The sequence below is a fragment of the Pelodiscus sinensis genome, chromosome 22 (genome assembly GCF_049634645.1).
Source record: "Pelodiscus sinensis isolate JC-2024 chromosome 22, ASM4963464v1, whole genome shotgun sequence".
Lineage (NCBI taxonomy): Eukaryota > Metazoa > Chordata > Testudines > Trionychidae > Pelodiscus > Pelodiscus sinensis.
The window spans coordinates 1,843,015-1,977,641 of NC_134732.1; the positions used below are offsets into that span (position 1 = coordinate 1,843,015).

General features: G+C 62.1%; 6 protein-coding genes and 1 long non-coding RNA gene across 13 annotated transcripts in view; 3 read left to right on the plus strand and 4 right to left on the minus strand.

Moving 5' to 3' along the window:
* Positions 1-20,223: 20,223 nt before the first annotated feature.
* On the plus strand, positions 20,224-68,650 carry LOC106732656 (ectonucleoside triphosphate diphosphohydrolase 2-like). 5 transcript variants are annotated; one of them, XM_075905983.1, is made up of 11 exons: positions 20,224-20,371; positions 22,300-22,415; positions 37,079-37,294; positions 57,230-57,347; positions 58,093-58,243; positions 59,200-59,359; positions 60,442-60,669; positions 61,702-61,971; positions 63,150-63,269; positions 65,156-65,290; positions 67,571-68,650. In XM_075905983.1, the coding sequence occupies exons 3-11, from the start codon at positions 37,184-37,186 to the stop codon at positions 67,772-67,774; spliced, it is 1,497 nt and encodes a 498-aa protein (XP_075762098.1). In that variant the 5' UTR covers positions 20,224-20,371; positions 22,300-22,415; positions 37,079-37,183; the 3' UTR covers positions 67,775-68,650. The 5 variants fall into 5 exon arrangements, with proteins under 5 accessions (XP_075762098.1, XP_075762100.1, XP_075762095.1 ...); XM_075905985.1 differs by lacking the exon at positions 20,224-20,371 and adding an exon at positions 21,370-21,389; XM_075905980.1 differs by lacking the exon at positions 20,224-20,371 and adding an exon at positions 21,640-21,670.
* A 1,033-nt stretch (positions 68,651-69,683) lies between these two features.
* Positions 69,684-73,898, minus strand: TMEM141 (transmembrane protein 141). Of its 2 annotated transcripts, XM_075905986.1 has the most exons (5): positions 73,741-73,897; positions 72,601-72,667; positions 71,662-71,745; positions 70,672-70,779; positions 69,684-69,965 (listed from the first exon to the last, which is right to left on the minus strand). In XM_075905986.1, the coding sequence occupies exons 1-5, from the start codon at positions 73,792-73,794 to the stop codon at positions 69,892-69,894; spliced, it is 387 nt and encodes a 128-aa protein (XP_075762101.1). In that variant the 5' UTR covers positions 73,795-73,897; the 3' UTR covers positions 69,684-69,891. The 2 variants fall into 2 exon arrangements, with proteins under 2 accessions (XP_075762101.1, XP_075762102.1); XM_075905987.1 differs by lacking the exon at positions 70,672-70,779 and having other exon boundaries at positions 73,741-73,898.
* Positions 73,899-76,240: 2,342 nt separating this feature from the next.
* LOC112544303 (uncharacterized) lies at positions 76,241-81,065 on the minus strand. The gene is made up of 3 exons (XR_003087641.2): positions 80,306-81,065; positions 78,916-79,009; positions 76,241-78,230 (listed from the first exon to the last, which is right to left on the minus strand). It is a non-coding gene; the product is annotated as an uncharacterized LOC112544303 (long non-coding RNA).
* A 6,580-nt stretch (positions 81,066-87,645) lies between these two features.
* Positions 87,646-105,722, plus strand: LOC102446323 (ectonucleoside triphosphate diphosphohydrolase 2). Of its 2 annotated transcripts, none has more exons than XM_075905139.1 (9): positions 87,646-87,768; positions 94,721-94,838; positions 95,735-95,885; positions 96,899-97,058; positions 97,760-97,987; positions 98,958-99,224; positions 100,681-100,800; positions 101,612-101,746; positions 103,887-105,722. In XM_075905139.1, exons 2-9 carry the CDS (start codon positions 94,760-94,762, stop codon positions 104,082-104,084), a joined length of 1,338 nt encoding a protein of 445 aa, XP_075761254.1. In that variant the 5' UTR covers positions 87,646-87,768; positions 94,721-94,759; the 3' UTR covers positions 104,085-105,722. The 2 variants fall into 2 exon arrangements, with proteins under 2 accessions (XP_075761254.1, XP_075761253.1); XM_075905138.1 differs by lacking the exon at positions 87,646-87,768 and adding an exon at positions 88,820-89,137.
* Positions 105,723-107,699: 1,977 nt separating this feature from the next.
* On the plus strand, positions 107,700-112,571 carry PAXX (PAXX non-homologous end joining factor). Its single transcript, XM_075905141.1, has 7 exons — positions 107,700-107,938; positions 108,491-108,551; positions 109,651-109,697; positions 109,795-109,985; positions 110,942-111,010; positions 111,554-111,647; positions 112,135-112,571. Exons 1-7 carry the CDS (start codon positions 107,844-107,846, stop codon positions 112,172-112,174), a joined length of 597 nt encoding a protein of 198 aa, XP_075761256.1. The 5' UTR covers positions 107,700-107,843; the 3' UTR covers positions 112,175-112,571.
* Positions 112,572-113,170: 599 nt separating this feature from the next.
* CLIC3 (chloride intracellular channel 3) lies at positions 113,171-120,569 on the minus strand. The gene is made up of 6 exons (XM_075905140.1): positions 120,231-120,569; positions 116,346-116,455; positions 115,693-115,818; positions 115,195-115,301; positions 114,556-114,731; positions 113,171-113,501 (listed from the first exon to the last, which is right to left on the minus strand). Exons 1-6 carry the CDS (start codon positions 120,264-120,266, stop codon positions 113,340-113,342), a joined length of 717 nt encoding a protein of 238 aa, XP_075761255.1. The 5' UTR covers positions 120,267-120,569; the 3' UTR covers positions 113,171-113,339.
* Positions 120,570-128,955: 8,386 nt separating this feature from the next.
* ABCA2 (ATP binding cassette subfamily A member 2) overlaps positions 128,956-134,627 on the minus strand; it is a 64,580-nt gene continuing 58,908 nt past the window's right edge. Inside the window, exons 20-26 of the mRNA XM_075906026.1 lie at positions 134,327-134,461; positions 133,840-133,943; positions 133,415-133,507; positions 132,622-132,724; positions 131,775-131,912; positions 129,985-130,191; positions 128,956-129,092 (exon numbers count right to left, since the gene is read on the minus strand). Coding sequence (XP_075762141.1) covers positions 129,057-129,092; positions 129,985-130,191; positions 131,775-131,912; positions 132,622-132,724; positions 133,415-133,507; positions 133,840-133,943; positions 134,327-134,461 — 816 coding nt within the window. The 3' untranslated portion in view covers positions 128,956-129,056. The remainder of the gene's footprint in view (positions 129,093-129,984; positions 130,192-131,774; positions 131,913-132,621; positions 132,725-133,414; positions 133,508-133,839; positions 133,944-134,326; positions 134,462-134,627) is intronic.

Sequence of the window (134,627 nt, forward strand, 5' to 3'; positions counted from 1 at the left end):
CTGTGCCCCCAGCCCCACTCGCTTCTCCTCCCACCTGGGCTAAAGCGGCTGCCCTGCTCTGGTCCCTGAGCCGGCCCTGCCCCCCTCTGCGGCTCCGGGCAGCCCGACATCCCCGGAACGTTTACAGCCTGGCCTCTGGAGACGGCTGCCAGGCGGGTGTGTGAGGCTCGGGAGTTGCTGCCCCTCCCCGGGCCTTTTTAAATAAACAGCAAACGTAAGGGCTGGGGCTTGTGTTCTCTGCGGTGCCAGTGGGGTGACTGCTGGGGGAGCTGGCCTCAGCTTCCAGCTGTGGCCAGAGGAGGGAGCCCTGCCCTAGGGAGCTGGTGCTGCAGGGTGGGCCCTGTGCTGCAGCTGCAGGGTCAAAGCCGCTTGGCGCAGGCGAAGCCTGGAAATGGGGCCTTTGTGGGTGGGGGGCTGGCCGTGGGGTTTGCTCTCTGGTGGTGCTGCTGGAGCGAAGGGGGTGGGGCTGGCAGGGGTTGCGGGGATCCGGGCGGCAGCGGGGGACTTGCATTGCTTGTGCCATCGGGGCGGGGGCCTGGCCGAAGGGAGACCCTGGTCACACCTTGTGCAAGACGGACGCGGGCGCAGGGCTTTGGCCCGCGGCAGCATCGAGAGCCGGCGCTCAGCCAAGGGGCGGTGCTGGGCTGCACGTCTGCCCCTCGCTGCTCTCGGGAGACCGGGGAGCAGCCGAAGTCCCCCAGCCCTTTGCCCCTGGGCGCAGTGGTAGCTTTGAGGGGCAGAAGGGGCTTTGAGAAGCTCGCACCCTAGGCCTGGTCTCCCTGAAAAGTCGCTAGGCCTGGTCTCCCTGAAAAGTCGAGTGCGACCTGCTGTGTTCAGGGGGTGAAACCTCCACAGCCCCAGTGGGGCCGCCAGCGCTGGGTGGGGAGGGGACGGGGATCAGCTGTGCCACGGGGGACCCCGCCAGGCCGCGCAGGCTGCTGCGCCGGTGCTGCTGTAGCTTTCAAGGGTGTGTCTAGACTACAGAGATTTTTCGAAAAAAGTGGCCTTTTTTCTAAAAATCTTTACCTGAGTCTAGACTGCTGCCGCATTCTGCCGACAGTAAATCAAAAGAACATGGCAGTTTTTTCGACCGTGGAAACCCTCGTTTTACGAGGAAGAACGCCTTGTTTCCAACGTGCTCTTCCGAGAAAAGCCGCTATGTGATGCAAACTGCTTTTTCGAAAGAGAGCGTCCAGACTGCGGCTCGCTTCTTCAAAAGCTGCTTGTGGTCTAGACGCTCTTTCGAAAGAGGCTTGCAGTCTAGACGGCGCCCAAGTGCCTACAAGCCCACGTCTCGCTGGCAGCTTGCGGCGGGGGAGCAGGCCTGCCTGCAGCCCAGAATGGAGGGGAACGTTCCCTGGGGCTGGGTTGTGGGCAGCAGCAGCATCTGAGGGACCTTCTGGGGAGGGGAAGCAAAGAACAGGCAGGGGAGTGCCGGTCCCCCGTTACCTGCTCTGCGTCGCCTCCCTGCTTGGTGCATAACATGCTCCCATTGACTGAAGTGGCATTTGCACCAACACTCCGCCCTCTCTCCACTTGGCCCCTGCGCCCTGCGCCCACCTTCACAGCAGTGGCCTCCAACACAGCCCAGGCCTGGCCAGGGTCTCCCCCAGCCGCTCCGGGGAATTTTCTTCCCCCCTGGAGTTCTCCTGGCAGCTGTATGACTAGCAGCGAGGCAGGGGCTGCCCTGGGTTTGGGCTGTGAGCCTGGCAGCCGGGTTCACTTCCTTCAGCCTCACTCGAAAGCCCCTGGCACTAAAGGGGGGGGGGCTGGGAGTGTAGAAGTGACTTGATCAAGGAAGCGCTGTTGCTACTAACAGACCTAGCACAGCTGGGGATGCTTTCAGCATTAGCTTGGAGCCCAGTGCATCCTGGGAAACCATGGACAGAAAGGGTGAACAAGCAAGGTAAGAAGTGGAACAAACGACAGAAATATCCGCGAGCAAACGTTTGAAAAAAATCACTGACAGTACAAACCGTACAGAAAAACCTGTTAAACCCACCAGAATCGGCTCAATGAAAGTTGTTTGACTGGTGCCCTAGAGCTGCAGATGCCTGCGTGCTTCAGGGCCTGCTCAGGGCCGCCGACGGGCTTTCCTTCAGTGAACTAACTGGTCACAGTGGTTTAAACAAAAAGCCTTTTCCAAGTAAAAAGCCGTGGAGATGGAGCCCGTGTGCTCACTAAGGTGGAAGAAACACCAGATCCCCTTTCGTGTGCCTAGGAAGGCCATGCCCAGGGAAGAGAAGAGCTTTCTAAGGAATTCAACCATTTTAAGGTAAGAAAAATCCCATTGTTGTTGATAAAATACCAGGGTGGGGAGAGAAAGGGGCAGGTCTTTGTTACACTCCCCAGGAGACACGGCAGAGAGAGGAAATAAACTGTTAAGTGCTGAGAATTACAATTGGTGGCAGCTGTTGCCATAGAAAAGAGCAAAAATAAAGGCAAAGCAAGAGTCAGGGAGCAGAGTTATGGGATGAGAGGGCAGAGAAGGTGCAGAGGCTGATGTGATGGTCTTTGTCGTGTTATAATAAACATCAGTACTTTTGGAACAGAACTTCTCTGGGTCCTGCTGGACCTGGCTGGATGGCCCGGCGGTTGTGCTGCAAACTCTGTCTCAGCTGGTTCCCTGCATGTACTGGCTCCCGCCTGCTCATCCTCCCACCACTTCTGATAGAGAGGCAGCGGTGCTGGGGGGAATCTTGCGTGTAAGTGTGAAGGTTAACCGTTTAACCGTATTCACTAGCCCATGCTGCGATCAAAGTCAGTTACTAAGCCAAAATAAACAACACCAGCTAACCCTAATCCACTAAGAAAAGTGTTTTCTGCAAATTCTTCCCCTAACCGCTGTGCTGATCATCTCTCTTTGACAAGCTAGGCAGGCTCCTGGCTTGGGCACAGTGTTTCTGCCTGTTCAGTCTTAGATGTATCCAGCAGGCATCTTGGGTGGCCACTCACTATTGTTTGGTTTCTCCCTTTCGCTTCTCTTTTGCCCGAGGCTGGAATTCTTTGTGCGCCGTTCAGAGTTTTCTTGCCTTAAGTGGAAAAGTGCCAGGTCCAGAATGGGCTCCAGTATGAGGTGTCCTGGCCACCTGCCTTTCTAGGACCAACCACAGTTTGGGCTCCCAAGCCAAACCCATGTACAGATCGTTGTCTTGAGCACTGGGCCATTCTGCCTCCGGAGTATTGGGCACGGGCCTCCTTAGCCCATGTGGAACTGTAAAGAGATCCACCCTTCGAAACTCTAACTTCACATACATGAGCGGCACGTGCGCAGGACTAGGTTGGACACAGCCCGCAGATTGTGCAATGGCGGGTCACAGGCTGGACTTTGCCAACATTGCATTATGCACATGCAGAGCCACAAGCCAAATTTAATAAATCATGGGGGAGGGGAGACTCATGACATGCCATGAATCCCAGCCTAGTATGCATAAAGCTGCTGCTGCCCTGTTAAATTAACCTTAGCTGAGGATATTGAAGCCAGATGTTCCTTCCACAAGGGAGCCCTGGGGTGATGCAGGGGGCCGGATGTACCGGAATGCCAGATTCATTTGCAGCTGGGGACATTCACGTATCTCTCCCATTACCTAAAGATCTAGCTATTCTTGGTTCATCTCCATGCTCCACCCCACCTCCATAGGGAGCAGATCTCAGGAACTCGACTGTGGATTGGCCTTTCCTCTGCCCTTACTTTGCAATGGAGGGGAAGGGGATTCCCATGAACTTGTCTGGGGAAGGATGGTCTAGCGCAGGGCTACTCAGCACGTGGCCACATGCAGCCCACAGCCCGTTAGTTTGCAGCCCGTGGTGCGGTTTGGCTCAGCATGCGGCCCACGGGCGGGAGCCAAAGCAACAATGTAGCCAATAGAACGGTCTTCTGCTGAGATGCGTTTTAGCATTTCAATTCCTGGCTGCCACTGCTCATTGCAAGCGCTGTCATATTGGCGGAAATCGGGTAAATGTTTCATTTTATTGATATCAGCAGAACCGACTTAAATGGGGCCAGTGTGTTCTGCAGTCTTGCCTTAATCTTTGTATTCATGCCCGTCAGTGTGATATAATCTATTTGCATATATTTGCATATATTTGCATGTCTATGCAACCTCGCTCAAGTTGCGGCCCTTGGCATGTGCTGAGAGTATCATTGTGCCCCCTGGGGCTTCTGAAGCTGAGTAGCCCTGCTCTAGTGGTTCAGGGGCTAAGCTGGGTGTCTGTGTCCTGGTTCTAGGGGCACTCACCTGGGCTGTGATAGACCCAGTTCAGGTCCCTGCTCCAATCAACAACCACTTACCCCATGTGGAGCTGCTCCAGGAGGGGCGGATGGGCTGGGAGCAAGGGCACTCGCATGGGGGAGAGAGACCTGGAGGTCAGGTCCCTGCTGCACATGGGGCAGCGTGTGGGCTCCCCTATCCCAAGTGCTCTGACCCCATGGCTATTGGCTGTGCTTTGTGAGTCTTGTCCTTAAGCCCCCCCCCTTTGTATTTCACTCCTCCTGTGGGAAGGGGCTCCCTGCTGGCTTCTGAAGACCCCGCTGGGTACAGCTACTCTGCGGCGGGGTGTGGGGTATGCGAGGCTGGCAGATCAGGTGCAGCTCACTCCCAGGCCCCAGCCAAACACAGACACATCCGTGGCTGGACACCTGGCCGGCTCACCTGCGTGTCAGCATGATTAAAACACGCGGTGACGGGACACCACCGGGTCTGATGACACTGGGTGTTTGGGTAACCAAAGCCAGACAGAATTTCTGAACACAACTGCCTCCACATCAGACACGCTAACACTGATCTCGGGGGAGGGGGGTCAGCCTCCTCAAGCTTCATCAAAATGGGCTTATGACTATGAACGTGCATAACTCAAAGATGCTTTTAGGCAAAATGCATCATGTAACGTGTAAGAACATAAGAGCGGCCAGGCTGGGTCAGACCAACGGTCCATCCAGCCCAGCGTCCGGTCTGCCCACAGTGGCCAGCGCCAGGTGCCCCAGAGGGAGGGATCACAACAGGGAATCCTCATGTGATCCTTCCCCTGTCCCCATTTCCAGACAAACAGAGGCCAGGTTTGTCCCTACCCCTCCTGGCTAATAGCCATTGATGGCCCTAACCTCCGTGACTCTATCTAGCCCTTCTTTGAACCCTGCTAAAGTCCTGGCCTTCACCACATCCTCTGGCGAGGATCATTTCTCAAGTTACAATCTGCCAAAAGCGTACGTCCTATTTTCGTCTGTGAAGTTAGAAACATGAAGCGTGGATTTGTTTATCGTTGGAGATGTGCTAACGAGGCCAGGACTGATACTCCAGAAACGTAATGACCTGGTGCTCAAGGAAACAATCTCTAAATGGTTTTGCTTTTCCTGTAAGTCTGGATTCTGGGTGGTCCTGGCAGGGCATGTGGCCAGGCCATCTGATGCTGGAGCCCATTTTGGGTCTGGTACTTTTCTACTCAAGGTGAGAAAAATTTGAGCTGAGCACAAAGAATTCTTACGTTGGGCAAAAGGGAAATAACAGGAGGAAAATGAAATACCAGTCGGAGCGGCCAGATGCCAGGAGACCCCCACTTACCACCCAAGATGCCTGCTGGGAACATCTCAGACTGAGCAGCGAAGGCGGGGCCAGAGCGAGGAGGCTTGTGAAAGGGATGACTGGAACAATGGTCAAGGCAAGAATTTGCAAAACAAGTTTATTAGTGGATTAAGGTTGTTTATTCTGGTTTAGTAATTTACTTTGATCGGCTGTTTCCATTTGCCATCTCTCAGATCCTACTCGTTATACTTATTACAAACATTTGGTGCATCATCAAGCCCAGTGTAAATAGCTGTGACTGGAGAGAGGCGAGGGAGCAACCACTGTGCACATCTCTCTTGCATTGATAAAAGGGGCTGACCTGCCTTATGAGCTTTCTCCCTGTTCAACTTTTATGCGGAGTGAGATGGATTTGTTTAGGGTTTGGTCCTCTTTGGGGCTGTGTCCCTCTGTGCTCGCAGTGGCCGTATAGCTAGCTGAGCCCTCCCAGAGTCTGTGTTGCTGTTTGGGGGGTTATTACCCCAAATCTGTGTCTTGGCTGGGGAAGACCAGAGCTTCTGGCCCAACAGCCAAACCCTGGCCTTGCTTTAAGTTCTGAGAAGAGGAAGCTGCCTAGAGTATCTGGTCCAAGCTCTTACCATTTAGGAGGAGTCCTTGGACAGGCAGACAAGCTCTCAAATGGATAGTGGATAAGGCTGGCTACACATGTTGTCATTGGTGTAGGATTTGACCTGGGGGAAGTGACTGTTCCTTTTGGACCGGGAGGCACCTGAATATAGTTGTGATATTTTTGCACACTCGTGGGTGGCCCACTAGCCTGGAGTGCTCACAGGGCCTGTCGGTGAGTTCACGATCAGCTTGTTGTGCCGGAGGAGTTCGCACTTTGCTCGGCTGGTGAAATCTAAGCCCCAGACTCACAGCCAGTTGCAGGGACATGCCCTGGCTTGGAGCAGTCTGCCCTGAGGGTGGCACGCTGCTGGCTGGCTGCAGGCAGCTTGCCAGGGCAATTTGAACAGGTCCTGGGGCAAGGGGTGTGTCAGTGCAGCCAACCAGGCTCCCAGGTGGTGCTTCCAAAGCTGGTGCTGAAGACTGTCCTGCCCCAGTACCCAGCTAGCTCAGCTGTGCCTGCGTGTCCAGCTAGCTCAGCCCCTGTGTGTCCAGCTAGCTCAGCTGTGTCTGCACGTCCGGCTAGCTCAGCCCCTGTACATCCGGCTAGCTCGGCCCCTGCATGTCCAGCTAGCTCAGCCCCTGCACATCCGGCTAACTCAGCTATACCTGCACGTCTGGCTAGCTCGGCCCCTGCGTGTCCAGCTAGCTCAGCTGTGTCTGCGTGTCCGGCTAGCTCAGCCCCTTCACATCCGGCTAGCTCGGCTGTGCCTGCACGTCCGGCTAGCTCGGTCCCTGCACGTCCAGCTAGTTCAACCCCTGCACATCCGGCTAGCTCGGCCCGTGTGTCCAGCTAGCTCAGCCCCTGCACATCCGGCTAACTCAGCTATACCTGCACGTCTGGCTAGCTCGGCCCCTGCGTATCCAGCTAGCTCAGCTGTGTCTGTGTGTCCGGCTAGCTCAGCCCCTGCACATCCGACTAGCTCGGCCCGTGTGTCCAGCTAGCTCAGCCCCTGCACATCCGGCTAACTCAGCTATACCTGCACGTCTGGCTAGCTCGGCCCCTGCGTATCCAGCTAGCTCAGCTGTGTCTGTGTGTCCGGCTAGCTCAGCCCCTGCACATCCGACTAGCTCGGCCCGTGTGTCTGGCTAGCTCGGCCCCTGCATGTCCAGCTAGCTCGGTCCCTGCACGTCCGGCTAGCTCAGCCCCTGTACATCTGGCTAGCTCGGCCCCTGCATGTCCAGCTAGCTCAGCCCCTGCACATCCGGCTAGCTCGGCCCGTGTGTCTGGCTAGCTCGGCCCCTGCATGTCCAGCTAGCTCAGCCCCTGCACGTCTGGCTAGCTCGGCCTGCACATCAAACTAGCTCAGCTGTGTCTACATGTCCAGCTAGCTCAGCCCCTGCTTTCAGTGCACGCTGGGCCCGTGCGAGGGCCCGTTGTATAGGGACCTGTGAGCTTAGCTGGGAGCAGGAGTCGGACGGGTTAAGTATTGCAGCCTCTGAGGACCGTGGGACTTGTTTGTTTGTTTTATTGCTCACCCACTCTCTTTAGGGAGCCAAGGGGGCCCGTCCCAGTCCAGGGCAGGAGAGGCATTTTGCATGTGTCCAGCGTGTGTGATTTTGTTCCTTCTAAGCCATGTGTTTGCAATCATCCGAGATTCCTTCTGCATTTCTACATTGCACCTGGAGTTTCCAGAACAAGCCTGGGGCGATGCAAACAGCATATAGGAGGAACATTTCACACTTGGCTACTTCCCAAACTGCCCTTGGGGAATCCTTGAGCCCATTATACTTTCCGGTGCCCTGAGCTAACCCCAGGCTGCTTCCCAAGGAGCCAGGACGCTTCTCCGCTGTCCGGAAGCATGCAGCCTGGGCCTGACTCTTCCCGTCACCCTGCTAAGACCACCAGAGCTACAGTGAGCAAAACAGCTGTTAGATCAGAACTGGGCCAGCCCATCGGCGAGGGGACACGTTTATACTCTGTTCCCATTGGACCAGCCCACGGTGGAGAGGGGAGCAGTCTGGGGCAAAAGACCATGCTCCCGCACGGGGGGCGAGAAGCAGGGCGCAGTCCACGGTGTGGAAACAGCTTCTTCCCACTCACGGCAGAGGGAGCAGGTCTGGCACCTGTCTCATGTGCCCATCTGCCCTGCACCCTGCAGACCTTACCGCCCCCACCGAGAGAGCAGCCGGCACGGCACACACTGCACATCCTCCCCCGACCAGGGCCCCGGTGAAGGGAGAGGGCTGCAGTATGGGAGCCCCTGGATGATGCGTTGTGGGAGGTGTAGTCTGAGGAGCCTGGCCCACAGAGGGGAATGGGCTTGTGAGGGAACTAGAGTACAACTGCCCCGAAGGCCTGAAGTGCCGCAGTCCCATCACCAGGTCTGGGTTTTCGGGTGGTAGGACAGTTCATTGGAAAAAAACCAAATTTTCTGTGGGAAGCAAGAACCCTTCATGCAAAAACATCACTGAGCTGAAAACCAGCCTTCCCTCCCACGCCCGCCTCCAGAACGGCTTGGCCAGCCGCCTCATAGCGCCCCTGCCTGCCTCTGGGGGCCTTTCTGCAGGGAGGTGTCCTGTCCGCCCTTCCCATGTGCCGCGGAGAGCTCCTGGGGGCAATGCGTGCCAGCCTGCCCACCAGCAGTGCAGCTCTCTGGGGCGGGGGATGGTCTCTCCAGTCCCTGTGGATGCCACCCTTCGTGGAGCCCTGGCACCTCTCCCCTGCACCCCACGGCTGCGCCGGGTGCTCGCCAGCCTCCATCTCCCACTCTCTGTGCAGAGACAAAGCCTCGTCCCTGAGCTTGGCCCGGGGGCGGGGGGTCTCTGTGCTGGTCACCCCCTCCCTCGTGGCCATGCCCCGCAGGGCCTGTTAGCTGGGGTGACAGAGGCTCATGTGTTTAGAGCCAGCAGGTCTAGGTTTGGTTCCCACAGCTGAGGCCTCCCCAGGGGGTGATCCCAGAAGGAGTTTCGGGTGCTGAGCCGGCAGCGGCTGTCCCAGGAGGGCAGGCAGGACAAGGACGAGCCCCTGGCACTGCTGGCTTACCAAGGCCCATCAACATGAGCACACGGGCTGCCTCGTGCCTCCCAATGGAAAAATTACAAAGAGGAAGGAGGCTCCAGCGTTTATGGGCTAGAGCAGCGGTTCCCAACATTCGGCCTGTGGCCCTCCCCACGCTACGCAGACCTCGCCTCGGACCAGCAGCCAATCACACGATGCCAAATGAGTGCAGGGGTGCGCGTGAGAGAGCTGGGTGGGAAGCAGGGAGCAGACAGGCCAGCGCTGTAAAGCATTGGTCACGGCCTCACACGACCTTCTTGTCCATGCACTGGGGAAATGCGACCTCGCCGGGTCTGCCGTACGATGGATGCAGACCTGGCTGGAGAACCGTTCTCAGAGCAGTTATCCATAGATCACGGTCATGCTGGAAGGCAGAGCAAGTGGGGCTCTGCAGGGTCTGTTTTGGGACCGGTTCTGTTCAATAGCTTCAGATTTAGGTCACGGCACAGAGTCCGCATATTAAGTTTCAGATGATCCCAAGCTGGGAGGGGTGGCAAGTGCCTTGGAGGACAGGGTCAAATTCAAAATGATCTGGACAAACTGGAGAAATGGTCGGAGGTAAACTGGACAAAGTTCAATAAGGACACATGCAAAGTGCTGCACGTATGGGGGAACCATCAGTATCCCACACACAGAATGGGAAGCGACACTCTGGGGAGGAGTCCTGCAGAAAGGGATCTAGGGGGCATCATGAACCACAAGCTAAGCATGAGTCAACAGTGTAACACTTGCAAAAAAGCAAACACCCTCCTGAGCTGCAATAAGCAGTGTTGTAAGGAAGTCACAAGACGTCATTCTTCGGCTCTGTGCTGATTCGGCTTCGACTGGGCTGCGTCTAGACTGGCAGGATTTTCTGGAAATGCTTTTAACGGAAAAGTTTTCCATTAAAAGCATTTTCGGAACAGAGCGTCTAGATTGGCAGGACACTTTTCTGCAAAAGCACTTTTTGCGGAAAAGCATCCATGGCCAATCTAGACGCGCTTTTCCGCAAAAAAGCCCTGATGGCCATTTTCGCGATCGGGGCTTTTTTGCGGAAAACAAATCTGAGCTGTCTACACTGGCCCTTTGGCGCAAAAGGACTTTTGCCTGAACGGGAGCAGCACAGTATTTCCGCAAGAAGCACTGATTTCTTACATGAGATCGTCAGTGCTTTTGTGGAAATTCAAGCGGCCAGTGTAGACAGCTGGCAAGTTTTTCCGGAAAAGCGGCTGATTTTCTGGAAAAACTGGCCAGTCTAGAAACAGCCCTGGAGTATTGTGTCCAATTCTGGGCACATTTCAGGAAAGTTGTGGACAAATTGGGGAAAGTCCAAAGACAATGACGAAAGGTCTAGAGAACATGAGCTAGGAGAGAAGACTGAAAGAATTGGGCTTGTCCAGTTTGGAAAAGAGAAGACTGAGGGAGAACATGACAATAGCTTTCAAGTAACTAAAAGGTTATCACAAGGAGGAGGGAGAAAAATTGTTCCCCTTGGCCTCCGAGGACCGGACAAGGAGCAATGGGCTTAGATTGCAGCAAGGGAGGTTTAGGTTGGACAGACACCCTGCCTGTCGGTCGTTAAACACTAGAATGAATTGCCTGGGGCGGAGATATTGAAGAGCAGGTTGGACACACACCTGTCAGGGATGGTCTGGATGGTGCTTGGTCCTGCCGTGTGTGCAGGGGACTGGACTCGATGGCTTCTTGAGGTCCCTTCCAGTTCTAGGATTGTAGATCAGTGACTGCATTTTCAGAGGTGAGATTTGTGCAAAGGTCCCATATGCTGCAATAGCACGTGTCAAAATTTGCTACTTACCTGAGCACCTGATACTAAAGACCCAAGGCTGAGGAAGTTGCCTTTCTAATAACCTGCTTTGCTGCCAGTCCCCCTGGTTTTCCAGCATGTGTGGCCCTGACTTTGTGGAACGGCCGCAGGGTGCTGGGGTGCGGTGGAGTGTGGCGCTATCCTGCATGCTGCGCTTGGCAGGGTTTGTGGTGCAGGCACCGCGAGGGGCCTATTCCCTACCCCGCCCTGAGAACGTACCAGCGTGCCAGCCGGCGCGAGTTCTATGGGGCTGTCTGCCGAGCACACAGAGCTGCAGCAGGGCAGGGCTGGCACAGAGTCGTACTCCCTGGGTAACCTTGGCAACTGTGGTTTGTCAGAGTTCGTGTTAAACTTTCTGTGCACCCGGTGCTGCTGGCAGGGCCCAGGGGGGTGACGTGCCGAGCAGAGAGGCTGCTGGAGGTCAGCTCAGAGTGGAGGCAGGGGACCCAGGAAAGGGAAGGGGGAGTCAGCAGGGAATGTGGCTGCGGCGTGCGGGCCTGCGAAATGCGCCTCCCTTTTGCGACTGACGGCCAGGGTGGCTGCAGAGACAAGCTGATGGAGGCACGGTCCCTGGGTGGTGACAGAGACACTCCCGAGAGCACAGGGCTCTGCCAGAAGAATAGCTCTGGGCTTGTCCCAGCAAAGGACTCGATCTCGCCCCCTTGTCCTCTGCCATCCTGGGCCCAGCACGGCTCCAGCGCTGCGAACAGGAGGGACCTGGGACAGGACAGTGTCTCCTCAGAACTAGGGAGCCAGAAGCGGAGCTGTGGGGCCGAGACCCTCGCTGCAGCCCAGCCCACAGGCAGCAGCTTCTGCCAGGAGGGTGGAATCCTGGAAGAGGCAGAACCCCCCCAGGACGATCCAAAGCCACGTCCTGGGCCCCTCTCTGGGCAGAGCCTTGCCCTGGGCCAGGGCAGAGCAGGGGTCGGGCAAGCTCGGCCCATATGGATTTCTGCAAATGCCTCCTCCTATCCCTCTGGAGCAAGAGCTGAAGCCATGTGCAATGCATTGTGGGCCAAATCCGGCGCCCAGCCGGGAATTCAGAAAATACCGAACGCTGCACATTGCACCTGTCTGGTATTTTCTGAATTTTTCTACCGGACAAAGGGTGCAAATACCAGACTGTCCGGTAGAAAACCGGACACCTGGCAACCCTAGGGCGAGGGGCCCCCTCTCAGGACAAACCCAGAGACACGCCCTCGCCGCTAGGGGTGCCAGGGGTCCGGTTTTGAACCAGACAGTCCGGTATTGGAGCTGCCTGTCCGAGGTCATGTCAAGTGAGTCCGGCATTTCTGTGAAACCATCTGGCAACCCAATCGCCGCGCCCCTGAGAGAGCCCCACAGGGCAGGGAAGTGCAGCCAGCCCCTTGTGAGCAGGGGATAACGCCGGGGCTGGGCCCAGAGACCCCGGGCCAGGGACCCCCCCCCCCACCTGTCTCTCTGCCCCCAGCTTGAGGTACTGGAAGCGCATTTTGCAGGCTCTCGCACTATGGACGCCCGCCCCCTTCCCTTCCCTTCCCTTCCCTTCCCTTCCCTGGCTTTCCCGCCTCTGGGCCCCGGCAGCCTTCCCGTTCACACCTGCCGTAAACCTGTCCCCCCGACTAGCAGTGACACCGTGTCAGCCTCCTGGCAGGGAGCGGTCCCGCCCCGTTCGCCCCCTGGTGAGCGCGGTCTCTTGCTTTCCGCTGTCCCCCTCGCACAGCACAGCTCCATCGGGCAGGGCTCGGCCCGGCCACAGCAGCAGTTGGAAGGAAAGACGAACTCGGCGGTCACAGCAACCTCCCTCCTTTGTCCCGGGGCAGTGTCTGCCTTTTGGGAACAATCTAGCAGAAGGAAATAAACCATCAATGAGCGTTTGTACTGTGCCGGCGATTTACCCACACGTTTCCAAAGCGCAGCTCCTGCCGTGCACCACGGCTCCCGCTTGCCGGGTTGAAAAGAGGGATTGTTTTGTTCCATTCATCCTACTGAGGAGCCGCAGGTGACTCATGGGCCTGCTTGTTGTCTAGTTAGTAGCAAAAGTGCCGTGGTGTGAGCGGTGGGATTTCCCGCCGACTGGGACAAAGCTCCGTCCGTTCACGCCCAGACGCAAGGGAGCCGGGCGATGCCTCCAGCGCCAAAGGCATCGCCCAGGGGCAGTTCCTCTTTGGCTGTCCCGGTTCAAATACATGAAAGCAAGAGGCATGATGCCAGGCAGCCAGCTGCGGGAGGCGGGGCAGGAGTTCCCGGGCACAGAACTCGCTGCCCCACCCGGAGCTTGTTGGAAAAGCCGGCGCCCCCGCTGGCTCGCTGCCTTTGTGCTCTTGGCTGGGGTCCCAGGACAGCCGGAGTCAGGCAGGGGCTTGCTGAGCCCAGGCCAGTGGCTGGATTGACTTGCAGCCAGGCTGCTGAAACGGCCAAGGAGCTCTGCAGCGATGGCTGCGTGCTGCGGCGTTCTCTCCTGCAGGGGACGGGCAGCCCCCCCGCACCCCGTCCGCAGCGTTCCCGGGGCTCCGCCCCCGCCCCTGCTGCATGGCCCATGGGAGCCAAAGCTGCGGCGGGTGGAGTTTCAGGTTTGGCGGGAAAAAGCTGATTCCCGCCGCCCTCCCCCCCCAGCAGGCCCGTTTCCCTTAGTGACCGGGATTGGGCTCCAAAGGGGAGTCCTATAGGAATGACGTGCATCCGACGAAGTGGGTCTTTGCCCACCAAAGCTTATGATCCAATAAATCTATTGGTCAATTAGGTGCCACGGGACTTCTCACTGTATATGCAGATTCAGACTAACACGGCTTCCCCTCTGATCCTAAAAGGGAAGAACCCCAGGATGTCACCCGCACAAATGTCTCTCTCCTTCCGCACTGCAGGGACACACACCTTGCCCCAGTTCCTAGGGCTCACGGTGCAACCTTGCGAATTTACACGCACCCCCTCACCCAAATCCTGGGGCTCAGGGCGGAACATCCTGCGGGTTGGCAGGGTCTTTAGCCACTGAAGGAGCCTCACACAGTAATATCCTGATCCTCTATTGATTGACAATTCCCAAGCAAGCAGAATACACATGCCAAGCACACGGTGTCACGCTCACCAACCCTGGTACAGGCAGACTTCCCTGCCGGCCAGGCAAGAGCAGTCTCTCTGGGTCCTAGCTGCTGCACGTCACGGTCGGACAGGAGAATCCTGGCAGCTCTGCTCTCAGGCTGTCTTGGAGGTGAATAGTCCTCCCAGGTCTTCCCCTTTCTTCTTAGGGTTCCTTGTTTCCCTTTGGTCTTCCAGCCTTTTGCTTCTTTCCTTCTGCTTCTATTACTTTTTGGACTCCAGTTTATATAATGAAACCTGAGTCCTGCTTCGCTAGACCGTAACCAATTAGTTTAGTATAATTTTACTAACCAATCACAACAAAATTACCTAACCAGTCATACCCCACCACCTTCATTGATTTACACCTAGCAACATTAATTATCCAGCAGACAGAAACAGTCAGAGATCGCACAGCGTAACAATAGGAACGTGTAGAGACAAGGATCATAGAATGAGGAATCCACAACCTCAACTATGGGTAAGCACTTTCGGGCCAGACAGGATGGTGTGACTTCAGTTTTCTCTACCCATCTTGAGATCTGTTTCTTTATCTGGTGACAGTGGGGGAGCTATCAGGGCAAAATCCCCTTCTCACAACCTGCTGTGACACTGTGACTCTAGCCCTTACAGCTAATGGCTGCTGCTCTTCAGTCTGGCTGCAGAGGGAAGCTTTGGTTCAGGCCGACCACAGGCCTTCCGGCATGGCTACAGAACAACCATACTGTTACACTGCCAGGGATGCCAGCCGGCCAGCGGGGACAAGGGCAGCCTCTATTAAAACGAGGGCTGTCAGGCATCCGGGTTTCCGCTGGACACCTGGCCAGAAAGGGGCCCTGTTGGTCCAGGCAACACCACTGACCGGGCTGTGAAAAGTCCAGTCTCTGGCGAGCAGGCGCCCAGGGCTGAGGCAGGCTGGCCCCACACTGCTCCCAGCAGCAGCCAACCTATCCGGGAACCTAGGCCGCCAGGGCAGCCTGGGGGCTCCACGCACCACCCCTGCCCTGAGCACCAGCTCTGCAGCTCCCATTGCTCCAGGGGCCAGAGGGAGCCGTGTGCTGCTGCCCTGCAGAGGGAAGGAATTGCTGGGAGGACGTGTAAGGCCCAGCCCGCCGGCCACACTCAGACCCTAGCGCTGGCCTGCGGGGGGGTTGATCCCACCCCCCAGCGCTGGAGAAAGCCCTTGGGGTGGAAGTGCAAGTGGCCTGGGAGAAATGGATCTTGGGGATGGAGCAAAACTGGATAGGTACCCCCGCCTTGCTCAGCTCCTGCCAGAGTCATCCCCAGCCTCCTAGCGGCTGACGCCCTCGGCCGCCCGACGTCGGTGAGAGTTGCACACGTGTGTGTGAGAGCGTAACATGTCCTGTGGGGAGAGAGCAGGGAAGGGGAGGATGCACACGCGCATGCACGCACACACACGCACACGCACTCACACAGACACACACACACGTGCACACACGCACACACACACACACACGCACACACACACACACTCTCTCTCTCTCTCTCCCACCAACCTGTTTCTGCCTTGGCCTCAGCTAATGACACTGCTAATTATGGCCATTCCCTTCCTTTGCCCGTGGGATTCAACCTGCTCCCAAGCCATCCCCTCCCCCGCTACGGGCACAGCCCATTGCCACGGAATTCCGTGGCGAAGGCGCATCCGCGCCCAGCAAGCGCAGCCCTCTCGGAGCGGGCTCTTTAACTGCGTTGGCGCTGTGCAAGCCACCGGGCTGCTTGGGCCCGTCATTGTTCGGGAGACAATGGCTCCCTTGGTTTGGCGCTCACGTCCGCCGCACGCTCGCACGGAGACATGCGCCGTGCGGCCCGAGCCGGTGGCTGTCTCGCACTGCTGGGCCTCTGGCCAGATGGCAGCCGGCCACATGGAGACTGAGTGTGGCTGTCCGGGGAGCCCTGGGGTGTGGATGCCAGTAACAGAGGGACATTCATCTCGCTCCCAGCTGTGCCCCGTCCCGGCCCCCCGCACGGCCGGGGTGAATGTCAGACCCGGTGCTGCGCCCAGGGACCTCCGTGGCCCTGCAGCGACCGACGCCGACTCTGCATGGGGCCCTTGCTGCTTCTGACCCCAGCGGGGAGCAGGGGCTGTGCCCACACTTGACAGAAGCGACTCTGGGTTTCCGCCCGTGTCCCTGGCACCGAAGCTGAGCCTGGCAACGAAGGGCGGAGACTTGACCCCAGGGCTGCTCGCTCCCGAGTGAAAATGACACCCCATTGGACAGCAGGGGCCCAGGCCTGCTCCACAGGGGTCTCCCGCCCCCCAGAAAGCCTGTGGGTTTCTGGGTCAGACACCCTGGGATCCCAGCAGTTCCCACACACTGCGCCGGGCGAGTACGAACCAGCCTGAGCAGGGCCTGGGACCTGTGTGGCCACTTGCGGGGGGTGTTTGCGTGGCTGCCGGCCGGACGGGAAAGGAGCGAACTCCAGCCGGAGCGGGAGAACTCGGCTGCTTTAGAGCATGTGCCACAGGAAGCCAGCGGGGCTGGGTCACTACTGGGCCTCCGTGGGGCAGGGGGCCGGCACGGGGTGGGGGGCAGAGTCCCCTGGCCCTGCAGGCTCACACACACGTACCCTCGTGCCCCAGGACTGAGCTGCTGCACAGAAGCAAGTCGAACCCGCCCGGCCCTGGCTCAGGATGGAGACACTTTCTGCTCTGGAGCTGCTGCGCCACCCCCCAGCAGTGGCCCGGCTGGCGGTTGTTGCACAGGGCAGGCGTTTGCAGAGGCAGGGGAAGAGGTCCGTCCAGGGCGCAGTGCTGGGACTGTCAGTGTCCTGCCGCCGACAAGGAGGGGCTGGATGGGCAGCCGGGGCGATGTAGCTGGAGCGCAGCAGAGACAGGAAGGGCAGCGAAGATCTGGAAACGGCTCCCGAGGGGGGCTGCCGACCGGCGGGGGGGGGGTTCAGAACAGGTGGACAGACACTGGCAGGGATGCTCCAGGGTTACTTGGTCCCGGCTCAGCGCAGGGGGCTGGATCCAGCCTCTCAAGGTCTCTTGCAGCCCAACTTTCTATGGAACCTCCTCTGTGCCGCTGGGCCTGTCCCTGAGCCGCTCTGGGCCTCAGTTTCCCGTCTGTGCAATGGGCTAGTGGCACTGCCGGACTGCGGTGTCAGGGGCACTCCCACCCGAGTCGCCAGCCCTGCTCTGGAGCGCCTGCCCCGGGCTGGAGGAAGCTGCGGGTGGCACCGTGTGTGCTGGGCCCACTGCCCTACAGCCGACAGCGAATGGTGCTGGGGGGTTGGGCCAGACGCAGCCCTCGCGGCACCTCTGAATGAGCCAACCTGGGAGTGCTCCGGGCACAAGGCAGCAGCATCTCTGGCTGCGCTCAGACTTCGCTGGCCTAGCCCCTGGCAGGGGTCTGGTCGGCCCCCTGAGCCAAGGCTGGGCGTCCTGGACCCGTTGTGATCAGACACAGCCCAAGGAAGCCGCCCCCCCCCTTTGGCCCAGCTCCCAGGGGACTCTGCCCAGCGCGCTGCAGAGAGGCCTCACAAGGGCTTTGGTTTCCCTCAGTGGGTCCTTTGTCCTCGGCCAGGCAGCAGCCAAGGGCCTGCCCCCGTTGCCTGGTCCCGGGAGGCCTGGTGGGGCAGCGGGGGGGGGGGGGGGAGGGGGGAAGGGACTTGCCAGCTCTGCACCCAGGCCCTGGCCCAAGTAGTGCTCGCCGTTTGGTTTCCTCGTAACAGTATGGTTGTTCTGTAGCCATGCTGGAAGGCCTGTGGTCGGCCTGAACCAAAGCTTCCCTCTGCAGCCAGACTGAAGAGCAGCAGCCATTAGCTGTAAGGGCTAGAGTCACATAATAGAGGACGTCTAGACTACAGGCTGTTGTCAGCAGAGGGTTTCTCGACAGATACTGTCGACAAAGCCTCTGTCGAAAAAGAGCGTCTAGACGACAGCCAGTTCTGGCGACAAAGCAAGCCGCTTTTTCGACAGAGAGTGTAGATGCTCTTTTGAAAAAGCGCAGTGTGGATGCAATAGCGCCTTTTGGGGACAGAACTCTGTCGACAAAAGGCGTTATTCCTCGCAGAATGAGGTTTACCGCTGTCGACAAAACTGCCGTGTTCTGTCGACAGAACGCGGCGGTAGTGTAGGCGCAGGGATAGTTTTGTTGACAAAACCCTGTAGTCTAGACACACCCATACTCACATTCCATCTAAGTTGTATTAAAATAGTGTCACAGCAGGTTGTGAGAAGGGGATTTTGCTCTGATAGCTCCCCCACTGTCACCAGATAAAGAAACAGATCTCAAGATGGGTAGAGAAAACTTAAGTCACACCATCCTGTCTGGCATGAAACTGCTTATCCATAGTTGAAACAAAAGACAGGACTATGTAGCTCTTTAAAGACTAACAAGATGGGATAGAGAGTACGCTTATTAAGTTTGCAGATGATACCAAACTGGGTGGGGTTGCAACTTCTTTGGAGGATAGGGACATAATTCAAAATGACCTTAGCAAGTTAGAGAAATGGTCAGAGGTAAACAGGATGAGGTTTAATAAAGAGAAATGCAAAGTGCTCCACTTAGGAAGGAACAATCAGTTCCATACATACAAGATGGGAAGCGACTGTCTAGGAAGGAGCATGGCGGAAAGGGATCTAGGGGTCATAGTGGACCACAAGTTGAATATGAGTCAACAGTGTGATGCTGTTGCCAAAAAAGCAAATATGATTCTAGGTTGTATCAACAGGTGTGTTGTAAGCAAAACTCGTGAAGTCATTCTGCCGCTCTACTCTGCACTAGTTAGGCCTCAGCTGGAGTACTGTGTCCAGTTCTGGGCGCCACATTTCAAGAAAGATGTGGAGAAATTGGAAAGGGTACAGAGAAGAGCGACAAGAATGATTAAAGGTCTAGAGAACATGACCTATGAAGCCAGGCTTCATTAACTGGGCTTGTTTAGTTTGGAAAAAAGAAGATTAAGGGGGGACATGATAGCGGTTTTCAAATATCTAAAAGGGTGTCACAAGGAGGAAGGAGAAAATTTGTTCCTCTTGGTTTCTGAGGACAGAACAAGGAGTAATGGGCTTAAAGTGCAGCAGAGGAGGTTTAGATTGGACATTAGGAAAAAATTCCTAACTGTCAGGGTGGTCAAATATTGGAATAAATTGCCAAGGGAGGTGGTGGAATCTCCCTCTCTGGAGATATTTAAGAACAGGTTAGATAGACATGTGTCAGGGATGGTGTAGAGTGAGCTTGGTCCTGCCTTGAGGGCGGGGGGCTGGACTCGATGACCTCTTGAGGTCCCTTCCAGTCCTATTATTCTATGATTCTATGATTCTATGGTTTATTAGGTTTATTTGTGGGCCAGACCCACGTCCTCAGATCAATATGTGGAAGAAAATCGGCACAACCATATATACCAAAGAGATACAATCAAAAAAATGAACTCTATACTAAAACTATATACTATAAAATGAAGCAATAGGCATGTTTTAAGGTCATTGAGGGAATGATCAGTCTGGCTGAAATGGCAAGCAACAGCTTTCTCTCTGTGAGAGAGCCTTAGGTCTGTTTTGTGGCGGATAAGGAAGCAGAAAATGCTTTCAGACATAGAGCAACCGTTCCAGACTCCTGGGAGCAGGCAGGCAGGGTGACATGGTGCCCTGTCGTTTTACGGAAGTGTGTTTTTTTTATATAAATATACATAACTCAAATAGGCTTTATGCAAATTGGGACAAGTGATCTATCATTGAAGCGCGTGTAATCCCCTGAATGTGGCTGCGCAATGTGTGTGCGTGTATCATTCCTCTACGTGACGTTAGAAATACGAAGTGGAAACCAGTTTATGAATCTAGGTCTGCTGGTGCATTCTGGCCTATTGACCGCGGGTGCAGGGGGTGGGGGGGGGGCAAAGAGGGTAACTGCCCCAGGGATTCAAAAGGGCCCAGGCTTCCTGGCCATGGTTACTGTGGTGCTCGGAGCCCTGGGCCCTTTAAATCACCACGGGAGTGGCACGCTCCAGGCAGTGCTGAGGGCTGCGGGGAGGGGCTGGTGTTCCTGCCCCAACCCTTCCACCTGAGGCTATGCCCCATCTGGGAGCACGCAGCCGGCCCCTGGGGCTGGAGCCCACCTGGAATGCTCTCTTTTTCCACGGGGGGTAGGGAACGAAGCCGACTGCCCGCCCTGGGAAATGCGATGTAAGAACCGGGAAGCAAACAATAACGGTCCTCAGCTGGCGTCACAGACTGCTCCACCCGCCAGGACACAGGCAAGGAGCTGGAAAGCCAAGAACTCTAAGGAGGGGCGAAGCTGCAAGACCCGGGGCCGGGGAAAGATCGGCTCTGGCCCGAGAAGAACTGTGCCTGCAGGAAGGGCTAAGGTCAGAAATTCCGATTTGTACAATTTCTCTTTGTGTATGAGGCTTGCCTGGCCGGTTTTGTTTTATTTTGGCTCCGTGACTTACTTGGGTCCATCTGTCATCGCTCGCAACCACTGACATCCGGCTTCCTATACATCATAACATCCCTTCTGTTTATTAGCAAACCCAGTGTAAATAAGTGCTGCCAGGGACAATGGGTGCACAGCTGTGCGTAGCTCTCCTTCCCGGCTAAAGAGAGTGAACTTTATGAGCTTTCTCTGTGTCAAATGTTTACCTAGAGTAAGACGGATTTACGTGGGGGGTTGGCCCTTTGTGGGTGTGGACCTGTGTACCGCCCCCTCTGTGGCTTAATTTTCTAGGGGCTCAGAAAATCCCGTTTCCTCGCGCCTGTCTGTCTTGGGACACTGAGCTGCAGGGTGAGAACTGGCATGCTAGCGGGGGTCTGTCTGAGCCCCCAGCTCCAGGAATCATGTGCAGAGCTTGAAGGAGAAGCAGCTGCTGGACTGGAGATTGCAAAGGGAGCCCTGTGGGGACACAGTTCCGTATTTGGGGGGAGAGAAGGCTGATGGCGACGGCACTCCTCCTATTCCAGCACTGTCTCTGGGGACGGTACAGCAGCTACTAAAGTCAGAAACTTTTGCAATAGCCGGTCTGGATATTTTGCATCCAAGAGTTTCAGAAGAGCTGCCTCTGGTGGGGGCACTGACTCTGAAAAGGCTTTGGAGGGCTTGGTGAATAGACAGCTGCACATGATCTCTCAATGCAGAGCTGTGGCTAATGGGAACATGGGCTGCAAAACCAGGGGAGTCTCAAGTCGGAGTAGAAAGAGAGGTAATTTTACCTCTGTGTTTGGTGCTGCTAGAATCCCGGGTCCAGTTCTGAGGTCCACTACTCAAGACGGGTGTAGATACCCTTGGAGACAATCCAGATGAGAGCCTTGAAAATGAGTAAAGGATTAAAACCTGCCTCGTAGTTATACACACAAAGAGCTCCCTCTGCTTCGTGTAACAAAGAGAAGGTGAGAAGGAGACTTGACCCGTCTCTAAGTACCACGTGGGTAATCAGTGTTGGATAATGGGTTCTCCAGCCTCGCAGAAAAGAGCTTAACACCATCCAGCTGAACTGAAGCTGGAGAATTTCACTCCCGAAATAAGGCACGGGCTTTAACGGTGAGAGTAACGAACCCTCGGACAATTTCCCCGAGTGGATTCCCATCGCTGACAATGGAAAAGTCGAGGCTGGATGCTCTTATAAACTGATCTGCTCTAGGAATTATTTTGGGGATGTTCCTGCTCAGAGGTGAGACTGGATGACCACAGTGGTGCCGTCTGGCCTGGAAATCTACGAATCAGGCATTTGCCCAGTGTCCGGCTTTCTGCTACTGGCAAGGCTACTCCCGGCCGGTTTCAAAGCTGGGCGCAGAGTTCACCATTTCAGCAACTTCTGTCTCTGTAATTCAGAACGGAAGGCAAACTTGTGACTGTCCTGTTCTCTCAGGGCACAGGTTCCAAACAGAGATGCCAGTGCTGGTTTTGAGATGCAGTTCACCCTTTGCAGGGGTGCAGCACAATGCCTGTGTGCAATCTTGCATGGACTAGACTCCACTTCATTGCCCTTCTCCTGTGCCTTAAAAACCCAAATCCCATAGGAAAGTAGCTGAAAACCCAGGGCGTATCTTTACTTCAGTGCTGGAGATCGCTCTTCTGGTGTTTGTTTTAGCAGGTCTAGTTAAGACCTGAAGCAAAATGCAGGACAATGTAGCACTTAAAGACTAACAAGATGGTTTATTAGATGATGAGCTTTTGTGGAGCTTTCGTGAAGCTCATCATCTAATAAACCATCTTGTTAGTCTTTAAAGTGCTACATTGTCCTGCATTTTGCTTCAGCTACCCCAGACTAACACGGCGACATTTCTATCACTATTCTAGTTAAGACCCGTAAATCAAACGCTGAGGTCAGCTCTGGCCAGCGCCTTTACTCTTGGCAGTCGGGAGGAGTAAGAGAAACTGATGGGAGCGTGAAGACGGTGCAAGGTTGGTTTAAGGTAAGCCGACGCCAGCTATGAATTCTATGTAGTGGAGCTGCGAACCTTAACCCGACCTTCCAGGTGTAGTGTAGCCCTGGCCCCAGAGTTCAGTCTCCACAGATTCTCAGCACGGACTATCCAGGGTCTGCCTCCCCACCTTCAAGTCCCAAAAGGAACCAAAGAAACGAATTCAATGACTTATGACGAAGAAATGAATAATCTAGTTTTACAACATAACCGAGCTATTTGATAACCCCCCGACATTGTCTCCACAGTTCTAAAGAGAAACCAACAGCAAAACGGGAAGAGTTTGGTCCACACAGAACACAGTAAGAAGAAACTGAGAGACCCCAAAAGCTTAGGGTTAGTTCACCCAAGTCTCTGGGAGCGTCTCTGATCACCAAAACTGCACCATTTGCTGAGTCTGAACCATCTTCCTACCACTTGCTTGTAGGGATCCTCAGTTGGAATCCAGGCTGACTCTTCCGCTGCTGCGGATCCTGTGAGCCAGCTACTCACTGGTTAACCAGTCACTCGGTTAAGGCACAAGGGCATACTTTAAAGCAGTGATTCCCAATCTTTTTCCCATGGAGGAACCCCTAAAATAATTTTTCATATCCCGAGGAACCCTTACCTATGAAAACGTTTGCTTGGCCCAAAAAAGTTGACAGCAGGGAGCGCAATTCAATTACTGCTAAATTATTGTCAAGAAAATTAATTTGTAATTAGCTGTTATATACAGGGCTTGACGAACCGCGGCGAAAGCCGCTCGCCAGCCCCGCACGGCGCATGTGCAAGAGCCACATTGTGCATGAGTGCGCCACCGGTGAACGGGGCGCCGGGCTGAAATCTACTCGCCACGGGTGAGTAGATTCAATAGATTGTTGACCCCTGGTTACATATATATGTCAGCTTACCCTGTAAGAAAAAATAATTATTTATTCCACGATTTCTCGTGGAACCCCCGACGATGGTCTGCGGAACCCCAGGGGTCCACGCAATCCTGGTTGGGAAACACTGATTTAAAGGAAACCTTGGTTACAAGAAAATACCCAAACTGAGACTAACCAAACAGAAATGCCTCTTTCCCCTTTGCTGTATTCAAAGGAAAGCTGGTGACTCACACTCCTTGAGACAGTGACTAGAACAGTTTGGCTAAAATCAAAACAACATTCCAAGCAGACAGCTAAACCAGAAGACCTTATTTTCCCTTCCAGTTTCCCTGGCTGCAATTCACATGGCCCACATACTTGCCCTCTTACAGGGCTAGCACCATTACTACCTGCTGCAACGTGCCTGCCCTCTGCTCCTGGCTCAGCTTCTTCCAGCTCACCCAGGGCCCCTAGAAAAGCAGCTGCCCTCAAGGAGTCTGACCCCAGCAACAGAATCAGACCCTGTTGGAGCAGACCCCAAACTACCACCCCCAACTCTGGAAGCTTCTGGGTGTGGAGGGCTAAATCCACCTAGCAACAGTGCCCCGGACCCTGGGTTGCATGTGCCTGGGGTAAGTGGATTTAAGTGGTGACTAGGTTGCGGGGGTCCAATATGGTGCATGTCTTACATTGGCTCCTCTGCATTGGGAGAATCCCCCCGGCGGGGACTGAGCTAGAGCACAGCACCACTGTGCTTCATGGCACGTGCAGTGCCGAGCGTGCTCTGTTTCACGCTGGGCTCTTTCTCCCCCCACATTCAGCCTCCTCCAGCACTCTCGGGAGACGCGCTCCCAGCTACACGCATGCAACCCCGGTTGGTTGCTACGAGGTGGACTCGGAGGCCACCAAACCAGAGCCCCACTTGTTCTGCCCAGGGACTTTGCTCTGGCAGAAAATGAGGCCCTGGGGGAGAAATCCCCTTGTGTGCAAGCAGTGAGGGCCTGGCCAAAGGCAGAAGCCAGCGTTTGTGGTTAATTAGGGAGCTGAGTGCTGGGCATGGGGGTCCGACGGGGAAGATCTGTTGGAGACAAGGAAAGAGCCGCGGTCTTGATGTTGGCTCTTGAACTGACCAGGATACGTTTCCTTAGCAACAGGACTGCCATGGAGGAGCTAATAGGACAAGGATTCAGCAGGGTTCTCCGATGCATGGCCTGAGCAACAAATATTATGGGGAAAAATCCAGCTTTGGTGACACCAAAGCATTTGGAAAATGTGTGTCCGTTTCACTGCATTTGTGTTGGCAAACTAAACCAAATTCTGACATTTTCCAAAACATTTCAGTTCCGTTTGAAACCACTTTTTGTTGCAAAATCTTCCATTTTATTATTAAAAACCATTGTGAATTGAAATGAAACATTTAACTGTGGGGCGAACAAACTTTTCATTCAGCCCAAAATATCCCCCCCCCCTTTTTGATTTGTTAAAATGTTTTAAAATGTTTGCTTTTGGGTCAATGTGAAGTAATTGTTTTCAATGTTTTGGAAGTGTCAGGGAACAACAAAATAAATTATTTGCACAACTCTGGGAGAGCTGTAGAAAATAGAAGAGATGCACTTAAGCATGCCAATAAGATATATGCTGAAGTGTTTTGCTAAGCTGGAACCTAAGTGCATAGATGGCACAATGACGAACCTGCTGCAGGAACCTTGGTAGAGATATTTAATGCAGAGGGCAAGTAGCCCAGAAAAATATGGGACGTTTTAGCAATGGAAAAACGAATTGGCCTAAAACCCAATCCATTCTTCAAGACCTTGGATACTGCTTGAGCCTTCTGAAAGTGAAGAGAGACGCTTCCTGTTGACGTTTTATAATTTACTATTTGGCTGGAGTTCCTCTTTTGGCTCATGGAAGCGTTCAAAATGGCCTGAGCTGGAGCCAGGTATCTTAACCTTTGTCTTGGCTTGTAATGTGCTTAGTGAAAACACGCAAGATTATGCCCTTGTGAGTCTGATAAAGATATTCACAAGAGATACAGAATGCGTCTTTTGCAAGCAACCTCCTCCTGCCTTCCGCTCTATTAAGGAGGAATTAAAGGGCAGTGTCCAGCAGGAAGTATTTTAGAGCAGGGTTCAGCTGTTACAAGCCCCTCCAGGAACACCAAGATGAAACTTTCTAAACCTTTCATCTCCTTTTCCTTGTGGGGATGGTTCATTGGGCTTTTGCGTGTTGCTCATGACATGCCTGTTCTGCGGCCCCCAAACCCACCTCTCTAGAGTAGATGAGGAGCCCCCAGCCAGCCAAAGCTTCCACCCTTGGCAAAAGCGCTCATGGCACTGACCGCTTCCAGCCATTTTTACCCAGAAGTGCTAGGGTTCCAAAGCCAGAAGGGACCACTGCGATCATCCCCCTGAAGCTCACAGGCCAGAGACCCACCCTGCAAGAATTTCCAAAGCAGATCTGTTAGAAAAACGTCCAGTCTTGTTTTTAAAGTTGACAGTGTCAGAGAATCAACCCCAACCAGAGCTGCCGCATCCATGCTGGGTTGGGGTGGTTGTCCTCCTGGGCAGAGTGTCATTACCGTCACGTATGAGGAGTTGATCATCTCCTGTCTCTCAAGCTTTAGCTGTACGTCTGTTACTAGCAAATTCTCCTTTCTTCCGTTAGGGGTCTCATTTTTAAAAACATTTTTCCATCGCTTCCTTTCACTCCTCCACCGGAGTGGGCGGGTTTTCAGAGGCACGGACTTTGTCCTTGTGGCTTGTATCTCGTTTCCTCCTTCCATGTAGCTGATTCCAGCATTCCTTGACACAGGCCCCTTTGCTCGTGTTACCTGCACGCTCCATGGCACCTCCCTGTAGCCCTTCTGTGGGCTCAAGGTGTAATCTGGTGGCATCCCCAACCCGTTCCCAGTCCCTAAGGCTCAGGGCCACCCACACCCAATTCCTAGGGCTTAGGGCATAATCTTCTGCGGTTTGGTGGGGCCTTTTACTAACGACAGAGCCTTGCACAGTAATATCCTTAGCCCCTATTTATGAACAATTACTAAACCAGAACACAGACGCTTCCCTCCCTCTGGGGCACCTGGCGCTGGTCGCTGTGGGTAGACTGGACACTGAGCTAGATGGACCATTGGTCGGACCCAGTCTGGCCGCTCTCTGTTCTGTTCTCACGCACACAGTGCTCTCTGCTCCCAATGAGGCAAGACACTTTTCTTGGGATCCAGTCGTCTGGGGCACTTGGAGCTTTGGCACAAGGTTTGAAACTTGAGGCCTGCTCAGCTGGACCTGAATCCACCATTCAAAACTAAGGTGCAATAAAATAAATCTCTGACCTGCCCTAGCACACTGCCAACCAATCGATTACCCAACCTCCTTGGTTGATTTTAATCTTGCAAAATGAATTACGCAACAGACAGAAACAATCAAAGAGCCAAACAGATCCTACAAGAGAGAACTAAGGCCCACAAAGGCAGAGCAATAGAGAAGTGCCAATTTCACAATCATGCGCTGGGAAGTGGTTTCTTGCCAGTTTGGAGGCAACCAAACAAAACTTCCTTTAAACTTCATAAGATCGTCTCTGGTTTCTTTGTGTGGCGGGGGGGGGGGGGGGGGGGGGGGGGGGGGGGGGGGGGGGGGGGGGGGACTCTTAAGCCAGGAGCAGCTTTTAAGCAGCTCAGTATTCCTTGGTTTGATGTGACTGAGCTCACGTGTGATTTTCTGCTCCTTGGCTCGTGCCTGTGGCTGTTCGACTGTGGCTGGAGAAAAGGGCCCCGACCTTACACATGGACAGTGGCGACTGCTGTGGTGGGACACAAGGGGCACCCCTAGCCGGAGGGAGGGCTCTGCCTCTTCCCACCCCTCCACTCCTTTCCCCAAACATCTGCCCCTGCTCTGCCTCTCCCCTTCCCTGTTCTGCACTCTCCCCCTCCCCCGAGCCATGCAGCCCAAGGCACTAGTGGGGGTTCGTGCCAGCAACAGGGGTCCCCCCACTGGTGGTAGAGACAGGAAGCAGAGTAACCCAGCATCAGTCCACCCTGATCCCTGGCTCCCAGTCGCATCACTCCACTTCCTGCCACCGGTGACTGTGGGGGAGGGAGGGGCCAATCTCCGCTCTTCCCCCAGGTCCCTCCCCTGAGTGACAGGGCTGGGAGCCAGGGAGTACGGAGGGCTGGGGCACTAGGCCTTCTGCTAATGCCCTGGGCCATCTCTGGGGGCTTGTCCGCCATTCCCTGCTGGGATTGGATGGCACTTTCCTTTCACTGAAAAACTTAAAAAACAATGAATGGTCTTGAAGCACCTTAAAGGCCAACAAAACCTATTGATGGGATCTTGAGCTTTCGTGGGCACAACCCACTGCACCCACGAAAGCTCATGGCACCGTCGACATGTTTTGTGGGTCTTTATGGTGCTACCCGACTATTGGTTGTTTTTTAAGGTTTTCCGGTAACAGACTAACTCAGCTCCCCCTCTGAAGTTTCTCATTTCACTGTTTCTCATCAGCTCTTACCTGTATTTTAGCATCTTCCATCCTCTCCTCCTCACCAGGACGCAATCTCCATTCATTGGCCCTCCCCCGAGGGATGTCTCTGGCCGATCCATGTGCCCCTCTGCACCCGCCAGCTTTCCCCCAGCCCATAGTTTAAAACAGCTCTACGACCTTTTTAAGTGCCAGCAACCTGGTTCCATTTTGGTTTAGGTGGAGCCCAGCCTATGGGCTCCCCTGTCTCAAGAGTGTCCCCTAAACCCCCCCTCTATAAATCAGCAGTCTCAGCCATTCATTGAGATCCTGCAGGCCTGTCTATCTGTCCCTGCACATGGAGCTGGAAGCATCTCAGAGAATGCCGCCATGGAGATCCTGGGTTTCAATCTCTTTCCTAACAGCCTAAATTTGGCCTCCAGGACCATTCTCCCATCTTTCCCTACGGCACTGGTACCTACATGTACCACAGCCACTGGCTTCTCCCCAGCACTGCACATAAGTCTATCTAGGTGTCTCGAAATATCCACAATGCTCACACCAGGCAGGCAAGTCACCATGGGGTTTTTCCAGCCATCACAAACCCAGCTGTATGTCTGATTGAATCCCCCCGTACTGACACCATCTCTTCCTAATGACTGGACCTTCCACCCCCCCTTCCCTAGAGGTGTCCTCAGGGAGAGAGGTCCCACAACATCCTCTGGAAGGAGGGTCCCGACTGTGGGAGCATTTCCCTCTGCTGCCGTTGGGTGTTCTCCTTCCCTGAGCCTTTCACCCTCAATAGCACCAGGGCTGTCTGACCCGGAAAGTCTCATCTACGCACCTCCCGGCCTCCCTTAGCTCCTCCAGTTCACCCTGGTCTCCCGGGCCCCTACACGGTCCCTGAGGGCCAGGAGCTCCTTGCCCCATGGGGCAGATGATCAGACATGCTACATTGGGTGCACTAAACTGGCCAGCCCCCACTCTGCTGCTGGGCTTCTGCCTCCTCCCTGTGCTCTGAGAGCTTGTCGTGTCTCGGTGGCTGTTCGTCTGAATGAGGTGGCTTTGGGGTTAAAGAAGTTTAAAGAAATGAAACGTGAAGTGCATCTCGCCCCTCAGACGGCTCCGAAGTGCCCTGTGCGCCCGCCCGCTGTCCCTCCCTTCGGCTGGAGAGCCCCACACTGCCTTGGGGACCCTATAACGCTCCAGGCAGGAGGTGGAGGGGGGGTGTCTGATATGACAGCACCTGAAATGTAAATGTGAGGTGGAGTGCAGGGGTTACCTTAATCCCCCTGCTTTAGAAACAAACTCCCTGCTGCAAGGGCTGGGCTGCTTCCAGCTTCCCAGGACCAGGCCCCAAATATTCCCGGTGCCTGCGCACGTGGGGGGACAACGCTGCCTATGGGAGGAGCAGTGCGGCTTGGGAGAGAGGGGACGGGCAGCAGGGAGAGGACACGGAAAGGGGAAGGTGAAAGGGCCGAAAGGTGAGCAGCAGGGGTGAGGCTTAACCAGCCACCAGCAGGGCCCAGGGCAAAGTGTGTGTGTGGGACCAGCGCTGCGCAGTTGGAAGGGGCGGGGCTTGAGGTGGAAGGGGCGGGGCCAGGGACAGTTGGTCCTCGGCGTTGTCCAGACCGTGGGGTGTGGTCCCCAGGGACCCCGCGAGGCGCCCGGCCCCAGCAGCGATTAAAGGGGCCAGGGCCCTAGGCGCCCCCCCCCTTAGAATCACCAGGCCCTGGGGCAACGGTGGGGCCCGCCGGCCACGGCGCACGGACGCCTGTGCACCCAGGCAAGGCGCCGCCCCGGCCCCTGGGGCTCCCTGCCGCCTGGGTGCTAAGTGGCAGGTAGGTGACGGGCGGGCTGGGCCCCCCACTGACCGGGACTTCCGAGCCCGCACCCCTCCCAGCTGCCATTTCAGGAGGGGGCTGAAGGCCCCCCCAGAGTCCTAAGAGGCCCCCCCCCGTCACTGCCAGGGAGCGAGGGGAAAGGGCCCGATCGCTGCTTCCCCCTCTGGCTGGGCACTTGGCCCTCGCTCCCTGACGGGACAGGGAGTGGGAGAGCACGGAGCTTCCTGGTGTGAAACTGGGGGGGGGGGTTCAGGCCCCTCTGCCCTCCCCACCCCCCTAGAAACACACAACAACCAGCTCCCTGCCCTGCCCCCCCCATCCCCACTGCCCTGCCCCCAACCTCCCCACACCTAACCCCTGCCCTGAGCCCCCCCATCCCCAGTGCCCTGCCCCCAGCCTCCCCACACCTAACCCCTGCCCTGACCCCCCTCACCCCCAGTGCCCTGCCCCAGCCTCCCCACACCTAACCCCTGCCCTGACCCCCCCATCCCCAGTGCCCTGCCCCCAGCCTCCCCACACCTAACCCCTGCCCTGACCCCCCTCACCCCCAGTGCCCTGCCCCAGCCTCCCCACACCTAACCCCTGCCCTGAGCCCCCCCATCCCCAGTGCCCTGCCCCCAGCCTCCTCACACCTAACCCCTGCCCTGAGCCCCCCATCCCCAGTGCCCAGCCCCAGCCTCCCCACACCTAACCCCTGCCCTGAGCCCCCACCCCCAGTGCCCTGCCCCAGCCTCCCCACACCTAACCCCTGCCCTGAGCCCCCCCACCCCCAGTGCCCTGCCCCCAGCCTCCCCACACCTAACCCCTGCCCTGAGCCGCCCACCCCCAGTGCCCTGCCCCCAGCCTCCCCACACCTAACCCCTGCCCTGAGCCGCCCACCCCCAGTGCCCTGCCCCCAGCCTCCCCACACCTAACCCCTGCCCTGAGCCCCCCCATCCCCAGTGCCCTGCCCCTACCCTCCCCACACCTAACCCCTGCCCTGAGCCCCCCCACCCCCAGTGCCCTGCCCCCAGCCTCCTCACACCTAACCCCTGCCCTGAGCCCCCCCACCCCCAGTGCCCTGCCCCCAGCCTCCCCACACCTAACCCCTGCCCTGAGCCCCCCCACCCCCAGTGCCCTGCCCCAGCCTCCCCACACCTAACCCCTGCCCTGACCCCCCCCACCCCCAGTGCCCTGCCCCAGCCTCCCCACACCTAACCCCTGCCCTGAGCCCCCCCATCCCCAGTGCCCTGCCCCCAGCCTCCCCACACCTAACCCCTGCCCTGAGCCCTCACATCCCCAGTGCCCTGCCCCAGCCTCCCCACACCTAACCCCTGCCCTGACCCCCCCCACCCCCAGTGCCCTGCCCCCAGCCTCCCCACACCTAACCCCTGCCCTGAGCCCCCCACATCCCCAGTGCCCAGCCCCCAGCCTCCCCACACCTAACCCCTGCCCTGAGCCCCCCACACCCCCAGTGCCCAGCCCCCAGCCTCCCCACACCTAACCCCTGCCCTGAGCCCCCCCATCCCCAGTGCCCTGCCTCCAGCCTCCCCACACCTAACCCCTGCCCTGAGCCCCCCCATCGCCAGTGCCCTGCCCCCAGCCTCCCCACACCTAACCCCTGCCCTGAGCCCCCCACCCCCAGTGCCCTGCCCCCAGCCTCCCCACACCTAACCCCTGCCCTGAGCCGCCCACCCCCAGTGCCCTGCCCCCAGCCTCCCCACACCTAACCCCTGCCCTGAGCCCCCCCATCCCCAGTGCCCTGCCCCTACCCTCCCCACACCTAACCCCTGCCCTGAGCCCCCCCACCCCCAGTGCCCTGCCCCCAGCCTCCTCACACCTAACCCCTGCCCTGAGCCCCCCCACCCCCAGTGCCCTGCCCCCAGCCTCCCCACACCTAACCCCTGCCCTGAGCCCCCCCACCCCCAGTGCCCTGCCCCAGCCTCCCCACACCTAACCCCTGCCCTGACCCCCCCCACCCCCAGTGCCCTGCCCCAGCCTCCCCACACCTAACCCCTGCCCTGAGCCCCCCCATCCCCAGTGCCCTGCCCCCAGCCTCCCCACACCTAACCCCTGCCCTGAGCCCTCACATCCCCAGTGCCCTGCCCCAGCCTCCCCACACCTAACCCCTGCCCTGACCCCCCCCACCCCCAGTGCCCTGCCCCCAGCCTCCCCACACCTAACCCCTGCCCTGAGCCCCCCACATCCCCAGTGCCCAGCCCCCAGCCTCCCCACACCTAACCCCTGCCCTGAGCCCCCCACACCCCCAGTGCCCAGCCCCCAGCCTCCCCACACCTAACCCCTGCCCTGAGCCCCCCCATCCCCAGTGCCCTGCCTCCAGCCTCCCCACACCTAACCCCTGCCCTGAGCCCCCCCATCGCCAGTGCCCTGCCCCCAGCCTCCCCACACCTAACCCCTGCCCTGAGCCCCCCATCCCCAGTGCCCTGCCCCCAGCCTCCCCACACCTAACCCCTGCCCTGAGCCCCCCCATCCCCAGTGCCCTGCCCCCAGCCTCCCCACACCTAACCCCTGCCCTGAGCTCCCCCATCCCCAGTGCCCTGCCCCCAGCCTCCCCACACCTAACCCCTGCCCTGAGCCCCCCCATCCCCAGTGCCCTGCCCCAGCCTCCCCACACCTAACCCCTGCCCTGAGCCCCCCCATCCCCAGTGCCCTGCCCCCAGCCTCCCCACACCTAACCCCTGCCCTGAGCCCCCCCATCCCCAGTGCCCTGCCCCCAGCCTCCCCACACCTAACCCCTGCCCTGAGCCCCCCCATCCCCAGTGCCCTGCCCCCAGCCTCCCCACACCTAACCCCTGCCCTGAGCCCCCCCCATCCCCAGTGCCCTGCCCCCAGCCTCCCCACACCTAACCCCTGCCCTGAGCCCCCCACATCCCCAGTGCCCTGCCCCTACCCTCCCCACACCTAACCCCTGCCCTGAGCCCCCCCATCTCCAGTGCCCTGCCCCCAGCCTCCCCACACCTAACCCCTGCCCTGAGCTCCCCCATCCCCAGTGCCCTGCCCCCAGCCTCCCCACACCTAACCCCTGCCCTGAGCCCCCCCATCCCCAGTGCCCTGCCTCCAGCCTCCCCACACCTAACCCCTGCCCTGAGCCCCCCCACATCCCCAGTGCCCTGCCCCCAGCTTCCCCACACCTAACCCCTGCCCTGAGCCCCCCACATCTCCAGTGCCCTGCCCCAGCCTCCCCACACCTAACCCCCTGTGTACTGAGCCCCCCATCCCCAGTGCCCTGCCCCCAGCCTCCCCACACCTAACCCCTGCCCTGACCCCCCCACATCCCCAGTGCCCTGCCCCCAGCCTCCCCATACCTAACCCCTGCCCTGAGCCCCCCACATCCCCAGTGCCCTGCCCCCAGCCTCCCCACACCTAACCCCTGCCCTGAGCCCCCCCATCCCCAGTGCCCTGCCCCTACCCTCCCCACACCTAACCCCTGCCCTGAGCCCCCCCATCCCCAGTGCCCTGCCCCTACCCTCCCCACACCTAACCCCTGCCCTGAGCCCCCCACATCCCCAGTGCCCTGCCCCCAGCCTCCCCACACCTAACCCCTGCCCTGAGCCCCCCATCCCCAGTGCCCTGCCCCCAGCCTCCCCACACCTAACCCCTGCCCTGAGCCCCCCATCCCCAGTGCTCTGCCCCCAGCCTCCCCACACCTAACCCCTGCCCTGAGCCCCCCATCCCCAGTGCTCTGCCCCCAGCCTCCCCACACCTAACCCCCTGCCCTGAGCCCCCCATCCCCAGTGCCCTGCCCCCAGCCTCCCCACACCTAACCCCTGCCCTGAGCCCCCCACATCCCCAGTGCCCTGCCCCCAGCCTCCCCACACCTAACCCCTGCCCTGACCCCCCACATCCCCAGTGCCCTGCCCCAGCCTCCCCACACCTAACCCCTGCCCTGAGCCCCCCATCCCCAGTGCCCTGCCCCAGCCTCCCCACACCTAACCCCTGCCCTGACCCCCCCCACCCCCAGTGCCCTGCCCCCAGCCTCCCCACACCTAACCCCTGCCCTGAGCCCCCCACACCCCCAGTGCCCAGCCCCCAGCCTCCCCACACCTAACCCCTGCCCTGAGCCCCCCCATCCCCAGTGCCCTGCCTCCAGCCTCCCCACACCTAACCCCTGCCCTGAGCCCCCCCACGCCCCCAGTGCCCTGCCCCCAGCCTCCCCACACCTAACCCCTGCCCTGAGCCCCCCATCCCCAGTGCCCTGCCCCCAGCCTCCCCACACCTAACCCCTGCCCTGAGCCCCCCCATCCCCAGTGCCCTGCCCCAGCCTCCCCACACCTAACCCCTGCCCTGAGCCCCCCCATCCCCAGTGCCCTGCCCCCAGCCTCCCCACACCTAACCCCTGCCCTGAGCCCCCCCATCCCCAGTGCCCTGCCCCAGCCTCCCCACACCTAACCCCTGCCCTGAGCCCCCCCATCCCCAGTGCCCTGCCCCAGCCTCCCCACACCTAACCCCTGCCCTGAGCCCCCCCATCCCCAGTGCCCTGCCCCCAGCCTCCCCACACCTAACCCCTGCCCTGAGCCCCCCCATCCCCAGTGCCCTGCCCCCAGCCTCCCCACACCTAACCCCTGCCCTGAGCCCCCCCATCCCAGTGCCCTGCCCCCAGTCTCCCCACACCTAACCCCTGCCCTGAGCCCCCCCCATCCCCAGTGCCCTGCCCCCAGCCTCCCCACACCTAACCCCTGCCCTGAGCCCCCCACATCCCCAGTGCCCTGCCCCTACCCTCCCCACACCTAACCCCTGCCCTGAGCCCCCCCATCCCCAGTGCCCTGCCCCCAGCCTCCCCACACCTAACCCCTGCCCTGAGCCCCCCCATCCCCAGTGCCCTGCCTCCAGCCTCCCCACACCTAACCCCTGCCCTGAGCCCCCCCACATCCCCAGTGCCCTGCCCCCAGCTTCCCCACACCTAACCCCTGCCCTGAGCCCCCCACATCTCCAGTGCCCTGCCCCAGCCTCCCCACACCTAACCCCCTGTGTACTGAGCCCCCCATCCCCAGTGCCCTGCCCCCAGCCTCCCCACACCTAACCCCTGCCCTGACCCCCCCACATCCCCAGTGCCCTGCCCCCAGCCTCCCCATACCTAACCCCTGCCCTGAGCCCCCCACATCCCCAGTGCCCTGCCCCCAGCCTCCCCACACCTAACCCCTGCCCTGAGCCCCCCACATCCCCAGTGCCCTGCCCCCAGCCTCCCCACACCTAACCCCTGCCCTGACCCCCCCAACCCCCAGTGCCCTGCCCCCAGCCTCCCCACACCTAACCCCTGCCCTGAGCCCCCCACATCCCCAGTGCCCTGCCCCCAGCCTCCCCACACCTAACCCCTGCCCTGAGCCCCCCATCCCCAGTGCTCTGCCCCCAGCCTCCCCACACCTAACCCCTGCCCTGAGCCCCCCATCCCCAGTGCTCTGCCCCCAGCCTCCCCACACCTAACCCCCTGCCCTGAGCCCCCCATCCCAGTGCCCTGCCCCCAGCCTCCCCACACCTAACCCCTGCCCTGAGCCCCCACATCCCCAGTGCCCTGCCCCCAGCTTCCCCACACCTAACCCCTGCCCTGAGCCCCCCCATCCCCAGTGCCCTGCCCCCAGCCTCCCCACACCTAACCCCTGCCCTGAGCCCCCCCATCCCCAGTGCCCTGCCCCCAGCCTCCCCACACCTAACCCCTGCCCTGAGCCCCCCCATCCCCAGTGCCCTGCCCCCAGCCTCCCCACACCTAACCCCTGCCCTGAGCCCCCCCATCGCCAGTGCCCTGCCCCCAGCCTCCCCACACCTAACCCCTGCCCTGAGCCCCCCCATCCCCAGTGCCCTGCCCCCAGCCTCCCCACACCTAACCCCTGCCCTGAGCCCCCCCATCGCCAGTGCCCTGCCCCCAGCCTCCCCACACCTAACCCCCGCCCTGAGCCCCCCACATCCCCAGTGCCCTGCCCCTACCCTCCCCACACCTAACCCCCTATGTCCTGAGCCCCCCCACATCTCCCATGCCCTGCCCTCAGCCTCCCCACACCTAACCCCTATGTCCTGAGCCCCCCCACATCTCCCATGCCCTGCCCCATCCTCCCCACACCTAACCTCCTGTGTCCTGAGCCCCCCCATTCCCCATGCCCTGCCCCCCACATACCCAGTGCCCTGCCTCCAGCCTCCCCACACCTAACCCCCTGTGTACTGAGCCCCCCATCCCCAGTGCCCTGCCCCAGCCTCCCCACACCTAACCCCTGCCCTGACCCCCCACATCCCCAGTGCCCTGCCCCCAGCCTCCCCACACCTAACCCCCCGCTCTGAGCCCCCCATCCCCAGTGCCCTGCCCCCAGCCTCCCCACACCTAACCCCCGCCCTGAGCCCCCCATCCCCATTGCCCTGCCCCCAGCCTCCCCACACCTAACCCCTGCCCTGACCCCCCCACATCCCCAGTGCCCTGCCCCCAGCCTCCCCACACCTAACCCCCCGCTCTGAGCCCCCCACATCCCCAGTGCCCTGCCCCCAGCCTCCCCACACCTAACCCCTGCCCTGAGCCCCCCACATCCCCAGTGCCCTGCCCCCAGCCTCCCCACACCTAACCCCTGCCCTAAGCCCCCCATCCCCAGTGCCCTGCCCCAGCCTCCCCACACCTAACCCCTGCCCTGACCCCCCATCCCCAGTGCCCTGCCCCTACCCTCCCCACACCTAACCCCCTATGTCCTGAGCCCCCCCACATCTCCCATGCCCTGCCCCAGCCTCCCCACTCCTAACCTCCTGTGTCCTGAGCCCCTCCCCATTTCCCATGCCCTGCCCCCCACATACCCAGTGCCCTGCCTCCAGCCTCCCCACACCTAACCCCCTGCCCTGAGCCCCCACATCCCACCGGTACCGATGGGCGGGAAGAGGCAGAACTGACGGGTCACCTGCCGGAGCGGGACTGGCCCTTTAACCGGGACCGGGCTCGCCCTGGGGCCCCGATCCCGATCCCGATCCGCAGCGCTGCCGCCCCCCTCCCATCTCTGCACCGGCCGGGCCGCTCCTCCCGGCCTGCAACTTGGGCTAGAGCTTCGGCCAGCGCCCGGCTGCCCCACAGCGCGGGGGGGTTCAGCCCGGAGGAGGCGAGGGAGCCAAGAGCGGCTGCGCGCAAAGTCCAGAAGGGGGCGCAGCGCAAAGAGCGCGCACAGCCCGGCACGGCTCCAGCCCCAGCTCCGCGCGCGGCGCAAAGAGCGCGCACAGCCCGGCACGGCCCCGGCTCCAGCCCCAGCCCCGCGCGCGGCGCAAAGAGCGCGCACAGCCCGGCACGGCCCCGGCCCCGCGCGCGGCGCAAAGAGCGCGCAAAGCCCGGCACGGCCCCGGCCCCAGCCCCAGCCCCGCGCGCGGCGCAAAGAGCGCGCACAGCCCGGCACGGCCCCGGCCCCGGCCCCAGCCCCAGCCCCGCGCGCGGCGCAAAGAGCGCGCACAGCCCGGCACGGCCCCGGCCCCAGCCCCAGCCCCAGCCGGCAGCGCCGTGACTCAGCCCCGAGCGGGGGAGGAGCCATGGGCCTCTCACCTGCGCCCCCTCCCGCAGCCTCCGGGCTCCGGACCCGTCTCAGCCCCAGGCAGCGCGCCAGGAAGGAGGAGGCAGCCCCGGCTCCGTGCAGCCCGGCGCGGCGGGGACCCGGCACCCGGCACCATGGCCAGGAAGGTGATCGCGGCGCTGCTGCTGCTCTGCCTCCTCGGCCTCGTGGGCATCCTGCTGCTCTGCCTGCCCGCCAAGGACCTGCGAGACCCGCCGGGCTTCAAGGTGAGCGGGGCCGCGCGGGGAGCCCGGGGCGCCCGCAGCCCGGGCCAGGCAGATGCCGGCTCGGGGATGTCCAGGGCACAGGAGCCAAGTGACCTCGGTGGCTCTGCTCCGAGCCCCTGGCGGGCCGGCGAGTCCCCCTGGGTCGCAGAGCCCCGGGGTCGTGGGGCAGCCCCGCTAGCTGCTGCTTGCAAAGACTTTTATTTCCTCGCTAGAAAACCAGCCGACGAGCGCCCCGCGCTAGGAGCCCTCCAGCGACTCGCTGGGGAGCAGCCCTGGCCAAGAAACGCGGGGTGAATGTTTCCTTGCAGAAAAAAATAGATCCCCCCCCCCCCCCGCCAACAATTCAAAAATTGAAACATTTCAGCTGAACCCCCCCCCCCCTCTTGGTCCCCATCGAAAATCATTTGGGTTTTGGCCAGAATCCTTTGGGTTAAAGGGCCTTTGAGTTTCTTCGTGGAAAACCCAAATTTTCTGCAGAAAACGGATCCTTTTAGCGACAAATGTGTATTAGTCGAAAACCCAATTTTCCATCAATATCAGTTTTCTTTGAAAACTTTTCCCCATCCGAGAATGAAGTCAGCGGCTTATTGCCGGTTCCGAGAACATGTTGGAGAGAACCAAGTTCCCTTCTGCAGTGCCGCTGCTGAGCTAGGCAGAGGTAGCAGGCTGCCAGCGTGTATGAGCTAGGAGGATGAAGTCCTGTTACCAGGAAAACTCATTCCATGTTGTCTCTAAGGTGCCCCAAGCCTGCTGGCTGATTTTCCAGTTAGAGACTCACAGGGCTGCCCTGCTGAGCCTTAGGAACTTATTTGCAACTATTATAGTTTGACAACTTTCTGCTTGTGTCTGTGGATCTGGCCTCCCATCAGACACAGGCAAACACATAATGGACCAGTTTCTCAACTGAGTAAGTCTTACTAAGGCCCCCCATGAATGACGAGATCCTGGCATAGTCGCTGTACTGCAAGTGGTTTTGAGAGACAAGTCTCTGCAGCTGGTTCCTCCCTGGGCCTTTTCTCTTTAACAAAGTGCAGGAGGAAGAATAACTGTTTTGTTTTGGAGCTAAGCCTGAGGGGACGTTTTCCCTCGTTCCCGTCTGTGAATGCCAGTTCAGTTTCTGAGCACGGCCGTGGCTTTGGAGTGGCGGGGGGACCTGTCTGCTTTCCAGACCTGCTCCGACTTCCTTGTGCACTCTCAAAGCCAAAGGGCATTGGCGTGCCTGGGGAGCACAGGACCAGTCCACACATAGCGCCTTGCTGCCCGGCCAGGCGGGTGCTAGGAAGGGCCCCACTTTCTGTCCCGCGTGGTGGCAGGAGCAGGGCTTCAGAAGACCAGACTCCGAGTCCAGAGGTTGGGCTGTGCCGGAGCAGGTGTGTGTGGGACCCTGAGGGGTGGGCGGACTGGTGACACACTCGTGGCCTAGGGCAGTGTTTCTCAACCTTTTTTTAGAAAGTGCCCCCTTTAAAACAATAAAACGAGAAGTACCCCCAATCGTCAGACACACCGAATTTTCTGCTATCATCGCAACCCATTTGTTTAAACAACTTAATCGTAGCCGGGCGGGCGATGACGTTTTTGGGTATGAAAAGTACGAAAACAATAAAGCGCTGGAAAACTTACAGCAAACATTCAGTTTTCTCCAAATGTCAGTTGTGTTGACTTCTCCCAAGTACCCTAAGGGGACTCATAGCACTGGTTGAGAAACACTGGGCTAGGGGCTGGGTTCCAGGCCACTGTGCACCGTCTCGCCTTGGCTGGAGTAGAAATAGCCGTGAAGCTGCGGGTGCATTGCCGGCCCCGTACATTCCCCCCCCACCCCCCCGGTGTCAGGCAGGTTTGTACTTGGCACAGCTGAGCCGGGCCTCCCCACGATGCCAGGCCTGCGCTGCTGTTTATACCCGCGTTGGCTTTCAGCGCACGAGCCCGGGTATCTGCACAGGAGCCGGAGAATCCCACTGCTGGCCTAGAGTAGGGATGTTAAATATCGGTAAATTGGATAGTTGATTAACCATGAATTCTTATCCGTTACTTGACTATTCTGTAGTCCACGGGGGCGGGGCCGGCAGCCAGTGCGCTCCGGCACCGCTCCCGAGGAGTCCCCTGCCCCGCTGTGCTGCTGCGTCTGTATCAGAGGCAGCGGTGCAGGGTGCCAGGCAGGAGCTGGTCCGGCTCCACTCACGCTGCTGCCCCCGGGTGCACTGCTGGCACCGTACATCCACCCCAGGTTCAGTGCGGGGTGGCAGCAGCCCCTGTCCAGGGGAATCTGTGCTCCTGGATCCGGCGCAAGCTGGAACTGAGCCAGGCTGCCTGGCTTCTACTACACTGTAAATGCCAGCCTGCTAACAGATTTACGGACGGGGGAGGGGAGGGGGGATGTGCGTCGTCTAGAGCATTAACCGCTAAGCTTTTGCTTGTGGGGTAATTGGTTAATCGACTGCGCTGTTACACCCCTAGCTCAGAGTGTAGCTGCAGCCGAAGGGAGATTTTCAAAACCGCCAGAGTCCTTAGGCTCCTGAGTCTCATTTTTAGAAGTGACCTGGGCACTTAGGGTCACCTGCTCCAAGGTGCTTGGGCACCAGATTCCCATTGACTTTCCATGAGCTGCAAACTCTGATGTCGCTTACCCCATGCAAGCTGGACCGCACTGAGGTCAGACGGAGGGAGGGGGACTCGGGCCCCAGGAACCTGGCTCGTTCCAGCGCAGGGAAGCCTCGAGTGTGACGCTCGCTAGATCCATCCGTTCGCGCCCCATCCCTGACGCTCTGGCTGAGGCAAGGCTGCGGGGCACGTTGGCAGCCTGCTCCCTGCCTGGAGAGGAGCAGGACGGTGAGTGGCAGCGAGCAGCTTTGCCTCCCCCGCCCCTGTGGAAGCTGGATGATTCCCCCACAAAGCTGGGGGCTCTGGATGGCAGCCCCTTGCCTCTGCTCTGGTGCCCTGGCAAGGCTGCTTGCCCCAGATGTAGCGAATGGAGGGAAACCCAACAACGAGGGGTTCCGGGCGGGGGGGGGGGTGCTCTGTCTGGAGAGGGTTTGGGTCCCCAGCACTCACGCTCCAGCTCCGCGTGGGGGTGCCAAGCCTCCGTTTCTGGCCCATGGCACAGAGACCTACCGAGGGCCGGATCAACTTACTCGGGCTGGATGCCCCTGGACTGGAGGGTTCCTGCCCCTGCTGTAGGTCTTCTCGGAGCGACCTAAAAACCTTGCCTGGCTCATCCGGCCTGAGCAGCTCCCGAGGGGTCCCTTGGCATGGGCCTGTGATGGTGGGCAGGGAGGAGCCTGTGCGGCGCTCGGGGGGGGGAGGCCCGGAGCCAGGGTCACCATCCGTGGATGTGAGGAGTCCCGGGAGCGGGGGATGTCGATGAACGCTTCAGACGCTAGCCAGTTAAGTGGTGGGTTTAACCGGGTAACCTTGGAGCAGCCCGTGGCGTGGTGGGCCACCTGTTAACCAGTTACCCGGAGGCATCGCTCGGTAACCGATTGCCCCCTAAGCAACGAACACCCTTAACCCGTTTCACCGCTCGGGGTCCGGCTCTGGGCTGGGCTGGTCTCCCTGGGCTGCGCTGTGCCGGGAGCGGTGGGAATGGAAGGGCGCAGAGGCTTGGCTTGGGGCAGTGACGCTGCCTTGGCTCTTGAGCAGAGAGGCAGGGCGTGCCTGGCTGGACCCTGCTTCCCTGGCAGGCAAAGGTTCAGGATTGGGCCCCGCATTGGCGGAAGGGGCCGTGTCTCTTATAGTCCCTGCTGTGAGCCAGGCGGAGGGGAGCCTGGAGATGTGCTTTGCGGCCGGCCGGCCCGCCCATGCTCAGACTGCGCGGGCGGCTGGCCGGGGAGCGCTAGGAGACAGTGCCAGGAAACGCAGCCTGACCTGGGGAAATCAGGGGGCCGGGGCTTTGCACATCTGCTCCTGTCACGCCGGGGCCGCGCTGGGGAATGTGCCGTGCAGGGCCGCTCTCCCGCTGTCCGCAGGGACGTAGCCTCGCGTCCTGGCTCCACTGTCCCGCAGCGTTTCCTTGGCCTTCAGCTTTCACCCTTCATAGTACAAGCTGCTTCAGAGGCTGCAGCCCCTCCACTAATGACTTCAGCTCCTTGACGGCGCCTCGGGCTCTGTGTCCCTCCCTCTGCCTCCCGCACCGAGCTGCCGGCAGCCCCAAGCCTCCATGCTCGGAGCCCCTGCTGCCCATCCCAACCAGAAACTGCAGCCCCTCTGACAGGAACCGCGAGCCGCGTTAGCATCTGCCACCTCTGCAGCGAGGCTGCGGGAGAAGCCGCGACCACAGGCCCGCATCTCTCCGGGCGTCCCCAGGGCTGCTCCGTGGCACTAGGAGAATGGCCCCAAACGCAGCGCCAGCTCTGGCCGGGTCTGTGACGGGGAGATTCCATCTGCCGCAAACAGCACGGGCCGGCCCCTTCCTCTATGGAACCTGCTCCTGTCTGCTCCCTCCGGCTGCTGCCTGCCAGCGGGAAGGGAAGCCGGCAGCCAGTCTGCAAATGTCTGCGCTGCCACAGCTGGGCTGGGCTGCGCTGATCCACGGGGAGGCTGCCAAGTGACAGGAGAAGTTGTCAAACTGCCTGTGTCATGGAGAAACCCAGCTGAGGTCAAGTGTTCCAATGTGGTACATGTGTTCGTAGCCCAAGGCTTGGGCTACGCTCCGTCTCCTCGGCTGCTCCGTGCTAGGAGATCCCGTCGGCCTGGCTCCGTCTCCTCGGCTGCTCCGTGCTAGGAGATCCCGTCGGCCTGGCTCCGTCTCCTCGGCTGCTCCGCGCTAGGAGATCCCGTCGGCCTGGCTCCGTCTCCTCGGCTGCTCCATGCTAGGAGATCCCGTCGGCCTGGCTCTGTCTCCTCGGCTGCTCCATGCTAGGAGATCCCGTCGGCCTGGCTCCGTCTCCTCGGCTGCTCCGTGCTAGGAGATCCCGTCGGCCTGGCTCCGTCTCCTCAGCCTGCTCCGTGCTAGGAGATCCCGTCGGCCTGGTACCGTCTCCTCGGCTGCTCCGTGCTAGGAGATCCCATCGGCCTGGCTCCGTCTCCTCGGCTGCTCCGTGCTAGGAGATCCCATCGGCCTGGCTCCGTCTCCTCAGCCTGCTCCATGCTAGGAGATCCCGTCGGCCTGGCTCCGTCTCCTCAGCCTGCTCCGTGCTAGGAGATCCCGTCGGCCTGGCTCCGTCTCCTCGGCCTGCTCCGTACTAGGAGATCCCGTCGGCCTGGCTCCGTCTCCTCGGCCTGCCCCGTGCTAGGAGATCCTGTCGGCCTGGCTCCGTCTCCTCGGCCTGCTCCGTGCTAGGAGATCCCGTCGGCCTGGCTCCGTCTCCTCGGCCTGCTCCGTGCTAGGAGATTGCATTGGCCTGGCTCCGTCTCCTCGGCCTGCTCCATTCTAGGAGATCCCGTCGGCCTGGCTCCGTCTCCTCGGCCTGCTCCGTGCTAGGAGATCGAATCGGCCTGGCTCCGTCTCCTCGGCCTGCTCCGTGTTAGGAGATCAAATCGGCCTGGCTCCGTCTCCTCGGCCTGCTCCGTGCTAGGAGATCAAATCGGCCTGGCTCCGTCTCCTCGGCCTGCTCCGTGCTAGGAGATTGAATCGGCCTGGTTTCGTCTCCTCGGCCTGCTCCGTGCTAGGAGATTGAATCGGCCTGGTTTCGTCTCCTCGGCCTGCTCCGTGCTAGGAGATGGAATCGGCCTGGTTTCGTCTCCTCGGCCTGCTCCGTGCTAGGAGATCGAATCGGCCTGGCTCCGTCTCCTCAGCCTGCTCCGTGCTAGGAGATCCCGTCGGCCTGGCTCCGTCTCCTCGGCCTGCTCCGTACTAGGAGATCCCGTCGGCCTGGCTCCGTCTCCTCGGCCTGCCCCGTGCTAGGAGATCCTGTCGGCCTGGCTCCGTCTCCTCGGCCTGCTCCGTGCTAGGAGATCCTGTCGGCCTGGCTCCGTCTCCTCAGCCTGCTCCGTGCTAGGAGATCCCGTCGGCCTGGCTCCGTCTCCTCGGCCTGCTCCGTGCTAGGAGATTGCATTGGCCTGGCTCCGTCTCCTCGGCCTGCTCCGTGCTAGGAGATCGAATCGGCCTGGCTCCGTCTCCTCGGCCTGCTCCGTGCTAGGAGATTGAATCGGCCTGGCTCCGTCTCCTCGGCCTGCTCCGTGCTAGGAGATTGAATCGGCCTGGTTTCGTCTCCTCGGCCTGCTCCGTGCTAGGAGATTGAATCGGCCTGGTTTCGTCTCCTCGGCCTGCTCCGTGCTAGGAGATTGAATCGGCCTGGTTTCGTCTCCTCGGCCTGCTCCGTGCTAGGAGATGGAATCGGCCTGGTTTCGTCTCCTCGGCCTGCTCCGTGCTAGGAGATCGAATCGGCCTGGCTTCGTCTCCTCGGCCTGCTCCGTGCTAGGAGATTGCATTGGCCTCGCTCTGTCTCCTCTGCCTGCTCCGTGCTAGGAGATCCCGTCGGCCTGGCTCCGTCTCCTCGGCCTGCTCCGTGCTAGGAGATCCCGTCGGCCTGGCTCCGTCTCCTCGGCCTGCTCCGTGCTAGGAGATCCCGTCGGCCTGGCTCCGTCTCCTCGGCCTGCTCCGTGCTAGGACATTCAGTTGGTATCACTGAGCTGCTCAGGGGTGTGAAATCCTGGGGGAGGTGGTTCCTTGTGCCGATGGGAGAACCCCCCGTATTGTTGTGTTGGCAGGTCAGTCTTCAGCATATGTTCGCAGGTGGCAGTGCAGTCTAGTAGTTAGAATACAGCCCTGGGAGGCAGGACACCTCTCTGCTGCCAGCATGTGACCTTGGATAGTCACTTCCTCACTCTATGCCTCAGTTTCCCCTGTGTAGCAAAGGTGCAGCTGCTCTCTGAGAATGCTTTGAGATCCTTGGCTGGAAGCCCCACGTTGTCACTTGCAAGGAGCCGGTAGCAAGGCGGAGCTTGAGTCTGGGGTGGGGGGGCTGCCTATCGGGTGTGTAGGGTGAGGGCACAGATGTGTGGCCTGCAGGCTGTGGGAAGGAGATAAAACCCCTTTCACAACCCCAGCTGATTGGAAGGTAAATGGGCATCGAATTACTTAGCAGCTTGTTGACTTGCCTGGGGGGGGGGCAGGGTGTGGCGGACTGGGTTGGGTCTGGGCACAGCCGAGGGCGTCTGCTCAGGGCGAATTGCTCAAAGATCCCTAAATGACTTTGCCCAGAGATGAAGAAAACAGTGAATCTATCCAGGCCTGCTCGGGCAACAGTCTGAATTCCAATTAACATCGTGTTAGTGTAGGTATTTTTGCACTTTGCCACGAAAACAAAATGGTGGCATGCCTCAGTTTCCCTTTTCACACAGCACCTTCTGGCTGGAACCTTTTTTGTCCTGTAAGAGGTTCCAAGATCAGTTACAAGCATTAACCATGAAATAGCAACATCACAATGTCCTTTTACATCCCGTCTGTCATTCAGTACATCTCCGGACAGATTACATGGTATTTCCATAAGATCATGCACATTGTATACCTTTACATCTCTCTGCAACAATCATAGAATAATCATAGAATAATAGGACTGGAAGGGACCTCAAGAGGTCATCGAGTCCAGCCCCCCGCCCTCAAGGCAGGACCAAGCTCCGTCTACACCATCCCTGACAGATGTCTATCTAACCTGTTCTTAAATATCTCCAGAGAGGGAGCTTCCACCACCTCCCTTGGCAATTTATTCCAATATTTGACCACCCTGACAGTTAGGAATTTTTTCCTAATGTCCAATCTAAACCTCCCCCGCTGCACTTTAAGCCCATTACTCCTTGTCCTGTCCTCAGTAACCAAGAGGAACAAATTTTCTCCTTCCTCCTTGTGACACCCTTTTAGATATTTGAAAACCGCTATCATGTCCCCCCTTAATCTTCTTTTTTCCAAACTAAACAAGCCCAGTTCATGAAGCCTGGCTCCATAGGTCATGTTCTCTAGACCTTTAATCATCCTTGTCGCTCTTCTCTGCACCCTTTCCAATTTCTCCACATCTTTCTTGAAATGTGGTGCCCAGAACTGGACACAGTACTCCAGCTGAGGCCTAACTAGTGCAGAGTAGAGCGGCAGAATGACTTCACGAGTTTTGCTTACAACACACCTGTTGATACAACCTAGAATCATATTTGCTTTTTTTGCAACAGCATCACACTGTTGACTCATATTCAACTTGTGGTCCACTATGACCCCTAGATCCCTTTCTGCCATGCTCCTTCCTAGACAGTCGCTTCCCATCTTGGTTACAAGAATTAACATCAGTAACAAGAACAATCCTATCTCAGGTGTATATTGACATTCTCCATCATGCCCCTTCTCTGGCCCCACACCATTGCAGTTTTGGCCCTTCAGGTTTAAACTGCAAGTCTTCTTTTTCAAAGCAAGTCCTGCCCCTCCCCCTTGTCCTGTGGGCTCAAAATCTGAAACTTCTGGCCTAACCAAGACAAAGGGCTGGCTGGGCGTGACTCCCTGGCTCACAATGGCCCTGGAATTCTCCCCCTTCCCCCACTCAGTGGGGTAACAGCAGTAAGCTGTAGACTCCCAAGTTTCTCCTCCTTCCACCTCCAACCTCTGTTTCCACATAGAACCAGATAAACTCCCTGATTGATTATGAGTGTCCACCGTGTCCAGAGACGGGAGCTTAACTGCCATCTCCTGCATCCTAGAGAGAGTATCCACACAGCTGTTCTGCCCTGCATACTTGTCTACCCAGTTCTTCTCCCCACGAATCTGAGACACTAACTTCCCACTCTCCTCATCCACCTGGGAGTAAGCCTATCCCATACATACTGACATCCCAGCAAGCTGGTCAGTCCCTTGGTCATCAGACTGTTCCAATTCTCTGGCTGTTCCTGCCTCATCTGGAACAATCCTCAGTTCCTCTGAGACCTCTCCACAACCAACCACACTGGATTTGTCTATATCCAAGTCAGTGGAGTCGCTGTTAAACGAACAGTTCTGTCCATCAGGCACTGAAACAAGTGTCTCACACAACAAACTGCTGCCCTGTACAGGCAGAGCTTTCTCCTGAATGCCTTCTCCAAGCCAGGCATTGTCCCCTCTCTCAGTTACAGCAAACTGCTTGCTACAAGCACTGCCAGGACTCTCTTCCCTATGAGTTTCCTTAAGCAACAGTTCACCCTTCTCTGGCTCTGCAGCAGCATTGATCTGCTGAGCCACAACCAACTCCTCCTGCGATTCCTTCGCTCCTTGGATCATCTCTGGCCCCTCAGGTGTATCTACAGACAATCCCCTCTCAGGCACACAGACAGACTCACAAGATACAAGGTCAGAGACACCTTCTCTCCCTTTGCAGCTCTCTAGATGGCTGTAAACTGCCACACGGTCATTAGTCACCAGAGTTAACGTGCCCTCATTCTCTCCTTGTGCCCGGGCTAAGGGGTCACCCTGGTCCCACAGAGTCGCTCCCCCCTTTTCCAGCAACACAGCAGCATCAGGCACAACATCAGAGTCACCACTGTCTGGTCTCTGGGGTTCTGGAAAAACACTGCCTGGATCTCCCCAGCAGACACAAACTTAGAGCCAACGCCTATCTGGGCCTTCTCTGTATCCAGACCCAACTCTGGGACAACAGCCCTGCTCTCAGCCAACACAGGCTGTGGGGCACCTTCCTCAGACAAAGGCAGAAACCCTTCCCTACACACAGACCGAAACCAGAGACAGTTTCTCCTTTGTCCCAACACCCCTGGCTAACCTGAGGCACGCAGCTATTGACTGAGACAGCTTCCTTCATTGATCCACTGCTCTTTTTACCAGCCAAATCACCAGCTTGCACACACTGTGGCTGCTCACACTGTGCCTCTTCCCACAACCCACTTCCAGCTTGTGCCAGTGTAGCTAGCTTCACGAGCATCACCAACCAATGAGTCATCACCCTCTAGAGCTTTATCCTTTTTCTTAGCTAACACTCCGCTCTGCCCAGCCACTCTAGACTGCCCCAGAGAAACACTTCCCTGATTTCTGGGTTTTCCCCCCCTGTTTTTGATTTCAGCCTCGCCTTTGAGGCGCTAGACAGGCCCTTAGAAGCCTCACTCGCAGACACACCGCTATCTGCCACAGGCAAACATTTAGAGACACTTATTTTTCGTTTACAATAATATTGACTAGCCCCAGAAAACTTCCCAGAGTCACCTGTACCCCTCTCACAGACCCTGTACATGCTTTGGGGCTCGTTTACAACATCAGACCGATTATAATCACACCACGTACCCACACGGTTATACATCGAACTGTCAGGAGGCTACAGTCCCTTTTGTGCTTCTGTTCTCTCAGGTTGAAGTTCAAATCCGGCAGCTTCTTCCTCAGCTTGTCGGATTTCTCTGTACAACTTTGCCATTTTCTCCACACGTTCTCGATCTACCCTCTGCTTTCTCTGTTCTGCTTGCAGACGAAGCTCCTCCAGTTCTAATTTACATCTAAGTTGCAGTCTCTTCACTGGACCCTGCACTCTTATTTCTTCTGCAGCATTTCTGGCCATCAACAAGGATGCCAGCTCTGGATTAGAAGCTCCCTCACTAAAGGCAAAGGCAATGCCTCTGTTCAGGCACAAGGCTTCCAGAGCCGCTCTGTCCAGACTCTCATGCTCTAGCTGACTCATTGCAGCGGCTCTTTAACCAACCAAACTCTCTACACCAAAAATCAAATTCAGACAGCATGGGGTTCTGATCCAAAGCTCAATTGGCCAAGATCTGTGGATCCTGCCGACTACGCCACTGTGACTGACCGAGTCGGGTCTGGGCACAGCTGAGGGCGTCTGCTCAGGACGAATTGCTCAAATTTGGGGCTCCTTACAGCCCCCAGACTGGAGACCTTCCCAAACAGGCCACAAACCAGTCCCACAGAGCGCTTCAGCTGCCTGCCTGAAGCCTCACGAGCAAAACCCCTCCGACACCCCAGCAATATCCGTGCCCCAGATGGCCCCAGGCCTCATACACAGGTGTGGGGTTTTAGAGCCCCATCTCACCTTCCCCAAACAAGTTCTGTCCAGTCCCAAGAAACCAGCCACAGATCCCAGGTCAATTTACCCTCTGGACCTACCCACAAATCATGCTGAGCCAATCCTTTAGCAACTAACATCTAAAGGTTTATTACTACAAGACAGAAAAGCATGAGAGTAAGGTTGTTAAAGTATCATACATTACATGCATCGAATCTCCCAGTTCTTGATGCAGGCTTGCAGCAGAGATGTTATAGCTGCTGGCTTAAAAGTCCTTGGTGCACATCCTATGCCAGGATGGGTCCACAGTTCTTCCTGGATCGTGATTCCCTGCGAGGCTGCATCTGGGGTCAGGAGCAGATCTGGAGACCAAGATGGAGTCGACCACATGGCCTATTTATACCTCCTTCCTGGTCTCTTCTTGGCTGCAGTAGGTCACCTGGCCTGTGGACTATCGCGGTGTCCCCTGCTGCTAGCCCCTAGGTATCAGTCCCCATTCTTGAGGTGTGTCCTTGGCCTATAGAGGGCTATTGTTCCAGAGCTTTGCTCATTAGCATGTCCATGGGCAAACATTCCTGACCCATTACTCAACCCCATATGGAGAAATTTCCAGTCTCCATCCAGAGTACCTACTCATAACTCCACACACAGACTGTGACAACGCGTCGGGATTTTCCCATCTCCTGCACCCCGAAATGGCATGAACAGACTTCACCAGCCATTAGAATGGAGGTTGTTTATTGTTCCTCCAGCACAGCGCAGCACAGATGTAATCTGGTTACAGGAATTAGGGCTAAGAAGCCTCAGTGTCCCCCTTGAGATAGGGGAGTCCCAGCCCCCCTCCCCAGCTCCTTCTTCCCTGCCTTCCATCCAGAAACTCACTTCCCCTCTTCCAGCCCTGCCCACAGCCAGGGCAGCATTCCACCTCCCTTTGTTTCTCCCCATGGGGGGCCGCAGGTCAGACAGGTTTTTGAGTCACCTTTGCATAATGAGGTTTTCCCTGCTGGGTCTTGCTCCAGACAGCAGAGGTCACCACAGCCCAGCAAGTACCCCCACTACGTCACACAGACATTATACAGATACATGAAGAGCAGATACAGAATCAGTAGAAAGTAAGCTTTTGTTTGACACCTCACATGGCCCCCTTTGTACCAACTTTTGGGGCAACCCTCTCCCCCATGGGTGCAGCAGTGATATGGCTGCTCCCCCCAAAATCCAGAAATGTGACACAGGGGGTGGGGAGCTTGCCTTGCCTTGCGGGGTGGGGGATGGGGACTCGCCTTGCCTGGCCTCTCAGTGCGGGGCGTGGGTGGGGACGTCGCTGGTGCATTGGCAGCATAGGGGCTCCGCAGTCAGAGTGGTGCAGAGCCAGGTGGCAGGGAATCGGGGTGAGGATCGGCAAGGGGCGGGCGTGACGGGGCGGGGAGGGAAACGCTCGAGCGGATGCTCCGGGCGCCGGCCTTGGAACTGGGCCCACTGACCGGGCAGGGAATAAAGGGGCCATTGGCAGGAAGCGGCTCATTGAAGCAGAACGAGGTCAGGGCTGAGCCGGGACCCCGCTGGGTTTGCGCTCTGCCCTGGGAGCCCCGCTGGCGGAGTGAGGCTTCCCCGCTCCAGCCGACGGAGCCCTCGAAGCAGAGGGGTGGGCGGGGGCGGGGGCAGGGCCCGGCAGAGGCAGAGCCGGTGCAGTGTGGACGGCTGCAGCGCACCCCAGCAGTGCCGCGGTGGGAGAGGTCGCTCTCCCTGCCCACCTGCCTTCGGTGCCCATTGCTGTGTGCCGGGGGGGCTGGGTCCAGCCTCGGAGCTGGGGGCTCGTCCGCACGTGTCTGGCCCTCAGCGTGGAACCGAAACGCCTCCAGCTGCCACTGCCCGGAGTGACACAGGCCGCGGGGAGGGCGGGGGGAGGAGGGGCGAGTCATCAGCAGAGCTGAGAAGCATCCAGGGGAAAGTGGGACTCTCTCTGCTTCAGCTTCCCCCCGTCATCGGGGAGGGGGAAGGGGAACCTAGTCGAAGTGGGGGGCTGCCACAGCCCTGTTTCGAAATGGATTCTGCCGGAGCCGGGGCTCTCAGCACCCCCGCCGGACAAACTGGTCCAGCCCCGCTGCCCGGCGGGATCACAGTCTAAGTGCGTAGCTTAAGCCTCAGCCTGTCGCCTCCAGCTCCCCCGAGCCAGCGGAGGATCAGGCTGCAAGTCTGTCTCCCAAATGTCTTCAGTAGGGATGTGACTCATGCTTGACCCCCGAATTCCCAGTGCCCCGCATGAGCAGGGGGCCCTGCCCATCCGCTGTCGGTGGTTGCTCACGGCAGCAGCGAAGGATTCATCATTCGTGGGCCTGCGAGACCTGTCTGATCGTCCACGGCCCAGGCTCAGCTGGTGCCCCACCGTGCCCCCGACCGCTGTGTCTGCGCTGCAGTGCAACCCTGCGCTAGCTGGCCAGGCTGGCTGTCCAGGACGTCCCAGCGTGCCGCGGCGAATCACCATTCCTGTTCCAAACTGTGGCTCTCGGTGCTGCTCTGCCTGATTTCAGTCCTGCCAGCAGGGCACCGGAGTGGCTTACCCGGCGGGAGGGAATCCCGGGGCGTTTCAGTTTCCTGCCCAAATAACGTGTGTGCCACAGGCTGCATCTACATTTGGGCCCTCACCCGCTGCCGCTTTCCGAGTGCCCCGCCCTAGGTATCCAAGTGCCTGATCTGCCTGATCTTCAGGGCAGCCCTCCAATGGGCTGTGCCCCGAGGGGCCCGCTCTTGTGGAGAGACCTCCAGCCAAAAAGGTGCTTGGGAGAGGCTGGTGGGGAGGCGAAGGTCTGGGCGCAGCCGCTGGTGCCTGTGTGGCCAAGCGTTGCCCCATGACAGGAGGTGGAAGGCGAAGGGTGTGGCTGGTGACGCTTCTGGCGCTCCAGTGTGATGGGTCCAAATCCTGTTGACATCACAAGTGGGCTTGGGGAGCTCCGAGCCCCCCCTCCTGTGGGCAGCTGGTCTGTGTTAGCTGTCTCTGCTCCTTGCTGGATTCATGGAAACCCGGCCACCTCCTGGGAGTGGAGCGGCTCCGCCAAGAGTTAACGGAACGCCAGCTGCAGAAAGCGCCTCGTTACACCCCAAATATGGAAGTTTCTGGGTGGAAACCAAGTTATGTCCTGCAAAGACTCCAGCCCTGGGTCTGAGCAAGTTTAAATTTAGCTCTGTCAAATCAGCTGCTGGCTCCCACTTCCTCTCGCTCTGCCCGGGCGAGGTGGGGCCTGCCACAGCCTCGTTATCTCTGATTGATGCATGTCACTGCCCCGCTTGGAGCGTGCGGCATCTCCTGGCTGGGCTCTCGGCCCCCTCCCGCAGGGTGGGCTCTCTGGCGGCCCTGGGACCCAGGGATTGCCTTGAAGGCTGCTGCCCTCTGTTGGGTTTGTGCGTGAATCTGCTTGTGGCTGGGGAGCGGGAATCTCAGCCTGGACCTTGGGAGCAGGAATCTCTCGCCACCACCCTGGCTCCCCCAGGGAGTCGATCCTCCCCTCCCCCCCCCCCCGAATGGAACATCAGCAAAACTAGGAACTAGACCTGGCCCGGCCACATACTCCAAGTCAGTGCCTTTTCGTGTGCCTCAGTTTCCCCATCTGGAACATGGGGAGAACACATGCCTGCTCCAAAAAAAGGTTTTGGCTGAAAAATGTCACCCAGCTCTAAGCCGTCTCTCGCCTGCCCTAGCCCCGTCAGCGCACTGGGGTTTTGTGGCCATCTGATGAGCGCTGAGCATTGTTCCTGTAAAATAACCAGAGTCAGGTTTTCTTGTAAGGCAGCAAAGCCCCAGGTGGCGAGATCCTGGCCCAGGGCAGACAGGCGCTGGCCGCATTGTGCCCAAGGAAACAGATCTCTTGAGTGCCCCTCGCTGATGGGAATGGAAACAGTCTGAGCTCTAGGGCAGGTCTAAAGTCTGTCTAATCTCAGTGGCTTTGATGGGGCATCAGGAGCTGTTTTGTTATGTGCCCCCACCCCACTCAGACATCTGACATGTAGTTCTGCTCTGGGCTGAATTCCTGAGTCTTTAGTGGAGCAAATCTCCCAGCACTTAAGAGAGATTTGCATGATTAAGGCCCATGGAATTTGGCCCTAGGTAATAAACTCACTCCATTGACTTGCTCCCCATGGGTGTGCAGAGCTGAGTCTGGGGACTTGGCCGGCTAAAGGGAAAGTTTTCCCTGCCTTTTTCCCAGGGAGGGAGCTGGAGCTGCTGGCTCATACACTGAGCAGTGCTGTGTGTTATGACGGCAGACTCTGATTCGCAGGAAGGTCCGTTGGATGTGCGCTCTGACCCCCGCGCCTCCCTCCTGTGTGTGCACCTGTGTGCTTCTGGAGTGGCTACTGATAATGCCGTAGCCATCTAGCACCGTTTAACCATGACACTACCCTCGCCCCCACGTGTGCCTCGGCTGGGTCTGGCCAGCCCTTAGAGCAGCGGTCCTCAAACTTCTTGGCCTGTGGCCCAGACTGCTCAGCACAGACCTTTCTGCTGGACAGAACCAGCCAACCACCCATGATGACAAAGTGGGTGCAGGAGGGGTCTGGCTGGGAGGAGGGGTGCAGGAGGAGGGTGGGGGTGCAGGAAGTTATGGGTGTGGGGTCTGGGCAAGAGGGAGATGAGGGGTCAGGGCAGGGGGGCGGGGGGCTGGAGCACCAGCACAAGCTCCCTGCTGCAGGGGGGAGTGAGCTTCGAGCCCGCGGCCCACCTGCAAGACAGTCACAGACCACACTGAGAACCACTGCCCTAAGGGTTCAACGGGACGTCTCCCGGGGAGCACCCTGCCCTGAGTCTCCCTCCACGTGCCTTGGGAAAGCGGTCGCCTGGCGACTGAGAGGCGGCTCCTGGGGAAGCGTTTGCGATGATTCCAGATCCAAGATGGTCCAGTGGCTGGGAGTTCCGCTGGCCCGCCTTCTTCTAAATGGCTTGAGTCACATGCGGGGCTCACATGCTTCTTGAGCCCACTGGATTGGCCCGGTGCTTTCTCCTGGTGCTTGTGAGATGCAGGCAGGTCCCAGACCCATAGTCACTTTGGGCCTGCAGAGTGTCAGGATGGGGTAAGAAACGTCCCGGCATGCAGTTACCCAACAAAAGGCCGACACCTGCGGTGACCTGCGGGTGCTTTGTAGGCACCCAAATAGAGACCACAGAAACAACCGTGGCTCTTGTATCAACGCAGCCAAGGAGCAGATCTCAGCAGCCTGCTCCTGCCATGTGAAACACCTCTCCCAGGGCAGTGCTGGGCCCCACGGTACAGACTCAGCGTGGGTCTCCTGGGAAGCCAAGGGCCTGTGGGGATGGGAGGAGCCAGGTGGGTTTTGACACATGTATTTGGAAATCCTAGTTTCTCAACTGCAAGTAGTTTTGGCAGGGCAGATCGTGGTGCTCCGTGTCTGGAGGGGCCCAGAGGTACCCGGAGAGCCCAGCAAATGGCCAGAGCTAGCTAAGTCCAGGCGCTCAGCAGCCTCGGCGTCCAAGCACTTGTAGCTGGGGATGCGAATGGTTCCCGGGTAAAGCCTCACCCTTACCGTTAACCGGTTAAGGTTAACCAGTGGGGGCTGGAGGAGCTCCCCTCCTGCTGTGGGCAGGGGCTGCTCCAGCCCCATGGGGGGCACCCTCGCAGATGGGGTTACACCTGCCTGCAGCGGCGGAGGGGGGCAGCTCTAGCCAGGCTGGAACTGCCTCCCGCTTGCCCCCCCTTAATCAGTTAACCAATATGTGTAACCACTGACATGGGATTTGACACCCCTGCTTGCAACAGTTTCTGTTGCTCGAGGGAGCTGAGGCCCAGCTTCCTTGTGCTCTGCCTGAGCCACAGGCCAGCCATGCTCTCCCCCTCGCCGCTCTGCCTCGCTCTCACTGGACAGCAAGACTTCCCGCTCAGCTAAGGGGTGTCGCATGGCAAAGCAGTGGCACGGGGCATGGAGCTGGCCCTGGCCCTGCCACTGAGTTACCCTGTGAATCTGGGGAGATTGCTGCAGCACCGTGCCTCAGCTTCCCCATCTGTGAAATGGGGGTGGGTGTCACCTCCCTCGGGCGAGCAGTGGGTGTACAGCGGCTGGAGCTGCTCAGATGGCAGATGCTGGGGAAGGGTGGTTGCTGCTGGTTGCTGAAGGACCTTGGCAGCCAGGTTAATTGCCTGTTAATTACTTATCTAGCATGTGCCTGTCAGGCAGAGGATTTTCTGGAGCAGGACCCACCGGGGAAATCAGGCCCTAACTTGCGTAGAAACAGCCATAGCTTGGCAGCTGCTGCACCCCCTGTCCGGTGGGAGCTCGTAGCCCCGAACCTCGCAGAGGAGGTGCCCAGGAACTGCACGGTCTGGACGGGACAGGGCAGCCCTGCTCTGATTCAGGACTGCAGAATTCCCTCCCCCTTCCCATTGCAAGGGCCCAGGAGAGGGGCTTTTGCTTGGGAGCTGAGTTCCTGCTGCATAAAGCAGGCAGTGACACTGCTTCCAAACCGGAAGTCCCTGCAGGGGAGCGCAGAAGGCTGAAATAAGGGGAAAAGGCAACGGGCTCCGTGTTGCAGCTGAAGCCCAGCTCCCTTTCCAGTTACTGGGCAGGGAAGCAAACCCATGCAGGGCAGTCTGCTTTGGAAGGACAGCCTGGCACAGCGGTTCTCCATCGGCGAGGGTGCACCGCCTGGTACGCGGAGGTCTCCCGCATCATGACTCAGCCAGAGATTTGCCTCGCTTTACAGCCGGCTACAGCAAAAGCGCTAGGGAAGTCGGTACAAGCTGCAAGAGAAATCCGACTCCTGAAAGTAGCCTGGAAAGGCTGAGCCACCCGTGTGTTTGCCTGTCACCTATTCTGGCTGTTTGCCTCTGGGCGTGAGGTAGCTCAGCTGACAGGTCTGTGCCTGTGGGTTGCTGCCCCATGTATATTCCTTGTTACCATAGTGACCGATCAGCCCCAGGCCCGGAGCAGGACCCATGGGGCTGGGCACGCTACAGACAGAACCAAAAGCCAGCCCCTGCTGCACGGCGCAGACAGTCTCAGGGCTTGCCTGCACCGGCAGGTTACGGCAGGTGCCGCAACGTTCGTGCTCAGCGATGTGAAAAATCTGCCCCTCCAGCACAGCTAGCTACAGTGCAGTAACTGTCCTGTGAGGCCACTCCCAGCGCTGGGAGCCGCACCCCTCGGGGCGGGTTTCCCTTTCTCCAGCGCTGGGAGCCGCACCCCTCGGGGCGGGTTTCCCTTTCTCCAGCGCTGGGAGCCGCACCCCTCGGGGCGGGTTTCCCTTTCTCCAGCGCTGGGAGCCGCACCCCTCGGGGCGGGTTTCCCTTTCTCCAGCGCTGGGAGCTGCACCCCTCGGGGCGGGATTCCCTTTCTCCAGCGCTGGGAGCCGCACCCCTCGGGGCGGGTTTCCCTTTCTCCAGCGCTGGGAGCTGCACCCCTCGGGGCGGGTTTCCCTTTCTCCAGCGCTGGGAGCTGCACCCCTCGGGGCGGGTTTCCCTTTCTCCAGCGCTGGGAGCTGCACCCTTCGGGGCGGGTTTCCCTTTCTCCAGCGCTGGGAGCTGCACCCCTCGGGGCGGGTTTCCCTTTCTCCAGCGCTGGGAGCCGCACCCCTCGGGGCGGGTTTCCCTTTCTCCAGCGCTGGGAGCCGCACCCCTCGGGGCGGGTTTCCCTTTCTCCAGCGCTGGGAGCTGCACCCCTCGGGGCGGGGTTTCCCTTTCTCCAGCGCTGGGAGCTGCACCCCTCGGGGCGGGTTTCCCTTTCTCCAGCGCTGGGAGCCGCACCCCTCGGGGCGGGTTTCCCTTTCTCCAGCGCTGGGAGCTGCACCCCTCGGGGCGGGTTTCCCTTTCTCCAGCGCTGGGGCTCTGACCACCCGTCGCTGCAGGTGTCAACAGCGCCCAGGCGTACGACTGGAAAAGGGCCAGATACAGACAGAAGGGGGTGTGCACAGGACTGATGAGACCACACGGGGAGTACAATGAACTATCCGTGTTCTCTCGTGCATGGCTGGGACCGTTCCTCCTTTGGTCATTGCGTTACGTTCTACCCGGCTGGAAGTGCTCCCTGCATGTTTCTCGCCGGCTCTGCACAGGGTGTCGGGTCCAGCAGAGTACCTCCGGCGAGAGGGGAGGCTTTGCACGTGTCTTGGGGCCTGCAAGCTCCGGGAGGCAGAAGAATCGGCCGAGGAATGGGCCGGGAGTGAAGCTGAGAAAACAAACGGCTCCAAAGAAGGGCAGACTCTCTATTTGCTCTCTGCCCATGAATGGGTTTGCCAGGCTGCCGTAAATAGCTCCACCTCCCTCCCTACCGACCAGAGGGGGTTTGCCTAGAGCGCAGCAAGCGCTACCCAGTGCCTTGCGCAGGGCCGGCAGAGGCATGGGCGAGCCGGGCAGCTGCCCAGGGTGCCAACTGATGGGGCAGCTGTAAGGGGTGCGCGGCTCCCGCAGTGCCAGCCCTGCGGCGCCGGCCAGCAGCGCCCTTCCCCCCAGGGCTGCGGGGCCGTGCACGGCCTGGCGCATGCACCAGCAGCACTAGCCGGGCCGGGCTGGGCTGCGCATGCGCCACGCGCCCGGGGCACCAAAAGGGCTCGGGCCGGCCCTGGCCTTGCCGGGGTGGGCGCCTGGGGGGACAGCGCTGGGAGCTGAGCTGCTGTGCAGGGACCTGCCAGTGTCGACTGTCGAATCAGCATCAGGTGGATTTCGTAAGGCCTGGCCAGTCCCCTCAGCCAGAGCCACACGCTCGGCCCCACCCCTCTGGAGAACCCCAAATGCCCCCACCGCTAACCAGGCCAGAGGAGTCCTGGGCCGGTGGCAGCTCCCCCTGTCTAGAGCAGTCCCCAGCACCCATGCCCCAGGCCAGAGGAGTCCTGGGCCAGCGGCAGCCGGGCTCCTCTGGGCGGGGGGTGGGGCGGTGGCTGGCCAGGGGGTCTCCTGCTTGAGGGACGGGGGCTCGGGGTCTCTCTTGGCGGGGGTGGGGGCTTGTGGCTCTGGCCAAGGGAGGGGGCCGGGGCCCATTGGCTGTTCTCCCCTGGGCCTGAGCCTTTCCCTCTCTCTGCCTGTGCCCACAGTACGGCATCGTCCTGGACGCCGGCTCCTCCCACACGGCCATGTTTGTCTACAAGTGGCCTGCGGACAAGGAGAACGACACGGGGATCGTCAGCCAGCACAGCATGTGCGACGTGAAGGGTAGGGGCCGCTCGCGGCTCGCGCTGCTGCCCTGGCTCTGCAGGGCCCGTCTGGGAACGGCCTAGAGGCTGGAACCGTGCGACGACCCAGCTGCCCTTGTCCCCGTGCGCCCTGCATGGCCCATGGGGTCCCTGCCTGCTCAGTAACCCTGGCAACGGGGCCTCCTTTCTCCAGCGCTGTCCCAGCATGCATTGCGCCGGGGCTGCCCCGTGCATGGGGGGGAGCCGCTGGGCGGGACACGTTTTGTCCGGGGCGCCGGCGCCGTTCAGCAGGGTCATTGCCAGCCTGGGTGACCCCTGTCGGGCGGGGCCGGGCTCCGGGAGCAAGAGGGAGACCTGTGGGCTCCGCCGGGCGCTGGATTGTTGGGCCACGGGAACGGGCTAATCCCAGCCCTGTGGCCGGGCCGGGGTGGGCAGAGGAACTCCAGTGAGGTGGAGGGTTTCCCCTTCGTGTGCTCCGGTGTGTGTGCACAGTCGCACGCACCCAGCCACGTCCCCCCCGCCGGCTGTGACTGGCCCGAAGGGACCGCAGCTGCTTCTGGTGGGGGGAGCCCCGGGGTCCCCTCCCTACAGGAGTGGGCGCAGGCTTGGGAACAGGCAAGGGCCCCTCCCCCCGGCTGCTCTGGGTAGAGCTATGGTTGCTCCGCACCTGCCGCTCCCTCCCCCGCCCAGCGCTTGTGGCGCTCGGCGCGGCTCCCGCTTCCTTGCCACCCACGGACCGATGTTCGTTTTCGTCTCGCCCGCAGGGGGCGGGATCTCCAGCTACGTCGAGAACCCCTCGGACGCCGGCAAGAGCCTGGAGTCATGCCTCCAGCAGGCCACGAGCGACGTCCCCAGGGAGAGGCATCGGCTCACCCCTCTCTACCTGGGGGCCACAGCTGGCATGCGGCTGCTGAAGTGAGTTTCGCCATCGACCCCTGTCCCCGGATGCTCTTGGGCTCCCCGCCCAGCTGTGCAGCCCTGGGCTGGGCAGGGCAACGGGAATTGTCACCGTCTGCAACCCACCATCCTGCTGGGCCCCAGGGGGCAGGGAGCCCCCCCGGACACAGAGGGAATCCCTGGCCCAAGAAAACGTTTTTCCTGACCCGGAAAATTACAAGCTGGCCCTGGATCCTTTTCAGACCCTGCGCAGTGCGCGCCCCGCGCCAGTACGGGCCAGCCCTGCAGGGGGAGATCTGTTGCCTTCTTGGCCGGGCAGGTGGCGTGGACAGCAGGCTAGACTGGCCCCGGCCCGCCGCCTCTCCTGCTGCAAGGGGAAGCTGGCGGAGCAGCCAGCGCCCCTTCCCCAGGGTCCCTGCCCTAGCGAGACCCGCGCAGGGAAGGGAAGGCTCTTCTCCGGCCAGGGCTGGCAGGGTGTCCGAGTCAGCAATGCCCAGGGGCTCAGACCCGGCCGGCGAGCAGGGCAGACCCAGGCTGGGGCCAGTCTGAGGTGGGCAGCGGGGGAGCTGGTGCCTGGCGCCAGCTGTGGTCTGGCTGGAGACGTGAGATTTTCTGGCTCCGGCTCTGCGTGGAAAGTAGAGACCCTGAGTTGTGTGCCCAGCTCAGCCCTGCGTGGAGTCCCCGTACACCCATGCAGTGGCACCTGCATTGTGGGAGGGGCTCAGGAAGCCTGGGATTGCTGAAGGGGTACTTCCTTCAATCCCCCTCGCTGGCACACGTTGGCATTAGTGGCACCCCCGTGGGTCCCTCGGGGCCACCGCCGTGCCATGCGTGAGCCTCGCCATTGCCCTCGGAGGGAGGGGCAGAGCCGTCTCCTGCCCGTGCGCTGTGCTGGGTGGTTGGGGAGCCGACGTCCCTGGCGGCTGTTTGCCTCCTTTCTCCTGCAATGAAGCGTGGCTTTGTGTGTCCTGTAGCCGGACTGACCCCCAGGCCTCCGACCGCGTCCTCAGCGCAGTGACCTCGACGCTCAAGTCCTACCCCTTTGATTTCCGGGGAGCCAAAATCCTGTCCGGGGAAGACGAGGGGGTGTTCGGCTGGGTCACGGCTAACTATCTCCTGGAGAACTTCATCAAGGTAGTGATAGAAATGGAGCCGGGTTCGTCTGGTGTAGCTGAAACAAAATGCAGGACTATGTAGCACTTTAAAGACTAACAAGATGGTTTATTAGGTGATGAGCTTTCCTGGGCCAGACCCTCTTCCTTGATGTGAGGAAGTGGGTCTGGCCTACGAAAGCTCATCATCTAATAAACCATCTTGTTAGTCTTTAAGGTGCTACATAGTCCTGCATTTTCATCAAGGTAGGCAGGGCAGGCCTGGCTTCCTAGGAGCATCCCTCCCAGTGCCCGTCCGGACGTGGATTCCCCTGCCACTCACCGACCAGCCAGCCTGCTCCACCCAGGAAGCTGGCTTAGCGGGGCAGAGACACAGCCCATCTCTCCAGGGCTGCGTCATCCTCTAGGGCCCAGGATTCTTTAGAAACAGCTGCCTTGTCCCTTGTTTAGGCAGGTGCTGCCAAGGGACATCTGCTTCGTGGGGACCACTCAACCAGAGATTTCAATGTACCCCTTCTCCTGCACTCACCCCAAAGCCCACCGAGACCACCTGAAACACTGGTGCTGTTAACGCTGCCCCTTGGGGTGGGCGTGGGGGACGCTGGCCCTTCTCCATAGCGCATCGGGAGAGCCGTGTGTTAGCCGGCTCTGAGAGAGCCAGCAGCTGCTAATGCTACTGGCCAACAGGCGCCTCATGGATCTGTGTGTCGGTCAGATACCATGGTGAGGGCCAACCATCTCAAACCGTAGAGCACAGCCTGGCTTTCCAGAGTCCTGATCTCCAGCCAGCCCCGAAGAGAGCAGTGGGCCCTGCCTCAGCTGTGAGCGCGAGGGGTTGGGGGTTCCAATGGAAGGGAGACCAAGGCCAGGGAGACGGCCAGCCAGGACAGCAGCCCCGGGAAGGAAGAATTGGAGGGTTTCCTGCTCTCTGTGGTGGTTTGACCTTGGAATGCGCAGGCCGAGCTCAGCCCTGTGGGCGCAGGACGGGGCCCCGCGTGGGTCGTCGGGCACGTTGTTCTGACGGCAGCGGGCGGGCGGGCGTTCGGTTCTGAGCCGGGCAGGGCGAGTGTCACGTCTCTGGCTGCGCTTGTCCCCTCCCCGCAGTACGGCTGGGTCGGGCAGTGGTTCCGGCCAAAGAAACCCACCGTGGGAGCCATGGACCTCGGAGGCGCCTCCACCCAGATCACCTTTGAGACCCAGGCGGAGATGAAGGACCCTGGGGCCGGGGTGACGCTGCGGCTCTACGGGCAGACGTACAAGGTGTACACCCACAGCTACCTGTGCTACGGCAGGGACCAGGTCCTCAGGAGGGTGCTCTCCAAGCTCATGAAGGTACCGAGGCCTAGCTCTGCGTGGAGCATTCCTCCCGCCTCCCTCCCCCGCCCCCAGGGCATGTCCCCAGCTCCAGCTCCAGGTCACCCCTGCCCCCACAGTCCCAGCCTGGAGAGGCAGTGGCGAAGGGCAGCTTGTTTCTGGGGAGCCAGGGCACCGGGGTGAGCCCAGCCTGTTACAACCCACGCAAAGGGGCCTAGAATTCCCGACTGGGCAGTGGGGGCTCAGCTGGGGGCACCCTACGGGCACTGCAGTGACACGTCTAGGGCGCCCCATAACAGGTGTGTACGACAGCGACCGGCCGGGCTTTCCCATCCCCACGGGAGCGCCACGTCCTCGAGCGACTGGAAACGCCTGCGGCTCTCCCATCCCCCCCCCCCCCCCCCGGGATGGGGTCTGAGCTGCCACAACAGGGTTTGAACCCCGGGAATTTCACAGTTACCAGCCCTTTGAGTTCTCTGCCTTTGCCCCCGCGCACAACCCAAAACCTCGACTTGACCCTCTTTCGAAGCATCCCTGCTGGGCTGAGACCTGCCTGCAGCAGCCCCGGGAGAGCCAGCGGGGCTCAGGCAAACCCGGGCGCCCGTTCCCTGCCCACGTGTGTTTAACTCCTTGGCTGCTTTTGAACAGAACCCTCAGGGATGCCTGGTCCCCGCTCCCCTCTCCCTTTGCTGCTGCCACAGGCTGTGCGAGTCAGGAGTTACTCCCCCTCCTGGGCTAAGCTGCCCCCTCCCTGCCCTGCGAGACAGTAGTGGGCACATGGGATGGGCCCTGTCTTCTCAAACCACCATCCCTACTGAAACCCATGAAGGGCGGACCCTGGTTTTACAGCTGGGGAAACTGAGGCACACAGCAGCAACATGCTTGGCTCACTGTGATACGCGGTGCGTAAACATGGGGCAGTGTTTCTGAATGCTAGTGCTTAGCTCCACCCGCTACACCACCCGCTACTGCCTGTCCCCAGACTGCCTCCTGGCTGTGGTAACTGCAGACCAAGGCAGGCTTATGTGGTGCCTTTTCCATGTCCAACAGGCTGACGGTTACAAAGACACGGTGACCAACCCCTGCTGGCCCACAGGCTACCAAAGGAGCTTGCAACTGCAAGAGGTCTACAACTCCCCCTGCACAGAAAAAGAGAAGCCAGAGAGCTACAATCCCCAGCGGACCATCAGCGTGGTGGGGTCCGGGGATGCGGGGCAGTGCCGCCCGCGCGTGGACAGTCTCTTCGACTTCTCTGGCTGCAGCTTCTCCAGCTGCTCCTTCGACGGGGTTTTCCAGCCCCACCTTTCGGGAAGCTTCATTGTAAGTGTCCCAAGTCTCCAGGTGCGGTGGGCAGCCGGCAGCCTCCCCCGTCTCCTGCAGGTGCCACCGGATTGGGCACCGGGCAGCCCAGAGGCCTGGAGCCCGTCTGCTACTGAATTCTGTGGGCGTGCTGTGCTTGTAAGAGGCACTTGGGGAAAGGCAATGCCCTGCGTTTAATGAAAATACAATGTGAAAAACAACACACCCCTCTGCGCACACGCGCGCGCACACACAGCCTCTCTGCTGTCCACACCCCCCCTCTCTTCTGACAATCCTGTGGCCAGACTCGAGTGCGCAGCTGGGCTCTGTGGATCCTGATGCGAGGCTCCGGGCAGCACTGAACCCAGAGTTCAACAGCAAAACCGCCCCGTTGGTTTACGTGTAAATTCCATTGGAGTCTGTGGGTTTCCAGCGTCCTGCTCCAGTCATTTGTCCTACACGGGTGGATCTCCAGGTTTCCCACTGTCCTGTGATGGCTGTTGTCAGGCTTCCCATCCTTGACTTGTTTGTGTCTCTCTTGGGGGGTTCTCGGCCGGTCCCCAACTTCGCCAGTTCTGCTCATTGAATTCTAGCATCGAGCACAATGGAGACTTCCTCCTTGTCTTCAGCGTTCTCACTTCTTCACCATCTGGGCATTTGTGGGGGCTTCCGCCCTGACCCTCGGCTGCGCACCGTCCGCCGCTCACAGCAAACCGCTGACAGAGAACTTCCCGGTCAGCAATTCTGCCGAGCGTGGCAGCCAGGGCTCCACTTTAGAAAGTTACTAAAGGACACAGCTCAGGTTGCAACGCAGCCCTTCATTTGGGACGCGAACAGGAAGCAAGACCTTAGAGCAAACATGGCCCGATGACGTCGGGCGGCCGGCAGGGTCCGCGAGGAGGCTACAGAACGTGCAGGCAAACCGTGCGCTAGGCCTGATTCCCATCCCTCTACTCCTATTCTTGTGCCAACACTGAAATGCTGCATTTTGGCCCCAGAGGCCCTTCTGGGCTGCAGCTGGGAATGAGGCTCTAAGGGGGAATGGGGCCCGGGGTAGTGCAGTGCAGTGGTTGGAGCAAAAGTGCCCCCCGGGGCCAGACGAATGCAACCGACCGCTGCGGCCACACTGGCTCGACGAGGCCTGCCTGGTCCCAGCTGGGCCTGAGGCCGTACTAGCGAGTGCTGCTTTCTCCCCGCAGGCCTTCTCTGCCTTCTTCTACACGGTGGATTTTCTGCAGACGGTGATGAAGAGAAGCGTGGCCACGCCAGCGGACCTGAGCGCTGCTGTCGACGCCGTGTGCAGTTCCCCCTGGGCCGAGGTGAGCGCCCCAGCCGATCTAGGCCCTAGAGATGTTAAATGTCGGTTAATTCCTATTGGCTACTCAACTATTCTATAGTCCCTGGGGGCAGGGCCGGCAGCCAGCGTGCTCCGGCCCTGCTCCTGAGGAGCCCTTGCCACTGTCATAGAGGCAGCAGCATGGGGGGCCAGGCAGGAACTGGCCCACGAGAGCAGCCAGTTTTCAAACCAGCTCCCCTCACGGGCTGCCTGTCGCCCTGCGCTGCTGCCTGATGCAGGAACTGACCCAGGCTGCCTGCATCAGAGGCAGCCCTGGCTCCTAATACACCTTCACTGCAGAGCTGCAGCAGGGGTAGGTCCTGGGCCCGGCACAAGCCGGGACTGAGCCACGCTATAGGCCAGCCTCCTAAAGCATCACTGGCAAGGGGGGATGCGCATAGTCTGTAGCATTGACCGATAAGCTTTTGCTAACTGGTTAATCGATCACATTGTTACATCCCTCCCAGGCGGCCTGCCTCAGTTTCCAGCTGTGAGCCTGCAGCCGATCCAGCGAGGGCTGTGGCTCCGGCTAGATCTCGCCAGCCCCACCCCCACGGCTCAGGCTGCCGGGGCTGGGCTGGGGTGTCTCCAGCCCCCGGGATTGCAATAGGGCTGCCAGTATTCTATGTAAAAAGTACGGGACAGGCCTTGGAGATCCTCAATCTAGGCATGGACCGAATCCCGTCCCCCTCCAGCCTGGATCCCAGCCCGATGCCCCGGCCTGTCTGCCAGCACCGGAGCTCAGTGAGCGGCTCCCACACAGGGCGGGCAGGCAGCCACAGTGCCCAGCAGCCTGGCTCCCCAGCGGCTGGCTCTGTCCCCTGGAAGTGGGGGTTCCCCTGAAGTGGCAGGTTAGGGAGCAGTGGCAGCCCCCCCTTTCTAGTCCCATGTGGCCCTGCCCCCCCCGCTCAGCCAACCCCCCCCCACGGCCCTGCCCCCTGCTCAGCCAACCCCTCCACTCCTCCCATCCCCACATGGCCCTGCCCCCCCCGCTCAGCCAACCCCCCCCACTCCTCCTATCCCCACATGGCCCTGCCCCCCCGCTCAACCAACCCCCCCCACTCCTCCCATCCCCACATGGCCCTGCCCCCCGCTCAGCCAACCCCCCCCACGGCCCTGCCCCCTGCTCAGCCAACCCCTCCACTCCTCCCATCCCCACATGGCCCTGCCCCCCCACTCAGCCAACCCCCCCCACTCCTCCCATCCCCACATGGCCCTGCCCCCTGCTCAGCCAACCCCCCCACTCCTCCCATCCCCACATGGCTATGCCCCCCTCGCTCAGCCAACCCCCCCCACTCCTCCCATCCACAAACGGCCCTGCCCCCCCCCGCTCAGCCAACCCCCCCCACTCCTCCCATCCTCACATGGCCCTGCCCCCCCGCTCAGCCAACCCCCCCCCACTCCTCCCATCCCCACATGGCCCTGCCCCTCCCGCTCAGCCAACCCCCCCCACTCCTCCCATCCCCACATGGCCCTGCCCCTCCCGCTCAGCCAACCCCCCCCACTCCTCCCATCCCCACATGGCCCTGCCCCCCTGCTCAGCCAACCTCCCCCACTCCTCCCATCCACACACGGCCCTGCCCCCCGCTCAGCCACTCCCACTGATCTGCAGGTTCCCAAATCCCTTGTGCCCGCCTCCATCTGTCCGTCCCCCCCCCCAGCCTTTCTGAGCCCTAGTCTGTGTGGACCTCCCCCCCTCCAGCCCGGAGCTGCTGCCCTACTCTGGGGCCACAGCAGCCTCTGGTGGGAGGAGCCTGTAACTGCAGCCTCCAGGCCCAGATCCCCCTCCCTGCGCAGGGTCGGTAACCAAATCTGCGGGGCAGTGCAGGGACTCATCCCTTTCCCGTCTGTCCCCTGCCTGGTGCGCAGCTGGAGCAGAAAGCCCCAAAGCTGAAGAAGTGGCTCCCAGATTACTGCACCGTCGCCAACTTCATTTACCTCCTGCTCACCAAGGGCTACCACTTCGACAAGGATTCGTTCCCCAACATCGCCTTCCAGAAAAAGGTGGGTCTTTGGCCCAGAGGGGCTGCCGGGAGCCAGGCTCTGTCGTGCCGCAGGTGACACGGGGATGGGTCTGGCCAGGGTCCCTGCAGGAAACGAGCTCCAGTAAAGGCCTTTTGCCGGGGCAGGGAGCGGGATGGCGGATGGGACGTTTGCTTTTGGGTGAGATGGGTCGTTAACGTCTGTGAGCCAGGGACCATGCCCGAGAGGAGAAACGGCCAATGGAAAACTTGGCTCAGCGCGCAGCAGCACTCAGAGGCTGACAGCACGTTGAGGACTGTTAGGAAAGGGATTGAAAATGTCAGGAAATTTCACGGTGCCACCCTCTAAACCCACGGCACACCCACACCTTGGGGATGGGCACAGCTCTGGTCCCTCCATCTCAAAACAGACAGGAATGGTGTGACGGCGCGTTGGGGGTTCCCCGTCTCCTGCACCCCGGAATGGCACAAACAGACTGCACCAGCCAGTGGAATTGAGGGTGGTTTATTGCTCCTCCAGCACAGCGCAGCACAGATGTAATCTGGTTACAGGAACTGGGCTAGGATGCCTCAGGCCCCCTTGAGATGGGGGAGACTGGGCCCCTAAACTCCAGCCCCTTCCCCTAGGCTCTCCTCCATGCTCTCCCGATAGGAACTCACTAACTCTCTCCAAGCCCTGCCCCCCAGCCAGGGCAGCATCCACCTTCCTTTGTTCCTCTCCATGGGGGGTGTCTGGCCACTGGTTCAACAAGTTTGGCATTACCTTTGCATAGTGAGGCTTTCCCTGCTGGGTCTTGCTCCAGACAGCAGGGGTCACCACAGCCCAGCAAGTACCCCAACTACGTCACAAATGGAAAAGGTTCAGGAAAGGGCAGCAAAGACATTCAAGGGTATGGAACAGCTTCCCTGAGAGGGAATGACAAGATGAGGGCTGGTCATTTCTGAAAGGCGATGACAAGGGGGTTGGGCTAGAAGTGTATAAAATCAGGGCTGGTGCCGAGAAGATGCCTCGAGAAGTGTTAGTTATCCCTTCCCACAATATAAAACCCAGGGGTCACTGGATGAAATTACCGGGCAAGAGAATTAACACAACCAAGAGAAAGGCCTTGATCACATAACACAGTTACCTGTGGAACTCACTGCCATAGGATTTTCTGATGGCTAAAAGTGCAACTGGGTTCCAAAAGGAGCTAGTTAAGTTTGTGGCGGGTAGGGCCACCCATGACTGTTAGCCAAGATGGTCAGAGATGCAGCCCCATGATCTGGGTGACACTAATCTCTGCTGGCCAGAAGTTGGGAGCCAGATGGCAGGAGGGGATCTCTCCAAAATTGCTCTGTTCTGCTCAGTCCTGAGCTCTGAGCCTGTGGGAGACAGTGTTGGGCAAGATGGAGCAAGGTCAGGAACACAAGCAGGGCAACCCGTGTGGCTGTGCTTGTGTTCAACACCCCTTAGCCCTTGGGAGGGAGGAACAGGCCACCTCGCACTGAACTGCTCAGGGTCTTTTCCAAGGGAGAAATACCTCCAGGCTACAGAGTGTGAACTGGAGCCAGATCCTGACCGGAGTTGCTCTGCTGTAATTCAGGAGGTCACTGCTGAGATCCGTGGAGTTACTCTGGATTGCCGCTGGTGTAAAAGAGACCAGGAGCTGGTCCCCTGAGCCTGGTTCCTCTGGAAACAGAGTGCAGGGATGAAGCAACCAGGCTGCCTCGCCAGGGAACCCGGGCACAAGGTGGTGCCCGTCCAGGAGCAGCACCGGTCCCGGGCACTGCCAGGAGACAAGCGCAGGGCCCTGCTTGTGCACTGGCCTCCTCTATGACTTAGTTCAGCTGCCTCAAGGCAGCGGGGTGCAGTGGATGGAGCAAGCAGGGGGGCACCTTGGTTCCCACTGGCTTGCTGAGAGTCAAGCGTTCTTTCTGCCTCCCGTGGTCCCAGGAGGACCACACGGCTGCTCTCAGATCTCCGGGTGAGTCAGGGCTAAGTACAGAGGATGCCACTGGCGAGAGAGGCCAGGAGTGGGTCACGCTGGCGAGGGGACAGGCAGGGTCATGGGCGGAAAGTCCCTTCACTGCACTGAGAACCCGCAGCCGGCCTGTGCCAGCCGAGCTGGGCTCACGGGCTCGGGCCAAGGAGCTATCTCGCTGCGGTGTAGAAGTTTGGACTCAGGCTGGAGCCTCGGCTCTAGGTCACTGCGAGGCGGGAGGGTCCCAGAGCTCAGGCTGTCAGCTGGCAGGGGCTCGGTGCAGGTAGATGCACTCATGGGGCATCGTTCTTACTGAGCTGCTCTGTCTTGCTGTTTCCCAGGCAGGGGACACGTCCATCGGCTGGGCCCTGGGCTACATGCTGAACCTCACCAACATGATCCCGGCAGACGAGGGGGGGTTCCGAAAGGGCACGAGCTACAGCTCCTGGGTGGTCCTCATCCTCCTCTTCGTGGCTGTGATCCTGACGGCCCTGGGGACGGCGTTCTGCCTGCTCCGGGCCAGCAAGGGGCCCCGCACCATGTAGGGTGGGAGCAGGAGAGGCCAAAAGATGTGGAGCTGATCCTGCCGGAGGCCCAGCATCCTACAAACTTTAGATGGAGGCATTTCCTGGAGGCCCGCTCCCTCCCCACTGCCGTTGCAGTGTGAGGGAACCCAGCCCCGTTGTCCTTCCCTCCCGCCTGGAAGCCGGAGCAGCAGACCCAAGAGGACTGACCCAGGGAGCTGCATGAGGAACAACTGTAAATGGAGGCCCCAGGCGGGTGGCGGCTGACCCGGACGCTGGGCCGATCAAACCCAGGTCAGTCGTTGAACATGTTACTACAGTTAAGAGAATTAGACAGTTTTGAAGTTTACGCGCTGGAAGGATCAGCTGGTGCAGGGTCAGAGTCTGCACTAACCCCCCTCCCACCGGGGATCTGTCCCACGCTGGAGCCCCGCTGACGGGCGACCAGCCCCACCCGGCCCCGGAGCAGGTGAGTTCAGCACCAAGAGGGGTGGATGCTGCACTTTGCCCGTCCAGGTCTGTGCCGGCCAGATGCATCCCTCAGGCTGGACGGCCCGGGGCAGGGACCTGCCCGCCCAGCACTAACTCTGCCGTCACCGCGGGGGCTCACTTAGCTACTTACAGAACAACCCGTTTCAATCCAATGGGCCTTCCCCTCCACTCCCAGCCCAGAGCCAGCCACCTCCCTCCGGCCACGCCCGTGGGACTCTCCTGCCACAGCTGAACCTCCCTGGATGGAACTGCCTGGCAGAGTTCAGGGGTGTTCTGAGGTTCTCCCAACAGTCCCCGTTGTTATAAATATCTCTATAGAAACCGCAGCTCCGGGCCAGGCGTCCTGCCAGTTCTGCTGCTGCTTTCGTTTAGCTCCAGATTAAAACGACTGTTGCTTTTACAAACTTCACTGTCAGCGTCTGTGTCTGTGGCCTGAGGAGTCAGCGCTTTGCTATCGCCAGGCCCAGGCCGCAGCGAGGCTGAACGGCTCCAAGCCTGGCTGGGAACAGGTGTGACGATGGCTGCAGGGAGAGGTGGGGCCTGCAGCACCCCTTGTAGACAGGGTGCGCAGTTTGGATCGGGGCTCTCAGCACCCCACCTGCTGGCTCTCAAATACAGGTTCAGTCTGTAAGATGTGGGAGGCTCTGGCCCGGCAGCATCCCTGCCAGCCCTCGCCAGCTGTGAGCGTCACTTGGCAGCCTGTCTTCTTCCCGCACGGTTCATGATGCCCCGTTCAGGGCAGCCTGCAGCCTCCTCCCACGGAGACAGACGCCTGCCAGGAGCAGGAGCCCCTCTCGGCCCACCTGGAAGTAACTAGCCGCTTAGGGCCCTGGGCTAGCAGGAGCGGCCTCCTTCCTCTCAGTGGCCACGAGCAAGAGGGTCTCCCCGGCTAGAGCAGTGTTGCCAACTGCGCTCGGGTACCTGGAAGTGGCGGGGCGAGCTGACTGACCCCGGCAGAGGGGCAGAGGGAGCGCACGGCTCTCACGATCATTGTGAGCCATCAGCCCCCCCTTCTCGTGCCCGGCCTGGCGGGGGTGTCGCTGCAGTGACGGGGGTAGGAAAAAACCTTCCTGGACAGAGCGCAGGAGACTCTGGCAGCCCAACAAACAAACGCCCCAGGGGCCCACGTGGATCTCCGACGGGCTCAGGACGGGGTCAGGTGGCTCCCGCTACGGACCCAACTCCCCTAGTGCAGCAGGCGAGATGGGGGCGTCCTCGCCCGGGGAGCGAGCACAGGGGCTGTAATGCGGCCGGACGTGCCCTGTGAGCAGTGAGGGCAGAGCAAAGTGCCAGGGCAGGGCAGGCCCAGCAGTGTGACTGGGGTCCCACAGCCTGCTCTGGGGGGCACCCCGCTCCCTGGGCAACTACACCCCCTTCCCCTCAACAGCCCCCCAAGGATTTCCCATCCCCCCCAAACTGCACTTTATGCACAAGTCCGTCGGGGGCTCGATGTTTTTATTCCTTTGCCAGGGTTTGCTCCTCACACAATGTCCGTCTGGGGCTTTGCAAACCCCCCACCCCCAGGCCTTCAGTGCATGGCCCCCAGCCTCCCAGCCAGGCAGGAGAGGGGCCGTTCCTCCCTCCGCAGGCCTTGCACTGCCGCTCTGGCCCCGGTCACACAGGACGAGCGGTGAGACGGAGCCCAGCTATCCCACCACGTCGCCGTATTTGTTTCTCCTCGTGTCCGTGCGCTCAGGGGCGGGGAGGCTGGGGAGATTTTCTGCAAGAGATGAGAGAAGAATCAGACGGGCCTGGGACACCCCCCGGCCTGCAAGGGGCTCAGCGGGGTGACCCTGCAAGACAGCAACCAAAGACCCGGGCTCCCGAGCAGGCAGAGCCCCGCAGGCTGGGGGCAGACGGACGGGACCGGTGTGGGGGGGGGATCGCCTCTTGTGAGGTGATCCAAGACCAGCATGAGCTGAGCACACAGCTGGGGGAGGGGTTCCGCCTGATCCACCCGATCTCCCATCCGTCCCTGGGGACTAAGAGCCCTTTGCACAGCCCCCGTGGGATTCAGGAGCAGCACTGGGAATTCACTTGAAAGCAGAACCCACCACCTCTCCCTCCTCAAGGAGACAGACCCCCACGGACGCATCGGAAGCAGGGCATGTTCAGGGAGCCACTGCCCTAGCGGCGTGCGCCTCTAGCCACTGATCCCCAGAAAGGATAAAAGCCCTAACACTGCTGTCGGCGAGGGGGATTCTCCTTGAGCACCAGAGGCCTGGGGATTTCAGCGGCAGGGCTGGGGTTCCAGCTGGGCACGGGCGTGTGGGATTTATATAGTGAGCCCCCCCCCCCCCCCCCAGCTGGCTAAATGACAAAGCACAGGGTGCTGGCGGAGCCAATGGAGGCGCAGCCCAAGCGAAACCAGCCACAAGGAGCAAGCGCAGCGGATGCCTGCGGGCCGGGCTGCGAACGGCGCTCACCTGCGGCTGCTCCGAGCGGGGGCGGCCCTCTCTCCAGGAAGAGCCAGAGATTGGAACACTTCTGGGTCTCCCACCGGGTCACCGCGTAGCTGGCGACTGAGCCTGCAACTAGAAGCCCCGAGAGGCCGGGTGTTTCCAAGCCCCGCCGGCAGCAGAGCCAGGGCCGGATTAAGGCATGGGCTAGCCGGGCAGCTGCCCAGGGTGCCAACCCATGGGGGGCGCCTGATGACAGCTGTAAGGGGCACGCAGCGCCCCTTATAGCTGCCATCGGGCACCGCGCGCCTGGCTCCCGGGGCAGGGGCCACGTTAACCCCCGCAGCGCCAGCCAGCAGTGCCCTTCCCCCCATGGCCACGGGGCCCTGCACGGCCAGGCTTGGCCCACCCCGGATGGCCCTGGGCTGTGCGCCAGCGGCAGTAGCCGGGCTGGGCCAGACACGTGTGTCCTGCCACCACCAGCTCCACGCGCCCTCCCCCACGCACCGGGCAGTGGTGAGGCCACGCATGCACCCTCCCCCAACCCGGGGCGCAATTAAACTGTCTGCCTAGGGTGCCAGAATGGCTCGGTCCGGCCCTGAACAGAGGCGTCCCAGCAGGTGGGCGGCTCCTGCTCTCGGCACAGCCGGGCTGCATAAAAAGGCCTGTCTGGTTTCTGAGCCGCCTTTGGCTCAGCGCCCAGACTCTGATCTCGCTTCCCCCGCGTGACTCAGGAGCGGGTCCCCGGAAGGCCACAGGTGCCAGGCCAAGACGCTGACCGGCGGACGGCTGCAGTCAGCCTGAGCGCTTTGCAGGGAACAGATGACAGAGCAACGGCCAGAGGGGACGTCCTCCTTCCCTGCTGAGCCCTGGTCCCCGCTCTTGTGAACTCCAGGCAACCCCAGGCAAGCTCAGCCCTGCGTGGACTCCCTAGCATGGCTACTCGGGGCTGAGCTGCGAGCTCGCCCTGCCCCGGGCCGTCTGCTGGCGGGGAGGCCCAACGCTCCGGGTACTGACCTACAGACGCCAGCATGTTCCACTGCAGGGGGTAGGGCAGCTTCTTGTTGAGCAGCTTCTGCAGCATGAAAGCTGCTCCGGTGCCTGTGAACAGGAGACCTGCCTGAGGGCGGGAGCAGCTGGCCTGCCTGGTGCCCTCCCGGGCAGGGCGAGGAGATGCCCAGGACACAGCAGGGCCCCCGCAATGGAGCTCACAGAGGGCACTGATGGTGCCTTCCCTCCAGAGACGGGACCCGCCTCACGGACGGTACAAGCCGGGGGCCTGGGCCGCCAGCGGGGCCGCTCTCGGGCTGCAGTTTAGGATGGGAAGTGAAGAACCATGGGACTGCAAAGGGCCTCGAGAGGCCGTCGCGCCCTGTCCCCTGCGCTCATGGCAGGACTAAGAACTGTCTGGACCAGGGATGGGGGCTCTGCGCCCGCATCCAGCTGGGGCTGATCTTCAACCAGCCGGGGCTTCCCCCTCCCACAGCAAGGGGGAGCCCCAAGGGTGACAGGCCAGATCAAGGGAAGCTGCAGGCTCTGGCATTGACTGCCCTGCTTCCCCTCCCCCCAGGGCAGCACAGGGAAGCCCCACCCCCCTTGCTCACCTGCAAGCCCCACCCCCCTTGCTCTCCCTGGCGGGAATTGTGGCCCATGGGGGGGGGCACTGGCTGAAATCCCAGGGGGTTGCAGAGGCCCCTGTGCCCCCCGGGGAGCTGCCCGTCTCCTGCCCCCTCCCGCCCAGGGCCTACACCACAGGTCGGCTTGTGCCCCACTGGCCTGGCCCCGGGGATAAGCCCCGAGTCTTTGGGGCTGGAGGGGGTGAGGAGCCAACAGCCCAGCGGGGTCAGCGCCGCACGGGCACAAGGGGGGGGGGGGGTCCTGCCACACGGAGCAGCCGGGCTTTGAACTGACGCTCTGGGGGGGGGGGTCGATGCCCCGCGCCCGCCCCCCCCCTACCTGTGACAAAGGCCCCGATGCCCTGGACGAAGGCGCGGGACTGGCAGGCCGCGTACTCCGGCAGCGCCTGCTCCGCGGGGAGGGAGGGACGAGAGGTGAGAAAACCACCGACCCCCCCCCCCAGCCCCGGGCTGGAGGCGCCGCGCGGGTCTGGGCCCCGATCCCGGGCGGCTCTGCCCGGACCGACAGCGCCCGCTCGCCCCCCCTCCACTACCACCGATCCGCCCCCTCGATCCGAGCCCCCCCGCACCGATCCGCCCCCTCGATCCGAGCCCCCCCCGCACCGATCCGCCCCCCTCGATCCGCCCCCCCCCGCACCGATCCGCCCCCTCGATCCGAGCCCCCCCCGCATCGATCCGCCCCCCTCGATCCGCCCCCCCCCCGCACCGATCCGCCCCCTCGATCCGAGCCCCCCCGCACCGATCCGCCCCCCTCGATCCGAGCCCCCCCACACCGATCCGCCCCCCTCGATCCGAGCCCCCCCCGCATCGATCCGCCCCCTCGATCCGAGCCCCCCCGCACCGATCCGCCCCCTCGATCCGAGCCCCCCCCGCATCGATCCGCCCCCTCGATCCGAGCCCCCCCGCACCGATCCGCCCCCCTCGATCCGAGCCCCCCCCGCATCGATCCGCCCCCCCGATCCGAGCCCCCCCGCACCGATCCGCCCCCCTCGATCCGCCCCCCCCCCGCACCGATCCGCCCCCTCGATCCGAGCCCCCCGCACCGATCCGCCCCCTCGATCCGCCCCCCCCCCGCACCGATCCGCCCCCTCGATCCGAGCCCCCCGCACCGATCCGCCCCCTCGATCCGCCCCCCCCCCGCACCGATCCGCCCCCTCGATCCGAGCCCCCCCGCACCGATCCGCCCCCTCGATCCGCCCCCCCCCGCACCGATCCGCCCCCCCCGCACCGATCCGCCCCCCTCGATCCGAGCCCCCCCCGCACCGATCCGCCCCCCTCGATCCGAGCCCCCCCCGCACCGATCCGCCCCCCTCGATCCGAGCCCCTCCCGCACCGATCCGCCCCCTCGATCCGAGCCCCCCCGCACCGATCCGCCCCCTCGATCCGAGCCCCCCCGCACCGATCCGCCCCCTCGATCCGAGCCCCCCCCGCACCGATCCGCCCTCCTCGATCCGCCCACCGGGTGCTTGGCGGCCACGGCGTCGTCCACCCGGGACAGCCCCAGGTTCACCATGGCCGCGAGCCCAGCGCCCCGGAGCCGCCGAGCCCGGCTCCTCCTGCTTCCGCCGCGAGCCGGCCCGCGAGCAGCTCCATCTACAGGCCGGCTGTCCCGGCTCGGCTCGGCTCGCCCCGCGCCCCTCGCTGAGCTCGAACCTGGCGGAGCCGGCCTGTGTGTGGCAGGGGGCTCTGTGTGCACGAGTGTCTGGTGTGCGCGAGGCCGAGTGTGCAGGTTGTGTGCACGCGGTGTGCGTGAGTGTGCCCGTGGGCAGAGGGCCGGGTGCGCAGGTTGTGTGCACGCGGTGTGCGTGAGTGTGCCCGTGGGCAGGGGGCCGGGTGTGCAGGTTGTGTGCACGCGGTGTGCGTGAGTGTGCCCGTGGGCAGGGGGCCGGGTGTGCAGGTTGTGTACACGCGGTGTGCGTGAGTGTGCCCGTGGGCAGGGGGCCGGGTGTGCAGGTTGTGTACACGCGGTGTGCGTGAGTGTGCCCGTGGGCAGGGGGCCGGGTGGGCAGGTTGTTTGCACGCGGTGTGCGTGAGTGTGCCTGCCACCGAGGGGCAGCGCTCGCCCTGGGGACCCGCTGCAGGGGGGCCCGGAGCTCTGCCTGCCACCGAGGGGCAGCGCTCGCCCTGGGGACCCGCTGCAGGGGGGCCCGGAGCTCTGCCTGCCACCCAGGGGCAGCGCTCGCCCTGGGGACCCGCTGCAGCCTGCAGAGCACAAACCTGCCCTGGGGAAGGGGAACCCAAGCGGAGGTTCAGGAGCCCCAGGGCTGCTCTGCCCCTGCTGGTTCTTGCTGCAGCCCCAGGTGGCAGCCTCCCCTCAATAGACCCGTCTCCTGGCAGCTCCCGCTCTCTGGGCCCGGCACTGGGGAGGGTCTGGGTCTGGGTCTGGGTCTCCAGGCTTCCTGCAGGGCTGTGGCTGGATTTACTTGCAGCCGGGCCGCTGAAACGGCCAAGGAGCTCTGCAGCGATGGCTGCGTGCTGCGGCGTTCTCTCCTGCAGGGGACGGGCAGCCCCCCCGCACCCCGCCCGCAGCGTTCCCGGGGCTCCGCCCCCACCCCCACGGCATAGGAGCAGGGGGAGTGAAGCTGCGGCCTGTGGGGTATCAGGTTTGGCAAGCCCTTGGCTGCTGCCCGGCCGAGGACAAAGGACCCCCTGAGGGAAACCAAAGCCCTGGGCTGTGTCTACACTGGCACCCCTTTCTGGAAAAGGGATGCTAATGAGACACTTCGGAATTGCAAATCCGCGGGGAATTTGCATTTCCAAGGCTGCCGCTTTTTTCCGGCTCGGGGTTATGCCGGAGAAAAGCGCCAGTCTAGACGCGATTTTCCGGAAAATAAACCCTTTTCCGGAATGGGGTGCCAATGTAGACACAGCCCTAGCGAGGGCCCCTCTGCAGCGCGCTGGGCAGAGTCCCCTGGGAGCTGGGCCAAAGGGGGGGGGCGGCTTCCTTGGGCTGTGTCCGATCACAGCGGGTCCAGGACGCCCAGCCTTGGCTCAGGGGGCCGACCAGACCCCTGCCAGGGCTAGGCCAGCGAAGTCTGAGCGCAGCCAGAGATGCTGCTGCCTTGTGCCCGGAGCACTCCCAGGTTGGCTCATTCAGAGGTGCCGCGAGGGCTGCGTCTGGCCCGACCCCCCAGCACCATTCGCTGTCGGCCGCAGGGCAGTGGGCCCAGCACACACGGTGCCACCCGCAGCTTCCTCCAGCCCGGGGCAGGCGCTCCAGAGCAGGGCTGGCGACTCGGGGGGGCTGCCCCAATACCCTGTTCCCCAGCGCCCCATGCAGGGCACCCCACGGCCCCCCCTTCCCTGACGCCTGGCTTCCGGGGGCGCCTACCCCATACTCTTCACTCCTCCTGGGCGGGGCAGACAGGACACCGGGCTCTATGGACCTCTGGTCTGACCCAGCCTGGCTGTTCGTGTGCCCCGTGCCGCACACCCCGGGGCTGCACACCCTGCCTCTGAGGCCCACCCCTGTCTCTCGTGGATGCTTCACTCTTCAGGCATTTACCCTCCCCCACTTCCCCACGGTCCAGCAGTGCCACTAGCCCATTGCACAGACGGGAAACTGAGGCCCAGAGCGGCTCAGGGACAGGCCCAGCGGCACAGAGGAGGTTCCATAGAAAGTCGGGCTGCAAGAGACCTTGAGAGGCTGGATCCAGCCCCCTGCGCTGAGCCGGGACCAAGTAACCCTGGAGCATCCCTGCCAGTGTCTGTCCATCTGTTCTGAACCCCCCCCCCGCCGGTCGGCAGCCCCCCTCGGGAGCCGTTTCCAGAGCTTCGCTGCCCTTCCTGTCTCTGCTGCGCTCCAGCTACATCGCCCCGGCTGCCCATCCAGCCCCTCCTTGTTGGCGGCAGGACGCTGACGTGAACGCTGGACTCCCAGCGCTGTGCCTAGGGCCCTGCCCACTGGACGAGCCTCTTCCCCCCCCCCCCCGCCTCGGCGCGTGTCTGAGATTGGGGGGGGGGGGTGGAGCAGCGGCCAGGGCCGGGCGGGTTTGACTTGCTTTGTGCAGCTGCTGAGTCCTGGGGCACGAGGGTACGTGTGAGAGCCTGCAGGGCCAGGGGACTCTGCCCCCCAGCCCCCTGCTGGCCCCCTGCCCCATGGCGGTCCTGTGGCACATGCTGTAAAGGGGCCGCGTTCTCCAGCTCCCTTTCCCTCCAGCCACACAACCCCCCCCCCCCCCGCAAGGGGCAGATAAGGTCAGAGACCTGCAGAGGTTCTTGTGTAATCACCCGGTGCAGAGTGTGGGAACCAGCTGACTCAGAAACCCACAGGCTTAGGAGTGCAATAGCCGTGACTCCGCATCAAGCAGGCCTGGGCCCCTGCTGTCCAATGGGGTGTCATTTTCACTCGGGAGCGAGCAGCCCTGGGGTCAAGTCTCAGCCCTTCGTTGCCAGGCTCAGCTTCGGTGCCGGGGACAGCAAGGGCCCCATGCAGTGTCGGGGTCGGTCGCTGCAGGGCCACGGAGGTCCCTGGGCGCAGCACCGGGTCTGACATTCACCCCGGCCGTGCGGGGGGCCGGGACGGGGCACAGCTGGGAGCGAGATGAATGTCCCTCTGTTACTGGCATCCACACCCCAGGGCTCCCCGGACAGCCACACTCAGTCTCCACGTGGCCGGCTGCCATCTGGCCAGAGGCCCAGCAGTGCGAGACAGCCACCGGATCAACCCCCCCGCAGGCCAGCGCTAGGGTCTGAGTGTGGCCGGGGGGCCGGGCCTTACACGTCCTCCCAGCAATTCCTTCCCTCTGCAGGGCAGCAGCACACGGCTCCCTCTGGCCCCTGGAGCAATGGGAGCTGTGGACAGGTTTCTGGCCACCGTGACTGTGGTGCCTGGGGCCCTGGGCCCTTTAAATCGCCACGGGAGTGGCACGCTCCAGGCAGTGCTGAGGGCTGCGGGGGAGGGGCTGGTGTCCCTGCCCCAACCCTTCCACCTGAGGCTATGCCCCATCTGGGAGCACGCAGCCGGCCCCCGGGGCTGGAGCCCACCTGGAATGCTCTCCTTTTCCACGGGGGGTAGGGAATGAAGCCGACTGCCCGCCCTGGGAAATGCGATGTAAGGACCGGCAAGCAAACAATGACGGTCCTCAGCTGGCGTCACAGACTGCTCCACCCCTCTGCGGCTTAATTTTCTAGGAGCTCAGAAAATCCTGTTTCCTCGCGCCTGTCTGTCTTGGGACACTGAGCTGCAGGGTGAGAACTGGCATGCTAGCGGGGGTCTGTCTGAGCCCCCAGCTCCAGGAATCACGTGCAGAGCTTGAAGGAGAAGCAGCTGCTGGACTGGAGATTGCAAAGGGAGCCCTGTGGGGACACAGCCTGGAGCTGTTCCGTATTTGGGGGGAGAGAGGGCTGATGGTGACGGCACTGTGACGGACCGGGCTGGGGCTGGGCACAGCTGAGGGCGCCCGCTCAGGATGAATTGCTGAAATTCGGGCCTCCTTACAGCCCCCAGACTGGAGACCTTCCCAAACAGGCCACAAACCAGTCCCACAGAGCACTTCAGCTGCCTGCCTGAAGCCTCACGAGCAAAACCCCTCCGACACCCCAGCAATATCCGTGCCCCAGATGGCTCCGGGCCTCATACACAGGTGAGAGGTCTTAGAATCCAATCTCCCCTACCCAGAACAAGTTCTGTCCAGTCCCAAGAAACCAGCCACAGATCCCTGGTCAATTTACTCTCTGGATCTTACCCGCAAACCACGCTGAGCCAATCCTTTAGAATCTACAATCTAAAGGTTTATTACTACAAGAAAGAAAAGCAGGAGAGTAAGGTTGTTAAAGGAATAGTACGTTACATGCACCAAATCTCCCAGTTCTCGATTCAGGCTTGCAGCAGAGATGTTACAGCTGCTGGCTTAAAAGTCCTTGTTGCACATCCTGTGCCAGGATGGGTCCACAGTTCTTCCTGGCTCCTGATTCCCAGCGAGGCCGCATCTGGGGTCAGGAGCAGATCTGGAGACCGAGATGGAGTTGACCACATGGCCTATTTATCCCTCCTTCCTGGTCTCTCTTCCAAGCTGGCTAGAGTCACATGGTCTCTGACCAGGCACCTAGATTCCTTCCCAGGTGGATCTTGGGTATTTAAAGGACCTATTGTCCCTGGAACATTGCTAATTAGCATGTCCATAGGGGGAGCCCATCGCTCAACCATTTCCAGAGAAAGATTTTGTATCCACACAAAGTACATGCTTATAAATTCACACACAGACATTATATAATGACATGAACAGCATATATGGAATCAGAAGAAAGTAAGCTTCTATTTGACCCCTCACATGGCTCCCTTTGTGCCACTTTTGGGGCCAACACCCCCCCCCCCATGGGTATAGCAGTGACCTGGCTGCTTCCCTAAAATTCAGTAACGTGACAGGCACTCCTCCTATTCCAGCACTGTCTCTGGGGAGGTTACAGCAGCTACTAAAGTCAGAAACTTTTGCAATAGCCGGTCTGGATATTTTGCATCCAAGAGTTTCAGAAGAGCTGCCTCTGGTGGGGGCACTGACTCTGAAAAGGCTTTGGAGGGCTTGGTGACTAGACAGCTGCACATGATCTCCCAATGCAGAGCTGTGGCTAATGGGAACATGGGCTGCAAAACCAGGGGAGTCTCAAGTCGGAGTAGAAAGAGAGGTAATTTTACCTCTGTGTTTGATGCTGCTAGATCCCGGGTCCAGTTCTGAGGTCCACTACTCAAGACGGGTGTAGATACCCTTGGAGACAATCCAGATGAGAGCCTTGAAAATGAGTAAAGGATTAAAACCTGCCTCGTAGTGATACACACAAAGAGCTCCCTCTGCTTCGTGTAACAAAGAGAAGGTGAGAAGGAGACTTGACCCGTCTCTAAGTACCACGTGGGTAATCAGTGTTGGATAATGGGTTCTCCAGCCTCGCAGAAAAGAGCTTAACACCATCCAGCTGAACTGAAGCTGGAGAAATTCACTCCCGAAATAAGGCACGGGCTTTAACGGTGAGAGTAACGAACCCTCGGACAATTTCCCCGAGTGGATTCCCATCGCTGACAATGGAAAAGTCGAGGCTGGATGCTCTTATAAACTGATCTGCTCTAGGAATTATTTTGGGGATGTTCCTGCTCAGAGGTGAGGCTGGATGACCACAGTGGTGCCGTCTGGCCTGGAAATCTACGAATCAGGCATTTGCCCAGTGTCCGGCTTTCAGCTACTGGCAAGGCTACTCCCGGCCGGTTTCCAAACTGGGTGCAGAATTCACCATTTCAGCAACTTCTGTCTCTCCGCAATCCCCTTTGGCTCTAAGGAGGAATTAAAGGGCACTGTCCAGCAGGCAGTGTTTTCGAGCAGGGTTTCAGCCCCTCCAGGAATACCAAGACGAAACTTTCTAAACCGTTAATCTGCATTTCCATGTGGGGATGGTTCATTGGGCTTTGTGTGTTGCTCATGACATGCCTGTTCTATGGCCCCCAAACCCACCTCTCTAGAGTAGAGGAATGGGGCCCCCAGCCAGCCAAAGGGCCCCCTCTGGCAAAAGTGCTCACGGCACTGACCGTTTTCGGCCATTTTTACCCGGAAGTGCTAGGGTTCCAAAGCCAGAAGGGACCACTGTGATCATCCCCCTGATGCTCACAGGCCAGAGACCCTCCTGCAAGAGTTTCCAAAGCAGATCTGTTAGAAAAACTTCTTCCGGTCTTGATTTTAAAGTTGACAGTGTCGGAGAATCAACCCCAACCAGAGCTGCCGCGTCCATGCGGGGTGGGGGAGGTTGTCCTGGGCCCCATGCTTTGGTGGGTCCTGTGCTTCAGGGGGATGTGGGGCTGGGCATCATGGGGGCTGGCAGCAGAGTGACTGGTGCCACTTGGGACAGACGGGGGCTTGGGCTTGAGGGCAGAAGCAGAAGCAACAGCATGGGCTCCTCAATGCTGTGGGAAAGTCCTGAGCTTCAGGGGCCGGATTAGGGCAAGCTGGGGTCCACATCCCACCCCCGGACCAGAGGTACCTGGCCCCGTTCTAGAGCCTGCCCAGGATCCTGAGACTCACTGACGCAAAACGTGGATGTACCAGAGATGTCCTGAGCCAGCTGGTTCCAAACTCTCTGAGGCCTGCGGACTGAAAAACGCGGCTGCTATTTAACATCTTCCTAAGCTGCTACCGGAGTGGGAGGAGTGTCGTTACCGTCACCTGCGAGGAGCTCCTCACCTCTCCTTTCCCACGCCTCAGCTGTGCGACTGTCGCTAGCAACTTCTCCTTTCTTCATGTGCGGTCCCATTTTAACGTTTGTTTTTTCTATCGCTGACTTTCACTTCCCCACCGGAGTGGGCGGGTTTTCAGAGGCCCGGCCTTTGTCCTTGTGGCTTGTATCTCGTTTCCTCCTTCCTTGTAGCAGACTCCAGCATTCCTTGACACAGGCCCCTTTGCTCGTGTTACCTGCACGCTCCATGGCACCTCCCTGGATCCCTTCTGTGGGCTCAAGGCGTAATCTGGTGGCATCCCCAACCCGTTCCCAGTCCCTAAGGCTCAGGGCCACCCACACCCAATTCCTAGGGCTTAGGGCATAATCTTCTGCGGTTTGGTGGGGCCTTTTACTCACGACAGAGCCTTGCACAGTAATATCCTTAGCCCCTATGTATGAACAGTCACCAAACCGGAGCGCACACAGTGCTCACCACTGAATGAGGTTAGGAACTTTCCTTGGTGGCAGGTTGGGATCAAGTCATCTGGGACTTGGAGCTTTGGTACAAATCATATTCATTGAAACCTGGGGCCTGCTCAGCTGGACCTGAACCCACCGTTAAAAACTAACGTGCAATAAAATAATTTTCTGACCTACCCAGCACATTGCGAACCAATCGATTACCCGACCTCCTCGGCTGATTTAAATCTTGCCAAATTAGTTATGCAACAGCCAGAAACAATCAAAAAGCCAGACAGGTCCCGTCCAGATACACAGCAGAGAACTGTGGCCCACAAAGGCAGAGCAAGAGAGAAGTGCCGAGTTCACAGCCCCGCGCGCTGGGAAGTGGTTTCTTGCTGATCAGAGGCAACCAAGCAAAATTTCCTTTAAACTTCATAAGATCGTCTCTGGTTTCTTTGTGTGGCGGGGGATGGGACTCTTAAGCCAGGAGCAGCTTTTAAACAGCTCAGTATTTCCTTGGTTTGATGTGACTGAGCTCGCATGTGACTTTCTGCTCCTTGGCTCGTGCCTGCTGCTGTCCAATTGTGGCTCGAGAAAAGAGCCTCCGACCTTACACATAGAACACTAGAACTGGAAGGGATCTTGAGAGGTCATCGAGTCCAGCCCCCCGCCCTCACGGCAGGACCCAGAACTGTCTAGACCATCCCTGATAGACATTTATCTAACCTGCTCTTCAATATCTCCAGAGATGGGGATTCCACAACCTCCCTGGGCAATTTATTCCAGTGTTTAACCACCCTGACAGTTAGGAACTTTTTCCTAATGTCCAACCTGAACCTCCCTTGCTGCAGTTTAAGCCCATTGCTTCTTGTCCTGTCATCAGAGGCCAAGGAGAACAATTTTTCTCCCTCCTCCTTATGACACCCTTTTAGGGTATGTCTACACTACAAAGTTAATTCGAACTAACGGATGTTAGTTCGAATTAACTTTGATAGGCGCTACACTAGCGCTCCGCTAGTTCGAACTTAATTCGAACTAGCGGAGCGCTTAATTTGAACTAGGAAAACCTCATTGTACGAGGACTAAGCCTAGTTCGAACTAGCTAGTTCGAATTAAGGGCTGTGTAGCCCCTTAATTCGAACTAGTGGGAGGCTGGCCCTCCCCAGCTTTCCCTGGTGGCCACTCTGGCCAACACCAGGGAAACTCTATTGCCCCCCTCCCAGCCCCGGACCCCTTAAAGGGGCACGGGCTGGCTACGGTGCCCGTGCCAGATGCAAGCCTGCCAGCACCCAGCCAGCAGACCCTGCACCTGGCACGGCTTGAGCCACCCACCTGATGCCCCCCAGCCCTCCCCCTCTTCCCGGGACCAGGCTGGCGGCTCCCGGGAGCTTGCCCGGGACCGCAAGAGGTGGGCACCCGCCTCGTCTAGTGCAGACATCGTGGACCTCGTCCACGACCTCCACACTAGGCACAGGAAAGTGGCCGTCTAGGGCAGGAGAGCTGCCAGCCTGGCCACCCAGGAACAGGTTTGCATGAAAATCAAGGTGATCCACTGAGACCCCCGACCCTGAGCCCTGAGCTTACAATGGCCGTCCTGGGTCAGACCAAAGGTCCATCTAGCCCAGTAGCCTGTCTGCCGACAGCGGCCAACCCTAGGGACCCTGGAGGGGATGGACTGAAGACAGTGACCAAGCCATTTGTCTCGTGCCATCCCTCTCCAGCCTTCCACAAACTTTGGGCAGGGACACCACTTCTACCCCCTGGCTAATACCACTCCATGGACCCAACGTCCATCACTTTATCTCACTTCTCTTTAAACTCTGTTCTGGTTCTAGCCTTCACAGCTTCCTGCAGCAAGGAGTTCCACGGGTTGACTCTTTGCTTTGTGAAGAACAACTTTCTGTTACTAGTTTGAAGCCTGCTACCCATTCCTTTCCTTTGGTGTCCTCTAGTCCTTCTATTATGGGAACTAATGAAGAACTTTTCTTGATGCACCCTCTCCACCCCACTCCTGCTTTTATAGACCTCTAGCCTATCCCCCCTCAGTCTCCTCTTTTCTAAGCTGAGAAGTCCCAGTCTCTTTAGCCTCTCTTCATATGGGACCTGTTCCAAACCCCTGATCATTTTAGTTGCCCTCCCCTCTCCCAGCCTCTCTCTTCCCCTCTCCCACCTCCTTTTCCCAGTCTCCCCAAGTTTTGTTCAATAAAGAGAGAGTCTATTTTTGACCACACATTTTCTTTATTTTGTACATCAGGAAGGGGGGCTAGGGAAGGGTAAGTGGAAGGAGGTGAGGGAGGAATGGGGTACGAGCCCCCGATGGGGAGGACTGGGCTGGCTCTGCGGGCTCCTCGGGGTGGAAGCTCTCCTGCAGCCCCCCAATTGCCCCCTCTCCCCAGATGGCAGCCTGCGGCAAGTGCAGCCGGTCTGATGGCCGAGTGCTGTGATGTGCCGAGTGTGGGCACTCAGGGCACTCCAAGCCAGGACTGCTTTGCAAGCGGGGCACCTCTGAGAACTGTCTCTCCAGGGTGGGGGGGCGGGTCCCTTTAAGCACAGCCCTCGGCTAGCCTGAGGCAGCAGCTACACGCTCTAAGTCCTCATCTGATGCCCTGCCGGCACTGCTTCCGGCCAGCCTTAACCCCGGTTCAGGGTCCACTTAATGTGGACATGCTAGTTCGAATTAGCAAAACGCTAATTCGAACTAGTTTTTTAGTCTGGATCCGTTAGTTCGAATTAGCTTAGTTCGAATTAACTAATTCAAACTAAGTTAGTTCGAATTAGTGCTGTAGTGTAGACATACCCTCAGATACCTGAAAACTGCTCTCATGTCCCCTCAGTCTTCTCATTTCCAAACTAAAGAAACCCAATTCTTTCAGTCTTCCCTCACGGCTCATGTTCTCTAGACCTTTAATCATTCTTGTTGCTCTTCTCTGGACCTTCTCCAGTTTCTCCACAACTTTCTTGAAATGCGGTGCCCAGAACTGGACACAATCCTCCAACTGAGGCCTAACCAGCGCAGAGCAGAGCGGAAGAATGACTTCTCGTGTCTTGCTCACAACACACCTGTTAATACTTCCCAGAATCATGTTTGCTTTTTTTGCAGCATCATCACACTGCTGACTCATATTCAGCTTGTGGTCCACTATAACCCCTAGATCCCTTTCTGTCGTATCCTTCCTAGACAGTCGCTTCCCATTCTGTATGTGTGAAACTGATTGTTCCTTCCTAAGTGGAGTACTTTGCATTTGTCTTTATTAAACTTCACCCTGTTTACCTCAGACCATTTCTCCACTTTGTCCAGATCATTTTGAACAATGACCCGTCCTCCAGAGCAGTCGCAACCCCTCCCCGCTTGGTATCATCTGCAAACTTAATCAGTGTCCTCTCTATGCCGATATCTACATCGTTGATGAAGATATTGAACAGAGCCAGTCCCAAAACAGACCCCTGTGGAACCCCACTTGTTATGCCTTTCCAGCAGGATTGTGAACCATTAATAACTACTCTCGGGGAATGGTTATCCAGCCAGTTATGCACCCACCTTATAGTAGCCCCATCTAAGTTGTATTTGCCTAGTTTATTGATAAGAATATCATGTGAGACCGTATCAAACGCCTTCCTAAAGTGCAGGTATACCACATCCACCGCTTCTCCCTTAGGCACAAGACTCATTATCCTATCAAAGAAAGCTATCAGATTGGTTTGACATGATTTGTTCTTTACAAATCCATGCTGGCTGTTCCCTATCACCTTGCCACTTTCCAAGTGTTTACAGATGATTTCCTTAATTACTTGCTCCATTATCTTTTCTGGCACAGAAGTGAAACTGACTGGTCTGTAGTTTCCTGGGTTGTTCTTATTTCCCTTTTTATAGACAGGTACTATATTTTCCCTTTTCCAGCTCTCTGGAATCTCTCCTGTCTCCCATGATTTGCCAAAGATGATAGCTAGAGGCTCAGATACCTCCTCTATCAGCTCCTTATGTATTCTAGGATGCATTTCATCAGGCCCTGGGGACTTGCAGACATCTAAGTTTTCCAAGTGATTTTTAACTTGTTCTTTTTTTTATTTAATCTTCTAAACCTCCCCCCTTCCCACCAGCATTCGCTATGTCAGGCATTCCTTCATCAGACTTCTCGGTGAAGACCGAAACAAAGAAGTCATTAAGCATCTCTGCCATTTCCAAACTTCACGTTACTGTTTCTCCCTCCTCGCTGACCAGTGGGCCTACCCTGTCCTTAGTCTTCCTCTGGCTTCTAATATGTTTATAGAATGTCTTCTTGTTTCCCTTTATGCCTGTAGCCAGTTTGAGCTTGTTTTGTGCCTTTGCCTTTCTAATCTTGCCCCTGCATTCCCGTGCTGTTTGCCTATATTCATCCTTTGTAATTTGTCCTATTTTCCATTTTTATAGGACTCCTTTTTATTTTTAGATCATGCAAGATCTCCTGGTTGATCCAAGCTGGTCTTTTGCCATATTTTCTATCTTTCCTACACAGCGGAATAGCTTACTTTTGGGCCCTTAACAATGTCCCTTTGAAAAACTGCCAACTCTCTTCAGTTGTTTTTCCCCTCGGTCTTGCCTCCCATGGGACCTTACCTACCAGCTCTCTGAGCTTACCAAAATCTGCCTTCCTGAAATCCGTTGTCTCTAATTTGCTGTTCTCCCTTCTACCATTCCTTGGAATCATGAACTCTATGATTTCATGATCACTTTCACCCAAGCTGCCTTCCACTTTCAAATTCTCAACCCGTTCCTTCCTATTTGTTAGGATCAAATCTAGAGCAGCCTCCCCCCAGTAGCTTTGTTAACCTTCTGAAATAAAAAGTTGTCTCCAATGCAGTCCAAGAACTTATTGGATAGTCTGTGCCCCGCTGTGTTAGTTTCCCAACATGTATCTGGATAGTTGAAGTCCCCCATCACCACCAAATCCTGCGCTTTGGATGATTTTGTTAGTTGTTTAAAAAAAGCCTCATTCACCTCTTCTGCCTGGGTAGGTGGCCTGTAGTAGACCCCTAGCATGACATCACCCTTTCTTTTTTTACCCCTTTTAACCTAACCCAGAGACTCTCAACACGTCCATCTCCACCTCCGTCCAAGTGTGTTCATTTTTAATATATAAGGCAACACCTCCTCCCTTTTTTCCCCGCCTGTGCTTCCTGACTAAGCTGTACCCTTCTATACCAATATTCCAATCGTGTATTATCCCACCAAGTCTCCGGGATGCCCACGATGCCATAGCTGTATTTCTTTATTATAACTTCCAGTTCTTCCTGCTTATTACCTATGGACAGTGGGGATTGCTGCAGAGGGACACGGGGGGGGGGGGGAACTCTAGTGTTGCCCTTCCCCCCCTCCACCTCTTTCCCCAAGCACCTGCCACAATCTGCTCCTCCCCTTCCCTGCTCTCCCCCCTCCCCCGAGCGATGCAGCCCAGGGCACTAGTGGGGGGGCTGGTGCCAGCAGCAGGGGTCCCCCCCACTGGCGGTAGAGACAGGAAGCAGAGTAATCCAGCATCAGTCCACCCTGATCCACTGGCTCCCAGTCGCATCACTCCACTTCCTGCTGCCACTGAAGGGGGGGGGGCAATCTCCGCTCTTCCCCCAAGTCCCCTCCCCTGAGTGACAGGGCTGGGAGCCAGGGAGTACGGAGGGCTGGGGCACTAGGCCTTCCACGAATGCCTTGGGCCATCTCTGGGGGCTTGTCTGCCATTCCCTGCTGGGATTGGATGGGACTTTTATCTCACTGTTTCTCATCAGCTCTTACCTGTATTTTAGCATCTTCCATCCTCTCCTCCTCACCAGGACACAATCTCCATTCATTGGCCCTCCCCCGAGGGATGTCTCTGGCCGATCCATGTGCCCCTCTGCACCCGTCAGCTTTCCCCCAGCCTTAGTCCCCTACTCCCTTACCCTTCTGACTGGTGCTGTCCTACCGCAATTTGTATCAACTGCACGATTAGTCGATAAGCGCCGCTCAGTGGGGTAGCTCTGAGCAGTCCTGGCTGCGCCATGCACACTGCAGCTCTGCATTTGAAATGCAATAAGAGGAGCAGCGTCCCGGACCGGTGCAAGCCGGAAAGCAGCCCCTGTTCATGACAGTTGGGTCTGGCTGTGGACAGGGGCTGCTGCTGGAGCTGCCTCCTCTCTCCCTCTACTGCTGCCTCTATCAGGGAGAGGCGGAGGGGGTACCATGGAGATGGTGCTGGTGTAACAATATGGTTTTTCTGCAGCCATATTGTTAGGCATAAAGCCTTCCTCTGTGGCCAGACTGACGAGCAGCAGCCGTAAGGTGGAGAGCTGGAGTCACAGACCCACGTTCCACCTAAAGTGCATTACGATAGAGTCACACCGGGCGGTGAGAAGGGTCCTGTCCTAATGGCCCCCACTGTCCCCAGGTAAAGAAACTGATCTCGAGATGGGCAGAGAAAACTTATCTCTGGGCAAGAAACTGCTTATCCATAGCTGAGGTTGTGGAATCCTCATTCTATCACCATTGTCCTCACATTCCTATTGTTTGCCTTGCGATCTCTGTCTGGTGTGTAACTGTTTCTGTCTGCTGGAGCATTCATTCTGCTAGGTGTAATTCAACTAAGGTGGTGGGAGCTGATTGGTTAGGTGATTCTGTTACAGTATGTTATGATTGGTCAGTAAAATTATGCTAAACTAATTGGTTACAGTCTAGCTACACAGGACTCAAGTTTCACTATATAAACTGGGGTCCAAGAAGGAAAGGAAATAAGGAACCCCAAGAAGGAGGGAAGACCTGGAAGAAGAACTCACCTCCAAGACACAAGACCAGAGCTGCCAGGTCTCCTCTGCACGATTGTGCAGCAGCTAGGACCCAGAGAGACTGCTCTTGCCTGGCCAGCAGGGGAAGTCTGCCTGTACCAGGGTTGGTGAGCGTGACACCGTGTGCTTGGCATGTGTATTCTGCTTGCTTGAGAATTGTCAATCAATAGAGGATCAGGATATTACTGTGTGAGGCTCCTTCAGTGGCAAAAGACCTTGCCAACCTGCAGGAAGTTCCGCTCTGAGCCCTAGGAATTGGGGAAGGGTGGGTGTGTAAATTAACGGGTGCACCTTAAGCAATAGGGAAAAGGTGTGTCCCCCTGAAATTTGGAAAGGATAGAGAAATGTGTGCAGGTAACACTGGGGGACAACTGTCTCCCCCATCAGTGGTTCCTGTCCTCCCCCTACCTTGCTGAATCTCATACAAAGGCAGCAAGGGGGGGGGGGGAAGTGAGTAGCCACGTACTCCACTGGACTACCCAATAAGCATATACGTAGGGGGCGGTGGAGTAGTCAACTACTCGCTTGCATACCTAGTTGCAATGTGACAGTTACTCTGATCCCTGTTGCCTACAGTCACAGCCACAGGCAACAGGGCAGGGGTGAGTGAGCCTGGTCAGGGTCTGCCCTGAGGAGCCACTGGGGGACGGGGGTCCTTGCCCCATACACAGCAGCTTTGCCAGATCATCGGCCTTGCACACTAACCCCCACTGTCAGCCAGCGACTCCTCGCACTCACGGCAGGTTGGCTGCAGCTGGGGAGCTAGGGGCCAGCTGGCAGTAGGACCCATCCGTGCTGATGGGAAGGGAGACAGAAAATAGGGGACAACTTGCCCATTAAGTGGGACACCTGCAGGAGGGTTAAATACGGGACTGGCCCTTTAAAAAGGGACCTTGGCTCACCCTAGGAATTGGGCTCCAAGCCCCAGCTCTAAGCGCTGCCGCTTGTGCGCACCAGCCCCTGCGCCTTGTGGTCTCCGGCACAGCGGTGCGCCCCAGGCGGTCTGGCACGACTAGGTGCCTGCAACTGGGGCTAGAGCTGCGGCCAGCGCCCGGTTGCCCCACTGCGCTGGTGGGCTCAGGCCTGCAGGGGCGAGGTAGCCAAGGGTGGCTGCGCGCAAAGCCCAGAAGGGGGCGCAGCGCAAAGCGCAAAGGCGCGCACAGCAAGGCGCAGCCCCGGGCCCCGAGGTGCAGCGCAAAGAGTGCGCGCTGCCCGGTGAGGCCACAGCCCCGAGCCGAGGAGGAGCCATGGGCCTCTCACCTGCGCCCCCTCCCGCAATCTCAGGGCTCCGCTCCAGTCTCAGCCCCGGGTAGCGCGCCAGAAAGGAGGCGGCAGCCCCGGCGCGACGCGGCCCCGGCACCATGGCCAGGAAGGTGATCGCGGCGCTGCTGCTGCTCTGCCTCCTCGGCCTCTTGGGCATCCTGCTGCTCTGCCTGCGCACCAAGAACCTGCGGGACCCGTCGCACTTCAAGGTGAGCGGGGCCGCGCGGGGAGGGATGCCCAGCGCACGGGAGCCGAGAGACCTCGGCGGCTCCGCTCGGAGCCCGGCGAGTTCCCCCGCGTGGCTGCGAGACTTTTCGTTTCTCAGTCCACGCACAGAGCCCCGCGCTAGGAGCCGCTCCGGGGGCTCGCTGGCTCTGGAGGAAGTTGAGCGCCCGCTGCGGTGCTGAAGGCGGCGGGACCTGGGGGAGCAGCCCTGGCCACGAAACGTGGGGCGAGTTTTTTCATTGCAGAGAAATTAGCCCCCCCCCCCCCACCGAACAATTCAAAGCCTGACAAAATTCAGCGGAACGTCTGTGCCGGGCTGTGTCCCGGAGAAGCAATAACCCCCCCCCCCCCCCTCTACCGGCTGGCGGAGTCTGTTCTTGCTGCTCCAGGGCTGCAGGATCAGGGGGACCCCGACGCGCCGTCATTGGGGACGGGGCGGGGAATCAGCCCCGGCTCTCCCCTGACCGGCCAGAGCGCGCCGCCCCAGCCTGGCCGGAATCACCCCCACCTCCGGCGCACGGGCCTGGCAGTGTTCTGTTGGGAGCTCGGCCTGAGGGGCGCTGTCTGGGAATGCCGGTTCAGTTTCTGAGCACGTGGCTTTGGAGTGGCGGGGGGACCCGTCTGCTTTGCAGACCTGCTCCCACTTCCCTGTGCACCTCTCAAAGCCAAAGGGCATTGGCGTGCCTGGGGAGCACAGGACCAGTCCACACATAGCGCCTCGCTGCCCGGCCAGGCGGGCGCTAGGAAGGGCCCCACTTTCTGTCCCGCGTGGTGGCAGGAGCAGGGCTTCAGAAGACCAGACTCCGAGTCCAGAGGTTGGGCTGTGCCGGAGCAGGCGGGTGTGGGACCCTGAGGGCTGGGCGGGACTGGTGACAAACTCGTGGCCTAGAGGATGGGTCCCAGGCTGGGGTGCGTCTCGCCTTGGCTGGAGTAGAAATAGCCGTGAAGCTGCGGGTGCATTGCGGCCCGTACGTCCCCCTCCCGGGTCCAGGCAGGTTTGTACTTGGCACAGCTGAGGAGGGAGGAGAAGGGGTATTGCAAAGCGGGGGGGGAGGAGAAGGGGTATTGCAAAGTGGAGGGGGGAGGAGAAGGGGTATTGCAAAGCGGGGGGGAGGAGAAGGGGTATTGCAAAGCGGGGGGGAGGAGAAGGGGTATTGCAAAGTGGGGGGGGAGGAGAAGGGGTATTGCAAAGCGGGGGGGAGGAGAAGGGGTATTGCAAAGCGGGGGGGGAGAAGGGGTATTGCAAAGCAGCAGCGCTGACAGCTGAGCCAGGGATTAGTTGGTGCCTCGGTTTCAAATTGTGGAGCCCAGAGTCAACCGGGGACTCCCCAGCTGATCCCGGCTCCTTGGGGCATTTCAGCAGAACGGGGGATCAGCTGGGGAGTCCCCGGCTGGGACTCTTGCACGTTTCAAAGCGGGCAGGCCGCTTGCAGCCCAGAGTCAGCAGGACGCCCCTTGGCCTGGGCTGCAGGGAGTTCCCATTCCTCCTTTGAAACGCTCAATGAGTCGAGTCACCTCAGTTGAACCTCCTTAGCGCTGGCAATGCTGAAACGTTGGGGAAAAGAAATCCGGTTAACACGCCACTTCATCTGGTGTGGAAAGAAGTGTCAGTGTGAGGCCACGTCCAGACGGCAAAGAGCATCTAGACTGCAACCAGTTCTTTCAAAAGGCTGTGCCCCCACCCCAAGTTATTTGGTGAAATTGACGGGAATTCATGGATGTGTCAGTATTGTGGAACCTGCTCCCCCCGCCCCCAGCCAAAAAATGTTTTGGTTGAAAAATGTCACCCAGCTCTGTCACCCAGCTCTACGCCCTTTCTCCCCTCCCCCCTCCACATCCTGTGTCAGCGCGCTGGGGTTTTGTGGTCATCTGATGAGCGCTGAGCATTGTTCCTGTAAAATACCCAGAGTCAGGTTTTCTTGTAAGGCAGCAAAGCCCCAGGTGACGAGATCCTGGCCCAGGTCAGATCCTCGGCTGCTGGCTGCCTTGTGCCCAAGGAAAGCAATCCCTCGAGTGCCCCACACTTATTGGAATGGAAGCGGGGTGGGCTCTAGGGCAGGCCTAGGAAGTCTGTCTAATCTCCCAGTGGCTTTGATGGAGCATGGGGAGCTGCAGAAGGTAGGGGAGGGGGAATACTAGGGGGAGGGAGTGGGAGAGGAAGGGGCTTGTGTGGAGGAGGAGGTATGGGAGGGGGAGGGGCTTGTGCAGCAGGGGTGGGGGAAGAAAGAGGAAGGCACCAAGAGACAGGGTGGAGGAGAGACATGCCAGGGCACCAAGTGCAGACCATGCGGAAAAGAGCAGGAGGGGAGGTGTCAGTGGGAGGGGGGACAGGGTAATGCTGGGAGAGGAGAAGAGAGGGGAAGGGCATTGGGGGCTAGAGGGGGGAGGGGACGATTCAGGGAGAAGTCTTGAAAGAAGGAGTGGGCATGAGAATGGTGGGGACGGAGCAAGTCATGTGTGAGGGCACAGAGGGGCAGGAGGGGAATGGGGCAGAGAGTGGTGAGGGGGGTGGGCATCAGGGAAAAAGAGGGCAAAGGGGGCAGAGGCACTGAGGGAAGGAGGAGACACCAGGAGGCTGCAGGGCTAAGGGAAGGTGCAGGTGCCAGGAGATTCTGGGGGTGGAGCAGAAGGGCAGACACTTGCAGGGGAGGGACCAGCACCAGAGGAGAGAGGCAGGGCAGGTGTGTAGAGGGAGGTGTTAGGAGAGGGGATGAGGAGGGGTAGCTCACGTGATCAGAGTGGGGCTACTGGAGGAGTGGGCACAGGGAGGAGAGAAGGGCTGGTGGAGGGGGGCAGGTTGCAGGAGGGCTGAGGGCAGCGAGAAGGGCAGGAGTCAGGACAGCAGAGGAGGGTGAGGGGCTGGGGGGCAGCAGGCACCAGGGGAGCTGATGGAGCAAGGGGAGGAGAAAGGGCAGCAGAGGGAAAGGTAAAGGTTTATAAAATATTTATTAATAACTTGGGTGCCACAGTGGCGCATCCAGACAAGCCACATGAACTCAGTACTGGTGCACAACACAAAATCCATTCTGCTCATGAGAGGAAACTCTTAGGCTATGTCTACACTGGCAGCTTCTTGCACAAGAACATCTTGTGCAAGGGTTCTTGTGCAAGAAATCTTGTGCAAGAACACAGCCACACTGCCATGTGCTTTTGCGCAAGAGCATCCATGGCGGTGTGGACACTCTCTTGAGCAAGAAAGCTCCGACGGCCATTTTAGCCATAGGGGTTTCTTGTGCAAGAAATCCCCGCCAAGCATCCACACTGCCCTCTTGTGCAAGTGAGCTCACACCTGTTAGAAAAGAGCGTAGCTCTTGCGCAAGACGCTCTCTCTTACCACGCCGGACTGTAAATGTCCTTGCGCAAGAGCAGGCGGGCAGTGCGGATGCTCTGTAGGTTCTTGCACAAGAACAGCTGTACTTACGCAAGAAGCTGCAAGTGTAGACAGAGCCTTAGAGGGAACCCTTCCCCCAGCTCTCTGCCCCCGAGTTAATGTCACACACATTGGGGTTAATGCAATTGCAGGATAGTTGCAGGAGGGGGGTTTGGTGGAGGCCAAACGAATCCCTGTTGGTAGGAGGATGGTGGGAAAAGTCCTTGGGGGGGAGGGGGAGTCACATGACATCTTTTACTTCTGGTCACGTGTCCATCTTGCCCCGAGCGAGTTACCTCCAGAGGCCTGGTTAACGGGAGCCAGGGGGTGTGGCTAATGGGACACCACCAAAAATTATACAAATCTGCTGCCCCTGCTGGCTCCGGAGGAGTGTGTCGGCTGCCTGTGCCACAGGAGGTGTGAGTTTAGTGCAGGGTTGTCCTGTGCCATGAGAGGGGGTGTGTGTGTGTGTGTGTGTGTGTGTGCGTGTGTGCGTGTGTGTGTGTGTGTGTGTTGGCGTTGGCGGGGGATTTTTTGTGCTTTTTTTTTTTTTTTGCTCAACCAAAATTGCTGTGGGGGCCCCGTCAAAATTGTTTGAATTGGGCCCCGCACTTCCTAAAGCTGGCCCTGTGAACGAGGATGCGTGTTACTATGAATTGGTGTCCACTGACAGATCCCTGCGCCGCCATCCTGTGTGTGCATCTGTGCAGTGCACAGCTTCTGGAGTGGCTATTGATAACGCTGTAGCCGTCTAGCCCCATTTAGCCAGGGCGCTACCAATGGACCCTCGCTCCCGTGTATGTTATGGGTGGGACTGGCCAGCCCTTAGGGCAGCGGTTCTCAAACTTTTTGGCCTGCTGCCCAGCCTGCTCAATGCAGACCTTTCCGCAGACCACCAGCCAACCAGCCATGATGACAAAACGGGTGCCAGAGGGGGTCTGGCTGGGAGGCAGGGGGCTAGTGTGGACTGAGGTGTGGGGTCTCGGAGGGAGGGAGGGATGGTTCAGGAGCAGGGTGGGGATGCAGGGTCTCAGCGGGAGGGGGTGTGTGATGGGGGATGAGGATACAGAGTCTGGATATAAGGGGAATGGGGGCGCTTACCTGGTTCTGTGCCCCAGGAACCGCCCCATGCTGCTCCCATTGGCTGTGATTCTGGCCAATGGGAGCAGTGGGGAAAGCCTCCAGGTGAGTGGTTTTCTGCATGGCTGTTTCCCCAGCTGGAAAACTGGTGCTGTAACCCTGCAGGTAGGAGGGTGGGGTGGAGGCAGGGGCATGGGGCTAGGGCAGTCTTTCTCAACCTTTTTTTCTAAAGTACCCCTTTAAAATAAGGTACTGGTTTGGTGACAAAAGCGCTTGTTGACCTGCAAAAGTTGGCGAAAGTGAAAACTGGTCAAATGGTTTTTTCTGCCTCCCATTGTTGACATTTCATGGCCACATGGCTCGCTCCCTGTCCACAGAGAGCACAAAGCATTGTGGGTAAGCAACCCACAGCGCAGTGCCATGGGACGGCAGAACTGATCCTGACGCTTCTTGGAGTTCCCTTGTACTCACACACAGACGCCAGCCTCTGACTGGTCGCTCTGTCCCGGAGCAAGTCAGCAGAGCCTGGGAGCTCTGAAAGGGGCATGCCCATGCCTGCAAAGCAGATGGCTGAGTGAGTTCCAAAGAGCAGAGGCGACTTGAGGGATTATGGGCCATTTCCCAAGGCCAGTCTCAATGCAATAAACAATTCAAGTGTCCACACTGCCCCACAGTGCTGTATCCAGAATGCAGCAAGCTCTACGCGTCTCACCGAGGGGGTTTACCTAGAGCGCAGCAACCGCAAGCAAGTGCCACCCAGTGCCTTGCCAGAGTGGGCGCCTGGGGTGACAGCGCTGGGAGCTGAGCTGCTGTGCAGGGACCTGCCAGTGTCGACTGTCGAATCAGCATCAGGTGGATTTCGTAAGGCCTGGCCAGTCCCCTCAGCCGGAGCCACACGCTCGGCCCCACCCCTCTGGAGAACCCCAAATGCCCCCACCGCTAACCAGGCCAGAGGAGTCCTGGGCCGGCGGCAGCTCCCCCTGTCTAGAGCAGTCCCCAGCACCCACGCTCTTGGCGGGGGTGGGGGCTTGTGGCTCTGGCCAAGGGAGGGGCCCGGGGCCCATTGGCTGTTCTCCCCTGGGCCTGAGCCTTTCCCTCTCTCTGCCTGTGCCCGCAGTACGGCATCGTCCTGGACGCCGGCTCCTCCCACACGGCCATGTTTGTCTACAAGTGGCCTGCGGACAAGGAGAACGACACGGGGATCGTCAGCCAGCACAGCATGTGCGACGTGGAGGGTAGGGGCCGCTCCCGGCTCGCGCTGCTGCCCTGGCTCTGCAGGGCCCGTCTGGGAACGGCCTAGAGGCTGGAACCGTGCGACGACCCAGCTGCCCTTGTCCCCGTGCGCCCTGCATGGCCCATGGGGTCCCTGCCTGCTCAGTAACCCTGGCAACGGGGCCTCCTTTCTCCAGCGCTGTCCCAGCATGCATTGCGCCGGGGCTGCCCCGTGCATGGGGGGGAGCCGCTGGGCGGGACACGTTTTGTCCGGGGCGCCGGCGCCGTTCAGCAGGGTCATTGCCAGCCTGGGTGACCCCTGTCGGGCGGGGCCGGGCTCCGGGAGCAAGAGGGAGACCTGTGGGCTCCGCCGGGCGCTGGATTGTTGGGCCACGGGAACGGGCTAATCCCAGCCCTGTGGCCGGGCCGGGGTGGGCAGAGGAACTCCAGTGAGGTGGAGGGTTTCCCCTTCGTGTGCTCCGGTGTGTGTGCACAGTCGCACGCACCCAGCCACGTCCCCCCCGCCGGCTGTGACTGGCCCGAAGGGACCGCAGCTGCTTCTGGTGGGGGGAGCCCCGGGGTGCCCTCCCTACAGGAGTGGGCGCAGGCTTGGGAAGAGCAGCCTTGCCCCCAGCTGCCTAGTTCAGGAGCAGCCCAAAGGGGAGGGGCGGGAGCGCATGAGCCACGCCCAGTGACACTGCAGGCCTTTCACGCAGGGCTCCCCCCACGCCATCCCTGCAGGGGGGTTGGGTCACCCCTGTGGCATGAGGGGAGGATCCCTTGGGGGCAGCTGCTCTGGGTAGAGCTATGGTTGCTCTGCACCTGCCGCTCCCTCCCCCGCCCAGCGCTTGTGGCGCCCGGCGCGGCTCCCGCTTCCTTGCCATCCATGGACCGACGCTCGTTTTCATCTCGCCCGCAGGGGGCGGGATCTCCAGCTACGTCGAGAACCCCTCGGACGCCGGCAAGAGGCTGGAGCCGTGTCTCAGGCAGGCCATGAGCGACGTCCCCAGGGAGAGGCATCGGCTCACCCCTCTCTACCTGGGAGCCACAGCTGGCATGCGGCTGCTGAAGTGAGTTTCGCCATCGACCCCTGTCCCCGGATGCTCTTGGGTTCCCCGCCCAGCTGTGCAGCCCTGGGCTGGGCTGGGAAATGGGAATTGTCACCGTCTGCAACCCACCATCCTGCTGGGCCCCAGGGGGCAGGGAGCCCCCCCGGGCACGGAGGGAATCCCTGGCCCAAGGAGACATTTTTCCTGACCCGGAAAGTTACAAGCTGGCCCTGCCGTGGTGCGGGGGCTGATCAGAAACGTACCCCTGGGCCTTCTGTCCAGGCAGGTGGGATCCTTTTCAGACCCTGCGCAGTGTGCGCCCCGCGCCAGTACGGGCCAGCCCCGCAGGAGGGGATCTGTTGCCTTCTTGGCCGGGCAGGTGGCGTGGACAGCAGGCTCGACTGGCCCCGGCCCGCCGCCTCTCCTGCTGCAAGGGGAAGCTGGCGGAGCAGCCAGCGCCCCTTCCCCAGGGTCCCTGCCCTAGCGAGACCCGTGCAGGGAAGGGAAGGCTCTTCTCCGGCCAGGGCTGGCAGGGTGTCCGAGTCAGCAATGCCCAGGGGCTCAGACCCGGCCGGCGAGCAGGGCAGACCCAGGCTGGGGCCAGTCTGAGGTGGGCAGCGGGGGAGCTGGTGCCTGGCGCCAGCTGTGGTCTGGCTGGAGACGTGAGATTTTCTGGCTCCGGCTCCGCGTGGAAAGTAGAGACCCTGAGTTGTGTGCCCAGCTCAGCCCTGCGTGGAGTCCCCGTACACCCATGCTGTGGCACCTGCATTGTGGGAGGGGCTCAGGAAGCCTGGGATTGCTGAAGGGGTACTTCCTTCAATCCCCCTCGCTGGCACACGTTGGCATTAGTGGCACCCCCATGGGTCCCTCGGGGCCACCGCCGTGCCATGCGTGAGCCTCGCCATTGCCCTCGGAGGGAGGGGCAGAGCCGTCTCCTGCCCGTGCGCTGTGCTGGGTGGTTGGGGAGCCGACGTCCCTGGCGGCTGTTTGCCTCCTTTCTCCTGCAATGAAGCGTGGCTTTGTGTGTCCTGTAGCTGCAGTAACCAGACTGACTCGGACAACATCCTCAGCGCAGTGACCTCGACGCTCAAGTCCTACCCCTTTGATTTCCGGGGAGCCAAAATCCTGTCCGGGGAAGACGAGGGGGTGTTCGGCTGGGTCACGGCTAACTATCTCCTGGAGAACTTCATCAAGGTGGGCAGGGCAGGACAGGCCACGTCCAGGGAGCTAGGTAGAAATGCTGAGGGCTCCCTCACCATGGCAGCAATGACGAGGATCAGCTTCCCGCCCCAAGCCTGCTCCGTCCATTCTGGAGCCACGTTAGGGAGCAGGGGAGGGCTGCAGCCTGGGCTGTTGGCTCAGCCATGGAGGTGCCGTGCATGGAGCTGCTAGGAACCCGCTGGGAGCAAACTCCCCCTGCTCGCACGCGTGAAGCTCCTGCAGGCGGGAGCCAAACGTGCATGGCCAAGTCAGGCGGTGGCCTGCGTGGCCCTACACGGCTCGTGGGACTTGTCCCTGGGTGTGCAGAATACCCTGGGCCCCAGCCTGCAGCAGGACGAGCTCTTGGGGAGCGTGTGTCCAAGACACGCTATTGACCATGCACCAGCCCCCTCCTTCACCAGCAGGGACCCTCCTCCGCAAGGTCCGGGGCACTGCGGTAGCATGACGCTGAGTCCCTCCCGCCATGGAGGTCAGTGAGAGTGGAGGGTGCTCAGCACCATGTCAGCCTGCGCCCTGCCAGCTGGATGCTGAGAGCACTGGCAGCAGGCGCAGGACGGGGCCCCGCGTGGGTCGTCGGGCACGTTGTTCTGACGGCAGCGGGCGGGCGGGCGTTCGGTTCTGAGCCGGGCAGGGCGAGTGTCACGTCTCTGGCTGCGCTTGTCCCCTCCCCGCAGTACGACTGGGTCGGGCAGTGGGTCCGGCCACAGAAACCCACCGTGGGAGCCATGGACCTGGGAGGCGCCTCCACCCAGATCACCTTTGAGACCCAGGCGGAGATGAAGGACCCTGGGGCCGGGGTGACGCTGCGGCTCTACGGGCAGACGTACAAGGTGTACACCCACAGCTACCTGTGCTACGGCAGGGACCAGGTCCTCAGGAGGGTGCTCTCCAAGCTCATGAAGGTACCGAGGCCTAGCTCTGCGTGGAGCATTCCTCCCGCCTCCCTCCCCCGCCCCCAGGGCATGTCCCCAGCTCCAGCTCCAGGTCACCCCTGCCCCCACAGTCCCAGCCTGGAGAGGCAGTGGCGAGGGGCAGCTTGTTTCTGGGGAGCCAGGGCACCGGGGTGAGCCCAGCCTGTTACAACCCACGCAAAGGGGCCTAGAATTCCCGACTGGGCAGTGGGGGCTCAGCTGGGGGCACCCTACGGGCACTGCAGTGACACGTCTAGGGCGCCCCATAACAGGTGTGTACGACAGCGACTGGCCGGGCTTTCCCATCCCCACGGGAGCGCCACGTCCTCGAGCGACTGGAAACGCCTGCGGCTCTCCCATCCCCCCCCCCCCGCCCCCGGGATGGGGTCTGAGCTGCCACCACAGGGTTTGAACCCCGGGAATTTCAGCACCAGGCGTGAGTGGAGGGAGCTCTTGTTTCATGCCCTGGGCTGGGGGCAGAAGTTTGTAGAAATCGCACAGTTACCAGCCCTTTGAGTTCTCTGCCTTTGCCCCCGCGCACAACCCAAAACCTCGACTTGACCCTCTTTCGAAGCATCCCTGCTGGGCTGAGACCTGCCTGCAGCAGCCCCGGGAGAGCCAGCGGGGCTCAGGCAAACCCGGGCGCCCGTTCCCTGCCCACGTGTGTTTAACTCCTTGGCTGCTTTTGAACTGAACCCTCAGGGATGCCTGGTCCCCGCTCCCGTCTCCCTTTGCTGCTGCCACAGGCTGTGCGAGTCAGGAGTTACTCCCCCTCCTGGGCTAAGCTGCCTGTCCCTGCCCTGCGACATGCTTGGCTCACCATGATACGTGGGGCAGTGTTTCTGAATGCTAGTGCTTGGCTCCACCCGCTACACCACACTGCCTGTCCCCAGACTGCCTCCTGGCTGTGGTAACTGCAGACCAAGGCAGGCTTATGTGGTGCCTTTTCCTTGTCCAACAGGCTGACGGTTACAAAGACAGGGTGACCAACCCCTGCTGGCCCAAAGGCTACCAAAGGAGCTTGCAGCTGCAAGAGGTCTACAACTCCCCCTGCACAGAAGAGAATCCAAAGAACTACAATCCCCAGCGGAACATCAGCGTGGTGGGGTCCGGGGATGCAGGGCAGTGCCGTTCGTACGTGGACAGTCTCTTCAACTTCTCCAGCTGCAACTTCTCCAGCTGCTCCTTCGACGGGGTTTTCCAGCCCCGCCTTTCGGGAAGCTTCATTGTAAGTGTCCCAAGGTTCCAGGTGTGGTGGGCAGCCGGCAGCCTCCCCCGTCTCCTACTGGTGCCACCGGGCAGCCCAGAGCCCTGGAGCCTGTCTGCTGCTGAATTCTGTGGGCGTGCTGTGCTTGTAAGAGGCACGTGGGAGCCTTTCCAGGGCTTCTACTGAAAGCTTTACTTCTACCGAAGGCTGGTACCGTTGCTTTTACTGCAAATACAATGTGAAAAGCAACACCCCCCTCTCTGCAGGGCCGGCCTGACCGTGAGGAGAACTGAGGCAGCCACTAGGACCCAGAGGGTAGAAAATGGTGTCTGCTGCTGGTGCAGACGTAGGTAGAAGAGCAGAGCCGTGAGAGGAGTAGAGCAGGATGGAGGCAGAATCGAGACCTTTCCAAGTTTTGGCCCAAGCGAGGGGGATGGGGGCGTCATTTGAGCTCCCTGCCTCAGGTACCAAAATGTTGTGGGCCGGCCCTGCCTCTCTGCTGTCCACAACACCCCCCTCTGCTGACGTCTGTACACATGCACAGTTACCCATCTGTCATGGCTGAAGTCAATCCTGTGGCCAGACTCGAGTGCGCAGCTGGGCTCTGTGGATCCTGATGCGAGGCTCCGGGCAGCACTGAACCCAGAGTCCAACAGCAAAACCGCCCCATTGGTTTACGTGTAAATTCCATTGGAGTCTGTGGGTTTCCAGCGTCCTGCTCCAGTCATTTGTCCTAGGCGGGTGGATCTCCGGGTTTCCCACTGTCCTGTGATGGCTGTTGTCAGGCTTCCCATCCTTGACTTGTTTGTGTCTCTCTTGGGGGGTTCTCGGCCGGTCCCCAACTTCGCCAGTTCTGCTCATTGAATTCTAGCATCGAGCACAATGGAGACTTCCTCCTTGTCTTCAGCGTTCTCACTTCTTCACCATCTGGGCATTTGTGGGGGCTTCCGCCCTGACCCTCGGCTGCGCACCGTCCGCCGCTCACAGCAAACCGCTGACAGAGAACTTCCCGGTCAGCAATTCTGCCGAGCGTGGCAGCCAGGGCTCCACTTTAGAAAGTTACTAAAGGACACAGCTCAGGTTGCAACGCAGCCCTTCATTTGGGACGCGAACAGGAAGCAAGACCTTAGAGCAAACATGGCCCGATGACGTCGGGCGGCCGGCAGGGTCCGCGAGGAGGCTACAGAATGTGCAGGCGAACCGTGCGCTAGGCCTGATTCCCATCCCTCTACTCCTATTCTTGTGCCAACACTGAAATGCTGCATTTTGGCCCCAGGGGCCCTTCTGGGCTGCAGCTGGGAATGAGGCTCTAAGGGGGAATGGTGCCCGGGGTAGTGCAGTGCAGTGGTTGGAGCAAAAGTGCCCCCCGGGGCCAGACGAATGCACCCGACCGCTGCAGCCACACTGGCTCGACGAGGCCTGCCTGGTCCCAGCTGGGCCTGAGGCTGTACTAGCGAGTGCTGCTTTCTCCCCGCAGGCCTTCTCTGCCTTCTTCTACACGGTGGATTTTCTGCAGACGGTGATGAAGAGAAGCGTGGCCACGCCAGCGGAACTGAGAACTGCTGTCGACGCCGTGTGCAGTTCCCCCTGGGCCGAGGTGAGCGCCCCAGCCGATCTGCCAGCCAGCCTGGGTTTCTGTGCCCCGGGAGCCTGCAGCCGATCCAGCGTGGGCTGTGGCTCCGGTGAGATCTCGCCAGTCCCACGGCTCAGGCTGCCGGGGCTGGGCTAGGGTGTCTCCAGCCCCCGGGGATTGCAATAGGGCTGCCGACATTTATTGGGACAGGCCTTGGAGATCCTCAGTCTGGACATGGACCGAATCCCGTCCACCCCCAGCCCGGATCCCAGCCCGATGCCCCGGCCTGTCTGCCAGCCAGGGCCAGAGCTCAGTGTGGGGCTCCCCCACAGGGCAGGCAGGCAGCCGTGGTGCCCAGCAGCTGGCTCCGTCCCCTGGAAGTGCTGGGTCAGGGAGCAGTGGCAGCCCCCCCGCTCCATGTGGCCCTGCCCCCCGCTCAGCCCCCCCCCCACTCCTCCCATGGCCCTGCCCCCCGCTCAGCCCCCCCCCCCCCCACTCCTCCCGTTGCCACATGGCCCTGCACTTCCACCCAGCCCCTAGCTCAGTGTTGTCACCCACTAGCTCCTGGGCCTCTGCCCTCCTCAGCCCTTCTGAACCCCAGTCTGTGTGACCCATCCCCCAGCAGCCCTGCATGCCCCCCTGTGCACCCCCCATAGCCTGCCCCAGCCGGGAGCTGCTGCCCCCTCCTCCGGGGCCACAGCAGCCTCTGGTGGGAGGAGCCTGTAACTGCAGCCTCCAGGCCCAGATCCCCCTCCCTGCGCAGGGTCGGTAACCAAATCTGCGGGGCAGCGCAGGGACTCATCCCTTTCCCGTCTGTCCCCTGCCTGGTGCGCAGCTGGAGCAGAAAGCCCCAAATCAAACGACGAGGCTGCCGGATTACTGCACCGTCGCCAACTTCATTTACCTCCTGCTCACCAAGGGCTACCACTTCGACAAGGATTCGTTCCCCAACATCGCCTTCCAGAAAAAGGTGGGTCTTTGGCCCAGAGGGGCTGCCGGGAGCCAGGCTCTGCCGTGCCGCAGGTGACACGGGGATGGGTCTGGCCAGGGTCCCTGCAGGAAACGAGCTCCAGTAAAGGCCTTTTGCCGGGGCAGGGAGCGGGATGGCGGATGGGACGTTTGCTTTTGGGTGAGATGGGTCGTTAACGTCTGTGAGCCAGGGACCATGTCCGAGAGGAGAAACGGCCAATGGAAAACTTGGCTCAGCGCGCAGCAGCACTCAGAGGCTGACAGCACGTTGAGGACTGTTAGGAAAGGGATTGAAAATGTCAGGAAATTTCACGGTGCCACCCTCTAAACCCACGGCACACCCACACCTTGGGGATGGGCACAGCTCTGCAAGAACAGTGGGAAGAGCTGTGGCATCTTATGGACTAACAGGTTGACTGGAGCATAAGCTTTCGTGGGCAAAGACCCACTTTGTCAGATGCAAGTCTCATGTATCTGACAAAGTGGGTCTTTGCCCACAAGAGCGTATGCTGTGGGAGACAATCCTGGGCAAGATGGAGCAAGGTCAGGCCCCGTGTGGCTGTGCTTGTGTTCAACACCCCTTAGCCCTTGGGAGGGAGGAACAGGCCACCTCGCACTGAACTGCTCAGGGTCTTTTCCAAGGGAGAAATACCTCCAGGCTACAGAGTGTGAACTGGAGCCAGATCCTGACCGGAGTTGCTCTGCTGTAATTCAGGAGGTCACTGCTGAGATCCGTGGAGTTACTCTGGATTGCCGCTGGTGTAAAAGAGACCAGGAGCTGGTCCCCTGAGCCTGGTTCCTCTGGAAACAGAGCGCAGGGATGAAGCAACCAGGCTGCCTCGCCAGGGAACCCGGGCACAAGGTGGTGCCCGTCCAGGAGCAGCACCGGTCCCGGGCACTGCCAGGAGACAAGCGCAGGGCCCTGCTTGTGCACTGGCCTCCTCTATGACTTAGTTCAGCTGCCTCAAGGCAGCGGGGTGCAGTGGATGGAGCAAGCAGGGGGGCACCTTGGTTCCCACTGGCTTGCTGAGAGTCAAGCGTCCTTTCTGCCTCCCGTGGTCCCAGCTGGACCACACGGCTGCTCTCAGATCTCTAGGTGTGCCAGGGCTAGGTACCAGCGATGCCACTGGCGAGAGAGGCCAGGAGCGGGTCACGCTGGCGAGGGCACAGGCAGGGTTATGGGAGGAGAGTCCCTTTGCCGTCTGCACTGCGCTGAGACACCCGCAGCCGGCCTGTCAGCCGAGCTGGGTTCACAGAGCTTGGGCCAGGAGCTGCCTAGCTGCCTGTGACAGGGTATGGCTGCCCCGCACTAACCCACAGGGACTTCCCTTGGCCCAGCTGGCCGAACAGGCCCCACGCCCACGACCCTGCAGACGGGGCCATGCAGTCCCAGAGGGGAAGGAGCTCAGGCAGGAGCTCCTGCCCAAACCCACCCAGCACAGCTCCCGCTGCCGTCTGGGCCCCAGCGCCAGGGCCAGGCTGGAGGGCGCTGGCCCAGGACCGGCCCGCGGAGCCGCGCGCCGGGAAGGAAGCAGAGCGCCGCGAGTGGTAGGAAGGAGCCCAGGGCGGAGGATTGTCCGCTGGGAGCTCGGCTTGTTCCAGTCGGCACCCCGCCGAGCGGGCAGCGGAGTTAGCCACTGCCAACAGGACCCGGGGCTGGGACCCCGTGGAGTGGGAGGGCCCGGGTCCCCCCTCCCCCCGCAACGTGAGGACTCTCTGACTTTGGGAGACTGACCTAGTGACTAGGGCTCAGGGCCGTAAATACCCTGATAGAGGGGAAGGTGCTTATGACTAGGCCTCAGGGCCACATATCCCCTAAGAGAGGGGCCCACGGACCGTGTTTGCTGCAGGGGAAAGGGGTAATGTACTTAGGGGACGTGCCCCTCGACACTGCAGGGTAGAAGTTTGGACTCAGGCTGGAGCCCCGGCTCTAGGTCACTGCGAGGTGGGAGGGTCCCAGAGCTCAGGCTGTCAGCTCGCAGGGGCTCGGTGCAGGTAGACGCACTTCATGGGGATGGTGCTTGGTCCTGCTGTGAAGGCGGGGACTGGACTCGATGACCTTTCAAGGTCCCTTCCAGTTCTAGGAGATAGACAATCTCCATTATATATATAACGAGCTGCTCTGTCTTGCTGTTTCCCAGGCGGGGGACACGTCCATCGGCTGGGCCCTGGGCTACATGCTGAACCTCACCAACATGATCCCGGCGGAAGGTTTCCAAAAGGGCACGAGCTACAGCTCCTGGGTGGTCCTCATCCTCCTCTTCGTGGCTGTGATCCTGACGGCCCTGGGGACGGCGTTCTGCCTGCTCCGGGCCAGCAAGGGGCCCCGCACCACGTAGGGCAGGAGCAGGAGAGGCCAAAAGATGTGGAGCTGATCCCCCGCTGGCCCAGCATCCTACAAACTTCAGACAGGAGCGTTTCCTGGAGGCCCGCTCCCTCCCCGCTGCCGTTTGCAACCTGAGAGAAGCCAGCCCCATTGTCCTTCCCTCCCGCCTGGAAGCCGGAGCAGCAGACCCAAGAAGACTGACCCAGGGAGCTGCATGAGAAGCGCCTGTAAATGGTTCCCTAGTGCGGCCCCTTGGGGGCACCTGGAACAGCCTCCGAGCCTGGACAGCGAGAGCCCAGACCCCTTCTCCATGGGCCCCGGCTCTGTTGGAGGGAGGGAGGTTTCTACTCACATCCATGGGGGGCACGCTGGGGGGTCACTTCCTGCAGCCTCTCTGCAAGTCTCCCTCCAGCTCCCCTGCCCGGCACCCTGGCCTGTCCCCAGGGATTTTGTGGGGTTGTTCATGGACCAGCAGGGGCCGAAGCCCAGGCCCCAGGAAGTCTGAGACTTTGGCCATTGAGCTCCTTGGCATGTGGCTTTCTCCCTGGGCCCAGCAAGCTGCTCCCCTCGGCTGCAGTGCAGGTCGGGCGCCGACACTCCGGGCAGCTCCCATGCCTAGCACAGCTCAGCACCTTGCAGTGTGTGTGGGCTGGTCACAGTTTGTGCCACTTCTTCCGGCAGGGGTGTTCAGATTAAGGGGGGTGGAGCCTGGGCAGAGAGTAACCCAAGAGGGGGTGCCCTGGGCACCTTAGGGAGCAGCCTAAACCAGCCCCCTCCTGTGAGGGAGAAAATTCCCAGAGTCCCTCACAGCACAGGGACCGGCTCTGAGCTGCCAGTTGACATACACCGGGAGCGGCATGCTGAGATCCAACCCGCCGCCTGATCAGCCAGGGCCAGAGAGGGTCTAATTCCGGGGAGACCACACAGCGACTGGGGTGTTTGGCTGCTCTCAGATATAAAGGGTAAACTCTCTGGAGGCTTTTAGACGAAAAGGCAAAGCAGCCTTTGTGGAAGGGCTGACCCGGATGCTGGGCCGATCAAACCCAGGTCAGTCGTTGAACATGTTACTACAGTTAAGAGAATTAGACAGTTTTGAAGTTTACGCGCTGGAAGGATCAGCTGGTGCAGGGTCAGAGTCTGCACTAACCCCCCTCCCACCGGGGATCTGTCCCACGCTGGAGCCCCGCTGACGGGCGACCAGCCCCACCCGGCCCCGGAGCAGGTGAGTTCAGCACCAAGAGGGGTGGATGCTGCACTTTGCCCGTCCAGGTCTGTGCCGGCCAGATGCATCCCTCAGGCTGGACGGCCCGGGGCAGGGACCTGCCCGCCCAGCACTAACTCTGCCGTCACCGGCGGGGCCTCACTTAGCTACTTACAGAACAACCCGTTTCAATCCAATGGGCCTTCCCCTCCACTCCCAGCCCAGAGCCAGCCACCTCCCTCCGGCCACGCCCGTGGGACTCTCCTGCCACAGCTGAACCTCCCTGGATGGAACTGCCTGGCAGAGTTCAGGGGTGTTCTGAGGTTCTCCCAACAGTCCCCGTTGTTATAAATATCTCTATAGAAACCGCAGCTCCGGGCCAGGCGTCCTGCCAGTTCTGCTGCTGCTTTCGTTTAGCTCCAGATTAAAACGACTGTTGCTTTTACAAACTTCACTGTCAGCGTCTGTGTCTGTGGCCTGAGGAGTCAGCGCTTTGCTATCGCCAGGCCCAGGCCGCAGCGAGGCTGAACGGCTCCAAGCCTGGCTGGGAACAGGTGTGACGATGGCTGCAGGGAGGGGTGGGGCCTGCAGCACCCCTTGTAGACAGGGTGCGCAGTTTGGATCGGGGCTCTCAGCACCCCCACCTGCTGGCTCTCAAATACAGGTTCAGTCTGTAAGATGTGGGAGGCTCTGGCCCGGCAGCATCCCTGCCAGCCCTCGCCAGCTGTGAGCGTCACTTGGCAGCCTGTCTTCTTCCCGCACGGTTCATGATGCCCCGTTCAGGGCAGCCTGCAGCCTCCTCCCACGGAGACAGACGCCTGCCAGGAGCAGGAGCCCCTCTCGGCCCACCTGGAAGTAACTAGCCGCTTAGGGCCCTGGGCTAGCAGGAGCGGCCTCCTTCCTCTCAGTGGCCACGAGCAAGAGGGTCTCCCCGGCTAGAGCAGTGTTGCCAACTGCGCTCGGGTACCTGGAAGTGGCGGGGCGAGCTGACTGACCCCGGCAGAGGGGCAGAGGGAGCGCACGGCTCTCACGATCATTGTGAGCCATCAGCCCCCCCTTCTCGTGCCCGGCCTGGCGGGGGTGTCACTGCAGTGACACCGGTAGGAAAAAACCTTCCTGGACAGAGCGCAGGAGACTCTGGCAGCCCAACAAACAAACGCCCCAGGGGCCCACGTGGATCTCCGACGGGCTCAGGACGGGGTCAGGTGGCTCCCGCTACGGACCCAACTCCCCTAGTGCAGCAGGCGAGATGGGGGCGTCCTCGCCCCGGGAGTGAGCACAGGGGCTGTAATGCGGCCGGACGTGCCCTGTGAGCAGTGAGGGCAGAGCAAAGTGCCAGGGCAGGGCAGGCCCAGCAGTGTGACTGGGGTCCCACAGCCTGCTCTGGGGGGCACCCCGCTCCCTGGGCAACTACACCCCCTTCCCCTCAACAGCCCCCCTAGGATTTCCCATCCCCCCCAAACTGCCCCGTGTGCACCATTCCACTGGGCGCGATGTTTTTATTACTTAGCCAGCGTGCTGCTCAATGTCCATCTGGGGCTGTGTGACCCCCCCTCCCCTCCGCTTCTGTGCCCAGATGGGGGGGGCTGTTCCTCGCTCTCCAGGCCTCGCGCTGCCTCTCGCCCGGGTCAGGCAGGATGAGCGGTCAGACTCCCCCACAACTTCTCTCTGCCCCTGCACCCTCATTTTTGGCCCCCTCTCCAAAACCCGGGAGGGGGCCCAGAACCTACTAGCCCTGCGCCTGAGTTCATCTGGGCCCGGGGATAAGCCCCGAGTCTCAGCATCTGCCCCACGTGGGGCTGGAGGGGGTGAGGAGCCAACAGCCCAGCGGGCTCAGCGCCGCACGGGCACAAGGGGGGGGGGTCCTGCCACACTGAGCAGCCGGGCTTTGAACTGGCGCCTCTCGCAGCTCCAGCTGACGCTCGGGGGGGGGGGGTCGATGCCCCGCGCCCCGCCCCCGCCCCTACCTGTGACAAAGGCCCCGATGCCCTGGACGAAGGCGCGGGACTGGCAGGCCGCGTACTCCGGCAGCGCCTGCTCCGCGGGGAGGGAGGGACGAGAGGTGAGAAAACCACCGACCCCCCCCCCCCCCGCAGCCCCGGGCTGGAGGCGCCGCGCGGGTCTGGGCCCCGATCCCGGGCGGCTCCAGCGGTCCCAGGCTGCCGGGCCCTGCGCCGGGCGGCTGAACAGCGAGTCCTGGGACCGTGCGCCTCGCCCGGCTCCGATCCGAGCCCCCCGATCCACCCACCGGGTGCTCGGCGGCCACGGGGCAGCCCCAGCCCCAGCCCCCCATGGCCGCGAACCCGGCTCCTGCTGCTACCGCCGCCAGCCGGCCCGGGGTGTGTGTGTGGGGGGGGCGGGGCGGTGTGTGTGTGTCCGGGGTCGGTGTGTCGGGGGTGGGGTTGTGCGATCGCTCCCCACGCTCGGCCGGGTTCAGTCCGGAACGGAACCGGTTTCCATTCGGCAGGAGACGCGGAACCCGCCCCTCTACGCTCAGCCTCGCCGCCCGCCCCTTTAAGCGCCCGCCCCGCCCCGCCCCGAGCCGGGCTTCCTGGCCCGAGCCGAGCCGGGATGGCGGAGCCCGCGGGCCCCTTCTGCCCCGTGAGCCACGGGGCCCGCCGCTACCTGAGCTACTGCGCCCCGCCGAGCGGCGGCTTCAACCTCTAGTAGGTGCGGGGGGGCGGGGAGCCAGCCAGAGCCCCCCCGACCCCCCCGTCCGGCGAGCGAGCTCTGCCCCGGGGTCCGCGCTCCCGGGCGGGGGCAGCACGAGGGGGCCGGGGTTCCACAGCCTTGGTAGTGGGGGGCACGAGGGGCTCAGGGCTCGTGGGCTGGGGGGCTCCTGTGCCCCGGGGGGGGGCACGAGGGGCCGGGCACGAGGCAGGGGGGAGCAGTCCCGTCACTGCCCCACGTGGGCTGGGAGGTTTTCCCCAGGGGGAAGCTTTTCTGGTGCCCTGTGCCCATGGTGCCAGCGCCTGCCCCCTGCCCTCGCTTTGGAACCGTTCCCCTCCCTCATAGCCTGCACCGGGCCCTGGGCCCCCTTGGGCCCTCTCCCAGCACTTCCCCCCTTGGGCCAGCGCTGCCGAGTAACGGGCCCGAGGAGGCCGGGATGGGTGGGATTGTGGAGCTGCTGCTGGCAAAGCCCCTAGGCTGCTGCGGTGCCTTCTGCACATGGACGTCAGGTGGAAACAGCCCTTTAGGTTCGTCTCTTCGCTCTCCAGCGTGACCAACGCGAGTGAAGTCTGGAGCACCGATTTCAGCCCGGAGAAGCTGGAAGAACATGTAGGTAATACCTGGCTGGCTGAGATGCTAGTCGCAGCGGGCACCACGCTCTTATAGGGGACCTGCAAACTTGGGGGGGGAGGGGGCAAAGGTGTGTTCAACTTTCCATATAAATTATGAGAGAGCAGGTTTTAAAAGCCATGGGTTAAAAAACAGCAGTTTGGCCCATTTAAAAACATCCCAATTGGTCTGAAAACCAGAAAAAATCATCAGCCCAGAGTGGAAATCTCTAATGATAACTCTGAAGTTTAAAGGGTCGTTCTCCAAACCTTTAGGAGCAATAATTGATATTTATTGTGGCTGTCAAAGTAGGCTTGGCAAAATTCAATGTTAATTTTTATAATGTTGATGGATATCAGGGTTTATTTTTAAGCATTTTTAAAAAAAGATGTTCATGTATTTACATTTTCACTGGTGGGACATTAGTGAAGGCCAAACACTGTTTAATGCCTGATGCTGAGTAAAAAAGTTAAACTTTATAACAAAACAAATTGTCAGTGTCACATGTCAACATACCCAAAGTAAGTTCTCAGGTGATACTTTTCTTACTTGGCCCATCTCTAAACTTTGACTGTTACCCATGGAAATATTTTTTCATGGCTTTATGTGAAATCTACTGAATCTCCCCAGAGCTATGCATAGGTACCTAAATGGGGGATTCAAAGCAGGTACGGAAGTGCTCTTCCTCCCCAGTGGAGAAAGGCACAAGAACCAGTGGCTGGAATTTAACACCAGGAAAACTTTGCTTCGAGATAAGGCCCGCGTGTGTAGTGGTGCAGGCGGCTGTAACTGCGCCCTGCGTGTGCCCCAGCCGGGAGCTTGCTGTCTGCGAGATCCCCCGGCCCAGCAGCCGTCTCGTCGCTAACGATCTCTTTTTCCGGAGGAAGGACCCCTCCTCTCTGCGCTGGATGGAGGTGCCTTGAAATGCCCCTCTACATCCAGGGCCTGGTTTGCCCGTGGCCTGCACCTCGCGTGGCTGCTCACACCGGTGTCCAATCCGCACGTGCTTTGCATCTGTGCTCACTGGTGTCAGGAGCTGCACGTGGCACAGCAGCATCAGGCCCTGTGTGAGCCTGGCTCTGGGGTCTCTCTCTTTCAGGCGGCCCAGAGTGGGATGTCTCCTGGCGATTACAGCAGCAGGTTCAGGTGAGCGCTGGGGTGAGGCCCCCCCCCCCGGGAAGGAATCAGCGGGGCTCGGGCGGGGCTGGAAGCGCCTGTCTCTCTGTGTTGTCTCCCTGCGCAGAGAAGCCTCTGAGCGCCGAGCCGTTACCCTGACGGTGCAGGACAGCAAGGCCACCTTGCAGCTGAAGGAAGGAACCTGGAGCTTGACCTTCAACCTGTTCAAGCTGCCCTGCTCTGAAGCCAGGAAACAGCTGGAGGCCCTGATGTTTGGCTTAGTGGGGTGTGTCAGCAGCCTGGAGAAACGCCTGGCAGGTACTGTGTGTGTGCGCGCGCGTGTGTGCGCGTGTGTGCGCGCGCGTGATTTTTGTCTTGGCAGTGGGGGAGGGGCAAGTGGGGGAGGGGCAAGTCCTATTTGCTGCCCCCTCCTGGCTGGTCGAGGGCAGATTCCCCATTATGGCCCTTGCCGGGGAGGGAAGCTGCCCCTTGGCCATCTACAAGGGAGGTGAATGTTAACAGCGCTTGGAAAACCAGGCTGGGCCAGCCGGTGTGTGGGGAGCGCACTGGGGGGCAGCAGGGCCAGTCCTAACCAATCGGTGGCCCCAGGCCAAGCCAAAAAAAGGGGTCGGGGCCGAAATGCAGTCACGCCCCCCCCCCCCCCCCCACCGCTAAGGCCGGCTCTGTCAGCGGCCGCTTCAAAAGGGCAGCACCGGGCGACCGCCTGGCTCGCATGTCCCTAAGACCAGCTCTGGGGGGCAGCGCCTGCCTGGGGGATGTACTGAGGGGGCTGTGCAGCCCTCTGAGTCTGGGGCAATGGGGCAACTTGCATCCCCTGGGTCTCTCCTGTGTGCAGACCTGGGGGGGGCAGCCCTCCGGCTGGTGCTGCGACGGAGGTGGCGATACTAGGAGCTGTTGCTGGATTGGCTCATAGCCAGGGCCTGCCGGAGCCTCGGTTGGCTGCAGCAGGGTACAGCCTGGGGGTGTTTGCTGGCTGGGCGCAGGCGGATGGGAGGCACCAGCCTGGCGATCCCCGCGGTGCCGGCTGTAAGTACGGCGGGGTGCCCACACCAGCCGTCTGGCACAGCGGCTCCAGCCCTGGGCGTTGGGGGGTGACCCAGGGCAGGCCTAGGAGGAGAGAGCTGCGCGTGGGGCACATGGTGTTTCCAAGTCCAGCTGTGCTAGCATCACTGGGAGGGACCAACCACTGCATGCACCAGGGAGCCCTGGGCCGTGTGCGCCTCCCTGGGGCCGACCCTGTCGCCTTCTCTTAGCCGCAGAGGACGCTGCTGCTGCTGCTGGGCCGTGCAGTCCGGAGAAGAGCCAAAGGCTGCTGATCCCAGGTACGGGTGGGGCCGGGCTGCCGTTTGTGCCACATACCGTGCACTTGACACCACGGCTCCCCGTTAATTGCCTGCCCTCCCCCCGCCTTAGTGCCAGGCCGGGCTCACAGGCTGCCACGGCTCCAGGGAATTGAAGTCCCCTTCGATGGCGACACTAACTCAGCCACGTGGCACGTGCCGTGCCTGACACCCATGACAAGTGTCCCCCGCGGGCCAGCGTGGCTCTGGCGTCCCTCCCCGTGGCTCTGGCATGGGAACGTTGCTGGGCACAAACGATCCTGCTCTCCAGCCAGGGCTGCTCCATCATCCTGATGACAGCCCGGAGCTCCCTTACTGCTCCCCAAGGCACCCACCGCGGGGACAGAACTGGGACCCGCCTGCCCCAAAGCCCCGGCTTGGTGTGGCCCTAGTGGCTCAGGGACACACACGGACCCCACAGGTGGGTCTGGCTCCCAGGCCAAGTCAATGCAGCCTGGTGTCCCCCGAGGAGCTTGGGCCTGGCCGGGGCAGCGCTGTGACCCCGGCTCCCACCCTTCCCAGCAGAGCTGAGCCCCGGGAAGAGCAGGGGAGGCGGCTCGGCGCTGGCGGCCAAGAGACGAGGCCCAGGCGAGTCCCTCATTAACCCCGGATTCAAAAGGTATTTTCTCCCAGCTGCTCTGGTCCCTGCGGGCGGCCCAGTGCCCTGCGGTGGCCACCTGGAGCCAGGCTGGGGGGATGGGCTGCTCCGCTGCCCGGCAGCCTGGATCCCGAGGGCTTGTGCCAGGGCTGGGGGGTGCCCACGAGGCTTGTGGGTTGGCTTGTCCTGGTGCCGCAGCGACTCAGCCCCACCCCCGTTGGCCGTTTCTGGCCAGACGTGCGGACTGGGCCCCCCATCCCTTATTACTGCAGACCCGGGGGAGGCTCTGTCAGCCCGGGCCAGCCCCTGCTCGGGGGGGTCGCCTCCTACCTGCCCTGTGGGTGGACAGCGGGCACCACGTCAGGGCTGCGGTTCTGTCCCAGCCTCGTATCTGAGGGAGCCTGGCGGGGGGGGGGAGGGTTGGAGAGGGTTGAGCTGGGAGGGGGGGAGCAGGAGGCCGGGGGGGGGTCTGGTTTTTAGCAAGCTGGCAACCCTCCTTCTCTCCCAGTAAAAAGGCACCGAGCGGGGTGGATTTCGAAGACTCCTGACCCAGCCTGGGCTGGGCCCGCCGCCGTGGCCACCTTAACGAAGCTTTTTAACGAGCCGACTGGGGTTTGCCTGTGAAGTTCTAGCCTCTTCCAGCACCGACCCTCCGCTCAGCCACAGCCGGGGAGCGGCCAGGCTAGGCACCCTCCTGCCGGCCGTGCCCTGGGCTGGGGAGCAGAGCCTGCCGTGGACGCCGTGGCCTGGGCTCCGGGCAGTCGCCTCGCGGCTCTAGCTGCGCCCGCCAGAGCGAGCGAAAGCCCCGGGCTACCCGGCGGCTCCCTGCTCCAGCGGCTCCGTGCTGGTCGGGAGTGACTCTAGTGACTTTGCCACCCAGGTTTTCACTCCACGCTGTGTCTACAACCTCCCCTCAATAAACCCGGCTCCCGCCTGCTCTGCTGCTCTCCTGGTAGCTCCTGCTCTCCGGGCCCAGCCGCGGCTGCCTAGGGCTGGGCCGGCTGTAGGGTGCCAAGGATCGGGGTGGGTCTCAACGCTTTCTGCAGGGCTTGGGGGAGGACGTGGCCATGGAGGGGGGGTTTGCACAAGAGCCCCCACGGCCGGCTGGTCGCTCACCGGCTGCCTGAGCATTTATTGAGCTGTAAAGGCTCGGGCACGTGGAGGCCCCCTCCCTTCCCACGTAGAAGTGGGGGGGGGGGGGGGGGGGCGACAAACTCGTTCCTGGACTGGCCAGAGGGGATCACCTGCTGGGAGCCAGGAGCTGCCTGCCCGTCCCTGCCTGGCACCGCTGGAGTCCAGCTGCCGCCCCTGCGCAGAGCTACATCGGCAGAGCGATGCCACGGCCTCAGCCCTGACTGCACCAGCCAGCCCCTGCCCCAGGCCCCACACCCCTGCCCCACAGGGCTCTGGGCTGGTCCTGGGGGGAGGGGGGGGAGCTGGGGGGTGTGCCAGCGTGGGCCCCTCTGCCCGGGGGTGCAGGTGCCAGATGGTTTCAACAGGACGTCACACTCTGCATCCATCCATCCCAGTGAGAAAACGGGACGTTCTATTGGCTTGTTCTATTGTCTCCCTTTGTGTCCCAAACAGGAAGCTCAAACGCTGGACCGTCCGGTTCAGAACTGGGCCCCGGGCAGCCCTAGGGCCAGGCCGGGCATGGCAGCCTCAGGCCCCGCTCTGCCCAGGCAGCGTGAGCAGGGCAGCCCCAGGCCGGGCCTACTTGAGCGGCCGGGCCACGGCGCGATAGGCCTGCAGGATCTCCGCGCTGGTGGGGCAGCTGTAGGTGAACTCCTGGGCCTCGCGGGCGCTGTCCAGGTAGCGCCAGACGCCGCGCAGCTCCCGCGGGATCCCCAGCTGCCGGTAGTGTTGGCACACGAGCTGGGGACAGAGCGGGGGTGACGGGCTAGCGTGTCCCCACGGCCCACGCCCCCTCCTGCCCCAGGCCCCACACCCCTGCCCCACAGGGCTCTGGGCTGGCCCCACACGGCACCCCCACTGACCTGCCAACCCCCATTAGCTCCTACCCCCACAACTAGCCTGCCTGGCCTGGGGTGCCCTGCTCCCCCACAGCTCGGGGTTTGCTCTCACCCCTCCCCACTCTGACTCCCCCCGCCACCTCAGCCTGACTTGTCCCTGCCCTCTCGGCTATCGCCCCCCCCCATTCCCCCAGTGTGACCCAGCCTGGGCCAGGCCTGCCTCAGCCACCGCACCTGCCTCTGGGCCCCCTCTCAGCCCTCCCCATGTGCAGAGCTGGCTTGGGGGGCTGGGATTTGTTCCTATGTCTGGGAAACCCCCCCCGGCCCGGGGGCGCTGGCTATCGCAGAACGGGGGCGGTAGGGGCCGGGCGAGGCTGTACCGGTGGGGACCAGTGGTTGGGGATGTTGGTGGTTGAGGGGGCGTTGGGTGCAGGGATGCTAGAGGCGGGGGGAGCATACAGGTTGGGGGCTGGTTGTCTACAGCTGGCAGTAGCTGTGGGGGGCCGGCGTGGGTAAGGGTGGAGGGGCTGGTGATGGTGTGGGGCTGGGGCTGGGCAAGGCCCTGGAGGAACTGCCTAGATGGGGTGGAGGGGCTGGTGGTGGCAGGGGGACCCTCTGACTGGGCCGGCGGGCTGTGGGGGTCCCACATGGATGGGGCTGGCAGGGGCTGAATGGGGGGGTCCCACATGGCTAGGGGAGGCGGGGCAGGCGGGGGGGGTCCCACGTGGCTGGGGGGGTCCCACGTGGCTAGTGGAGGCGGGGCAGGCGGGGGGGGTCCCACGTGGCTGGGGGGTCCCACATGGCTAGGGGAGGCGGGGCAGGCGGGGGGGGTCCCACGTGGCTGGGGGGGTCCCACGTGGCTAGTGGAGGCGGGGCAGGCGGGGGGGGTCCCACGTGGCTGGGGGGTCCCACATGGCTGGGGGAGGCGGGGCTGGCGGGGGGGGTCCCGCGCTCACCTGGATGATGTTCAGCTTGGGCAGGAGGCTGCAGTCGGGCAGGGTGAGCTGGTCGCCGTCCAGGAAGCGGCGGGGGGAGAGGGTGAGTCCGGGGTCCCGCCCCAGCTCGTGCTCCAGGGGGGTGCACAGGTACCGGTCCAGCTTCAGCAGGGCCTTGAGCAGGTTCCTCTGCAGCGCTGGGGGGGGGGGGGAGAAAGAGCATCACTGCACAGCTGCCCCCTGCCGGGGGGGGGGATGACGCCTCACTCTACTCCCCAATCCCCACGCAGAGGCTGGGGGCTGGCACGTTGCCTGTGGCTGGAGCCCATCCCACACCCCCAAATTCACTCATCCCCCCAGGATGGGGCAGCGCCCGAGTAAACCCCCCAGCAGGGCCCTGTGGCCTCGGCCAGCCCCTCACTGGGTGCCATGGGCGGGGCAGCGCAGCATGTGTTGGGGGGGGAGGGGAGGGGAGCCCCTCCACTGCCAGCCCCCCCGTGCCCCCAGCTGATGCCTGACAAGGGGAGAGGGCCTGGCCTTGTGCTGCCAGGAGCGCACCGGCCTCCAGGAGCCCAGCAGGGGAGGGGGCACAGGCCCAGGGCGCTGGCGGGGGCAGCGGGGCCCCCCCCCCGACTTTCCCCCTGAGCAGTCGCCGCTCACCCTCGTCCTGGGCGGGTTGCGGGTTCTTGACGAAGGCGGAGAACTTGAGGAAGACGTCGATCCCGGCCGTGCTGGACGCCGCGTACCGGGGAGCCAGGCTGGGGAAGCTGGGGGGGGGGCAAAGGGAGAGTGAATAAGGGGGGATGGGGGGGCTGGAGCTCTACCCCTGCCCCTTTGCCCTGGGCCCAAAGCTCCCTGGGATGCCTGAGACCCGCCCTTCCCCCCGCAGCGCCCTGCTGGGTCACCTCACTGGACCCCTCCCCCCTCCCCAGTTCCCCCCATCCTGCTGGCTCGCCTCCCTTGCCACCTCCCCCTCCCTCATCCATGGTTCCCCCCCCCCCCCGGTCCCACCTGTGTCTGCTTTGCCCTCCCAACCTGGCTGCCTGGCCCCTTGCCGCCCGTCTTTACCCCCCCTCTGGATTGAGGCCCCCCCCGCCCGGCCTCCCCTGGGGGGGCTGAGCGCTCACTGTGCCCCCCATCTCCGGCTGACCCCCTTACTTTGGGGGGCCCAGCGTCTCCTCCAGGAACTCCTCGATCTTGTTGGTGTCCGTTTTGGGCTCCCCGTTGTACAGCAGCACGGGCAGCTGGGCCCCTGGGGCAAAATCCTTCAGCACGTCCAGGGCCCTGCAGGGAGGCGGGGACGTGGCCAAGGGGCTCGCTGGGCACCCTGCTCCGGGGCGCAGGCAGCTGCTGCCCGCGTGCCGCGGGGGCTCGGCCGGGCTGCCGGTGGCCGGCTATTGGCTCGCGCTGCCCGGCAGGAGCCAGGCCCAGCTGCCCACGAGGCCCATGGCAGAGTCCCAGGGCTGCTCCCCCCACAGAGCCTGCCCACCAACGGCCCAACTGCGGGGGGCCCCCTCCAGCCTCCAGCCGGGGGGCGGGTGCCCGGGAGCCCAGCCGTGCCAAGGGGCTGCCCTCAGGATGTGACAGACGGACGCTGCTCCCTTGGCACTGCCGCTGGGGCACACGGTGGGGTTGCAGCCTGATGCCACCAGACAGCAGCCACGTTCCCAGCCCCCCAGCTCTGTGCAGTCGGGGAGCGGGCAGCCTTGCCTCGGCCGGGCAGACGCCCCAGGAGAAGGCGTTGGGGGCTGGCAGGGTGTTAGGGGTGGGGGGGGTAGCACCCTTGGGCCATGGTCTCATGGCTGCCTCACCGCTTCATGTCCACTGTGGTCAGAGTAAAGGGGATCCCCTTGAGCAGTAGAATCATGACGAGGCGCTGGCAGAAGGGGCAGTGCCCGATGCTCTCCCCGTCGTCGCTGGCCTGGGGGGACAGCGCAGAGCCTGGTGAGTGGGCACGGCGGCCCTGGCGGTGCCCACCCAGCGGCGCCCGCGCTCCCAGGCGGCGCCAGGCTCAGGTTTCGGCGCCAGCCCCCAGAGCTGGCCGAGGGCAGGGGGGTAGGTGCCCTGCTGGCACAGCACTGCACAAACTGCACCTGGCCGGGCAGGGCGCCAGGCTGGCAGGAGCCTCGGCCCAGCTGAGGGTGGCGCAGGCAGGCCAGGCCCAGGGAGTGTGTGCGGAGCAGATGGGCCCGTCTCTCTAGTCTCAGGGCGGATGCTGGGGGCTGGTTGCAGCTGGTCAGGCCCGGCCCCCTAGTCACACCCAGGGCTCCAGCAGCCCGGGACAAGTTCTCGCTGGGTCTGGAGCCGGCGAAGCGGAGCCCGAAGACCAGGCGCAGAAACGTGCTGGGGGGCGGCAGAGCCAGCGGGTCCCACCCTGCTCAGCAGGGGCTGAACCAGGCCTGGGCGCTACTAGCCAAGGGGCCAGCCAGTGGCCGGAGAAACAGTGTCCAGCGGGTCCCTGGTTCCAAGGCCAGAGGGGATCGTGGGGAGCCCGCCGCTGGGCCTCCCGGGGGTACGACCCTGCCCCCAAGCACTCCCCAGAGCAGAGCTGCGAGGGAGCCAGCAGCTGCTGGACAAGGGGAGGGGGGAGGGGGGGGAAGAGCTGCAGCACCTGCGGGCTCCAAGTGGCTCCAGTCTGCCCAGGGCTCCGGTTTGGGTCCGTGGCGCTCAGCACCCACCGTGCAAACGCGGCCGGTGATGGAGACGCCCCCACCTCAGCGCGGCCAGACTGGGTCAGCCCAACGGGCCAGCCGGCCCAGGGCCCTGCCTGCCCGCAGCGCCCAGCACACAACAGGGCATCCTCCCGGGAGCCCTCCCGTCACCCACCTGCAGCCAGAGGCCAGGGCCCCATCCCTACCTGGCTCGTAGCCATTGGTGGCCCTAACCCCGGGAATCCAGCCAGCCCTTTTTGGAGCAACCCAGCTGGGTGGTTGTGCTGGCTCAGTGCCCTCCCCTTAAGGCTGTGCCTGACGGCCAGTCCGCACGCGGCCGGGGGCACAGATCTGTTCAGTCATAAACTGGGCCCAAGTGACCCCTCGGCCTGGTTAAGCTGGACAGCCTGGGCGCCGTGTGCCTGCCGCGAGGGCCGGTTTGCTGAGCCTGGAGTCTGGTGACTCTTATCTGAGTCCCCACCGATCTGTCAACATCCTCCCTGAATTGCGGGCCCCAGAGCGGGCTGCAGGCGGGCAGGTCACCTCGCCGCGCCGCTCAAGGGTCATGCCTCTTGTTCGGCGCTGCCCCAGCTCAGCCAACGGGCCACGCGCTAGGCGGCGCGCACCAGCCCCAGTGGGTTGTGCTTGGGCGTGAGCCCGTCGCGTTCGGTGCGGCACACGCGGCCTCGAGCCAGCGAGGCCGTCACTGCGCATTGCGGGGAGCAGAAAGGCAGAATATCCAGCAAGGTGCCCTGCGGGGGGCCCTGCCGCAGGCTAAACCATAGACCCCAAGGTGCTTTGTACAGTGATTTCATCCCCTACATTGACCCCTCTGTGGCCAGTCTGCAAATCAACCAGCCCAGTAACCCCCCGACGTGCAAACCTCCGAGTGGCCCAGGGCCAGTCCCCCACGGCCGTGCAGGCGACCTGGACGTGGGACTCCGGCAGGAGCAGGAGACGTCCAAGGGTAACACCAGTCGAGGTGCCCCTGGCTAGCTGTACAGAACGTGAGATCCGTGAGCGCTGAGCCGTGGAGGGCACCTTCCCTGGGACAGTCACAAAGGGCTTCACCCCGCCGCGGGGCCGGCCACAAATCACAAGCACTCGAAGGGTTGGGTGTGTTTGTTTCAGTGTTGCACAATGTTACCAGGTGGGTGGGGCTTGAAAAGCACCACAAACATGTTGGCTAATGTGTGGACAGTCCCTTATTGACTCAAACCTCTCGGCTGCCTGGGGGAGGCAGGTGTTTATTGCTAGGCCTTATTTGATGGCTGGGGAAACTGAGGCATGCAGCTGCCGTGTCTTGCCCAAGGTGACACAGCACCCAGTGGCAGAAACAGCAGCCCCAGCTCCTGCCTCCCAGCCGTTGAGGCTCACACGACGCTCCAGCCGCATCCCACCGAGCCCACAGCCAGCAGTCGTCAGGGCCAGAGAGCGGAACAGCAGCACGAATTCCAGCAGGGCGCAGTCGGCCTGCCAGCCCCACAGCCCCCCGCCGCCTCCTTGCCCTACACCGAGGCCTGGGACTGCCACGCGCTGTTCCGCCCCAGAGGTGGCTGCACGGCCGTGGGGGGGAGTGGAGGAGGAGAGCCGGGCCGGCTGACGTCCGCAACACGGTGGGAGCCTCCTGGATGGCAGGGGCTGCTGAGAACTTCTGTTTGCTTGGGGGCTGCCTGCAGTAGGGGCTGGGCAGGGGCGCGCCGCTCCCCCCGCCGACCCCGGGACATTGGCCTCCTGCCTTGGCGGTGGCAGGTGGCAGCCAGAAACTGGGGGCGGGGGGGGGGGACAGGAGGGGGAGGGGAGGGGAGAGGGGAGGGGAGGGGGGCTTCCGGTGTAGCAGGAACTCAGCAGGCGGCTTCGCTCAAGTGACGCTCCGAGGCTTGGGCAGTGGGGCCTGGGCTCCTGCCCCCGCCCCCCCCCCCCCCCGCAGGGGCACACGGCCGCTGCAGAGCCTGGCGGGGGAGCTGCGGGGGCCAGAGCCCTGCGCCTGGCAGCAAAGGGAAGGTCCAGGCTTTGCTAGAGGCATGGAGAGGGGGGGTCGTCAGGACCCGTGTTCCCTTCCCAGGGAGCCCCGGGGTGCAGTGGCCACGCCCAGCACTGGCAGAACCTTGGAATCACTGGAATGCGCCCCACTGCACCGGGCATGCGCCGACACCCCCCACACGCGGGCATATGCCCAGATGCCCCCCGCTCCTACCCCACTGCACCGGGCATACACCCAGATACCAGGAACCCTCCATTCCCCTAGAGCTGGGCAACATTTTTCAACCAAAACTTTTTCTCAGCCAGAAATGCAGATTTGGTGACACCAGAATCTTTTTTCACGTCAGTTTCAGCAAATTGTTTTGGTAAAAACCAGCAAACAAACCAACCCACAAACCCCCCCCCCCCCCCATATGAAAAAGTTTCAATATTTTGACTCTAACTTTTTGTTTAGAAATTTCCTCTAATTTTATTTTCAAAAAATGCAAACGCACGAGACGCCCGGACGTGAAACCAGCCGTGGCCCCGGCTCTGGCGGGAAACCACTTTTGCTTTTTGATTCACCAAACTTTCATTTTCGTTTTTGCCCCAAGTGACTGTTGCCTTCCCGCGCCAAGGCCCCCCCCCCCCACTCCCCAGCGCTGCGCAGCGAGCCAGGGCCAGGCCGCAGGGAGGGGCCTCTGGGCTAGTCGCCCTGGCTCATTTTCAGAACAGCTGAGCGCCCAGGGCCCCAGGAATTCAGCTCCAGGTGCCTGGGTGCCCCCCAGGCTCACTGGCCACCCTGCTCTGTGGGCGCGGGCCAAGCCGGGGGCAGGCGCTGTCCGTGGGGCAGAGGAGCCACGGCCGGGCGCCCGGAGGTGATTTCCATGCAGTGGCTGCGGGACGCTCCTGCCCGCTGCACCTTTGCCGCGCTGGGTCTCAGCTCCGAGATTATTCCCACCCCGCCCCCACTGCCCGGGCTGGTCCCACTCGCTAGTGACACGCGGTTCCCTCCGGGCCAGCGACGTGCTGCCCACAGCCCCAGCCAGCCCCGCGCCGTGTCCCCGCCGGAGCCGCTCTCACCTTGACAAAGAGCTGGACCTTGGGGGGCTCGGCCATCCTCTGCCGGCTGCTGCGGGGGCAGGCGATCCTGCGAACGCAGGCTCAGGCAGGCTCTTTGCAGCTGTGCCGGCGCACCTCCGAGTGCATTCCTCCCCGGGGAGGTGCAGCATGCCGGCCGGGAAGGCTTCTCCTCCCAGTTCCTGCCCAGAAACTCACCGGAGCGCCGGTGCCACCCACCTTGGGGGCACAGCCCTGGGAGCTCTCTGGAGCGTCAGGGCCACCAGGCGACACCCGCCCCATGCAGCAGCCCTCAGGCCACGTGCTGCCACCGTGGCCCGGAGAGGCCACAGCCCGATGGCACGCGAGAGCGAAGGGGGAACGAAGCACCGAGAGGAGGGAGAAGGGAGCCGTGTGCCGGAGCCGGGGGCTCTGATATCACAAGCCGGGCTCGTGGGACGGGCTCCCTGCGTCTGAGCTTTTCTCCTCAGCCCCGAGCACCGGAAACCGCCACGGAGCGGCCTTGACGTTCCCCCAGTTTGCAAGGCCTGGTACTGCACCGTGGGCAGGGCCTCGGGCCCCTGGCAGCCCGGGAGCCAGGGGATGGGCCTCCAGCTGCCCCCAGAGCGCGGCTGGCAGGGCTGAGGCCGGGGCAGGTCTCGCCTGCTGGCTGAGGGGCAGAGTCAGGGCCTGGAAGCGTCGGCTCCTTTGCCGGCTCGGTGCCTGGAGGTCAGGCTGCCTGACCAGCGAGACTGGGCAGAAGGGCAGGAGACCCGGGGGCGGAGAGACAGGGCCGGGGAGGGGGCTCGCCAAAGCAAGGCCGTGGCAGCACCAGGAGGCCCGTGGTGGGTCAGCCGGTGGCCAGGGGCTGAGAGCTCGGGTCTGGGGCAGCCGCGGTGGGGGGCAGCGGAGCTGAGGGGCGGGGGAGCTGAGAGTGGGGGAGCCTGGGGCAGTGGAGCTGAGGGGCGGGAGAGCTCAGGGCGGGGGGGCCTGGGGCAGCGGAGCTGAGGGGCAGGGGAGCTCAGGGCGGGGGGCCCTGGGGCAGCAGAGCTGGGGGCGGGGGAGCTGGGGGCAGGGGAGCTGAGAGTGGGGGAGCCTGGGGCAGGGGAGCTGGGGGCGGGGGGGCCTGGGGCGGGGGAGCCTGGGGCAGGGGAGCTGGGGGCGGGGGAGCTGAGAGTGGGGGAGCCTGGGGCAGGGGAGCTGGGGGTCGGGGGGCCTGGGACAGGCCGTGGCACGACTGGGGGGGGGGGGAGCGAGGCAGCGCGTGGCCAGAGTTCACCCTGGGCCCAGACCGTGGCGCTTCCCAGCCTGTCGTGGGGCTGACCCTGCAAACCCGCGGTGGGGGGGCCTCCGACAGGCCTGGGAGAGGAGGTGAGGGGGCAGCCAGGTGGGACAGGGCCCCCCCCCCGGGACTCTGCTCTAGCTCCCCGACAGGAGGGGGACGACCAAGCAGCGTCTCGGTACGAACCTTGGGCGGGAGGGGCCTAGGGGGTTCAGCCCCCCCGAAGGGGGCCAAGGGGGCAGGAGGCTCGGGGCCGGGTGCCCTCATCCAGCCCCTTGAACCTGCCTTGCTGCTTCGTGAGCCCGGCTGGGAGCGTGTCCCCCTCCGGCTCCTGCCTGCCCCGCGGCCCCCGGGTGCAGCACCTCCCCGTCACCTCTGCCATACCCGGGGAGGGCGAGCGCCTCAGCCGGCATAACCAGTCTGCCTCCTCTGCAGCCTGCGCCGCTGAGTGACACCACGGCTGCCGCCCTGCCTGCCACGCGGCTCCTTCCTCACGGGCCTGGTGCAATCCCTGGAGCGCCGCCCTGCCTGCCACGCGGCTCCTTCCTCACGGGCCTGGTGCAATCCCTGGAGCGCCGCCCTGCCTGCCACGCGGCTCCTTCCTCACGGGCCTGGTGCAATCCCTGGAGCGCCGCCCTGCCTGCCACGCGGCTCCTTCCTCACGGGCCTGGTGCAATCCCTGGAGCGCCGCCCTGCCTGCCACGCGGCTCCTTCCTCACGGGCCTGGTGCAATCCCTGGAGCGCCGCCCTGCCTGCCACGCGGCTCCTTCCTCACGGGCCTGGTGCAATCCCTGGAGCGCCGCCCTGCCTGCCACGCGGCTCCTTCCTCACGGGCCTGGTGCAATCCCTGGAGCGCTGCCCTGCCTGCCACGCGGCTCCTTCCTCACGGGCCTGGTGCAATCCCTGGAGCGCCGCCCTGCCTGCCACGCGGCTCCTTCCTCACGGGCCTGGTGCAATCCCTGGAGCGCCGCCCTGCCTGCCACGCGGCTCCTTCCTCACGGGCCTGGTGCAATCCCTGGAGCGCCGCCCTGCGGCAGGAGACGCCCAGGCTGGCACACGTGGCCGAGAGCCGGATGGTGCCGATGCGTGCCTCGGTTTCCCCAGCAGGGGGTAAGGGCTGTTTGCTCCCAGGACAGGCTGAGACCCGGTGCCCGGCTGTCTGAGCTGGGCTGGGTCATTGAAAACGTCCGGCTGCGTCGGCTCCATCTCGGCTGGGACCTGCCGTCTAACACCCCGCGCCTGGGGGGGCCCATTCCCCTCTCTCAGCAAGGATTCTGAGCCCAGCTGGGACCCAGGGCCTGGCGTGGCAGGTGGGGGTAAGAGCTGCAAATCGGACAGCAAGAGAGTTTGAGCAGAGGAGCCGGGGCCGGGGTGCGAGTGGAATGAGCCTGAATTCCTGCCGGGGAGCCCCTGGGTTTCTGTAACACGCGGCCTCCCCCGGCGGGCGGGCGCCTGGCGCCCTTGGTACCAGGCCGGAGAAACAAGCCGGAAGCAGCACGAAGCCTTTTAGAGCCGCTCCCTGGGGCACCGCGTCCTGGGGCACCTGGCGCCTGCAGCGCAGCCTCCTGCGGTGGGGGCAGAGCGGGCGCAGGCCGGCGCCGGGTAACGGGGAGAATTCCCAGCCCCGTGCCTGGGGCTGCCCCGGCGCCTTGCGGAAGCCGCAGCTCGCAGGGCGACGCCGGGATGGACAAAGACACCAGCAGGCCGTGCCCAGAGGTCCCCTTGTGGGGCTGCGCCTGGCGCCCTGGGCACCACCGCCCCAGCCACGAACTTACCGCCCTGCTCGGCCACACGGCCCCCGACCCCCAGGCCTTGGCTTTCGGCTTGTTCTGTTATCGGGCCTAGAAATGCCTCAGCCACCCAGGGAGGTTGTATTCACGGCCCAGCAGGACACCCCCCCGCTTCCGCCAGCGCCTTGCAGCTGCTCTGACCCACCCCACCCTCCCCCCAACACCCGCGGCATGAACTTGATCCCCGTCTGGGGGCCAGGGAAGGATAATTTAGCTCATGCACTGATCTTCCAGCACGCCCCAGGATCCTGCTCATGACCACAGGCAAGGGGAGGGGCCAGGAAATGGCAGGAGCTCCCTGTTTTCCCACCCAGTTATGCAAATGTATGCAGAATTATGCAAATCCACAATCTACTACCTTTCACTGGTGGGCTGCTGTGTGGTGGCATTTAGGCCAGCGCCTTAAGCACACGGCTAACGGGACCGGGACCAGGAGCGTGTCCCCCTGGCCCAAGAGCATCTCGCGCCTCTGACCCGCACACCACAGCCAGGTGTGGGCCCAGTGCCCGGCGCAACGGGGCTGTGCGCGTCCATTACGGCCAGTGCTCCTGGCTGTTACCGTAATACACCTGCTCACATCCAGCACCTGCTACAAGGGCGCCCTGGGCCATGACAAGGGCCCCTAGGCACTACCGTAATACCTATAATAGCTGTGGCACCACAGTCCCCAGAGTGCCAGTAGGGGGTCACAGCTCTCTCGCCACCCTGCGTGGAACCAACACGCTCCTCAAGTTCGGCTTGGGCCTCGTCCTGCCCCCCGAATGGATCCGGCCAAGGTGCTGCATGCGGCCCTGGGGCAGGAACTCCAGGCACACGGGGAGGTCAGGTACATTTTTTATTCAAAACAATTATTTTCACATCTCGTCGGGTTTTTGCTAGCAATGTACAGGCTCTCCCAGGCCACCCCCCCGCGCCTACGCCGGACAAGCAGCCCCCCGCCCCCGGCGCAGCAGAGGCGAGAGCTGGGGGACCCGGACCAAAAAGCAAGGGGAGTTAAGGCAGCGTGCCAGACGGGGGCTCAAATAACCAAAGGGAGGCAACGGCTCAGAAAGCCCAGCAGGGTCAGGCCTTTGGGGGAGCTGCCCCACGGTGCCTCCGGAGCACCCAGCCCCTTGGCCGCACGAGAGGGGCGGTTCTCAAGCTTAGTTCACTGGCTCCCCTCTTTGTGGCTGCAGCTGTTTACACCCACTCGCCTCAACTCCTCCCGGCTCGGACGGCAGCGCGGAGCAGCCGCCGCCGGCCCGGCACCCGGCTCGGACGGCAGCGCGGAGCAGCCGCCGCTGGCCCGGCACCCGGCTCGGACGGCAGCGCGGAGCAGCCTCCGCTGGCCCGGCACCCGGCTCGGACGGCAGCGCGGAGCAGCCTCCGCTGGCCCGGCACCCGGCTCGGACGGCAGCGTGGAGCAGCCTCCGCTGGCCAGGCACCCGGCTCGGACGGCAGCGCGGAGCAGCCTCCGCTGGCCAGGCACCCGGCTCGGACGGCAGCGCGGAGCAGCCGCCGCTGGCCAGGCACCCGGCTCGGACGGCAGCGCGGAGCAGCCTCCGCTGGCCCGGCACCCGGCTCGGACGGCAGCGCGGAGCAGCCGCCGCTGGCCAGGCACCCGGCTCGGACGGCAGCGCGGAGCAGCCTCCGCCGGCCCGGCACCCGGCTCGGACGGCAGCGCGGAGCAGCCTCCGCCGGCCCGGCACCCGGCTCGGACGGCAGCGCGGAGCAGCCTCCGCCGGCCAGGCACCCGGCTCGGACGGCAGCGCGGAGCAGCCTCCGCCGGCCCGGCACCCGGCTCGGACGGCAGCACGGAGCAGCCTCCGCTGGCCCGGCACCCGGCTCGGACGGCAGCGCGGAGCAGCCTCCGCCGGCCCGGCACCCGGCTCGGACGGCAGCGCGGAGCAGCCGCCGCTGGCCAGGCACCCGGCTCGGACGGCAGCACCGCGCCAGCAGCAGCACCGCAGACGGGAGAGAGGCAACGTCGCAAGGGACAGACATGGCTGGCTCCGTTGCTACCCTGACTTGTGCTGCAATCCTGGGGCTGACACCCTGCGCCCCACTGCATGCAGGCCACAGGTTGGGGGGCCCGAGCAGTGGGGCGCCAGCTGTCAGCCCCACGGTGGGCGGTTCCAACTGACCCCTTCATCCCCACCTCCTGGCTGTGAGCGGCCCTCTGGCATGAGCCCTGGCCCGGAGCAGCCCTTTAAAAAGGCACCCGGCTTGTGCTCCGGGGAGCCCTGCCCCACAGCGAGACCCGCTGCTTTAGGGCACCGCTACGAAGACAAACGAGACCCTTGGGGGCCAAGCGTGGGGCCAGCGGAGCCGGGGCCCTCTGGAGCAAAAGCCAAGGGCCTCTCCTGCCTGTGCTAAGGAGCCTGCTTGCACGGGGCCCAGGCAGCCGGACTCCACCTCTCCTGCCGCGTCTCCAGTGGCCCTGCGGGCAGGTGTGAGCTCCGCCAGCCTGCCAGGTCCGCCGCCCTGGGGGATGAGCCCCTGGCTGCGGAAAGGGCCGTGGGCGCAGCTCCACCCCATAGACAGCGCTGTCTGCCCCCCGCCTTGGCCCTCGAGAACGTCGCGCCCCCTGGCTGCTGGGGGCGGCACAGTCAGAAAAGGGGCCTGGTGTCTGCGGGTGCCACACAGAGGCAGGCACCTGCCACGGCCTGGTCTGCGGGCTTGTGCAGGGCCTGGCCCGGGCCGGGGGCTGCACCACCCCAGCCGGGCTGGTCCCAGTAAGAACCTGGGCAACTAACAGCCTGCACGGGCACCAGCGAGTTTCCACGGAGCGGCGCTGGGTGGGGGGCCAGGGCGGAGCGGGCCCGGCCCAGCCCTTTGCACCGGTGCCTCCCCTGCCCCGGCTCGCCCCCGAGGATCCAAGGGAAAGGAGCCGGTCCCAGGGCCCCACGAGCCTGGCTCGGTCCCCAGCACCGCGCAGCAGGGCGGGAGGCGGACTGTCCCCAGGCTGGCTCTCCTGGAGCGGGGCCACTTCCCCGAGGGGCAGCTGGTGCTGCAATTTAAAGCCACCCCAATGGCAGTTCTGGGGCTGCTCCCACGGGTGCAAGGGCCAGAGGAAAGCAGGCTCCGGGCCGGGGCAGGAGAAACAGGCCAGGACCTGGCTGAGGCAGTGGGGACTGTCCCGGGGGCCCAGCAGTGGCTGGTGAGGATGTGGAAGGCGGCTAGGCGGGGGGTGGCTGCCTGCAGGGGGGCAGGGAGAGGGTGGTGGGGAGGGGAGCTGGAGGTGGGGGAAGGCAGGCAGGGGAGGTGGGTATGGGGGGGAGGAGGGGAACCCGGCATGGGAGATAGGGAGGGAAGCTGTGGGGAGGGGGGAGAGGAGCTGGGCATGGTGGGAGGGCAGGGGGGGGATGTCGGGCAAAGTGGGGGGGAGGAGAGATGGGGAGGGAAGCTGGGGGTGGGGGAGGAGCCGGGTATGGTGGGAGAGTGGGAGGGAAGCTGGGGGCGGGAGGGGGGGAACCGGGAATGGTGGGAGGAGAGATGGGGGAGGGAAGCTGGGGGCGGGGGAGGAGCCGGGTATGGTGGGAGATGGGGGAGGGAAGCTGGGGGCGGGGGGGAACCGGGAATGGTGGGAGGGGAGATGGGGGAGGGAAGCTGGGGGGGGGGGAAACTGGGAATGGTGGGAGGGGAGATGGGGGAGGGAAGCTGGGGGGGGGGGGAGAACCGGGAATGGTGGGAGGGGAGATGGGGGAGGGAAGCTGGGGGTGGGGGGGGGAACCGGGAATGGTGGGAGGGGAGATGGGGGAGGGAAGCTGGGGGGGGGGGGGGAGAACCGGGAATGGTGGGAGGGGAGATGGGGGAGGGAAGCTGGGGGCGGGGGAGGAGCCGGGCATAGTGGGAGGGGAGATGGGGGAGGGAAGCTGGGGGGGGGGGGGGGAGCCAGGCCCCGGAGCCTTCCCACAGGCCCAGGCGTCCAGCCCTGCGAGCAGCACCCAGGTCCGGTCTCTGCTGCGCGGGGGCCTCGCCGCCGGTGGGCTTGGGCCAATTTCCCGGACTAGGCTCCTGGCAGCTCTGGCCTCATCCCACGGCGATGACATCACAGCTTGGCGGCACGGCTCATGTGACGTCATTTCAGGAGGCGGGGCCTTGGGGATGACATCACTCCCCCCACCAGGTTGCCGCCTGGCGCGGGGGCTTGGGGCCGGGGCCAGGCTTTGGTGGGGAGAGCCCCCAGGCAGCGGCCAGGCCGCGCCAGCAGCAGTGTCCCAGGCGCTCTGAGCGTGCGCGCTGCGAAACCCGGGCTGCCCACGGGGCGCGGGAGCAGGCGCTGGTGCATGGCCCACGGGCAGCGCCAACCCCGCCCTCCCCCCTCAGGCCGAGGCGCTGGCACCGCCGAGACCGGGTGAAGGCGGGACGCGGGGACGGGGACGTGGGAGGCGGCCGGGGGGACAGAACCTGCGGCCATAGGGCCGGGGACACCCAGGGGATCTCGCTTCGGGCCAGCGGCTGGGCCGGGCGGCTTCCCAACGAAGGGAACGTGGAGCCCAGCGAGAAGCGGGCCGGGGCCTTGGCGACCTGCAGGTCCAGGCCGGGCTTGCGGACGCCCCACAGTGCGTGTGTGGGGGGGGTGGGGATGGCCCAAGCCATGGCTCTGGTTCAGGCCCAGCCCTAAAGGAAGAGGTGGGGCCCAGAGGCCCATGGCCAGACGCCGCAGCCCCACAGCGAGCGGAGGGGATGAGGCAGGCAGAGCCGCTCGCCGGCCCCTTGGCGCTGGGAAGAGCCCCGCGCACAGACCCTCCCAGCTGCCACGTGCCCAGCCCTGCAGCTTGGGAGTGGGACGAGGGCCTGGCCCTGGGCCTGTGGGAAGGGGTCGCCCTCAGTCCAGCCCCACAGCACGGCTGGCGGGAAGGGAGAGCCTGCCCCATGGATCCACCGTGCAGCACAGGTCCCGTTTGCTCTGCCCTCTGCTTCCAGGGCAGACCTGGCTCCCTCGAGCCAGCAGCCCCACTGCGCAGGGGGAGGGGAGATGAGGCCAGGGGGGCCGCAATGCCCTTGAGCCTGCCCCTGGGCCCTGCTTTGGGGGCAGGCTGGATCCAAACAACCCGTCTGCAGGGGCTGGGGGAGCCGGTTGCCTTTACACCGAGGGGCAGCTGGGGAACACGCCAGGGCGCAGGGCTGGGCGCGGGGGGGCAAAAGCAAAGTGGGGCCTGGCCCCTCCCGCCCCGCAGGCCGGAGCCGAGCGGGCGAGGGAAGAGCCGCACGGACGCGCCGCTGGATGCTCGTGCCCGGCCGAGCGCTGGGACGGCTCCGCCGCGGCTGCGAGGCGCTCGCCGCGTTCCTGGCCGGCCGGGGGAGGCCGGCACAAAGCCCCCCCGCACCTGTGCGCTCTGGCTGAGCCGCAGCCCCGTGCTTAAAAAATCCAGCGGCGCCGGACGCGGGAGGGAAGCGAAGTCCAGCGCCCCCGGCGGGCGGCCTCCGTCGCAGCACTACAAAAATAAATCTCCCGCCAGCCTCGAGCAGCGCCGGCGCCCGCGGGGGATCGGCCCGGCGCCACCTTGCAGGGCCGGCGCCGCTCAGGTCTCTGGAAGGGGCAGAGTCCGCTCTGTACAATGGCGTCTTCCCTCTTCGCCACCTGCCCCTGGGCAGCCCGGCCTCCCCGTGCCAGGCCAGGGCCCCTCGCTGTGGGGCAGGAGCCCCCGTGTCCATCCAAGCCAGTGCTCTGCCCTCAGGCCTCGGTGCCTGGCTGGGGCAGCCCCACGGTAGCTCTGGCTGGAGGATCCAGGCGGCCGACAGAGGCCAGAGGGGGCCCCAGCAGCCCCTACGCTGGGCGTTGGCTCCCCGCGCTCAGCACAGAGTGTCCGTGTTGAAGGAGAGCTGAGCCTGCAGAGAAGAGGGGCCGGGGTCACGGACAGCCGCCAGCCCTAGGGCCCCGCCGCCGGCCCCCCCGCCAGCCCCAGGACCTCCCCCGCCGCCAGCCCCAGGGCCCCGCCGCCGGCCCCCGCCGCCAGCCCCAGCCGCCAGCCCCAGGGCCCTGCCGCCGGCCCCCCCGCCAGCCCCAGGACCTCCCCCGCCGCCAGCCCCAGGGCCCCGCCGCCGGCCCCGCCGCCAGCCCCAGGACCTCCCCCGCCGCCAGCCCCAGGGCCCTGCCGCCGGCCCCCCCGCCAGCCCCAGGACCTCCCCCGCCGCCAGCCCCAGGGCCCCGCCGCCAGCCCCAGCCGCCAGCCCCAAGGCCCCGCCGCCAGCCCCAGGGCCCCGCCGCTGGCCCCAGGGCCCCGACTCTCTGAGGTCAAGCGAGATGCCCCCACCCCCGCCCAGCGTCCCTACGCCCGGCCCGGCAGGGCACTAGCAGCCCCCCGCGCTGGGCGGGTCTCGCCAGGGAGGGGCGTAGCAGAGGCTGCCTGAGCCCCAGGGCTGGGCTCAGACGCGGTCCCGCCGGGGCAGCCAGCGGGATTGGCCGGCCCAGGCCCCGTGGAGGGCAGCGCCCACAGGCGAGCGCTCAAGAGTTAGCCCCGCCCGGTAGGTAGGGGAGGCTCCGCCTTCCCAAACGGCAGCCTGGCCCCGCCCACTCTCCGCCCCCAGGACACCTCTGGGGCAGGGTGCTGCTGCCCTCCAGTGCCCTGCCCCCCCCATGCTCCTGAAAGTGCAGGGGGGCGGAGACTTGGCTCCCGTGGAGGGCGGGGCCTCAGCAGATGGGGCGGGGCCAGGGATGGGGCTTGTCTCCTCCGGCCCTGGGCGGCGGGGGAGGGAGCTGCCGGGTCCCGGCCCCGCTCACCCTCTCCTCCTCAAAGCTGATCAGACCCTCGTCGTCCGTCTCCAGGTCCTCGGGCTCCTCCACCACCAGGGCCCGCAGCTCGGTGGGGGCGGCGCGGGGCCGCAGCAGGCTCAGGAGGTGCTCCAGGGGCGACTGCGCGGCGCAGCTGGGGCTGCTCTCCTGCTGCTCCAGGTTGTCGCTTTGCTTCTTGGCAAAGTTCACAAACACCTGGGGGGCGAAGGGGAGAGCTTGGGAGATCCCAGGGGCTGCGCTGTCCCGCCTCCCCCGGTGTGCGCCCCACGGGGCTGGAGTCACCGCCTGGGGGGCGAAGGGGGGAGCTCGGGAGATCCCAGGGGCTGCACTGTCCACCTCCCCCGGCCTGCGCCCCACGGGGCTGGGGTCACCGCCTGGGGGGCGAAGGGGAGAGCTCGGGAGATCCCAGGGGCTGCACTGTCCACCTCCCCCGGCCTGCGCCCCACGGGGCTGGGGTCACCGCCTGGGGGGCGAAGGGGAGAGCTCGGGAGATCCCAGGGGCTGCGCTGTCCCGCCTCCCCCGGCCTGCGCCCCACGGGGCTGGAGTCACCGCCTGGGGGGCGAAGGGGAGAGCTCGGGAGATCCCAGGGGCTGTGCTGTCCTGCCTCCCCTGTTGTGCGCCCCACGGGGCTGGAGTCACCGCCTGGGGGGCGAAGGGGAGAGCTCGGGAGATCCCAGGGGCTGCGCTGTCCTGCCTCCCCTGGTGTGCGCCCCACGGGGCTGAGGTCACCGCCTGGGGGGCGAAGGGGAGAGCTCGGGAGATCCCAGGGGCTGCGCTGTCCCGCCTCCCCCAGCCTGCGCCCCACGGGGCTGGAGTCACCGCCTGGGGGGCGAAGGGGAGAGCTCGGGAGATCCCAGGGGCTGCCCTGTCCCGCCTCCCCCAGCCTGCACCCCACGGGGCTGGGGTCACCGCCTGGGGGGCGAAGGGGAGAGCTCGGGAGATCCCAGGGGCTGCGCTGTCCCGCCTCCCCCGGCCTGCGCCCCACGGGGCTGGAGTCACCGCCTGGGGGGCGAAGGGGAGAGCTCGGGAGATCCCAGGGGCTGCGCTGTCCTGCCTCCCCTGGTGTGCGCCCCACGGGGCTGGAGTCACCGCCTGGGGGGCGAAGGGGAGAGCTCGGGAGATCCCAGGGGCTGCCCTGTCCCGCCTCCCCCAGCCTGCGCCCCACGGGGCTGGGGTCACCGCCTGGGGGGCGAAGGGGAGAGCTCGGGAGATCCCAGGGGCTGCGCTGTCCCGCCTCCCCCGGCCTGCGCCCCACGGGGCTGGAGTCACCGCCTGGGGGGCGAAGGGGAGAGCTCGGGAGATCCCAGGGGCTGCGCTGTCCTGCCTCCCCTGGTGTGCGCCCCACGGGGCTGGAGTCACCGCCTGGGGGGCGAAGGGGAGAGCTCGGGAGATCCCAGGGGCTGCGCTGTCCTGCCTCCCCTGGTGTGCGCCCCACGGGGCTGGAGTCACCGCCTGGGGGGCGAAGGGGAGAGCTCGGGAGATCCCAGGGGCTGCGCTGTCCTGCCTCCCCTGGTGTGCGCCCCACGGGGCTGAGGTCACCGCCTGGGGGGCGAAGGGGAGAGCTCGGGAGATCCCAGGGGCTGCGCTGTCCCGCCTCCCCCAGCCTGCGCCCCACGGGGCTGGGGTCACCACCTGGGGGCTCCGGCTCTGCTGGAGATTGGCTCCCTGGGCTCCCGCGCCCTCGGCCGCGCGTCCCGCCCTGCTCGCAGCATGGGGACCCAGGGGTGCTGCACGACCCCCACTCCTCCGCCCTCGCACCCGGCGCCCTGGGACTCACGTTGTCCAGCGTGGTCTGGCTGACGGAATAGTCCTCGATGCCCAGCACCTCCACCACCTGCTCCATCTTGCTGAAGACCTGGGCCAGCGAGATCTGCTCCGACTTGAGCTGGTACTGCACCTTGGTGTGGTGGCGCTCCTGGGGCGGGACAGGACAAGGCACCGGCCAGTCCCCTCCCGCCATCGGACACGCGGCCCAGCACTGCCCCCGCTCCTGCCAGCGGCCAGAGACCCTCCCAGCTGTATCTAGCCCAGGGCTGGGCGGGCAGGCACCCCGGGGCCATCTCCGTGGCCTCTGGCCAGAGGTCTGACTGCTGGGCAGGCGCCCGTGGGGAGGGCAAGGTGCCGGCTCGCTGGGGAAGCGGCTGGGCACGCTGCCATCAGCCCAGGGTGGTGAAAGGGGTCACTCCGCCCTGCCCTGCCCCCTTTGAGCAGGGATAGCGGGGGAGGGGGGGATCTCTGACTGCGGATACCAGATCCCCCACACGTACCAGGACTGGCCTTACCCGGTTGGGCTGCAGCTGCCGGCCTGGCCTGGGGGGCAGAGCCTTGGTGGAAGGGCCAGTGTAGAAAAGCAGATGGGCCCTGGCCCCCAGTCCTGGGGCCCCCGTGCCAGGTTCTTCCCCGGGGAATCCTGCCAGGGCCGGGGGCAGGGCAGGGCCATTATGAGGAGCACAAGAACGACGTCTCCCCAGCTGGCTGCGAGGCTGGAGAGCTGGTCTCAGCACCAGTGGCCATGCGGGGGGCCAGGACACAGCCTGCGGCCGGAGGGGGAGGCCAGGCCGCTCGGGAAGCCGGGGCTCCGGCCAGGCCGTCTCCCGGAGCCGGGCCCCTAGGGCAGTGCTCACCTTGAGGACGGCCTCCGGGAAGTTCCGGTTGAAGAACCGCACCACCTCCTTCACGCTGAGGCTGGACTTGGTCCGCACCGTGATCATGTAGCCGTCTCCAAACCTGGGCGGGGCCGAGGGGACACGTGACCCCAGCGCCGGGCTGCAGCTGGGCCCCAGGCCCGCACGGCAGGGCACGGAGACGCACGAGGGAGGAGCGTTTGCCCAGGAACCTCGCCCTGGCCGGCAGCCACCGGGACTCTCTCCGGCAGCCACTGGGCTGGCGTGGCAGCCACCAGGCCTCTCCCCCGCAGCCAGTCGGCAGATCGTCGCCCCCACGTGGCATGCAGCACGCTCCCAAAGGGCCACGCTCCCGCCAGCTGCAGCCCCACGCCTGTGCCAGGGCCCGCTCTGCGCTCTGCTCCCTGCCCGGCCCATGGGGAGCCTTCCTCGCAGTCGCCCCGCACCGGCACTCTGCGTGTGGGGTGGGGCTGCATGGCGGCGAGGGGGGGCCCTCAGGAAAGCGCCCGCCAGGCGGCCAAGCGCTGCAGGGCATTGCCCAGGGAGGGCAGGCGGAGGGGGCTGTCCTGGGGTGGGGGGGCTGGCTGGGAGCTCTCCCGGCAGGTGTGTCTGCAGGCGGAGGGGTGTAGGCGGAGGGGCACAGGCGAAGGGGGGCTATCCCGGGGCGGGGGGCTGGCCAGGCGCTCTCCCGGCAGGTGTGTCTGCAGGCGAAGGGGGGCTATCCCGCGGGGGGAGGGGGGGCTGGCCGGGTGCTCTCCCCGCAGCCCCTCCCTGGCAGGGGCCGGACTCTTACCTGTTTTTCAGGTGCTGGATGCTGCCGAGACACTTGAGGCGCCCGTTCACCATGATGGCCAGCCTGGTGCACAGCGCCTCGCACTCCTCCATGCTGCGGGAGAGGGGCCGGGTGAGGGGGGCGGCCTGGCCCGGCCATGCTGGGCGCAGGCTCCTGCTCTCTGGGGCTCACACGGCCCCACCCGGCTCGTGCCGCGCTGGCCGGGGGAAGAGCGGGGGACGGGGGGGGCGGCAGGGCAGGGGCAGGGCCCTCGGGGCTGTCGGTCCAGGGGGGACCCTCACCGATGGGAACGGGACCGGGGCTCTCCTGGGCCCTTCCCCGCCGAGGTGCCTGTGCCCCAGGGTGCCGGGGGAGGGACCATGAATTGTGCGTGGGCCGCCCCAGCCTCCCAGCCGTGGGGCTCGCTCCCCGCAGGGCCCCCCCACCTGTGGGACGTCAGCACCACGGAGCGGCCGGTTTTGATGATGTCCAGGATGAGGTTCCACAGGAAGCGCCGGGCCTTGGGGTCCATGCCGGTCGTCGGCTCGTCCTTGCAGAAGGGAGAGAGGCTGAGCTCCCCCAGCTCTGAACCTGGCCCCCTTCCCGCCCCCGCTCCCCATTCAGGGTGCTGCTGTACCAGGGGTATTACGGTAGCGCCCAGGAGCTCCACCCACGGAGCAGGCTGGCTCCGCCCTCGCCCTGGGCTCCCGCACCCCACTCTAGCCTCATGCCAGGCCTGGGGCAGACCCCACCGCCCAGCCCCGGGCACCAGAGCCCCCCCCTCCGCTGGGAGGCCGCCCAGGGGCCCCGCTCGGTCTGTCTGACCAGGCAGCTGGCTGCCCTCTGCCGTGAGCTCAGCCCTGGGCCCCTGACCCAGGTCTCCCCCGGCCCCCGAGTTGCACCGTGGCCCCTCCCGCGGCCCCCCCGGCTCACCAGGAAGATGAAGGAGGGGAAGCCGATGAGGGCGATGGCCGTGGACAGCTTCCTCTTGTTGCCCCCGCTGTAGGTGCTGGCGGGCTTGTCGGCGTATTTGGTGAGCTCCAGCTTCTTCAGGGCCCACTTCACCACCTGGGGAGGGCGCAGTGCGTGGGGCCTGTGCTTACTGGGCCCTGCCGCCTGCTGGCTGCAGTGGGGAGCCGGGGGGGCCCTGGCCACAGGGTGCGGAGCCCCCTGCCCCGTGGAGCCCAGGCCCAGGGTGGGCTGCCTGAGGGGTCTGGCCGTTCCAGGGGACACG

Bases quoted from the DNA above. Each gene is read 5' to 3' on its own strand.
- LOC106732656 (XM_075905980.1), top strand. The intron at 22,416-37,078 runs GTAAGCCGACGC...CCCCTCCCGCAG, and splicing joins CGGTGCAAGGTTGGTTTAAG to CCTCCGGGCTCCGGACCCGT. The intron at 58,244-59,199 runs GTGAGTTTCGCC...TGTGTCCTGTAG, and splicing joins GCTGGCATGCGGCTGCTGAA to CCGGACTGACCCCCAGGCCT.
- LOC102446323 (XM_075905138.1), top strand. From the start codon at position 89,027: ATGGCCAGGAAGGTGATCGCGGCGCTGCTGCTGCTCTGCCTCCTCGGC. The intron at 95,886-96,898 runs GTGAGTTTCGCC...TGTGTCCTGTAG, and splicing joins GCTGGCATGCGGCTGCTGAA to CTGCAGTAACCAGACTGACT. The intron at 97,988-98,957 runs GTACCGAGGCCT...CTTGTCCAACAG, and splicing joins TGCTCTCCAAGCTCATGAAG to GCTGACGGTTACAAAGACAG.
- CLIC3 (XM_075905140.1), bottom strand. From the start codon at position 120,266: ATGGCCGAGCCCCCCAAGGTCCAGCTCTTTGTCAAG. The intron at 115,819-116,345 runs GTGAGGCAGCCA...GCCTCCCTGCAG, and splicing joins ACCACAGTGGACATGAAGCG to GGCCCTGGACGTGCTGAAGG. The intron at 114,732-115,194 runs GTGAGCGGCGAC...CCCCCCCCCCAG, and splicing joins GCAACCCGCCCAGGACGAGG to CGCTGCAGAGGAACCTGCTC.
- TMEM141 (XM_075905986.1), bottom strand. From the start codon at position 73,794: ATGGTGAACCTGGGGCTGTCCCGGGTGGACGACGCCGTGGCCGCCAAG. The intron at 71,746-72,600 runs GTAGGGGGGGGG...TCCTGTTCACAG, and splicing joins CATCGGGGCCTTTGTCACAG to GCACCGGAGCAGCTTTCATG. The intron at 70,780-71,661 runs GTCAGTACCCGG...CGGGGCTTCTAG, and splicing joins GAACATGCTGGCGTCTGTAG to TTGCAGGCTCAGTCGCCAGC.
- PAXX (XM_075905141.1), top strand. From the start codon at position 107,844: ATGGCGGAGCCCGCGGGCCCCTTCTGCCCCGTGAGCCACGGGGCCCGC. The intron at 108,552-109,650 runs GTAGGTAATACC...TCTCTCTTTCAG, and splicing joins CGGAGAAGCTGGAAGAACAT to GCGGCCCAGAGTGGGATGTC. The intron at 109,986-110,941 runs GTACTGTGTGTG...GCCTTCTCTTAG, and splicing joins CCTGGAGAAACGCCTGGCAG to CCGCAGAGGACGCTGCTGCT.